Source organism: Scomber japonicus, chromosome 23, assembly GCF_027409825.1.
Source record: "Scomber japonicus isolate fScoJap1 chromosome 23, fScoJap1.pri, whole genome shotgun sequence".
Lineage (NCBI taxonomy): Eukaryota > Metazoa > Chordata > Actinopteri > Scombriformes > Scombridae > Scomber > Scomber japonicus.
Genome location: NC_070600.1, coordinates 15,907,121 through 16,024,151, shown reverse-complemented (window position 1 = coordinate 16,024,151; position 117,031 = coordinate 15,907,121). Strand labels below are relative to the sequence as shown.

The window sequence follows — 117,031 nt, the reverse complement described above, 5'->3', positions numbered from 1 at the left end:
ACTGGTCATTGCATGGCCTGATGAAGGAGTGTGTCTCACATCTGCCCAGGGTATTGTTCTGTTTTCCCGATACAACCAGGGCCTCCACTTTAGCCTCACTTTCTCTGCGGCCAAAAAAACATGAAAGGAACATGAAAAGCTAATGCTACCAGACTGCAGCAATTACAACAAAGTGAATGCACAAATGACCAGCAGATGAGTCACAAAGTAAAAGAGCACCCAACAGTGGTACAGAGACAGCGGAGCAGGTGAAGGATATTTGGAATTCAAGCTGGAAAGCTGGAAAGAAGAGGGAAAGGCCTCGAGGTTGCCAAGCCAACCTCCGGTTTTCATGAAGCTTTTTTCTGAGCTTTGAGGTGGTTCAAGTTACATAAGAGCATGTAAATAATTTACTTAGCTGATTTTCTGCGGGATTGACTCATTTTAGGGTTATTTTTACATAGAACAACAAGAAAGTTCTCTTGTTAATTCTCTAGTAATGTTTTTCGCTCCAAATTCCATGCGCCCATTCAATCTCATCTGCAGATCCCAGTGTTCCCCAGCTATACAATTCGATTCTTATTGTATATTCTAAAACACAGTTAAATGTAATATGACACATTCAATGATGTTACTCACCTTCCAGAAAGAGAAGTACAGTATGTTCATGTGTGGTCTCCTGGGGATCCATGCATGATGAAACTTGAGGTGAACCCCAGACCACTGTTTTTTAAATGGACATCAGACTGCTTTGCTGGGCTGCACACTTGGAAAAAAATGTTGCGCAAACATTTAGTAAAAAGTGGAAGTCACACAGGTTGAGGATTTTCCTCATGGAAATGCAGCTAGGGCTTCCATATGTTTCAAATTAAGATTGTCTATCAGTTTATAAATCTATCCTATTCAACCTATCCAAACACTTTTCCAACAATGAAAGTTAAGGGGCTCTCTCTGACAGGTTTGTTGTACTTGATATTTTGTGGGGCATCATACTGACTGATACTTTGGAGCACTGTGCTCTTTGTTGTCCATCATTAATGTCCTTTGTTGTTGTTTTGTTTGTCTGATAATCGCCACGGAAGATCCACAAGGAAATTAAACTACATTAGATTTCGTGACTTTGCATGCAACTGAATTCAACAAGCATCCCCGTTATAGGCAGCAATAAGCCAGGTGTGCAGAGGTGAGAAAGTATGTATGCTTTGAACTTCTGTCTCAAGCTCTTTTTTTCATTCTTCATGCAACTGCTTCTGTCCGTTTCGTGTGTATAACAGCATGAATACCTTTGAGCAAGAAGAGACTGAAAACATGCATTATTATCCCCATTTTTACAATTAATTGCACTGAGACAATAAAAATGAGCAGCAGAGTTATTTTAGACAGATCAAGAAGACAGTGGCACTTTCATACTGAACACTGAACCTTTTGACTCTAAAATAGCTCTGTAACTTTAGAGTAAAATAATTATTTAGAAAGGTTGAGTTGAGTCTGAGGATAAATAGGATTGCATGTCACAATCATTGTTTTTACATTAACTGTACTGTAAACGTCTTGCTCAGGTATGTTTTCCTAAAAACATGCTACCTGGAGCTGCTTAACTTATATGCATGATGAAAGAATGTCATACTTTTACTGTAATTGCCTTCATTGTAATCTAATATTTAAAAAAAAAAAAGATAATAATGTAAGAGGATGTATGCATTGGACCACTGACCCTCAGGGTACAGCCTTTCTGAATAATAGAGGCGCAGTGAAAAAAAAAGAAAACTTTGGGGAAGAACATGATATACGAAACCTATCAATCTCAGCTTCCCTGAAATCAGATCCCCTTGTGCCTTGTAAATATCACAAGATAATCATTACAGTAGTTGTGATTGGGCTTTGAACCTGTGCCAAACAAATGCCTTTATGAGGTGTTTGAAATTGAACTTCATTTGGTATTTGGGTGGTTACAACTGTCCCTCCTGAACACAAAGTAAACCTTTAGTAAACTCACAAGCTAGAAGATGGGATATGTGGAGATGAACCAAAACCTCAACAATGCCTTGGTGGTCATTGTTGTGAGTTGAGGTTCTGAATGCTGTTTTTTTTTCTTTAGCCGCAATCCACAAATATATTCTTTCTTCGCAACAAACATGTGCCTACTGCATCCTTTGTAGCCTGCATCCATACAAAAACAGTGAGCGGGCACAAAACTGGTTTTGAGAGGGGACAATGTACTCCTCAGTAATCCATAACCAGCAACTTCCTATTCCACAGAATAGGAAGGGAGAGTGCATAGACCATATCTCCTTCATCTAGTACAGTGAGGAATGCAAGAGTAAGCATTAGCTGAGAAAAGGGAGAGAGGGATTTCTGGGCAGTACATGCATATAAATGGCGTAGTTAGGTATGTGACCATTCGTGGTCAAGCATATGGGATCCCATTTTATACAGTACTTCTGACACACAAACATCATATGACACCATCTCTATATGGCTTGGGGAGCCCATTTTGGAAAAACAAATCTGCTGGTGTAATGAGAAGACTGTTAATACTTACAAATGCAATTACTTACATAATAAACGTTTTCATATTTACTCTAGAGGCGGTTTACTTACAGGACTTCAAGCCAGATATCAATCAGTGACAGAGGGACGCAAGTCCAGAGACTTAGGATAACAATCAAAAACACAACACAAGTGACCTCTAAGTGTAAACCAACTGGGTCATCTTGTTGCCAGACGCAAAATCCAGAGCCCCTGGCAGGAAATCCACCGTGCGCTGTTGACATTGCAACTCATCCATGACAGACAAGGAATAACACTTTTGGGGGAGGAAGACTTTGGAAAAAAAAAGTGGAGTCCAAGAAAGACAGGGTGCTGTCACCGGAAAACACGGTTCTTAGCGTGATAATAAATCTTTTATACAATATTCATCCAAGGAGAGAGAAAGCATTAAAAACAGAGATTACACATAGTGAAAAATATGCTAAGGCTACAAAATATAACAGACAGGGACTGTAAAATCTGTCAAAATCTGTCAAAAGAGTTTAAAATATACTACATTGTCATTTTTATGTGTTAGGATTATTTTTTAAATTGGTGTTCAGTTTCTTCACAGATTGCAAGGTCCATCAAATTTTACGTACCTAAAAAGGCAGTTTCAAAAAGTTGTGGTTAATGTTGTTCTAATCAATTTCTGTCACAGGGTCAGTAAAATATGTCATTTCATATTATTGGTCTCTGTATACTCATTGACCAGCTGTGCTACCAACAATAAAGGCCATTTTTTATTAAAAATAAATACTGAAGACATTGTAATTGGTCCCATTTAAAATGTCCCAAAGCACCTAATGGATTTTCAGTTTTTCTAGTAGTGTACCTTACAGAACTAGGGTGAGTTTTTAACATCTATAATAAAGAGTAAAATGAGCCTGTAGTTTGTCCTTGGGGAGCCAATGACGAATAGTGGCTCTAAGAATCTAGACTTGAGCTGGTTTCAGGTTCAAGTGTAAAGTGGACTGCGCTAACGAGAAAGTCACTTACTATTTGATCAACATGCAACAGGGAAAACAGAAATTACTGTAAATTTATGACCAGAGGCACATTATGGGTCATTGTTAATAGACGTGTCCTTGAGCCAAATTCAATGTTGTAGAGAGATGTGGCTGGACCTACGCCTTCATCGTTTCTTTTCCTGGACATTGTTGACTTTGGCTGGACGTCAGTTACTGATGTTGGCTAGACACTGGGGGAGCAGACTCAGGGTGCTTCCTTCTCATTCTCACACACATTTGGATGGGAAATGTGTGTTGGCAATGTGACAGGAGTTAGTAATAGTAATCTGATCCACTGTGGATGTTTTGCAACAAAAGAACATTGGCCAGAACTCTAAAACGCAATGCAACAGATAGTAATCGTAAACTTTTATTCTGAATATACCTTATTTGCACATGAATGAACACATTTTTCCTCCCCAGGATTATAAAGTGTTCCTTTTTCTTTTTGAACAACATTGGTTTTATACAAATTTTTACATGACTGATTCTGGAGAATCAAGTTCCACTAAAGTGTAACATATTAAAGCACAATCGAGGGAGACTGACAGAGAGGCCCACCAAGACCCCTCCAAAGCTGAGATTGGTGAGGGGAGACTTGTTGGATGCCTCCATCAAGAGCCTGCCTTAAATCCAAAGGCAGAGAAAGAGTGACTGACAGGTCTGCCAATCATCTGCCAAAGAGTGGCAGCAAGGTAACAGACACAAAAAAACACACATTAAGCAATCCTCAATATTCCAGAAATAAAAAGGCCAACCCACACAATCCATACAGAGAGCACCAACAGAATCAAAAACACTTCATATCACATCGAGAGTATAATATTGTTCCTGAGGTGACAGCATCTGATTTTAGCACTTAAGATTAGAATGGAACATCTGGACGACTATGGAGCTCATGTTCATTCTCTAATGTTTTATGTGTATTTCTCAAAGGATCCAGTTGGAGCATTTTAGGTGGGGTCATGTCATATCTACACAATGTACTTCTCCGCCCAAAGTGACTTAAAGGACCATACCAGTGTTTCTGCAAGTTTTAGGTCTTTCTCAACTAACATTCATTAACATTTTACAGCCCGTTACCGCTAACTATTTCAGTTTTTTTCAAGTTTTGTTTTCCATTTACTTCTGTTCAGTACAAAAAATATTTAGCAGACTCTTCAAACTTTTGTGACGCATTAAAGTGTACATTAAAGTTGCTATAATTCACATTTGTATAATAACAATGAATCAAATGAGTATGTGTGACTATGCAAAAGGAGTCACTTGTATAGTGATGAACCTATGGAAAATTATCCCTTAACTCTGCTATTTCCACAGCTGTATGGAGCATTTCTTTGTAAATACTTCAATGCAGGTTAAGGTTGTGTAATCCATCAAAGTGAATATCAAAGTTTCAGTTTGTTATTTTCAAAATTCTGAAAAGTCTGGACACAAACTTACTTATGACAAACATAAAAATGGCTCACTTCAGCTTCACTGTGATGAATCACACAACTCAAGAAACCATCAAGAGTCGGTCATTTCATGTTCAAACTGCACACAAATGAACAGAGACTGGGCCTGGAAGGTACAATCTGGTGAGTGGTTTGTAGTAGTCAGCTGTCATGTAAAGTACCCATATTTTTTCTTAAATTGGCTAAAACATGCAAAATCACTGGTATGACCCTTAAAGAAAAGTGAGTTATACACTATTCAACCAATCAGACAGGTCGAGTCGTGCAAAATCATGCTGGCCAATCGGGTTCCCTTTCCCTGGTTGTCTCAGACCAGGGTGGAGCCAAATGCTGTCTCCCCAAGAGAAAGGCAGTTATAGCTGATCATATCTTATCATATCATGAACAAAATGCCAGACACCCAGGATATTATGCTTCCCAACAATAAAACACTAAAGCAGGAGCACACTGGATATATTTTGTTTTTTTAACCAAATTGTCAGCCACTATCATGCAGCACAGGGAAAACTATTTATGAGAATTACATCTTTCCTTGGTAACATTGCATAAATGTTATATTACGATAATAGGTTTCTCCATGAGAGAATAAGAGAGTCCTATATGGCACTTGATATTCTTGATAGTTAGTAAATGAGGAGCGTAAATACCATTGTTAGTTTCACCACATTGTTTTAGTTGGAAGATTATAGTTAAAGATAGAGGAAAAAACTGAGAATAAAAATAGTTGAAATGATGATGGTTTAGAGATGATGGTGGAATTTTGCTACAAAATATTACTGAAAAAATATCAGGATTCCTTGATTACACTTGGAGGAATAGCTAACAAAAAAACTAAATGATGTAATAGTGAAAAAGTCGCAAGCAGGTGAAAGACAAATGTTACAGCAGTAATGTGGCTCATACCGTTTAGTAGTTTCCTTTAAACATGGTGTAAAAAGTGTATATCTGATATCACTATACAGTCATATAATGGTTACGGTTCTAATAGGTCTCCTCCTTCTAACTGAACTAATAATGTATCACACATAACATAGATAAATCATTAAAACCTGTGATTGTCCATTCTTACCTTAAAGCAACAGACACCTTAATTATGAACTGTATCCCTTCAAGACAGAGATGCCAAAAAAAACTTTAAGTGCAACTGGTTTAAGAAAAACAGAAATTCTGTGAAGGATTTAAAGTTTGTTTTTGAAAAATCATGGGTGTGTTTTCTGCTTTCTTCTTGTTCTGATTTACAGGCATATTACTTCCTGTCATGCCATTAACTCCAATATTGGGTGAATACATAAATTACTGGCATAAAAACATGTACACACTTTCCACATTGTGCATTTGGCACATACAGGATGGATTTATATTATCATCTAGAGAGCAATAAATATGTATTTCACTTTCATCTTCACTGGTGGGATTACTTTGAAATTTAGCTGCTTCACGTTTCCAGTTTTTGGTCCTGTGAAATGGGTTTTTATTGTTTTGGCAGATTTCTTCGACTCTGCAGTACAGAAGAAATTAGGGTCACATGTGAAAAATGTATCTCAGAAGTCAGAATTCTGAGATTAAAGTCAGAATTCTGAGACAAAAGTCAGGATTCTGAGGAATAAGTCAGAATTTAAACTCAGAATTCTAATAAATTTTTCACATCTGGAAAATCCTCTTCTGTATTGCAGCAGTTGTTTGGCTGATTAGTGCATTTTTAAAAATCTGAACATACTGTCAAGATGACACTATTTGAATATAACCATCTACAGGTCATAATCTGCACATTTTTACGCACAAGTCAGGTATGTAAGTAATGCAAAAGAAGGCACACCAAATAAACCAAGATTAAATTATATTGCAGAAAATTAAATACAGCAGTAGAGAAGATCATAAGTACTGACTGACTGCAGTTGTACAGTGATTTCTACCCAGTGCAACAGCACACTGTATAATGAACTTCGAGGAGAAACTGCACAGATAGAGTACTAAACAGATAGAGGTTGATCTTCAGTCAGGAGATCAAGCTATAAACAGAAGTAACAGATGAACTGATGGTTAAATGTTTGCACTTTGAATCACAGTGCAAATTTAATAATAGTTTAATTTAAAAAGTGACAGCAGTGAATACAGATGTACCGTTTTCCCCTTTTTGTTGACCAAAATGTCAGATATAAATTTTCATGTACCCCGTTCATTTTCTTTAGTGGTTGCAATAAAACAAACAGTAGTATGTTGTCCTGACGATTCTTTCAAATAACCAACAAATAAGGGTTCATCAGAGTTAAGCAGTCCACATGGCACTAGACATTTTGTGTACTGAGCACACATAAGGACATCAGCCAGGCTCATCCTGATTGATCAATGCGTGCTACGCCAACACAATTTAAATTGAAGCAATCCAACACCAAGGCAGAAAAACCAGATACATTTACCACTCGTAATGGTTGGATGACCAGCTACAAAGCTGAAATCCTTACACTCAGAAGCAGGCGCTCTGTGGCAGTTGAAGAGTTGGTTTCTGTGCATAAACATGACAATGATTATGGTTTCCACACTGCAAATACAGTATCTACATGAAAGTAAAAATAATGCATCTCGCGAACCCTCGGAGACACTGTGAAAACGTTCTGGGAAGTGATATCTAAAAATCAGACTGAGACAACATTATTATCAGCAACCCAATAGAGGCAAATTAAGGGTAAGAGTTTGTGGTGGAACAATTTGGCATCTCTTACTGCAATCTTAGCGGAATTCTTGACCACAAAACAATAAATACTTAATAACAAGCCACTGCAAATTGAAATTCAAAATAAATGATATGCTTGCAAAGAGCAAGCATAGTTTCTGGCAGTAGTGAATAAAACTGCTCATCACATCTTCAAAAAACAGAAAGTTCCCCCCCCCCCATCGTGATTTAAATCCCTCTTATACTATAAGGCAGTCCGACCTCTTTCATCAGTGACATCAAGCCAGAAAAAGTTCAGAAGTCGCCAATCATAATTAATCTCTGGACTCCTCTAATCGCAGCTAGAGGGGACCAATGACGGGATGAAGTGATAGTTGCAGGTCGGGTTCTTTCTTATTGTTCAAACCGATATCTTCCGATACACATTTTTTTCGTCACTTGTACCTTTGCACCTGATAAAATCATTTTGAGAAACCCCTGATAAAGAAAGTATCAAAAGAAGGAACTGGCAGGATGTAGGTCTCACAGGGTTTCTGTTTGTTTGTTATAAGCTTCTCTTCAGGCGTTCGTGATTTCGGTGGCAGCGTTGCATGCTGGTTGCCATGTTGGAGATACAGAGGGAGGGTGAAAGAGAGAGAGGGTGTGATCAGAGGATGTGATTGTTCAGAGGTCATGACGGGACAGCATGATGTCTGGAGCCAGTCAGAACCCAGAGCAGTACCAACTGAAGGGCCACCATTAACCAAAGTGAGGGACTCAGTCCGGACGCCCCGCCACAGTCAGGGTCCTCCTCCTGGTGTTGAACAGGGATAAGTGAAAGTGAAAAAAGTGAAATTACTGTTTGTCAAACCCAACATGAACATTTTTCAGTTGACCATTAGCTAAACCCCTTCCTTAAATAGTGATTGTCCAATCATAGCTTAGAACATAACATAACAGCACAGCAAACCTGTCAAGCCTTGGGTTTCTGCAAATGTAAAAAGAATAAGGGTCAGCTAGGGTCTGTATAACATAAATGTCCTCATCAGTAGTAGAAATTAAGGACAATCTCCCAGCTTTCATTGTTAAAATTTGGCTGGAAACAATAAAAAACCTGCATTCTAGAACCAATACAAAGTCTCCAGGGCATATTGGGACAGTGATATGCTGTTCACAATGGAAAATGGACGGGATCACAAGATTTGTTTGTGGTTGTTGTCGCCCATCTCGCATTTGGAAACACTCAGTTGATTGTTGGTGGGGAAATCTCTGATTGTCTGGTATTGTTCTACTAATGTGGAATGCATCTTCCAAGCGGTATAAACAGAACTACTATGTATCCTTGTTGTCTGCAGCTGCCCATGTACTGTATGCATATGCTTGAGAGTAATCAGCAGGTGCCACTGCGCATGTGGTCCCGTTTACAGTGCTTCACTAGCTTGTTGTACTACGTATCACAACCTCTTGACTTTTACTGCATTGTAAATTTCTCAGAACAACTTAAGACTCCTTTTTATAGATTTTTTATTTTAAAACAAGTCAGCAGGAAATATTAAACAGTCATTGAGAGGCCACATTTTCAACCAACTTATGGAGTTTAAGATTGCTTAATTTGACTTGTTAGCTAGCTATAGTTGATAAAATCTGCCGGCGACAGTTGTCATTTTCGCTGGCAAAGTCACCAACTAGAAGCATGTCTGAAATCAAGGAACCACTGTTTCATAAAAATTACTAAGAATTTTGAGGGTTACATCTGCCACTGTTGCAAACTGCATAAATTCAATGCTAGATTAAAAATTCTGACAGGTGTAGCAGGGCTGGCACGTGCATGGTGGTGAAGCTTAGCAAATGGTCAACTGGAACAATTCAAGGATCAAACAAGAGGTCATAAAATACAAAAACATCAAAATTATCACTGAAACATTTTTAGTCATTATTGCGAACAAAACTGTCCTGATACTTTCTGAATGCTTAGCATCTGGAAAGGTACAAGGGAAATAATGTCTTCCCTTGATATGTTTTAGAGAGGGAAAAAATGTAGAGAATCATTAAAAAAAGATGTTTAAACATCTGGATGCAAATACGAAGTGAATGGTCTAGCTAGAGTCTGGCTACATCTGTAATCATATGTCAGCGTCCATATAGAGTCTGTTGAGTCAGATACTGGAGACTATTGCCTGAGACAGATAATGATAGATGGGGAAAGATACAAATAGCATGGCTTGAAGTTCAAAGTCAGGTGAGACGGAGAAAATGTTGGCGGGAGACAGAAAGGGAAGGGGAGGTAAATTGGGAGAAGGTGAAGACAGACAGTGGTAGAACATAAGAGAGAGTGACAGGTTAGAAAAATAAGTGGAGGAAAACAATGGAAAAAGACATGAAGTAGTGGAACAAAGCAGAAATGGTAAAAAAACAGAAAGACAAGGTGAGGAAAATCAGCGAGAAAACAATCAAAGAACAGAAATGTCTGGAGAAAGAGAGCAAGTATGAGCCAAAGACTGTAAGACTGAAATAACGTTAATGAAAGAGAGAAAGAGATAGCGTTATGGGACTGACCCGAGACAGCACATGAACAGTGGCAGCAGTAACATGAGCAGAGAGGAAGCCAATGGGGAGCCTGCGCTCCTTCGGCACATGGCCTCATCCTAACCATCAACAGCCAATCACAGAGCAGGAAACGGAGAAAAACAGAGAGAAAGAGAATCATGCAGCAAAAGGTCCATACAGTTAGCAAGAAGTTACAAAGCAAAAATGGCAGGAAAATTTGATCAATGACAAACAGTATTACAAGACAGATGCATTCACTTGCGAGAAATGAGTCTGGGAGAATGAGTTAGTGTGTGGGTGGGTGTTTGTGTGTTTATGGGTGAGTGAGTGTGTGTGTGGTCTGTCATAGGTTGCTTCTGGGGACACATTTCAGACTGGGGACCTCTTAATTGGGGACAGCTTGTCTACTTTGGGAGAAAAGACACGTCTCAATTGGGGAAAAAGCTGATTTCAGGGGCAATGGTTAAGGTTAGGGTTAGGTTAAGGTTAGGCAAATAGCTGTTATCGTTAGGGTTAGCGTAAGGCTCCAGAACATGAATGTAGGTATATGTAATGTCCCCAAAAGTGACTGTGTGTGTGTATATGTGTGTGTGTGTGTGTGTGTCTGAGTAAGCAAGACAGTGCAAGCATACAGTAAGAGTTATTTCATAAACTTTGACACTGGAAAAAGACTATAGAGTGAAAACAAACAGGGCATTCAGGCACAGAGGTTTCACACGCAGAGATTCTGTGATACTCATAAAGATGTTTGTTTAGCTTAGTTATTCATAAGTCGAGTTACAATCGACTGTTTGTCTTTGCGTGGGAAATCTGTACACATACTGCTTTTGAGGGATTGCAAAAAAAACAGAAAAGAATATGACATGCACCATGTAAAGATATTAGTGATGGAAAGGTGCCATGGGTAGAATTTCTTCACTGATATATTGTTTCCATATCAAAAGTGCAGCTTAAGGATTTTGGGCTCTGGCCAGTGAGGCTAAAAGTTTAACTTTTTTTTTTCTTAAAAAACAGAGTGAAATCCTTCTGGTCTCTATTTTTTTTATTGGTCCCTAATATGTTAGTCGTGAAACCTCTTATTTTCCAGGTGATGGAAAAATGGTTAATGGTGTCAATGTCCAGACTTATCAAGTTGTTTTCCAATAACTGCTGCCAATAACAGGCATTTTAGGGGGAGGGTTGGATATAAACTAAAATGAACAAAGTGACGATGAACTAAAACTTATATTACAATATTTGATTGTCACATTTGCCTTTGATAAAAATAAATGTAAGTGTAAGTGTAATGTGTCTTTTGCATACATCAATACATACATATAATATTTTCTTCTCTAATTACATATGCTTTCATCAATATTTCTACATTACATATGAAAGGGGTTTTTCATCCGACTTTGCAGTTCCACTTACCTCTACCGAGTGTTTTAGCATCTTTCCTTGTTATAGTTTTATGGCCCACAACGTTACTGTTTTAGTTAACTTTACCAGCGCTCATTAACCATTTCTCCAGCAGAAGCAGGAAGTGGTTTTCAGCTAAAACAAGCTGTAATAAACCCACTGTATGCTACCTGCCCAGCACCAAATGACAGACAGAAAATGTAAAGCAAGCGCAGGAGAACATAGTGAACATTGGCACTTAAATAATTGAATATTTCCCCCAGGAGTTGGTGGAAACCACAACAGAGCTGAAAGATGCGTGATAAATACATGACTTCAAATTAATGCATAATGTTGCGCTAATGCTTTTCTGCTGGATGTGTAATTACAGTAGGCAACTGTTTGCTACGGTGTCCGTGGTGTGCTGTTTTCGACTTGGTGGTGCCCCCGAGTAGACATAAAGTCAGTTAATGCAGCTTTAATTATTTTAATTCAGATCATAATTCAGATGTGAGGTTCAGATCTACAGATGATTATCATTATTTTATAATAGTGCTGTAAGGGCTGTATGAAACTATTTGAGGTCTGTCCTCTCCTCTGTAACTAAGCCTATATAGTATTTACCTTGGCAATAGAGTCAACTGATTATAGCAGAAAAAAGCAAAAACAGTAGCCTCAAAACACACACTTTCATTTGAATGACTTTTCCAATTTCAGACTGTATTTTCTGCTATCTTTTTAAAATTCTTATGAGACTAATAAAGCAGCTACAGTCACTATTTAGTAGCCTGAGATGACCATCTATGAAACTCTACACGCAGCACCCTTAGTAAGAAATTTGTACTGTTCTCAACCAGAAGCAGTGCAGGTCTGATGTAAGCAACTTACGTGTTCATTGTTATCAAAACAGACTGTAGGCCCTTTCCTGTACCGAGGATTTTGAGCAGTCACACAGGGATTAGGACCATCAGCTGGGTGAGTAAAGTCAGGAATATGACATGGTTTCCTGTTAGAATTAGTAATAGATTACCATGTGGAATATGATTTAAGTGAAAAATCATATTATTGTGTATATGTACAAATTTAGCATGTCGGGTATAATTGTGGGAAGACTGTAAAGACTTTGAACAAGATGCCTCTTTCTGGATTTTGAGCACATTGCTCAATACCTCAATCATGTGGCACTCATTTTCAAGCACTGTGTTTTCCAAGAGGCTTAATGTATAATTGACCACAGCCCTGTGTGTTTGAGAGAACATCATAGATTTGTTTGTAAGGTCTTGAGCAGATTTCTCCCACACTACCATCTGCCATACAGATACAGGGAGAGTCCCAATGCAGAAACTGCTTAACTCTGAGCCAAATTTTAAATGTGAAGATCCATAGAAATGTTTAGTCATTAGTACGGCTGTGGGAATTAGGAGATGCTATGAGGAAAATATTGATAATTGAAAACAATCTTTTACAGAAGCTTGAGAACAGTTGCATGTTATTTGCATTCAAGGTTTAAGTCAGAACACCATATTTATGTCATGAACCCTTTAGCTTTGTAGCCCCTATGCTTGATTATATAGTTATAAACACAAACTTTTAAAACATGTGTGCACTCAGTTTAATGTACACATTTTCTGCAAGATGATAGCTGTAAAAGGATACACGGCTGTTCATCCTGTCTTAATGGCTTGGTGTCACAGGATGAGCAGGTGAGTTTTGCATCAGCAATAATAAAGACCAGGTTCGTCTTGGGCAGCTTTTCAGCATGGTAGAGCCTGGAGAGGAGCAGACAGACAAAAGACACCAGAGCAGTTGTTGACACCTGGGCTTGAGTCCAGGAAAGATGGAGATAAAATTTCATTGAACACAGGAGATGCAGGAAGTTGAATATTTAAACAGAAAGCAATGAAAAGAAGATTGTTCTAGTCTCTCTGCTAAAGTAGCTGGAGCTGTTAAAGTAGACACTAATTATTCCACATACATGACGAAGCAACACTCCAGTAACTTTGAATCTTTTATAAAACTCTTCACTCCAAACACAATAAAAAGCACACAGTGGATTGCTCCACAATGAAGTTTCTTAACTGCTTTTATTCCCAGTGGGACACAAACCTGCTGTGCCACCCCACTGTCCTCTAAGACCTTTACTGAAATCCACATGTCGCTGGTGCACAAATGATTTTCTCTGCTTTTTTATGGTGGTCGTAAAAAGAAACGTGTGTGCAGCTAATGTGCAGGAACGCTGCATGGCATGCGGGCAGGCACTCCATTAGCCGGCACGAGGGGACCTTAAAACGGCGTACGCACGCACACGTGTGTGCAGTCACACACACGAACATGCCAGGACGGTGGTCCACTCAAATGACTTGACTTCACCTTCATGGCATGTGAATTTTTACAGCCCTCTCTCTTAGTGCCACCTCTGGGGACTTCATTTGTGTCTCAATGATGCAAACGCATCGCAGCAGCTCTTTGAAGGTATTTGGACCATAACTATAATCTCTTACTGTGTATATAAGAGTCTAGTGTGTAGCCTTCTTGTGGATTATTACCTGGAGCAGTTTTCACAGTCGACTGTGCCTCTGAAAGACAACTGGCTGGTCTCAAAGTAGTATTGAGTTTGCTGTGTGATGCAGACCTCTTTTCTCATGGCATCTGACAGTTCCTCATCCATTTCAGCTGTGAAAGCACACAAAAGCACATTCAAGAAGATTTAGAATTCATTGCAGGATCAAGTTTTATGAATACACCCTGTATAACAGAAATGTGCCTGCTTCTCTTCAGGCCGAGGATCTTTGTTGCATGTCATCTACCTCTCACATGACAATGTTTCTTTCAAACAAATGCAAAATGTCACATTGTCTAAAGATACCATGTATAATGGAAGGAGGCACTGCATGGTTTTGATGGCTCATACAACTCTTTACAGCTCTTTAATGAGACAGGTGAAAGTACAAAAACCAAGATCAAGAAAGTCTTGATTGATATTTGTCCTACGTGGTGCAGACAGCCATGAAAAAAACAAACTAAAGCACTCCATCTTCAGGTGAAATAGTACTGTGAAATTATTCTTCAAGCATATACCAAGCAGATCAACCCATATAGATTTGAAGTCTTTATCCGGGTCTGACAGACACATAATCATTATGAATTATGTATCAGCCATGAGTGGCATTCCACCCAACACGAAAGGCCTTGTACATAACCAAGAGACGAGCCAAGAAGATAATTCTTGCTTGAATCTAAAATTATTCATAAAAACAATAAGATATTTACAATAAGTGGAAATGTATTAAATCCTGAAAATACCCAAGAAATACTTATAGGCTATAATATTTAAAAAATGATCAATCAATTAATTTCAATGAAGAAATAAAAAGACTTTCAATGAAGCAACAAGTTACAGTAGGTCTTTTTGCACCAAAAAAGTAAATTCCATGAGGATCAATTCTAGATGATCAAGTCTTAGTTTGATTTTTAGATCCCCTGCAGAATGGTCCAATAATTTGAGCAAATGCTAAAATCTATGGCAAATCAAAGTTGGCATGTATAAGGGATTAACTAGCACATTCCAGACTGAAGAATATTACATTATGTAAGTGAGTGAGTGGCTGTAAAATATTGAGGTATAAAAGCACTATAAATATGTATGATCTTAGTCATTGGGCATTGGATATACATCATTTTCAAATGAGCAAATATCAAAATTTTCACAATAGCTTCTAACTACTGGGGATAATATGAGCACATAGAAAGCCAAAGCATATTAGAGGAACAGCAGAAGACCTATCTCATCATTCAGTCCTGGAGACTTAGTGGCCCTAATGTTATAATCCAAAATGTTTCTTGTTGAAGGAGATTTCTTAGTCTACCGCCACCTTTTATGTGGTTAGGTTTGACTTCAGGGACAACTGCTTTCAAGGAAGAGGGACTCCCTTGTCCTGCTTGATTGGATTCTTTGTGTGAATAGCAGTTTTATGTTCCCCAAGTCTGTCTTTAAATGTCATTTTTTCTTCTCCCTACATAGAAAAGTCCACAAGGGCCTTCAAGGCGATATACCAGAAAGGAAGTGCTGCAGTTGGCGAAGTGATTTATTTGATATATCTCATTGTTAAACAATCACACAAATCTGTCCGTTTTAGAAATATTGCTGCAATGGCAACAATTGCCACAGGGGAAGTTGGCCACAGGTTTGTGAAACCAAGAAATCTTCGGTGATAGATGGCTGTGGATCAGCTTGTCTTGTAGGGTAGGAGCCCTTCTAGAGACAAAAATAGGAGGCTCAGGGAACAATTTATGCAAGTAGGGATCACTGTTTGAGGATACTGCAGATCTGAGCAGACTGTTTACTGTAAGTTGACATAAAGATAAGGTATTTGAATGATGTGATAGATTTTTGTACAAGTAACTTTTTGTATCCATAAATCTAACTTTAAAGGGGAATTCTGGTACTTTTCAAGTGACAAAAAGTTGGAATTAGTCCAGGACTGAGCGAGATCGCTTCAACCGGCAGCCATGAAACAGGTTGTAATCTTTGGGGGCAACTGCACCCCTTGAAGTACATCCTCTAAAAGTGCTTGTTTTTGCCACTGACAGGCTCAGATTGTTATAATATATATCTGACAGTGAGAGTTCAGAGGACCTAGCCGCCAGTGGCTCCATGGCTAACTTTACAGTTTCCTTACAGTTTAACTGTAGTGAAAGTTTGCCTCATAGATGAATATGTGAGCGATTTACACACTGTAATTCCTCACACAGTTACGTGTTGAAGTCACATTTTTCTTATCATGTGGAGCGAAACATTTGGTCCAGCCAGCATGCTCTTTTCATCCAGTTGATTTTTGTGGAGGTGAAATTGTCTCCAGGACAACATTGTTGATAAATGCTGTAAATCCATTTGAAGTAGTTACACAGCTGGGATTACTCTCATCCGTGGACACTTCTAGATTTTCCAAGTCTGGCAGCAACAGGTCCCACTCTGCAAAAAAAATTTTCCGCTTCGCTTGTCAGGAGAGAAGAGCAGTGACTGCAGGAACAACAGCAATTTCTCTGAGGTAACCGTTACTGTACGTTAACTTTCCTGACTGCCTTTTTGCCTCTATCCTCCATTCTTCATTTTTCCTCTTTCGTTTGTTTTATCTCCTCTCTGTGTACTCCTTCTCAAATAAATATGGTCGGCCAGTCAAAATGAAATGACTTACGATCACCCTTATAATCGTCCACGGGATAATGTGTCATTGCACTGATTTTTTAACTTTCTTACAGTCTAATTGTAAAAGTAAAAAGTCAGCACAATACATGTAAACAAACTAGCATGTATGGATGAATATGTGGGCGATTTGGTTAGCTGGCAAGCTGCACTGGATATAGATACATATGCAGTTAGCCATAATACTGCTACAGATGGCTAGTTCCTGTGTTTACTTTTGTTTTCAGAAACTTGTAATAACAATCTGAGTCAATTAAAACATACACTTTTACTGAACGTACATTGATGGGCGCACTTTCCCCAAAGGATTACATTGGTTGAAGTGATCTAGCGCAATACTGGACCAATTCCATTAATGTTTGCCCCCAAAAGTCACTTACAGAAAAAATAATGGGAAAATAGGGTCCAGGTTGAAAAATACCAGAATACCATTTAAAGTATGATGTTTCCAAGTCCTTATGTTTATATCCACGCTCTGCAAACCATAGCCTCATTTCTGCAGGTTTTAGATTAAAGTCCTCCTTGTACAGGAACATTAGAATGAATTCATTAGGTAGATTGTAATCTGTTCTGAATTTGTAAAAAGTGGTGTACTGTTTCAAGACCATCGTTGTAACATCCATGGTGACCATGAATGCATCACCAATGTTTTTAATCTAATCAGTCCTGGTAAGGATATGAGTGGTGTCTTGTAGGATGGGAAAGAGGAATCAAATGTTTTAGTGAAATGATTGATGTATTTTTTTTTTTTTTGCAAGGACCTCCCGCTCTTTTTCTGTTATCCACTTTTTCCTAATGGCCTTATTTACAATCTTCTCCAATTCAATGCACATATTGTATTCTAAAGGATTGTATGAAAGTGTGGTGTAATATTCTGAATTTCTTTTGCCCCAGATTATCACAGCACCACCCATACTGCTCTTTTACCAGTCGGTCTTCATTATTAGAGAGCCAACACAGGGATCTTGCTTGGTGTAATAAAACCTAGACGTCTGGTGGTTTGGAAGTGGGATTCAACTCCACAAGGAGCTTTCTTGGTAAAAGCTGTCAGCCAAGTTACTTATAATACGAAATATGGACATGGGTCTAAACATCTTTACACAGCAGACACTTATATTAAGGTTTTGTGAAGTCCTCAAAACAGTATTTTGAGTATTTTGTTGGTATCAGATTTTCAGGTGCAGACTCCTCTAGAAAACTTTAGTATGAAATTGGTTGACCTTATTTTTAAAATTATTTGCAGAATTTGTGGGTGCAAAACTAAGACCCCGGGACAACAGAGACATTGTTGTGGGAAAGGGATACCTGATATATTTATCACAGAGTTCTGTCCTGTCTGGTGGTTCATATGACTTGCTGGTTCTGAGTGGGAGCCATGCATCTACTCCTTCCTCCCCTGTCTTGTCTTTCACTTTCTTGGGAGTTTTGATGGTGGCAAGGGGGCTCTCTCAAATGCCACCTCTCTGCATTGAGCCATCACTGGTATGTTTCTTCCTCAGTGCTACTTGGCAGGTTGAAGGAGACTGAGTAAACATGCTGTTTCCTGCTGTGCCAGGAACATGGTTGTGTATGAGACCAAGAGTAGCTACATCATGTCCTCCTGATAGTCAGCCAGATCTCACTTGTTTTTCAGTTTGGACTTTTAAAAAACATTAAACATCTTCTAATGTCAAGTGGTATTTGTTCGTCATTGGTATTTAGTTCTTCAACTTTGGTATTTAGTTCTTCAACTTTGGTATTTAGTTCTTCAACTTTGATTCTGAGTGTAGCAATTTCATTTTGTAATTCCACTCTTTGTTTTTTTTAGCTTCTTCAATAAATAGTGTAATCAAATTCAGGGAGCTTTTTTTCAAGTTAGTTTTGGTCGTGGTCACTTCACATATTTCTTAATACTTTTTTATTTGTAGTTCACAAGGGTCCATTTGTGCTCTCCAATATTCTGACAGTGTTTGATTTTTTGTTTGACATAAAACTTGATTTTGATGTCAAACTAAATCAGGTTTGACATCATATTTGTATACAACTATTAAGGCAAAACACAGCACAGCCATGGATGCCAGTTTTGCTCCTAACTACATGTATGCCTGGACTCTGGGAGGAAACGTTTATTCTGGGCCCTTCCAACCCTCATCGAGACGAAATTATTTGGTATGGAAGGTATATCAATGATTAAAATTCTTCTACTATGATGACTTAAAAGGAATGTCACAGCTGCCTAAACTCTACTAATGACAGTGTGGAAGTCTCTTTAGAGCACAGCAAGAGGGATGAACTTTCTTGACCACAAAATATGTGTTTACCAATAAGACAATAGAGATTAAATGAATCATTTCATCAACTGCACCACTTCCTTTTTGATGTATTGCTTTGAATGCCTTTGTTGTGAAAGATTAACGCATTTTCGCTGTTTCTCTAGCAAATTTGGATATGCCTGCTCATTCCTTATACATACAATCTCTGATTTGTATAACCCCAATAGACTCTAGCACTTACTTTGAAGGACCAGTGTGGGTCCCACTATGTTGCACTACTATTTCATAGCCACCATACAGTAGTTTACCCAACACACTTGGAAGCAGATGGTGAGGGGAGGGGTATTCAGTTGGTTGCAATCTGAAACCTCACCACTAGATGCCACTAAATCCTACACACTTGACCTTTAAATATTTGGCCATTCTGCAGGGGATCGGGTAAGTAATCGTCAAAATGAGATGTATTTATCTACACTTAAGCCTCATGGCAGAAGCACATACTGAAACTGATTGGTATAGCAATGTACATTTCTTCACTGAAATTAATTGAATTTATTGATAGCATATGAGGTTGGTTCCATACATTTTGGACATAGAAATGGATCTTTTTTTCCTTTTTTTCATTTCAATATTATTGCATTTAATACTATATTATTATAAATGTTATTATGCTAGTATGTGTATAATATATTTTACATAACAAATTCACAATATTATTTCACCTGATGAGTGCCTTTTTTTCCATTGGTGTCTGAACCACTTTAGCAATGACTAGATTAACTTTCATATAATTAAAACTACATCAGCTTCGAAATATTGTGGCTATTGGCAGCACAGAGCTGTAATGGTAAAAACATAAAAATAAACTCTAATTTTAAAACAATATGAAGCTGTTGACTTCCCCAAAATCCCCAGTCTACTTATTTGTACATCATGTGCACAAAAGCATGCTAGAATTCTCTTTTGTGGGCTCTTAAGACTCTACGGTGCTTAAAAATCACATACCGTAAAGCCCCTAACCATTACACATGCAAAAATATGCAATGGACAAGCAATGAAACCAAAGAATGATTGAACTGATTAACACTGGCTCCCTTACTCCTGACTTACTCCAACAACTATTTTTATTTTCTGATAAATGTTTCTGAGATTGCACCAACCTAATACAATGGAAGAGAATGGAACTTGATTGGTGGAGCTCACAGAAAATTAAACATTACATTTAAAAAAAGCAACATCTCTTTCCAAAAAATGTACTAATACTCCAAAGACCTAATTGTGGATGGGTTTTCATTGGAACTACTTTCTACTGATGAGGTAGTTCCTACGAAAATTGTACAAAAAAGAAATCTACTGTCACTTCCATTGTTTTATTTGTGAAACCATAAACAGTGATAGTCCTGTTATTTGTCTTTGTTTTAGATCTGTTTGTTATGTGTAAACTTTAATAGGACATTTGTGTCCTAGGAAAATACCACAAACAAAGATCACTGCACATTCATATGGTCCAGCTCACATGTGCAACACATTGCGCACATCAGGCCTGATTTACTAAGATCCCAAATAAAGGGTACTAGATTGCATGCGCAGTGCAGTAATAGATTGGTGTTTAGTTAGCAATTTGATCCCATGTAATCAGAGATTCTAGTGGAAGAGGTTAACAAATATATTGACAAAAAAAAATTACCATAAAAACTGCCATATGAGTATTTGTGACAAAGTCAATGTTGATAGTAAGACCAAAAATATTCCACTCCAAAAATATTAATATGGGTGGAAAACATCCGTCCTGTGCGTATTCTGTCATTGTGCCTCCGTCTCCTCCTCTTCACATTCGAAAGACGCAAGCCTCAGTGCACTGCGTTAGTAGATCAGCTTGCACACTTTTTTGCGGGTGATGTCATGCTTGCACATGTTTTTACACATTCAAACCTTTAATAAATCAGGCCCATTGAGTGAAGATAAATGGGCGTTCCTATGAACAATATTGTTACTCTACATATTCTTGGTGTGTCATAAGTATTGCACCAGAATTTAAAGATAAAGAAACACAGTTTAAAAATAATATGATAAATGCCTTTTAAGACCTTGTCAAAGTAACTAAAAATGACTATTTATTATCATTTCATTTCCAACATGAGGCCATTTTAGTTATGTCATCTAGGTCAGTGCTGCAAAAACCCTCATAAAAACCTCAAAACACCTGTTCTTCTCTCTGTGTTAAATGTATCTGGTTGGTTGGGAATGTACTCCTAGTCTTATGATGGGAACTCACCTGCATCCAGGACATTCGGGAATGTGATGCTGACCAGTAACTGCTGCAGTATCGACCTAAGAGCAAAGACAAGTCCCAAGGATGTAAGATGTCTGGATTCAGTGGGACATAAGCTACAATAAATCATCTGTATAAATGCTAATGCAGCATTTAAAAAAATACATAATGAGGCCAAATGGCATTCATTAAAATGATTGATTCAATTGATTACATATATCTAAAACATCAAAATACATTTTTAATGTGCATACTGTAAAACAACCTGTTAATGATATCAAGACAGTGAGCATAAATCAAGGGAAGATTTTGTGGAATGTTAACTGTCTTGGGAACAATTCAGCTATTAAACAGATGCTATATGTCCATTTCAGAAGAACAAATCCTTGCTTGCTTTCCATTAGGATCTGTTTGAAGGACTTTCAATGTGGTTTCTTCACTCTAAAACACGTTAACACTAATGCCAGCCATATACTTTTAGGAAGAAGGACTCACCAGGCTGCAGCTGTTGCCCACCATCCTAAATTCAAAATATCTGCAATTGTAGGCTGAGAGGGACAAACAAAATGAGGATTAGTATCAGAAAAAGTCTAAATTGAGTACATAATCCAACAAATCATTTTTAGCTGGCCAAGCCACTCTGAACATCCTGCGTGTGTTTACAGTGGCTGCAAACTGTCCACATTTGCCAGACACAAAGACCAAAAGGTCCAGCCAGAGATTTTATTTTCTTCCCCTTCAGAGGAAATTAGAACACAGTCCTCCACAACAGATGCTAGCATAAATATGTAAACAAAGAGCCAATGAAAAAAACAAAGTAGCACACGGTTTGAATAAAAGGCCCAACATGTTGCTTTGATTATGGTTAGCATGCGAGGTTCTTGTTTTGGTGAATCAGTGCCGTGTCCTTTCTCTTCAGTTGTTGAGTCATCAAGGAGTCTTAACTGACCGTGTTAAGAGGCATCACTGGCTGTTGACGGCTACTTTGATCAGAAGATATCTGCATCTTTCATTTCACCTTGGTCGTTCAAGCGTGTTGTACACATTTGTGATCCACGTCAGGAGGGTAATTTTTGTATCTGTAAATAGTCTACCTATGAAAACTTTCATCTCTTTTGTAGATATCAGCTTATTACTGGTACCTTGACACACTTTTCAGCGTCTAAGAGGAATTCATCAGTAGCCGTGTAACCTTTGAAGACAGTTTGAATCATTACATTGTTAGTTGTAAGTTCTGTAAGTGATGAAAAACAGTGCCTCATTCTACATCACTTGGTGTGTTAGCCAAGCATGCTAGACCACCTAATCCTGTTACTGTTACTGCAACTCCCACTCTAACGCTTTCACCATACCCTCTACTTCCCTTCTCATCTGCTCTATCCAGATTTATAGCTCCCTAGTGAGGGATGGTTTGTGCTTGTACGTGTGTGTACGTGTGTACGTGTGTGTGTGTGTGTGTGTGTGTATGTGACCATTTTGAAAATATGTGTGCAAACAGGTATGAGTACAAATGGCTGCTTGTGTACATGCCTTTACAGAGGGAAATGAGTAAATTTGTATGTATGGATATCAAAATGTGTGAACATGTAAGTGCGGGTGTGCACATGTAGGTGGCTGTGTGTGTGTGTGTGTGGTAGATTGTGTGTGTGTATGGTCTCTGGCTTATGTAACTCACCACGTAGACGGATCGCAGGCCTGCAGCCGCCTTGCTCTCTTTCTTGGGGTCACAGAGTGACTGGTAGTCATAGGTCCTCTCAAAGGTGAAAAGAGAAGCGTTGACCAGGTTTACCATCAGGATGGGGTCAATAACACCGAAGAATTCCCCAATCTAAAGATAAAGAGAAATGATTGAAGAAACTTTTCTTTTGTGGCATGGATTAGGTAATCATAAAATTCAGAACATACATTAAAAAAAGAAAACCTGAAGATTAGGGCCCTTACTATGTTATTTTTGCATGTTATGGTGCTCACTGCTAAATAAAAAAAGACAATAAAAGTACAACAAATTAATTAATACTTTGAAACTGGGGCTTTCAGGGTTGTTGCTGAGATGATGTCTTATTTGTTTCCTAATCCAGTGACTATATGTGAAAAAATAATCTATAAATGAGTTTTAAGAATTTATTGCAATGATGGCCAAAACAACCTTTAGTTTCCATCTGCAAAAACACTTACTAGCAGTGTCATTTACAGAGTGGTCAAACACTTTTGTGCTTTTAAACTAAGATAGTTAAACCAACTCAAAACTGTGAAAAATGTGCATGCATGCAGGGAAAATGTCTATAATACAGAATACAAGCTTACAACGAATTTAAAGACACATACATACACACAGTAAATCACCCACAAACCAGGATGATGGACTTCAGTATAATCTGATTAACACAGTCCACCAGGGAGCCATAAATTTCTACTTAGAGGAAGCAGTTTGTCTCGGCATCTCAGAGGTGTGACATGAATGCGTGCATGGGCATATTTAAGTACTGTACTTGTGTATCCATGAGGGAGTATGTAGCGTAAGCAGTACTCATCCATTTCTGTGTGTGCCGAAAGATGTGCGTGTATGTTTGCATGCATGTTTACGTGCATGAGGAAATGCAAACTATCCCTTTCTTTCCACTTTGTAAGGTCACAGCTAACAAGCCGTCCTCCACGTATCCATTCCTCTTTATTGTAACAGCCAAAGGATATATAAATCTACCAATCTATAAGGTGAAGGGAGCCTTCTCTCCTTTCCTCATGCAATAACACAAATAATGAATTAACAGTCACAGCCCTGTAGGCTGCAGACTCCCTGAGGGTTTCAGAGAAAGAAAAGGAATGAGTTGGACAGAGAAAGACATAAAGAGGGGGAGTAAGCGAGAAGTTTAGAGAGAGAGAGAAACTTTGCTCCTGTAGAAAATATGATTGAGGGCACACAGCCTTCTCCAAACAAGGCCTCAGGTCCCTGGGTTTTAGTGCTGCTGCCAAACTTCAGAGAGCGACTGATTTATCCAGCGCACACCCAGCACTGATTACGAAGGAGTTGAGGCCGCATGAAAAAACATTTACTCAGATGACAGCAGGGGCCTGCTCTTAGCATTTAGCATAGGGCAATGGGGAGCGGGAAGAAATGAGTGTACTAACTGGATGTGTGTGTGTATATCGGTTATTTGTAGGAAAAGATGTGTAGAATTGTGTGGGCTTAGTTTTTTGTTTATTTGTGTTTGTAAGGACAAATGAGTATCTAGGAAAGTTTCATAACAGACTTGGAAAATCTTGGTCTATTATCGCAGATAGTACGAAACCACTGATCTTTTTTCTGTCTGCTGACAATGACTGTCCTTGACTTTGACCCTTTTCTACTAGTGATTGAGTTAGGATTTTTATTAATGTTCTTACAGATAGACCATAAAATGTTAGAGCTGAAATTACTGGTCTGCTACAAAGATAAATTGATAAATATAAGATTATTTAGCAAGCATTCTAATAGCAAACTATTGAGTGGATCATTGAAAGGTTATACTATATAATTAGAATTAGAAGATTTGTAATTTAAAAAAGTTAAGCTCTGTTAAATTGGTAGTTGTTGTTGTTAATTGAATCCATGAAATCAAGATATAGCAACATTGGACAACCAAACATAATTTATACAATGAAAAGAAATTGTATGTTAAACATATACTGTATGTCTGTGTCACATTTATTTATTTTTCTGATGATCCAGAATTATTATTCTATATCACCTAAATCACCTGCTTTGTTCTATAGTTTTACTAGTGACAGTGAAATGTAGAGTCCCACCTGATCAATATATTCATCTCTGTTGGACATCACCAGGAAGCCCCCGTCATCCAGAATGACACAGTCTACATACTGGAATCATACAGAGATGATTAAACCACAAGGGATAGTCCTGATTCACAAATAGTATTTGAATACTTAAAAAATATGCAATCAAATCTCTTACCGCATCATTTCGCTGACAGCCACAGATCTCATCATTGCACTGAAAATACAGTAGAGCACTTAAGAGTGATAAAAAGTCTAGATCAAGTGTGTCCTTGTACATATCTGTCATGTAGATATAATCTACTCACATTCATTCTGTGTGTGGTGTTGATGAAGTTCGCCATCCAGGCACTGATGTCCAATGTCACGCCGACCACTGGAATCAAACACAAAGAGCCAGACATCCTAGATCATGTTGGACCTCTGTGTCAACTTTACTCTCTGAACTTACAAAATGCAAACTTGGCGAAAGATCACAGGAATCTCGACAACTTGATGTGTGGTTTGTGAGTGTGTGTTTGTGTGTATATGTCAAAGGAAGAGGGAGAAATAGACAAACGAGGAGTAGTGGTCTGTAAATAAGTGCCTGTGTATGAGTGCATGTGTCAGAGGAAATACAAGCATGAATGGGCTACAGGGTTGCAAATATAGGTGTGTAAATAAGACACATAGCTCTAAGTGTGAGTATGTTTATGTGTTGGTGGCAAAGTTAGAGAGGCAACTTGAGAAATGAGGACTATAAATGTGTAAATTTGTGTAAATACAAGCCCCCTTCACTGTGTGTGTATAAGTGTCCTTACCAGCTGGTTTGAGTATGATATTATCAATTTCAAGGTCTACTGCTCTGCTCACTAGGATAGAGTCTTCAGTCACTGCAAGAAGGACAAAAGATACACTGTAAATAAGTACATCATGCACATGTTGACACAGCAAAACACATGCACACACACATTTGTGTTCACTCACTATTATGGCTGTATGGTGTTGGAGTGAAGATGTACAGATCATTATCCAAACTTCTCTTGTAGAAACTTGACTCATAAGTCTCTGCTTCTTCTTTCCAGTTCTGGCCAGCACTGTCAAAAACATTTATATCAAACACACACACACACACACACACACACACAAACACACACACGCAAAATGATGCCATTATGATACCTCTCCTCTAGAGGCCACAAAACACCATAGAACACTTTAGAAAATGTTATTTTTTTCCCCTGATACTTGAAAGACTTGTTGTAAACCAACTTATTATACACTCACCAGCCACTTTATTAGGAACACCTGTGCAATCTAATGCAATCCAATGCCACAGCTCTGCCATAAATTCTACTTTTACGAAGTTTTCATATTTGCAGTTTTTGTTGACACTGTCAGAAAGGTGATAATTCTACTTCGTGTTTATAATTGAGGTCGTAGTGGGTGGTGAAGGTGTACTGGAGTGCATTATATGAATATAATGCACTCCAGTACACATATTTATTCCCCCCCCCCCTCATGTATGTTAATGGAATGGGCAATATATTAGGAATGTTGTTCAATATAATGCAACCCAGTGCACCACTACCCTCTATGAGCCCAATAATGAACACAAAACAGAATTATCATCTTTTTGACAATGCCAACACAATTTGAAAATGAATAAGTTTCGTAAAGGTAGAATTTATGGCTGAGCTGTTGTTTTGGATTGCATTACATTGCATAGGTATACCTAATTAAATGGCCTGTAAGTGTATATCTCAATACTAATAAAATGTTAGAGCCCCTACTATTGACCATGAGGTCTTTTCATTACACTGACACCGTCAAGGTAGTTAACAACCTACTGATTGTGACTCCCCATTAATATCAGTCCTGATTGATCTGAGTGTCGCCTTCATCTTGAAATGATATTGATATCAGTAATTACATATTATAGTGGTTCAGAACACACCATGACAACAACAGTATCTGTGACTGATATCTCTCTCCTATGTGGTACCTGGAGGAAGTATTTTGGGTCTACTGCGCTTTCCCTGTATAAGCCACTTCCGCTTAGCAATATCCCTTAACAATATAATGCTATTTATGCAGATGATGCCCATATTTACCCACTGTCTCTTAAGATGTTAGAAATGCTCAGTTCTCTTAACTTGTTGTCTAGGCTCATGAGGCTTATTCTTAGGCACATGGTGAAGACTTAGGACATTCAAAAAGAGCTTGGAGTGGAACCATTCCTCTGCACACTTAAAGAAATCAATGAAGGTGGTTTGGGCGTCTGATTAGGATGTCCCCCGCATGCCTTCCTGTGGAAATATTTAAGGCATGTCCAACTGACGAGACCCCAGGGCAGGCAAAAAACACACTGGAGGGATTATATATCCCATCTGGTCTGGGAAAACCTTGGGATCCCCCAGGAGGAACTGGAAGAAGTAGCTAGGGGTATAACGATAGGGGCCTGCTTTTCTTAGCCTGCTACCATTATGACCCAGACAATCTATCTGATCTTATGCCATTACTTATAAAATGTAAAGTACTTCATTGGTAAGCTTCAGCTTTCTTAGTAGACCACATCATTATTCTTTATCAGATAATCCTGAACATATTATAAACTTCTTCTCATGCCTCTAAATCATGCCCCCCCCTCCCTCATGAGCTTGACAAGTACCTTTTGGGGTAGACCCGTGTAATCCCTCCATCGGTGGCAACAAATCTGGCCAAGACACCATGCCTGACAAGCAGAGAAGATAAAGCTATAAAACATACAGTTACAAAAATCTGGAATGTGCTTTATGTCTGCATGACATTTACTAGTGATTCTGAAATACTTGAGCCATCTGTATTCAGTTTGTCCACATAGACATTCATTACCAGATACAAAGAAACAAATAATTGATGCCACATTTCAGTTTGTTATGCTGAATGATGAAAAATATTGATGGTATTGTGGGAAACATTTTGATGCTTCACTTACTGCATATCATTTTCTTTCCAAATCTTGATCAGATCTGAAGTGATGCCTGCATCCAAGAGCAATCGGTTCACCAGCTCCACATTACCTAGACAGCAAAACATCATCACTTCAACTTTGAGTCTTTAAATGAGTTTCCATCATTGTTATTTTTGTTGTTTCACACCTTCTGGTCTGAATAACCGGTATCTTTAGGAATATGTAGACTAAATGTATGAGGAGCATCAATAGTCAAGAGAGAATGAGTAATAACGTGAGAGAAAGAGAGAAGAACGAAAAGCCACAAAAGGTCCACAAAGACAAACAAATCAGGGAAGAGGTGGGGACAATTTTAATGGCTAATAGACACACACACACACACACACACACACACACACACACACACACACACACACACACACACACAGATCGCAGTGACCCAATGAACAAAGCATTCAATATCTTGTCCAAGGACAGTGCGGCATGTGGACAGAAGGAGCTGGGGATCAAACTGCATCTGTGATTATTGGATGACCCACTCTACCTCCTGATACATTCCTGCATACTGACAAAAAGTGGGTTGTTGCAGGTGCACCAAATTATTTTTCGAGACATCCGACAAGACCACATGACAAACAGAACAGGCGATAAAAGCAGTTTGCCCAATATTTGGTGGTGCCCGCCACTTTGAACTCTCCGACAACCCGCTTCAGTCCATTAACATCGAGGCTCGTCAATATACCCACACCACCTCCTCCCACCTTTATGACACACCACACACATCAGAGAAAACAGCTGGTGTAACACTTTATTTCACCCCCCAACCCACCTTCCCTCCTTTTGCAGTGGTTTTCATTAGGGATCCTTTATTGAAGGCAGCCCAGGAATTCCTAATGTACTTCAACTTCTTCGCCACTGCAGTGGCTTAACCAAGTAAAGCGTGTAACGATACTCGAGCTGCCAATAGTCCACATGGGTCACAGTCCTCTCTCTCCCTCTGTGCTCCCTATGGACCACATTAAACTAGCAGCTAATAATGGTGAAAGTAATATTTCAATTGGATGAGAGGTTTTATTGGGTTGATCGTGTTAAGATGTTTGAAGTGAGTTTTCAGACTCAAATGATCCAAATACACTGTGGAACCAAATCTAATGTATCTAATGTAATATAAATACTCAGGGAGCTTTTGTTTTACTTACACAGTAAACATTATGAGTGCTGCATATCAATGAGTGAATGCAAGAAATGGCAAGGATGTTAATGCATTGGTCAGATGTTTGGGAGAAGGTCCACTGGCCCCTGATTTGTGTTTTATTGCTCCGCTCGTGCTCTTGGCTTGACGTGTCCTGCTCTTTCTCACAAACACACAGTAATTGGATGAGGTCGAGCGGCTATAGGTGGGGTGTGGAAGGCATATTACTGGTGAATATTGTGTGTGTGCGAGTGTGTGTGTGTCACATCTAAGCCGACGTGCCTCACACATGTGCACTCAGGCGTGTGATGGTCAGACTTTTAGAGTTAGCATCAAATGGGTAACACGAACACAGGGGTTCCACATTACAAAGCTTTGCCTGGTCATGCACACCAAACCATCCAGCCAGACCTGTATTTCACTGGAAAGAGAGACCTCTGGGAATAGATTTCGGTTGGCCCTCTTCCATTAAATGTTCAATGCACACCTAAATGCCAGATGGCTGAGATTCATTCATTCACATATACATACTATAGCAAATAATGTAAAGCTTAGCAGCTCTTTGAGATGTAAATAGCAGTCTGTAGCAAGAACATGGTCCAAGTGTGCTAAGGAGCACAATAAGATTCAGTATAAAAGCTTTGATCTTCATGAGGAAAATGTCACCTATAACAGGGAGATGTAAGGTGGACAGCTTCATTTTTTAATACTCACACATTGGGTTGTTTGGAGTCTTTGTATCAATGTAATTGTTGAACTCCATGAGGAACTCGGTGTTGTTTTTGTTCTTGTCAGGTGGCTTTAAGTCCTTACAGTACACCCTGTGGAAAAGAAAACAACTTTATAGCCAACTGAGGAATCCATGAAAGAGAACATTTAGTGATTAACAAGGCTGAAACTTGAGCCTGTATACTAAGTCACAGCAGTCACGTTAGAAAAAGAAAAAAAATGTTATTAAACTGTAATTAAAATGAACTGCATGTAATCTTACCTTGGTGCAATGAATGTATAGCCATATTCATCAAACTTGTCTGCCATCAGGCTTTCAGAAACTGGTGAAAGGTATAAAATATTATGAGTTTCCCTTCCATACAGATTCATATTAAGCTGAAATAATCATCTTATGCAGATGAAATGTTGTTCCACTGGGTAGAATGTAACACCTGTTGAATATTTAACACCAATGCACCAGTAAAAGAAAACTCCTACAGGGACCAAAAACTGAAACGAGATTTAATCTCTTGACAGACTGGGCAGAAAAAAAACAGCAGCACACATACAACATTGCACATCCCTCCTCCTCATAAAAACTTTCACCCTTCACTTAAGATATTCAGTTAGAATTCAACTTAATATTCAAGGTAGCTTTTGTAAGATGAAGTGTTGGTGTTCATAAAGGGGGAAATATGAAAATCACAAAAGAAAAGCTCCATTTACCACATAAGTCAACTGGACAGTTTTACACTGCACAGAAATGTTAAGCTGTAAAGACTACAGGCTTACACAAACAGCTGAAAATCATACTTAGATGAGAAGGATGGACACTTTATAATAGACTTTGTCAAGCATGCTGGGTAAAAGACCGACAAGGCTCAAGAACAGAAGGAGAGAGATGAAAGTAAAGAAAAAATACTTGCCATCTTTCCCTGGAGTGGAAAAAAATCCCAGCAGAGAGAGAGTGACCGAACGAACGAGAGAATCATCCCCAGGGAGGTAAAGACGAGAGGGAAAAGAAAGGGGAAAGAAAGACAGGGTAAAACCACAGGGGTCAAAGGTGACACAATATTTTATTCACAGAGCGAGTCCTGAATAGAAATATTGCATTCCAAACAAAAGATTTTAGGCCTTTGGATGTAAATGGAGACAGTGCTGATGGAGAACACATAGAAAAGCTTCAAATGCGGTCAGGATTTTTTAATGTTATGATTCAGAAGTGTTTTTAGCATTCTTTTGGAGGTACAGTAAATCTGTGGAGTAACTACACTTCAGTGATGCATTTGCAGAATAAACTGAGGGATATTAACCGCAGCTCAGTTGTGCGTAACCTTAACGTTCCTTTAACATTCTCCAAAGCACACTGTGTCGACAGTTGATTATACTGTACAGCAAAACTTCTCATGACAACACTGCCTATTCCTTATCCTCTTTGGTGGCGATGATTGGGAAATAATTGCACCCATGTGCTTTTCCTTTGATATTTGGTCACCACTTACTAATCCAAAGTATCTTGTAATGATGGATAACACAGAGATTTGGGGAGTGACGAGTGAATATATTTCCAGACATTTCTGCAAAGTTTGTGAATATTTAGTGTCTATGACATGCAACTACTATTCATCCAAAATTTCAACATGACCAAATCTCACACATAGAAACATGCAAGACAAGAAATCTGCATTAACTTAACAAATGCAAAGATAAAGAATAAATGTGGAAACAGACACATGATATGTTTTCAACTTGAATTTTTTTAAACTGACATTTATATTAGCACTCTGAAAAGTATAAAACAGACACAACACGGGCTTGAGTTTCAGTTAAACCACAGGGCTTCAAAATGCACTGTGAAGATTTTTGATTCGATGACCACAAACGAGACAAAACTGATGACAAAGCACATAGAAGGACAAACAGAAGAGATGAAGGTTAGTGTGTAAAGAGCGATCCTGTCTTTCATTAGGAGTTATTTAACAAGGTTGTAAAACACAAAGTGAGTCAAAAAAGAGAAAACAAAGAAAAGCACCAACTCATGTTTTGGGTGCAGACTCACAGCTTTCTCCTTTATGGCTTCACCTTTAAATAATGCAAACATCCTGTCCTCTGTTCTTCCTGCTATACTGGGTTAGTGCCAAAACCACATCTGAGGGCCATTGGAACAGGTGGGGGTTAAATACATACATGCACACACAGACATACACACACCGTCTGTGACGCGCTGTGTGGGCGCCCGTTGCATGCGAAGCACTGCTTCTGAGAGCAGATGCAGTCTTGATTCAGAGCAACAGAATTGTCATTATTAATCAGAGCCTACTAAATGAAGAAAAACAGATGATGAAAACAAAATGCTTCTGTGCCCGTGAGTCTGCAATACAACATACTGTATGATGAACCAAGTTAGTGGTGGAGTTAACATTCAATGTGGTGTGAGAGTGAGAGGAAGACAGGGGTTACGAGGTCGAGCACAGGAGGAGAATACTTGCCCAAAAATGCTGCAGGAATGGTCAGGAAGTTTAGAGGGGCAGGAGAACAGGGGGAGGGAGGAGAATAAAAAAAGATGAGAAGAGGAAAGAGGGAATTGGAAAAGAGAACAGGAAGGGAAAGAAGCCAACAGGGTTACACAATATTTTATTCAAAGTGACATTGAATAAGAATATTGTTTACAAAAGTACAAAACACTTGAAGTTTAAGTAGGTAACCTGTGGAGAATACTATATACTGTGTACTGTACATATGTGTATATTAATGATGTTTGGGAAGATGAACACTGTTCATACAGTCACATTATGGAACCTTATTACTCATTCAGGGACCAAAAATGCTCTTCACGTGTGTTCACCATTAGATGTTAAGTTTGAGACTTTGGTTAAGTTTGGTTTTAGGGCTGGGAGTAGTCATTGTAGTAATGTACTGTAATAGGTTAATTATAGTTATGGTTAGACTGGAGCTGCAAGAAATGAGTGTAAATCAATCCAATGTCCTCCTAAGTTACAAAAACAACGATAGTGGTTTTGCTCGTTTGAACTGAATAATTACATAATAATCTACATTATGGCTTTTCCTGTTTTTACTTTAACTTTCCAACATATTGCATAACTTATTATTAATACATTACAGAGACTTGCGGTATATGCAAATCTTTACTACCTTTATTAAATGACTATTAAGTTATTTACAGCACTCTTGTTGTTGGTGTAATTAAGGATGCTCTATCATTAAAACCTTTGGAGCTGGTAAAAACATGATAACCGTTGCAATGTAAGACATACAAAAAAAATAGAGCTTACAAATCCATGTGATTTTCAAAAAATCCAAGTCTATGCCCTGGATATCCTCTCGTCTCATTTTCTTTTCCCACAGCATTCCTCATGCGTTGCCTTTCAGCTGCCAACACCTTAATCTCAGATGCTGGAACAACCTTAAAAGCTCCACCGAGGAGATTTTCAAAATAACGCCTGCTCACAACTGCACTTAAAGGTGATGAAATGTTCAATGTGATGGATTACCAGTGTCAAGCCTGCTTCGTCTCCAGTTAACTTTCACAACATTCTGAAATTAAGGGTGCCTGAAAAGTTGGAAATCAGTCTTAAAATATATGATTTTTTTGGAAAAGGCTTAATGAGAATAATATATTTTTAGAACACCCAGTTCTGAGCTAAAACCTGCAACACTTCACTGTGAATTCACAAAATATACAAACGTCCTGTATGGCTGCTACTGAGTGCAGCCAGGCGCATCAGCGGACAGACAGAGGGACAGACTTTAACCAGGGACGGCTCCATCTTAACTGCAATGAACACATACACACTATAAAACTGTCCTTTGAGTAACACTATGAGTCAATGACATATTTTACTAGTGGGAACAGACAGGGCTCAAAAGAGAAATGAGACGACAATGCCACACATATGGAACTTCTGATCTACTATATAGGATTAAATAGGCTTGAGCATGAATACACACACATACAGTCACTTGTACACATGCACACAGATTTTCTTAGTTGTAAATGAACTTATGAGTACTGTATGTGTGAAAGGGGACACTGGAGCCACTCGTCCCGCTGTCTGGCGACAAAAACTTTGAACAGTACCACAACTGAGACTGCATGTTGCCATAGCAACACAAGAGGCAAGAGGGCATGCAGGGGTGGGGTAGATGTACATGGGTGTGTGTGTATGTGTTTGTGTGTGTATGTGTGTGTGTGTGTGTATACAATAAGTGTGGGGTGCTGTAAGTGATGGATGGGAACCATGAGCTAAGGCACAAGTGTTTCCGAGCCTTACATGGACAGCAATAATGTATATAATAACATTAGCAGTCATTTTCCACCATGCACCATTTGTCTACTGTCTGTATAAATGGACAGTAAATGTTACTGAGTGGAAAAACTAAGAAGGAGAAAGGAGACTGAACTAATTTACAATGGCACTTACATTTTGCTTGGGTGATTGTGTCGCCAATTGCGGCCCGGATGTAATGCAAACTGTAGTCAGGAAGGACCAGGGCCAGGCTAAATATGGACACACATATAAAATAAATCTTTTAACAAAAAGAGTCACTTCAGGTTTCTCTTTTGCAATATTTTTGCAATAATTTTCTATTTTCTTTGAAATGTTTTCAATATTTTCTTTATTATATTGGGGCTGTTGAACTAAGAAAGCATTCATTTTTAAAGACATAAAATCTTGCTCAACCAACCAATCTATAGTAACATGGCTTATTTTCTTAAATGTCCCCCATTTGTCTTAAGAAAAATCATTATAGCATCATAACACCACTGCAAATCTTTCAGTGAGTCATGTTAAGCATTGCTAGCAGCACTTATTTACTTTAACACTGACCCTTCTTGGCTTCAAGTATACTGTAGATCATTTTAAATTGTGCCTGGACTTTGTCTTGAATGTAAGACCACAAGCCAGTTCTAGTCCCAAGGAGAGCAATGTGTTTACACAATTATGATTTTGCAATTTGCAAAATATGCCCATGCAAAGCATCTGGAATTTGTAGACAAGAAATTACCCATTATAGATTTATCACTTAATGAGACATATTCATTATAAGATATTTACCTGTAATCTGTCCCCTTTACTGGTGCAAAAGTGTAGGTCCTCTGACCTACGTCAAAGTAGCGCTTTGAGGGCAAAAGTGTGGTCAGTACAGTAGTTGTAGTAGTACAGTACAGTATATTAAACTTTCTAAGCAGATGATTGTCATGAACTCAAACCCATACAGCACAAAATTACCTCATCTTGGGATTTCACCAATGTAGATATTGTGTAACTCCCTTTTTTAGCATCAATCATGTTTTTCCTCATCTGTAATCGAACAGAAAAAAATCATTCAAACTTTATTCACACATTAAAATGCTATTGATTATTATGAGATCATGGAGTCATTGAAGTTGGAGTAATCAATTTTCCAAACCTCCACTTTGATCTCATTTTCCATCTCTGCATCAAGGAAGTCCAGTGTTACAGGTTCATGAAACTTGGCAGTCTACAGAGAAATGTGGGCAATTAGCCATTATTACTTAGTATAATTTAAAGTCTGAGTGAAAGAAATTGAGCTGTAAACATCTGATACTGATCTTCTGTTTGCAAAGCATTAGATTTCTGTGTCCTTGAAAAGAGAACTAATGCATAAATTTCTCTGTTAACTCTTTTAAATGTTGTAATCATCTGTGACCAATCTGTGCATGCGTAATTTACAAGAAGAGCACATATTTCAAAGGTCAATGAGAAACATCTTGCTATGTTTCAACAAACTTCATCCTGGACCCATATGATCAAGATATTTGTATAAAAAAGGACTGAAATGTCAGCCAGATGATACAAACAGTGGTGTAAATTTTGGTGTCCGCAGCAGACAGCAAATCAAACAGCAGAAGGATTTCCTATGTTATGCAAAAGCTGTTGAAAATCAGGGATTGTTATTGTCTTGCAAAATTACAATTTGAGTAATATTAATGAGCATCTAATTGGGAAAAATGACGTCAAATGACAGGGCTGCCCCTAGAAGAAGAAAACACAACTTCAGTTAAATGATTTGGCCTACCAGTGGCTGGAGATTAGGGTGGAGCAGCACATATCCATTGGGGTCAATGGCAAAATAGTAACCATTTGGTCCAAACTAAAGGAGAGAGGAAATAGAGCAGGAGATATGTGAGAGAGGAAGGATTGAAGGTACTAAACATGCTTTAACAGGCTGGTTTCAGTATGTGTATGTGTTTATTTGTGTAGTGAGTAAGTGTATGCTCTTACAGTAAACCGCGGTGTGAGTCGCTTGATATCGTCCAGGGAGACATCAATAGCCATAACACCCAAGATGAGCTGGTTTTGAGATTTCTGATAGAACAATCATAAAGGAAAGGTAAAGGGAACAGAAGTCAGGAATAGAAAGAGTCAGTCTAAGACCCACTTGTAAGTCCTGTTGCTCTTTCTGGATGAGTCAAGTCCCTCTGTGCTTTCTTAAAGATTTCAAGGAAATGGAGTGCAATTGAAATCTGGACAGTCTCATTCCCAAAAGCTTTACATGCTGGCCATGACTCACTGACAAGGCATTTCCAGTCTTGTTTTTTAGTCATAGTGGAGGAAACCCTGAATCCTTCGAGGTAGACATGTAAACTCATCTTGAACCACTTAGCTACCGGATCATTTGTCTCTCTGATGTGCAGGTTTGATCTCTTTTTGATTTCTGCTTTCTGACATCCTAGAGTCTCTTCCTGTGGAACCACGCGGGAGAGCTTTGAGGGACCTCAGCGTCAACAGCGGATATAAGGATGAGCCACAACAAAGTAAAGGATGAAAGTAAAAGATGATTCGATAATTTAGAGTATTCATATTGTATGTTTATTTATTTTTTGGTCTGGTAAACATTATGGCTTGTCACGAAACTGCAGACTGCAGACTTCCCGTGGGGTCATGGTGTCAGACACACAATAAATTTAGTCAATGAAGTGAAAACATGATGATTGTAAAAGAAGAAAACACAGAAGTGGAAGTTATTTGAGAACAAAGATAACATAAATATATGTAAAACAAAAAAAGAGGATGACTCGTAAAAAAGTAGTAATAAAACTACGATCTAAATGAGAATCTAAATTAAAAATTAAAAAATAATATGAGGATCCGAAAGAAGACTTCTACCTACCTTTCTGCCCAACTTTGAGCCAGTGTTGGTTTTGTTGAAGACAGGCAGAGTTCCAGTGATCACCAGTCCAAGCTCCTGAAATATATCAAACATACAACATATTGAAGAGATATTAAGTATGTAAGCATATCAGTTAAGTAAACATAATTGTGCATGGCATAACTGTACATAAATGTCCTTTCATTTATAAATAAACTAATATAACACAATTTAATCTGTGAAACACTGACAGCATAGATGCCAGATGGGTGTCACTGGGTAATCACAACTTAAAATGTTTCCTGTAACAAAAGACAGAGAGATTTCTGGTGCTCATGAGGTCAATACTGTCACAAACGCTGACAGCATCTTATCAGTGAACTGATGATCCAAACGAATTGGCTCAGTTGACCAGATTGCTTCCTTATCTACACTGTCGCCTGAAAGTAAATCTAAACAGAAGCTTAAGCACCACAAAAAAATGTATTCATGCAGGACTTGTAAAATAAAGTTCATCTATCTATCTAATGGAGCAGAGTTGAAATTGAGTTTAGCAAGATGACATGCAGTAAATGTTTAGAATTTTTTTGCACAAGACGTGTGTAATCAAACATATTATTATATATATCATAATAATCTGACAGCAAACAGAAAAACCTTTAAACAAATCCATGTTTTGCAAAGCTCTTCATTGTGTACAAATGCCATCACCATCACTGTCCTTCCATCTTCACATGAACTCTTGTACAATCACATAGCGGGTGTATGTTTTAATGTTTTGATGGTACAAACCAGTGCATCCAGGTAGACGTTGGTCCACTGAACCTGCTTGGCCTTTCTGTCAGCTTTAACCATAGGCCTGCCCAAAACATCCAGGTACTCCTGGAAAAAAGATAGGAGAAGGGGAAATGCACATCAGCCATTCAACCACAGGGTGGCACAATACACAATTGATGAAGTGAGCTGAGGGGAAAGCTGGGATGAAATGCAGTAGCAGCCATACATAGATTGGAAAGTGCATTCTTGGATTTGTCCCACAGAGTGTGTTTACCTGAGTGTTTAGCCTGATGGCACCTATAGATGGGATCTCATAGTAGTATCCTTAAACAGAGATATAAGTTTATTTTAAGATATAGTACGTAAACAAAAGCGCAATTCAAACAAGATAATCCTGCCAATGTACAGTCAAGCAGCTCAATGGATTAGTTAACTGGAGTTAATTATATGCATTTCGAAACATGCCATAGCTATCCAACTATTCTGGTCATAGCAAAATCCCTTAAAAATCGGTAGGCTATTGCATTGAAAAGGCTGACTACAACAAACTTTGAGAAAAATTGAAAGCCCCGGCTCTGTAGTGTTTTCTGGTCATTTCAAATACAAGTGTATTCACAACAGATGAAATATTGTGCATTTTTAATGTCTATTAACCGTTCAGAATTGAAAAGATAAGCGTGTTTTCCTAATGTTTTCACAAAACACTGGCAGCTTATATGCAATACTGTGCAAATATTTTAGGCTTTTTAAATGTTCAGATTCTTTTTCAAAATGCAATCCCATCAGCGAGGCATCCGATCAGTCCCACATTCATTCTGTAGAATGACAATGACCCAAAAACATGCAGCCAGAGGAAGTGTGGCAACTTCTCCAAGATGCAGGAACAACTGATCTGCTAAATATCTTGAAAGAGTGTGAGCAAGTGTACTGATGAGAACAGAGAGAGTGCTGTTTTAATGGCAAAGTGTGGTCACATCAATACGGATTTGACTTTGATTTTTCTAATTGCTCAACATTGTCTTTTTTAACCGTAAACCTATTCATGTCATTACTTTTGAAAGCATCCTAACTTTACTTTTAGTGTCTAAAACCTTTGCACAGTACTCTACTGTGTATATATACATTACATTAAAGTATTAACATGCATCATTGACTTGTTGTGGATGACACACCAGACAACTTCAAAATAACTTTTCTGGCTTTGGACTACATCATGCAGAGAAAGATTGCACATCAGATATGCAATGAGTTGAATGTGTCACAAGGGTAACCACGTACCTTTATTTGTGCAGGCCATCCACTGTATTGGTCCTTTGTCATAGTTGTGTTGACCAACAGAAAATGTAAAGATCCGTACCTGTGAGGAGGACAAACTGTGTAAAACTAAATATGACCGAGATGGTATTTTTCTGTCCGAACATAATGTGTAACACAAGCTTACCGCTTGTTTGGGGTTGTATTGTTTAAAGATCTCCTCTGCCCTCTCCTCTCCTCCATCAGTAAAGAGCATGATAATCTTGTTACAATTGGCCCTTGACACATTCACCTAGGGGACACATTTATTTTTTGTTACTGTAACACAATTTAACCAAGAAAAGATAGTAAAAACATGACCTTGTTGTAAAAGGACCAAGCTAAAGAATGTAAAGCTGATATTGCCTCTTTCTCTCCCGCTTTCTCTCTCTCATACACACACACACACAGTTACAGTAGAGAGTAGATGGTCAGTAGTGGTGTGCTTGTGCACTGATAAAAATCTGCAATTTTTCAGACCAACCAGAAGAGGTCGACACATACTCACTCTTCATGGGAACCCACTGAGATTGAGTTGTCAGTGCGTTCAGTGCTCCATCATCATTTTGTAATGGAAATGATAAATTCAATGAACAGAAATTATATCTGACTGTTAAGTAAATTTCATATAGTTTCATCAAGCCTCTGGGTAGGTCAGCATATTTCAAGGGACACTTCCACCAAACACACATATACACAAATGCACACACACACACATACACACACTCCCACTCCCACGCCCTTATGTTGGCCAAACATAGATGCCACTCAAATATTCCATCATGCATGCCCGCGCTGACACTTTACCTGTGCAAGCTGCTTGAAGGCTAGCTCAAAGCCGCCTCTGTAGTTGGTAATGCCCTTAGCGGTGATGTTCTGCACAGCATCTTTCAGAATCCTCTTGTTCCTCACGTTGGCCTGCACCAGGTTCTCAAAGCATGCTGCTTTTGTGGCCTTGTCATTAAACTGGAGGGAAGAGGGAAGGAGGGATGATGGGAAGTGGAGGAAAGGCACTTGCACATATTTTCTCTTAAATATGTGGCCTGTTTTCCCTTCGTTGCAGTATCATGCAGTGTCCCTTAAACATATAGGATAGAATTAAAATAAGGTATTTTAAGAGAGAGATTAAATTGATTTCATTTAAAATAAAATAATTATTGACATGTGCTATGAAGTTAGCTGAAATAGATCTCCTTTTCATAACACATTAACTTCTAGGCCTTGCTGTTGCTGTAAAAAATTGCCATGCGTGAAATGAAATCAGTCTTAATCAAATCTGCACAAACCGAAGGGAGCTATAGGAGCAAAAGGAAGGATTGGCAGGAGAGCAGGTAGGGATGTGATAACAGTGGCATAAGGAGGTAAAAAAAACAAACAACAACAACAAAACAACAAAGAGTTTGATTATGGAAGAATTATTAGAAACAGACATTACTGTAACTGGTTAAATTACATTAAGACAGCTCTGTATGTGAAGAGTGTTCAGATTAATATCAGTGAATAGTTAATGTGGAGGAGCAGATGGAACCCAATCAATTCATGCATACACACACACACACACACACACACACACACACACACACGCACAATTATAAACATATACTCACACGCAAACACATGCGCGCACACCATCTATGGAGGACTGGGACATGGCTCATTAATACCAAACATCTGTTTTGGCCTTGACTGCACCCTTCCAATCATGATCATGCTCAGAACACACACTCTCAAACATGGATGCACACACACACACACACACACACACACACACACACACACACACACACACACACACACACACGTAATATAATTTTGGGATCATTATTTGTCTAAAAATCTACAGTAGATGGAATTTTCAAGGTTAAAAACAGACTCTGCTCACATAGAGTAAGATGTCAAATAAAATAAAATCACGGAGATGGTGCTTGAAAAGGACTGTAGTCTTTGAACAGTAATGACAAGGGCAGCTACAAAGGAACATCCTATTCAGCTCACTGCCAACATTGCCAGCTTTAAAAACATAATCACCACTTTAAATGAAGCTGTCAAAGCAAAGTCAATGTCATGGAAACTATGTAGCCAAATTCTAGGTGCGTCATTCACAAAATAACAGGTAAATTACTGACTAACGCAAGAAGACATGTTTCAGAGATGAATTCAACATGTGAAGGCAAAATATTGCTGCAACAACAACAACAACATTTTGTTATGATGTTATAATGAAAAACGTTTCTTATTTAAACAATCCTTTTCATGTTATTTCGAGATCCTTTTCACATCATAAAAAGATAGTTTCATGTTATATGACACATCTTTTTCAGGTTGTTTTTATTTATTTACCTAGATGCTGAATACATTTTCACTTTTTCTAGCCGATGTAAGATACAATATTGTCTCAATAGGCACAGACTGGGTATTTTTCTTGTTATGGGACATATTGACTTTGTGAAATTACAGGATTATTTTTAGTATAGCAAGATCAAGTGGTATGTTGTTGTTACAAGAACATTTTCGTGCAAAAATGTAATGATTCAGTATCTAGTAATATGGGTAAAAAAAAGTATGTCATTACAACAGGAAACTTTTTTGTTATCATGTGAGAAATTAACATTGAAAGGATAGTGTTAACATGAAATTGGGCACAATATTTTTGTCATGGTGGCAGCAATACAATGTCAGACTAGATTACATTAATGAACAGCAAAAACACAAAAAAAAAGTATATATAAAGGAGAAAATTTGCTTTCTATAAGCTATTTTCTCTTCGTCAATAAGGGTTCATTATCGGTATTTAGAATGCCAAAGGATGGCTGCAGCTCGTTATGTCTGTTTCCAACTAAATTAACATGTTGGCAGAAGTTTCAGGGCAAATACTGCCAAGAATTTCATCCTCCAAACAGACGCACACCTACACACACTAATATCAACCACGGTGTGTTAGGACTACATGTAACTCACAATATGCACCCCCCCCCCCCCCCCCAAAAAAAAAACCCCAATTCAGATACGGTAATAAAAGCTTAGTATAACAGCATAGTATATATGGGCATGTAGCACTTTTGTGTTTGTGTATTTGAAACAAAATACATCAAATGGTTAATCACCTCACCTATATTGTTAATTGTATAACTTTTTTTTTGTTTAATAGATATATAGACTTAAAGTACACTATATATGTACACTATGTATATAGTCCACTATTTGTAAATATACACACAAAACAATCAAATGTAATACTACAATATATTTTCAGGTAAAAAGGCTAAACAGCAATTAACTACTGTATTGGGCTATGAGCTATGGAACGTCAGCCAGTTACTCTGTTCAATAAGGTGTGTGTGTGTGTGTGTGTGTGTGTGTGTGTGTGTGTGTGAAAGAAAGGGTGGTCCCCAGATTGCATGTCCACGTCTTGTGTCCCTACAATGGCATATAGACAAGGCCGTGTGTGTGTGTGTGTGTGTGTGTGTGTGTGTGTGTGTGTGTGTGTCTGATAAACCTAAGAGTGGTCACAACAACATACTGGTGTTGCAAAAGAAGGCTTGAAGCAACATCTAGATATATATACTTGCTAATATGCACTTCATTTTAAAACTTTATGGCTGAATTAGCATAAAATCAGCTACACACACACTGACCAACAACTGAGCACTTTAATTACACTGTTTCATCATGAAAACTTGTAGCAGACTGTACCTTCAAAAACCTACAAACTAAGCTGTGTGCCATCAATATACTTATTATACTGCTGACTGATTTCATTAACTTCAAAAGCCCTTGCACTTGCTCTAAACAAAAATATAAACCCCTTCTATATTAAAAAGAAAAGTGTAAGAAAATGTTATTAATGGTTCATTTGGAAAGCAAACTGAAAAGGTTATTAATGTTCACTTCCATTAGGAGAGATGAGGAGAGTCGAAGGACAAAGAGGATGGAAGAGATTTTCGCCAGAGCGTACACCCATCCAAATACACTAGATACATCTAACAGTAGATTTTTAAAACTTGCATCTTTGGCAACTCAGACACATCATCTGTATGCTGACAGCATGCAAATACTTGGTGATTCAGGCCCACTTTGATCACTACACATGTACATTTGTTTGTGATGACACTTTGGGGATATTTTATGTGTACTGAAGGACTCACCATGAGATACAGTACACGTAAAATTGCGGTGAAAAAGAGGATTAAAGAACAAGATGGTGACCTAAAGTATATGGCTTTCACAAGGCTAAAGCCAGCATTAGCTTAGTTTAGCACAAAGATCAGAATCAGAGGGCAACTGCTAGCCTGGCTCTGTTCAAACAAAAGCTGCTCAATAACGCATCAGGGAAGATATTATTTGATCAAATCATTATTTTATTCTTCTAAAGTCCTTTATTTAATACTAGAAAATGTCTACAGTGCTACTTGTACTATGAAAGTTAGACATGTCTTAATCAGTTGTGCTTTGCCTTCCTCTTCCCGCATGTCATTGTTTTCAGTGATCGGGAAGTGATGCATCCTTTGATTAGCTGTGGGGGCCTTTTAATTCAGTTACAGGGAGGTGGTGTTATTGCGTTTTTAGATAATCTAATTTCCCAGAGAATGGATTGATGTGACCGATGACGAGCGTGAAACAATGACATTTTGGTGGCTTAGCAGTGTTTGAACTCTTCTGAACATTTTCTCAAAGAAGCCTTCAATTCAAGGAACACTTTGGTAGTAGTTAATTCCCCATAACTTGTTTTGATTATTGCGACAGGAATCAGTGCTACATTTTTTTGTCTGCTAACATTAGTTAACTTAAGTGATGGACAACAGTGGAATTTCATGGTATCCTAGCAATGGCATAATGAGGCAGATTCCAGCATGACACTTCAGGCTCAAAATCAAGTTAGTGTGGTACGCTTTTCATACAGGCATACAAATCACATCGAGTGTGTTTGCCCGCGAAACAAACCTCTTCGAGAGTACTCAAAAATCATTTCCAATGGAAGGAAATAACCGCTGTAAGCATTTTAAATTGCATTATTTTTCTTTTCCATGACTGATATTGCTAGGAAGCACGGATCCGCCTCAATTGACAATGCTATGGAGCTTCAAATGATGATGGATGAATATTTCCTCAATCCCCATGTCAGTAAATCCTTTGATGTCTGAGATTGAATCTCAATTGGGTAAGCAGAGACTTTTCTATTACATGCCACTGATTCTAAGTGTGGGTCATAAATACAGCACACATTCATTTGTCAAACTTATCTTATGGCATTTCAGGGTTTGCTCAAGCTGTTTCATGCATTTGGTCTATTAGGCACACATACTTAAATTCGACTCTGATGCACTAGAGACACTTCTCCCATACATACCCCTACTTAGACAGACACAGACACACACACAGACACACAGACAGATAGACACTCAGACAGACAGACAGACAGACAGACAGACAGACAGACAAACACACACACACACAGTCTGACAAAGCACATAAGCATGCATGTTTCCATGAACATGTGCAGCCACAATAAAGATCCATCCATGTGCGGTACATTAAGTCACTCAAAAGGTCACCGCCATGTTTGAAATGACTCAAACCGCAGGGGTTAAGCTACTCAAACAGCCAAGCCACAAATCTATCCACATTAACATTCAGTAATGTGTTCAGGCACCTGGAAATTTCATACATACATACATATAAATCATAAAAGCTTACTGGACAGAGTTTTGCCAAAATAAATACACACTTTGTAATTTGAAGTAACAAAAAGTTGAGTATTTCACAAACTAATATCAATGCGAGCCAAATTCTTCTTTCATCTATAGCTGTAAGAACACTCACATAGACCACGTTCACATAGTCATCATCAGAGAGGGTCTCCAGCATCTTGTTGACGGATGTTCGGATCAGTCTGAGGGTGAGACCTGATACGCTGCCACTCCTGCAGTTTGGAGAGAAACATGGCTTGTGTTTTACAATATAAATCAATATCAGTGTGTTAATAGAAAAAAAAAATCCCTCTCGTTTGTGAAGTGGACATTAACGCGTAATAATGTGTGTCATTGAAAATTAACTCAAGTTAATTACGCTAATTAGCATGCTAGAAATACTATCTATGACAGGAACAAAAAGGCAATCATCTTCATTAATGACACAAGCGCAGTGTCATCACTAAGTCCCAGCTACTGACTCACCCACACACAATAAATGCATTAGAATGAAATTGATAAAATCTCTGTGTTCTTAGTGAGGCCTGACTCCTTGGTATTTTATATCATCCTTTTTTTGCTAAAATGAGACGGGGTACCTACTAAGATGGCTCTATAAATACACCATTTAATTGGTTCCTGCTAGTAAAGGAACAGAAGAGGACAGAATGTGGATAAATTAGTTCCTTTAACGCTCTATTCACCAAAGTATGACAGTGGCAGCATATAATGTCTAATGAAGCCCCCCACAGTCCGTACTGATTACTAGTGCTGTCTTAGGGGCTGCAAATAGACGTGTATTTTTTCATTTGTCACACAGTACTGCATAATTATTTAGCCCTGATGATAACCCATTTGTTTAATTTATCATCAAAATACTCACATGATCACATGTTCTAGAAAGCAGGATTTGTTATACTATACTTTCACAGATATGCATTTGTGGTAGAGAAATAAGTAAATAAAAAAAACTTGACTTTGTGAATCAGTGCTAATCATAGAGATGTATTAAGTGGATAAGGCTGGAAACATTCTACATTTTATCTGATGCTCCTACTAAGATATATATTTGTGTAAATTGTTAGTAGGTAAATATCAGTTTTGAAATGCATACTATCTAATCTTACATCCAGAACCCTTTCTGAACATACAGTATTCAATTTTTAGGGGAAAAAATAACAGGACCAAATAACTGGGCTGTAAATGATAAAGTTGCCCAATATACTGACTGCTTTTTTGTTTGTTAGTGTCACACGAGCACCGAGCCAGTCGAGAGCACAGCGTAACAGCACCCAGCGGGGTGAGGCCAGTCAAAGTTAGCATCAGGGCCTTCCGGCGCGTAAAAGAAAATGAAATCTGACTGTAATGGATGAATCATGAGGTCGTCACTCACGCATCCACCAGGATCAGCATGTCCTTGGGTGATGCCGCCCCCTGAATGTACCTGGTGAGTAATAACAGACACACACATACACACACACACACAAAGGTTGTGGATATTGGGTATATAAAGAAAGAGATATACATGTGCACAGAAATGGAAAACAAACACACACACGCACGCATACACGCACAGAGTTATTAAAATGCCAAAAATGCTTTTCAAAAATAGTTTCAAGCTAATTTCTAAGAAATCTATGTAGCACTGAGACTATGGCACACAATCCAGTAAACAAATATTACTTCCTACATTTGCATTTGAAACAGTCAGGTCTTTGTGTTTTTAATTACCACTCTTCACCCATTTCTTTAATAAACAAACAGTTGCGTGTCTTTGTTCAGAGTGCTTGGTAGCTTGAAGCTTCTAGAGACTAATGAAATTTAATAACATGGTTAAAAGAGAATTGGTGGCTTCCAGGCAGATTTTAATCATTTTTAGGAGACTAATGAAGCTTTTGTATTGGTACCCTTTGATCTGCAGTGGCTCTGATGTGCTTTTATCAGTGGGTTTGGCTTCAGTCAGTGGCCTGCATGTAATTGTTTTACACTGTGTGGAGATGATCTTATACATCATGAGTTTATCTGACATGCAAATCTAATTTTTGAAAATCAGTGTTAAAAAATACATGAAAAATACACAGGTAGACTGAATGAACCATGTGTGTTCCCCTGACAAACGCTAGAGAAATTAATGACAAGGAGATCATTAAAGCAAAAAAAAAACTGCATATCCCATAATGAACTCACCATGGTCGTCTGCGCACATCATAGAGGTCGATCTTATCGGATGAGGTGCTTGCGTCTATCCATGGGGATGCTGGGATTGGGCAGAATGAAGCAACAGGCAGGAAAATTATGTTTTTGTTTTTTAAAGCTTGTGTTTAAGCCCTGAATATATGTGTCAGTGGACAAATCTTATATCTTAATATATCATATATCTAATGGGAATAGTTGAACTTTTTTGGGAAACTTCTTTTACTTTGCTAGATGAGGAGATTGATGTTATTTCTAGCTGTATGCTAAATATGCAACTAAAGCCAGGGGGCAATTAGCTTAGCTTAGCATAAAAACTGAGAGCAATGGGAAACAGCTAGCCTTACCCTCTCTCTAAAAGGTCAAACATGTGTGTAGCAGCACCTGTTAAGATTAAGATTTAGTTTCGGCCACGAACTGACGAAGTTAGGTGCTTTAACTATTTATTGGCAGTCAGTTGCTGGTCACAGTTAATTCCTAAAGTCTTGCGTTACTGTGAGGTTGCCAAGCAACCAGTAGAAACCTTAAACTTTTGACAAAGCCAGGTTAGCTGTTTCCCTCTGCTTCCAGTCTAGAAGAAGCTAATTACCTCCAGGCTCTACTTTCCATACTGCACAAAGGCAATGGAGTGGTATTGAACCTTTCATGAACTCTCAGTCAGCAAGAAAGCAAAAACACATATTTTCCAAAATGCCAAACTATTCCTTTAATGCAGTCTTTGAAGTACAGTATGGGGGCAATTCAAAAGTAAAAGTAAACTCATATGACTTGTAACTTCAGTGATGAAGACAGTATACGATTTGGAAACATTAGCAACTTGAAAGTCAGTTCTATAAACCAGTCATGTTTTTCACAGTGATTCATGACTGCTATGTCTCTTTCTCAGTGAGTACACAAGCCCAAAGTCACATGGAAGAGCTGTGACAAAGTCAGCCACCAGCAACCCAGTGTTTAGGAAGGTGTGGTTGTGTTTGCATGCATCTGTCTGCAACATGATGAAATAGCCCTTTGGTAGTAATGTTTTGTTCCCATCACTGACCATGGGAAGGTCAGCAGGCTGTTATGGGAACCTCATTGGTTTCTGTGCTGCTCACCTGGGTAGTATCGAGCCAATCCGGTAGCAGAGCCAAACACCTGCCAGAGGAGTGAGGGATCTTCCTCTTTGTTTTTCCGGAAAACATCCTCCAAGGCCTCTGTCCAATTTAGTTCATTCAAAATGATGGTCGCTGGAACACACACACACACACACACACACACACACACACACACACACACACACACACACACACACACACACACACACACACACACACACACACACACACACACACACACACACACACACACACACACACACACACACACACACACACACACACACACACACACACACACGCACACACACACACACACACACACAATTAAATGAATTACATTGGTACAGAAGTACAAAATCATCTCACAAGCATAGATCGGTAAGGCTTTTAAAAAAAAGAATTTGCTCTGAAGAAGCAATTCTGAAGAACACACACATACACACACATACAGATTTGTCAGTATTAGGCCACTGACATTGATGGCTGAGAAGAAGCCTCCTCACAGATATTGAAACTGACATCCATCTGCTATGATGAGATATTGTTTTTTTGCTTTCAAAACACACACCAAATCTACAGTGGTGGAAAGTGGACAAAGGAGTGAGGTTAAAAAAAACAGAATGATTCAATTTGATATTTCTGGAGACAAAATCATCTCCTGGGTACTCAGGGGAGAGACATACAGTAAACATTTAGTTTACCTGTTTGTCTGCAGGAGCTCTTACTGGCTTAATGCTCCAACAATCTAGTTTGATCCAAAAAGGCAGCACTCTGCCTGGGAGAGTGGGCTGCATGTCAAACCGATGCTGTGCATGACTCATAGTCATGTGCGTGTGTGCGTGTTTAGATGCCCCCATCTGTGTGTGTGTGTGCTTTTTTGGGAGCAACTGGATTAAAGAAACAACAAAGAACAAAATGTAACACCAGGGCAAGATGAAAGACAAATAGGACATCCGAGACTTGCTGAGGCAAAGTCATATGTAATGGATAATAAGAAGATGTGTGTTGAAAAATGAATAAGACAATTTGTTGTGGTGCAGGTGTAACAGTAATTCAGTTAGAGAATTATATGGACAAGTCAACAGGAAGAGGCACCGGACAAATAAACCATGGGAGAGGAAGAGAGAAAGAAAGCCAGTTTAACCCTTTGCACCAAAAGCACACATGCCTAAACAAATCTTTAAGCAATAACTCAGAACACAGAGATACCATATGCATTTAAACAGAAGCTTTTATAATATAATGCAGAATGACTTCACGTGATACACATTCACCAAAAATGTACAAATCAACCCCCCCTCCCAAAAAAAACAACCCCCTATACAAAACAAGACTCTGTCCTATTCATTTAGAAATCAATGCCTTCTCTTTTAGACATACAGACAAAACAATCCAATAGTGTAAAATGACATAGAACTACTTCTATAAATAAAACTGTCTAAAATATTATCAGTACTCCAACTTATCTAAAAAAAACCTAACAATTGGTCATATAATGACATGTTTGGGTTCTGGACTGTTAGTTATTGGACAAAAGCAATATGAAAATGTCACCTTTTTACTTATAATAGGCATTTCCATTATTTTTAGACATTCCAGAGACTAAATGGTTAAACAAAGAAACTAATCCTCACAATAAACGGTATTAAACATAAATATTTGCAGCCCAAATTGAAGGACTTGAAACTTGAAGTTGTTCTCAACACTGGTCTGTTTTGATAAAAAGTACCACCAAGAAAAACACTGTGTACTTGTTTCACAAAGTAAATAAGCAATGCCTAGCCATATAGTCTAGAAAAATATTGCTTTTTCCATCCAGCCCTCCCACTTCTCCCTTCGATTTCTCTGCTCACAGTCCCGTGGTTCTCAAGCTCCCTCTGGCTCCTCTCTCCCTCTCCTCCACACAACAACTACCTTTACCAAAGCTCCATTTCCATGCTTTGTAGGATAAAGACAGAGTTTAGGCCAATCCCTAAATGGCTCCCTGTGGCATTGTAAAGCAAAGCGTGTCCCAATGATAAGTGGTGACAATTTGTTCAGGCCTGATCTCTCTGTTCCCTGAGGATGGCTGTTAATGGATTAGTCCTGCTGGTTTCCATGACATCAGTAACAAGAAGTCTCAGGGTAACAAGACCTCATGCAGAAACCATTGGTATTTTTTCCTCTTAAAGACTACTCATACTGAACAGTGAGCCAACAATAGCACATTCCGGGCAAATTTACAAAAGGACTTTGCAACTTTTGTGGCTGCTGAACCTGCACAAATAAAACAAAAAGAAACCGTGTCATTTACAAAGCACCCATAAAAGGTTCAATGCACACCTAACTGCCCTGCCAAGGAAGTCCAGTCTTGGTGCTCCTTTGCTATGTTCATGTGTTTAAATAAGGCAATATGCATACATTTGGCACACAATAGATCATGGCAGTAACCAGGTGAAGTTATCATCATGCCAAGCATGCATGAGAGTGGCTATTTTGAAGGGGGATCTCTCATTTTGACTCCATGATACAGGTTGCCACAATTAGATGACCTTGTCTTTCAACACTCCAGCACTACCAGAAATTGCTCATGTAGTGAGATAAATCAGAATTCACCAAAACAGGTGGAAATTCACGGAACAATGGAAGGATTCTTTAATACTGCCAACTTCCCCAATGTCATGGGGGCTATTGACTGTACACAAGTCACTCTAGTACTTATGCTATATAGCCCCCAGTAATATGCCAGATTATAGTTGTGTGCTGCATCATTCACAACATAACCTGGTCTCCATCTTGAGCACGAAGATGATCAAGACACAAAACAAGATGAGGAGGAGCCACCTGCCCCCTGCCTCATTTGCAAGCAGGCGAGGGCAGGCATGTCAAACAAGTCATCATTCAACATCATTTCCAATAATGCTGTTTTCAGTTTGCCTGTTTTGACCTTGCAAACATCTCTACTACAATTCTGAATTTGACCTTATAATTATAACTACTATTACTATGGTGCCTTTAAACACAGGAAAATAAATCAGTGAAACCAAACGATCAGTACAACCTTCAAGTTCCTCACTCTATAGGCTTTAGGCCTAAATATTCTGAGCTATGGACGGCTCTGAACAAATTAATTTTGTTAGAGGATGCAGTGGCAGGATGTCATGAAAAATAATTGAATAAAGCTCCCTTGCATTGTCATTTTTGAAAATGCATGAAAAAAGAGAAATGAATGAAAAAAAGGGTTATTATATAAACAAATAAATTATTTCTTCCTTCTCCCTCCTTTCCAAAATCCTAGGTTTACATTTTTCTGTTTCCTCTCTCTTAATTGCCTTCAGGAGTTTTGGATGGACGTGGCACTCTGGCAAGCCCCTCCTGACAAGACCTCTGGCTCAGGCTGATTCTCACCCCACACAAGTGACACATTGGCCTCAAGCACAGCAGTGATCCAACCCATGACCCCCATCATTTCACTGCATTTGGGATCTCAGCCTGAACACTGCCAAAGCACTGATTAACTGGCATGAAATGCTGGCTAATGGCCAGCATGTTGCTCAGTTCAGTTGTTAGACCTTTTAATTGAGAAGCAGATTTTTCCTTGTTTTTGCTGGGTTTTGGGGGGGGGGGGAGGGATTCTATATGTTGGGTGACTACAGTCTTAGTATTACAGGAAGGGCCAGGCACTGGCTGATCTAACAAGGGGGTTACACATTTAAATGTTATCATTTTAGACAAACTAACCCCAGTTCAACAAATTAAACATATTGCACATAGAAAAGCCAATTATTTGGAACATATTGGCTACAGCCTAAACATACCTTTTAAAGCTCTATAAAAGACACTTGCCTGCATCAGTTCCCTCAAGGATGAGAACTTATTCTTCTGGAGAGTTTTTTTTGCGCAATTTTCCTCAATGTTATTTAAAGGCATTTTCTTGAAGTGTCCCTCTGCCCATTTGAGAATCTTGTGTGAACAATATATATATATATTTTTTGTCCTTTGCAGTCTGAAGATGTGCATTTGGAAAAACCAACAAAACTGACAGACTGGGATTATTAAATCTCTCTCACTGCCTAACTGACACAAACACACTATGGTTTGCCACATGGATAATTGCAATCAGACACAAAACAAAGGCAAATAGCACTCAGCTGCAAAACTTTATGAGCATGTTTTCACTGTAATATGTGTGTCTTTGTGAATTCGCTCCTCAGTATTTCATTTGCCCACCAGCTCTGCCACTGCAGGAAGTCGATGTAGTGACCAATCCATTAGTTGATGTGTGTGTGTGTGCATACACATGGCAGGCAAAAGTGAGTGAGTGTGTCCTTACTCAGTGTGTGTGCCTTTTATGCGTTTCCTCTGTGTAAAATTGACAAATCCATTATAGTCTCCCACAGGGATTTGGATGCAGACACACATCATGCACATGAACACACATACACCCGTGAATGGGCAGGTCAGGCACCACTGATGGAGCCCTTAGCTACAATATCAAAGGCGTGGCAAGGCAGCGTCCTCTAATCTCAGCCAATACCAGCAGAAAAAAAACAGAGTTTCAGTGTAAACAGATCCATCTCTATTGCAATTTGTTTGTTGCTGGCTCGAGGTCACCACGATGAGACGAAGAAATTGGAAGTAACACAGCAGCAACACGAGCTTTGGTTAGCTCTATTTGTCAAGTGCAGTGTCACAGCCTGAGGGAGATTGAGGGTAGGGCGTCTGTGTTTGTGTGTCTGTAAACTGTACTTAGAGCAACACATCTGGATAATACCAATGTCTCTGTAACAGTTGTTTTTTTTTGTCTTTAGGGATTCATGAAAAGAACTTTGAAATAATAGAGCAATGTCCAAGAATTGTTGAATGTTTTTCTGTTGTGGGATACCCTTTCAGTTTGAGGAGATTACAGAAATGACACAACACATGAATGAAAAGAGAAAAAAGGGGTAAAAAAGGAAGAAAAACCATGAAAAAGTCCCAGTGTTTTTATTTTAATCATTGCTTTACGAATTTAACATTTGATTCCCAGCGACACTAGAAAGTGGCACTCTGAAATTCATCTGTAGGTTTCTTTTGAAAAATAGGTGGTGCTACAGGATTGGTGACGTAAAATACTTGCAGGACTGGTTGTGAATTGCTGTGAATTACTGGTGAGAAAAAAGGGTCATAGAGCCACCAAACTTGTTATCCATCAGTTGCTGTCAGTTCGGTGTCTTGTTAGTACTAGTGCAGGGGTTTTTGCCTTCATTCAACAGTTGACAGTGCAGAAAGACAGGAAACAGGGGTAAAGATGGGGGTATGAAATGCAACAAAGTTCAGCACAATCAAACCATGACCATTTGAGTTATACGCTATGTGTCTTAACCAGTAGGTCATCGGGGTGCCCTTAAATACAGGTATAGGTGGGGCTGTGGGTCTTTTATTAACAGTTGGATGAAGTCCATGACAGGTAACTGATTGTTTTTGGTGTTGCAATTTCAAGTCCCTGTACCTATCTTGCATGCATGCCGGACTTCAGGTGGACATTTCCATTTGTGCTTTCAATGAACCTGTATTTGCACACCACTAGTTATTGTGCCCTTGCTCTGAGAAGATGGGAGTTAAAAGAGAAAAAAAAAAGAATGATTCATCAGGCAAGAAGACATAGCAACTGAATATGGAAAAGAAGATAAAAATATTCCCTGTGAGCCATGTAGCTTTCAAAAACAAATTAAACAGGATTCTGGCAGTGAGTAATGAGGAAGAGGGGTGTAGGAGGAGGTGAAGGAGAGAAGGGAAAGCTGCTCTCTGCCATGCCAAGCGATGCCCTGTGGTGTTCCCTGTCATCAGCTAACTGGTGACTGGAACCGCCTGTGTATTTGAAAGTAATTACATGGTGGAGACTGAAGTGATGAGAACCTGCAATCATCGTATCAGAAGGGGCCCTCTACTCGATGATACTGCTGCCACTCACTACTGATTGTGACATGAGGGTATCTCTTTAAATGCTATGACAGCCCACTGACATTCACTTTATTGGGTCATTAAAGACAAAATGACAATTTCCACTAATGTACACAAACTATAGGAAAGGAGCAATTAAAAATGACTAATAACAAAGGACAACATACTGGATCAACATAATATGAAGTGCATCAAAACACCCATGCCACATTGTTTTCTATGAAAGCCCCACCAACAACAACAATTTTCCTGTTTCCCATTGATGCATGTCAACTCTTCAGATAAACAGCAATTTCATTTCATTTACATAGCAGCACATTCCAGTTACTGTATCCTGATTACTTTATTGGCCGTTGTGTGCTATGGGAGTCAAAAAGACTACACATGTTCACATGTCCCTGTAACAAAACATAGAGAGACATCCTTCACATATATTTGCCTTGCCAATTAATCCTGAAATATACATTAAAAACAACAATAAACTATGGAAAAGTGTTGATGTTGAACAATTCTTATGTTGGATGGAGAGATATGGAAAACAGTGACAACACTAAACTGGGGTGTGAAGAGTGAGGTGAGCCTTAGCTGAGCTGTAGCTCATAATTGTGTGCAGCAGAGGGTGAAGTTGTGTGGTGACCATCTGACAAACAGGCAATCATTATGTGATGCTACAGAAGTGTATAGTTGTAATGAGTATGTGTTAAACCTACCCAAGGGGTTATAAAGATGTACTACATGAAGACACGCAATACACTCTGAGCAGCTATAACCAGGGGCAAGGGATAAAGAGATATGGACACCAGCACACACACACACTATGTAGACTCCACTTACACACACACACAGACACACACACGCTCGAATGCAATTTGTATTGCTGTAGCATAAGAAAGACGTTGAGGTCATAAAGGTGATCAGTGATCTTCACTGCCTTGAAACCATAAATAGGACTTGTCCACTGTCTTGTTGCACATCAGGAGCAATTCCTCACACCACACACATCCAGACAGCTGTCTTACTGATTGACAGTCAACCCTTTTTTAACCTTGATTTGGATCATGAGGTTGCAGAATTTCCACCTCTTGTTACTGGGCAACATAATCAGGAAAGAATTTTAAAAATATCTTTAGTATGTGACATCATAGAATATCTTTTGATTTCTTTAGATGACACATTTTAAAGGAGAAAGGAAAGAAAGTTCACTTTGTTGTAGGTTGTAAAGGAGAGTTGGAGGGGAATCCAAATGTGAGTCCCAATCAGCTGATTAGAACATCCTGGGAAGGCATCCAACTTGTTGCAAGGACACAGGCCATAGATATAAAGACAGCAAGAGGGTGGAGGACGGAAAGCTCAAAGAAGGATGTACAGACAGAGAGAGATGGAGATTAAGATATCTCTGAGTTTGGCACCAAGCATTGCAAATGAAATAGGACGTGTATCAAGTAGCATAAGAGTGCAAATAGATTTTTAAAAAAATCAAATTATACGCTATGAGCTTTGCCCCAGGGACCACAACTTCAACATAAACACACTCACACACACAGTGTCAGAGTATCGCAGCACATCACAGTGTGTGCGTGTCTCAGGCTGACAGGTGCCACACAGCGTTGATGCAAACGGGCATCAGACAAGCCTCGGATCTCCTGCCAAGGCCGCAACGCTCTCCTCTCATCACATCCATGCCAATCTGCCTAATGAGCAAGAAGACACACATACGCAGCCATGAGATCCATATAGAGTACAGTAGGTGCATGTGATGTGACACAGACACACACACACACACACACACACACCCACACACACTCTCACACCCCAAGTGTGTCTTCCTCTCTCTCTCTCTCTCTCTGTCTCTCTCTCTCTCTCAGACACATTCACACACACAGACAGACTCTGATTAATCTCTAATGTGCGTGTGTGCACACACATAAACACAATAAAGAATGCCTTTCTGACCACCCACACTGGATCAGCAGGGAGAATGGATTCTTATCAGCAGGACTAATGCGGGGGAGAAAGACAGTAACACATTTGTCTCCACACACTCCCCTATAAATATGCTTAAAACAGTAGAGCGAGGGATGGCAGAAGGAGAGGATGGAGATATGGTGGGTGGGGTGAAGGAGCAGTACTGTACAGGAAGAGAGGGAAAGGATAGAGAAAAGAGGCAGTGAGGAGGAATGGAGAAAAAGTAAAAGACAAAAGGTGACAAAGGACAAGAAGGAAAAAAGAAGAAGCCAAGCAAGCGGAAGGGGGAAAAAAAAACAAAGGGAAGAAACCAAGCAAGTGGAAGGGAAAAGGAGAAAAAGGGGCTAGGGATGTGGAGGAAGTGTACCGCAAATTAAAGAGGAAGAGGTGGATGACACATCTTTCCTTCAGCATCAGTAAAAGCCACAAGGACGCCCGTCTTGTCTAGACAAAGTCCCCTAATCAAGTTACCAGTCCTTCCTCCACACAACAAGATAGAACACCAGGGTGTGTCTAAGTGCATGTGTCTTCTTACACACACACACACACACACATCGCTATGGCAACACTGACAGTACTGGCCAGCCGGGGTGGCATCGATGTGGCAGCCTGTCCTTGGAGATATATAGAGAGAGAGGGAGAGAAAGAAGAATGAGAGAGAGAGAGAGAGAGAGAGAGAGAGAGAGAGAGAGAGAGAGAGAGAGAGAGAGAGAGAGAGAGAGAGAGAGAGAGAGAGAGAGAGAGAGAGAGAGAGAGAGAGAGAGAGAGAGAGAGAGAGAGAGAGAGAGAGAGAGAGAGAGAGAGAGAGAGAGAGGGCCAACACCAGCCCAGCTACAGTGCTGTGATAACCAGAGCTCCACCCAGACCCCACCCACCTCCACATGCCTCAGAGCGGTCAGATCACACAGATGTCACACAACCTATAAGCCCGATGACTGCAATAGAGGACAGTGATAACAAAATCACATTTTGTGTATTTCTAATTAATCACAGGACAGGAAACATACGGGGAGAGAGAGGGTTATGACATGCAGCAGAGGCCGGCTATACCAATTAAACAAACAACAAATAAGGTGTTAAGTAGTGAAATGTGGAGCAGCTGGTAAGTGGATTCCCTGTCAAATCAGTCAAATAGTATCTGATGTACTGATGCTCAAAAAACTATGAATCACCTACTGAACAGATTGTAAAGTTTGAAGGTTTGAGGGACATCATATGCAACAAAAATGATGTAGGCATCTAATTGAGACCCTGCATACAGAATTCAGCAAAGCAAGGCTTGTAATGAAAATAAGAAAACATGTATAACATGGAGATAATAAGAGAGGAATAGATAGATGGGGAATAAGACAGAAAGAGACAGGCAAATATAGTTATGGAAAGAGAGGAAAAGACAGATCGATGAATCACACTGGGAACAACCCCCTCCTCCAACAGTCCAAACCACCCTCCCCTTCCACCCTTTCATCATTATAACTGCTGCTTGTAAAAATAACTGAGTGCATTTGGCCATTTGGCAATGACAAAAACGTCTGCACAGTCAAAGGCCTCAGAGGCCCGTCACTCTGCACATTTATAGTCCAACTTATGTGGAGTGACTGGCTCTATAAGGGCATTAAAGTCATGTGACCGAGTCCACCGCATTTAGCAAACCCAGTGTGATGATCATTACAGAAATTGAATGCTCAATCAATGCCGAGAAGGCCATGAGCTCAAGCTGCATGCCTGGATGTAGGGAAATGGTTCAGCTGTTTTATTACTGAACCACATATAACTTGGTGAAATAAGTATGTAACATGTGATGCATTGCTAACCTTCCTTAAACCTTGGGCTGACATTGCATTTCCTTGGATTTACCTAGATTCCATTAGCATTATCACAGTGAGATCACATGTCAATTCTCATTTAAAATTCAGTCTTTGGTCTCATCACAAGCTTACTGTCGTGTTTTCTCTCGTTCCCGGAATCCTGTCTGTGTCCCCGTGCTGCTAAATCTCCTTCCTGCCATACCAAGTATGTCTACATGTATGATTTTGTATCTGCATTGAAGGACACGACCTGTACTGTCATGTTCAGTGTGTATCAAGACATGCCTTCATCCTTATGTCCGTCCTTGGATTGTGTGTTCTGCTCCTGTTTGTGTATACTGTCATCCACCTGTACACTACCAGATTTAGCTCGGACACAGAAAGCCTGTGTTTATATACTGTTTTCGATTGACACGCATTAGGAAAGACCAATGATTGTAAGGAAATACTGAGGTAAGACACAGCAGAAATCACCTTCTCTTTTAAGCATCATGAGAACAGGATGAACAACAACAGCATGCTCCGTTTAGACTGGTATCAGCGTTAATGTGAATCACAGAGTAAAATGACTTCGAGATAAACTTCCAAAAGCCATTAAACTGATGCTAACATTAATCTTAGAGTATTATGTCCATTTCTCATTTCACACTGTAAGATCATAATGGATAAAAGTCCAATTATGTGGCCCTTGACTACTCAAATTTGTCTGAAAGAGTTTAAGGCTGGCCACATTCACTAATAGCACTCTTATTATATCAGATTTAATTATTGTGGACCAAATCTACTTTGACTGGTGGCCTGTATGGTGTATTTGTCTGTGTTGTGTCCAGTGCAGATCAGGATTGGCTCCAGGGCAGAGGGATATCCCTAGGAAATCATGGCCCTGAATGTGATTAACTTTAAACCAGCTTGATGTGAGAGAAGAATAATTATAACACATAGTGGCAGCAGACACATTTAGGGAGGGACGATGATTATAGAAAGAAAAGAAAATCTGAGAAAGTGTGATAGCTTAAATTAGGCTAGTCTGATATTACTACTGAAAGTACTGAAGTCCTCCAGAGCACTTGAACCCCACTTGTCCAAGTGGGGAGGATCAGTGGTCAACAGTGCATGACGCATGTAAATACAATAATCTTCTCTCCTTTGCAACTGCTACTCCAGGCTGTTGCTGCTCCTAAAAATGTGCACATATAATAGTCAACACTTCTCATTAAACAGGAGAGGAAGAAGCAGCAGACATGTCAGTGTTACCAGGGAAGCAACCGGTGACGTTTCACAAAAACCCTCTGAGCAAGGACACAATATATTTCTGCATGTTTACGGCCGCCTCTGCCATATGTACAAAATGACAAGTTAAAAATCTTGTTTTATAATATGAATGGCATTTCCTCTACTGTTAATACGTTCGTGTTTATCAAAATGAAAACATTACTAAGACTACAGCCAAGCTAGAGGCTCTGTGATGCTATAATTAGGCACAGTCCTGCTTTGAGCTAAATGCTAACATCAGCAATGTTAGCATGCTCACGATGACAATGCTAACATGCTGATGTTTAGAAGTTAGAATGTTTACTTCATTCATCATCTTAGTTTAGTATAGTTTGAGTATATATTTGAGTATGCTATCCTTCTCTGTCCATCCTTTGCTAATTGGGAGTACACATAAATTACAGATTAATATAAATGTCATTAGTTTTGCAGCCATTTCTGTTTTGGAAGTATTGGACACATTATAATTTCTACCTGACGATGGCACCAGGTTAAAAGCTTTAGAGATTTATTGCAAGGGGTCATGGTCAAATTTCATGGCAACAATTGCTGGGACATTTAAATCACAACCACAAATGTCAACCCCAAGTTGGTATGAAGATAAGGTAATACATCCAATAGTTGTCATAATAATTCAGTGTGGATCAGATTGATGGAACAATTGACTGACCAACAGGCTGAATTTGCCATCCCTAGAGCCACAATTAGCTCAAAGCTAAATTTTAGCTGAAAGCTAAACTTTAAAAATAACCTATGCACAAAACTATGTTTATCTGATGAAAACAGTGACCATGAAATGCATGGATACACACTAAAAGAAGCATGCATGTGAATGTGTGAAAACTACACCAAAATAGCTGCTTCACACAAGTGTGAAACACCCACAAGGAGGCTTATCATTGGTGAAGTCCTTGACATTCTGTGTAACTGTTCTAAGAGGTCAGCAGGGCCGCTGATGAACGAGCGAGAAAGGAGCAGCTGGTAACCAGTGTAAAGAGAGGGCAAGAGTGTACTAGCCACTGGCTTGTTGGTATCTGAGCTATATATAGACTAGAATGGCCCAGCCTGGGTGTGGAACTGACACTGACAGCATATTGGGAAGCTGAGCTCTACATCATAGGAACATTTGTAGATACTGAAAATAGTGATGACAGGGGTACAGACAGACAGAAAATAGGGGGAAGGGGATAGGTGGTTGCTGTGTGTGACAATCTGTAATAGAGAGGGATTATGCTTTTTAAAAAATAAAGCATACAAATGTGTGTTTCAACTTACAGCCTTCATATATGTCTGTGGGGATGTGGACAGCACTGGTGTTGTAGGAGACGAGTCGTCTGAAGTCAGGGTCTATTTGGAAATCATCTGGAACATAGCGGTTCTTCTTCTCTGTCTGATTAAGCTGCACAAAGAAACAAAACAATTAGAAACCACCCTGCAAAGCATTTTTTCATGTATGCTGATCCTCATATTGCTAACATACTGTACATTGGTCACTGTGACTGACAAGGTGTCAATGTTGAGTATTCAGTGAAATATCACTACTGACATATAGAAAGACAGGAAAGAGACAGCAGAGAAACTAAGAAACTAAATTTTAGGCAGCGAAACATAAATCCAGGCATCAACAGACAGAAAGCGAAAAAGGGGAGAGGGCTTGTCAGTCAAATACAGAGTGACATTAGTGTGCTGTGGGTGTGTGGTTCTTTCCCACTGGGACAGTGGAGAGGAATTAGATGCTGATCCCTGTTTATCAGAGCAGACAGATGACGTCTGAGGCCAGAGGAGGCATGCAGTATCTCACGAATACACACAGCTTTCTGATTGTGGGGTCCAAAACATGCATGCACTCTAACACACAAAAAAGACCCCTACTTTAACACAAAAAGATACTCAATAATGCTGTATGGATAAAAAAAATCTTACACATGCAACACAACCATACAGTATCTAAACTCCTTTTGATAACTTTAAGCAGTACTAAAGATGAGGATTTAAAAAAAAGAAAGGATGGGGGATTCTCACAAGCCATTAATAAAATGCATCAGGTTACCATAGTAATAATCAAAGTGACAGAATATCACAATAGCAGGATTGAAGTTATACTTACATCATCTTTGGCGTTGTAGTAAACAATTTTGTCAGACTGCAAGGAGATTGAAAGAGAAACAGGAAAAGATAAGAAACAAATGACCAAACAGATGAAATTATATTCTTAAATGCACAACTGGTAAAAAGTGAAAAGGACGGGTGAACAGATGGACAAGCTGCCTGACTGCTGAAGATACTAAAAAAGTGGTTCTTACTTTAAAAAAAAGAACATATGTATTGTTTTTTCTAAATGTTAAATATCTGGACTGTGGATATAATTTGAATCTTGCTATGTTTCCTTACAGTGCACTGGTCTGTGTTTGACACTGAGGATCAGTGAAGTAAGTGGTGGTGTTTTGCTCTCACACTGCTGGGCTTCCTGTCAGTACACAGGCGAGCAGAGCGCTAACGAGCTAGCCTAGCTGCTGACATAAGGATGCCCCGGAGCCACAGAGCTGGTTCACTGACTCCCACCACCTGCCTACCACCTCTGGAGCTGCAAGTCAACAGGAAAGCAACTCAAACGGATCGGTGACTCCTCCTGCTGCTGCTGCTACACTTACCTTTAGCTCAAACAGTTTGTAATGAACTCAGAGTAAGTGATTCAGCTGTGTAAACTGTACGAACCTCTAGCATCTGCTCTCTGTTTTGCTGTTTTGATATGAGGAGATGTGTAAGTCAAATGATATCTTCAAAGAGTGGGTGATGCGAACATGCTAATATGCACATGCAAGCAAGAAAACATGCAAAGGAGCTGATAAGAGGAGACCATCCCATGATGTTCTCTGTCAGGTTATGTTACTCTGCACCTTAAGAGGTGATGATCACACTAAAGTCGCACTATCACACCCCTCAAGGGAGACTACTGTGTGCAAGAACACTTAATGTGAGAGAGATGGAGAAAGGGATGAAAGGAGAGAAAAGGTTGAAAAATAAATATCATTTATGTCATGGCTAGTGTGATGTGTACTCTGAATCCAACTGTGTGTGCACACTTTGATCCCACTCTTATCTGATATTAAAATATGGTCTGTGTCTGTTTATCTTGTCTGGATAAGGAACATGCTTGTTAATGTATTGCCCATTCAATCTCTGCCAGGTGTAGCTACAATCCTTGTCTACATTTGTAAACACATAATGACTCATTCAATATGCCACCCACTTACTGGAAGACTTCAACATGACCTGCTTCCACCAATTATGGTGTAATCACAGCAGCTGCAAACATTGGTCTGTCTAAATCCCAGTGGTCCTCTATGAAGGAGTTATACAAGACAACCTTGTTCTGCTCAAATTAAAGTTAATAGAAGCTGTATCACATTTAATGATCCACAATGTTTATTTTTGATGGTGCCAACCCCCAAGCCCACTCATACATAAAAGTGAGGTTGAATCAATAATGTATTAAAAATAATATGATTAAATTAGAATGCAGACAACAATAACCTTCAAAAGACACATTTTCATTTGGCAAATTGATTTCTGGAAAGTAGGTGAATATAGTTTGTGTTTCAATACCAAGTGTAAATAGAGCCAAAGTCATTACATTACACTGAGCAGACACATGCAAGTATGTGGTTGCACAGCTTTTAAGGGTTTAAAGTCAGCAGGGAGAGGTGCCTGGTAGTACTGGCTCAGTTATCAAAGTTGACAGAGAACAGATGCATACACATAGATATACACACTCATACCACACACAGGCTGCTCCACTAGGCATTTTAATGCTTAGTTTAATACTCCTGTTTAATCTGTCTTACACTATTTTAGCTTCATTTTTATTTCCTATTTAACACTTTTAATCATATTTAAATGTCTTTTTATTTGTGTTGCTTTTATATCTTGTCTTAATGCATTTTATGTTTTATGTACTGTAAAGCACTTTGAATTGCTTTGTTGCTGAGACTAGATAGGCTAGATATTGAAAATGTTATATAGCTGTTCTGTTATTGGTTGCAGTGGTGTTGTTAATACTGCTCTGCATAATGAATATATGATCTCGCATTACAGAATATATAAAATTTTGCATGTCCACATCCTGTCTTAAAATGATTTTACTGGAATATATTAAAATTAGAGAGCATGTGTGGTTTGTATAAATACACAGAAAAGACATATACACACACACACACATACACACACACGCGCACAGTGCACATCAGCCTTATTGCCAATGCTAAAGACTAGAAAAGACACAAAAACATCATATGAGGCTAACCTAAGTGTAGCCTAAGGCGCACATACAATTACTTGCAGTGACATTACAGCTCTGTTTACAAGAAAATCACATTCTCTTTTTGACATGACAACAACCATGCCAGAGATGTTTTGTCTCTTAATCTTAGAACACATGAACCTTTGTCTTAAGTCTCTAACATAATAATAAGAATCCCCGAAGCTTATAACCCCTTAGCATCCACCTGTTTTGGGTAATTTTCGCCTATTTGGCATACCCAAATGGAAAAGTTTATAACACAATAACTGCAAGTTCTAGATGCATGTATGATACCTCATTTGAAAGCTGACAAACTCTAGTTTCTAGAAATGTGCTTGTTCAGTACAACCTAAACTACATCAGCTCAAACATGGCTCAAAAACATTTTTTTTGTCTTCGCCTAAACTATGCCATTTTTGAATAACAATAACTAGGCAATGCTTTATGCCACGCATATACCACCATACCACATACCTTCTACATCTTGTCAAACACACCTGGATGAAGTTTCAGACCTTTAGGCCTAACCTTATGAAAGTTATGGCATTTTTAGTTAGTGGTGTCACTGGCGTTCCCAAACCTCTCCAAAACGTCTCCAAATGGCCAAATTGTGCCAAATGCATTTACTCACTTCTGTGACACTGGAAACACTGCTGAAGCATTTTGGTGACTATAAAACCTTTCACCATGGTTCAAAACACATTTTTTCACACATTCATTTGATGGGTGGTTGGAGGGGTCTCCACATGTTAGCTGGCTATATTGAAATATTGTCATGTGACAAGACACTACAGAATGCTAAGTAACAAAAATGACAGACTATACTGAGCTGAATTTCAAACAAGGATTTTTTTTATTCTTCAAATGTACTAGTACTATATGTACAACTGTGCCAATATCAACAAAATATGAACAATGAATAAACTATACAAAATATACAGAATATGAACTAAATATGAACAACATACAAAAACTATAAAAAGTGTATAAAAGTAAAAAGTAATGCAAATACTGTTGGGTTTGGGGGTGCAGTGCAACATGAGGTGGATGGGTGGGGGTGGGATGTTGATGCAGGTCCTTGGTCCAGGTGATGCAGAAGCGGATCGTTGACGCTTCTGACGACCGCCCACAGCAGGAGAGGGGGGTTGGGGGTCTGTCTGCCTCAGTCTCAGGCTCCCAATCTACATCACTGTCAGTCTGTGACCTACAAATCACAATGTAATGCACAGATGTAAACAAATTATAGTAAAACAATTACACAAAACACCAGAAAAATAACTAATAAACAGAATAATTGTGTTGGGGTAATATACCCAGTGTCTGGGCATTCACAATAAATAAAAGCCTAATGTCAATACAGTCAAAAAAAATCAGTTCAATTTGTTTACAAGCTTGATAAAAAAAAATCAAAATAAAAGTGGAATTAGGGGCACACAAAAAGAAAGAGGTGGATTATATAACTTTAGTCCTACAGTTGAAACTAGAGCTACCAGGGGACAATTTGCAAAGTATTGTGCTGTGTAGGTGTCATTTAGTGGCTGGCAGCCATGTTGTGAAACGCTGCTGTATTTTACAGTCTAAATAAGCAGACCTCCTCCCCCATAGACATATATACGTACGTATATACGTATATATGTCTATGTCCTCCCCTCCCCCACCACTCCTTGGCTTTACTGTGTTGTTTTGATTTAGTGGCTGGCAGCCATTTTGTGAAACGCTACTTTACTGTACTGTTTTCACTTTTTTCTACTGTACTTCTGAATAAGCAGAACCCCCCCCCCCCCCACCCACTAACATTAATTCAGCTTTCATTCATGGCTAAATTAATAAATAAATAAACAGATACAATCTATAAAGCATTATCAAAGATACCGTTACTCACCGATCTAAGATGTAGTGAAGTCCGTCAGTAAACATCTCCTCTTTCTCAGAGTCATATTCACTATCTTCACTTTCTTCAGATACCATAACCATCTCCAAAAGCCTCCAAAGCCTCTTCCAGTACATACTTGGTCCTCTTTGTAGCTTTCGGCGTCGTAAAATATCCAAAATAGCCGTAGAAAAAAGTTTAAATAGGTTACGCGGCGTCATAGTTTAGGTCATACTAACCCCCCATGGACATGCCTACCATCGTTGGAAAGGTAAATTTATTGGCTACAATCTTGAATGATTGACATGTCGATAGCCAATAAGCCTAGGCTATACTAGGGCCGCAAAGAACAGAAGACCGAGCCTATTGGTCCTCCAAACTGGGAGCGCTTGGTCTCTTTCACGGGGTGTACCGGGATGAAAACTCAACAGAAAAAGATAGGGACACTTTTGTTTTGTAGGTAGGAAGATAAGGAAAACAAGCATACCCAACAACACTGTACAGGAACTAAGGAAAATATCGCTAAGGCTCAGGAAAGTTTGGATTTTATTTGACGAACAAAGTTGGCAGACGGTGAACAATGGACTTTACAGGACAATATTCATAAACTGGAATAATTTTATGAAAAACCATTTTGATACTTTTGATCAGTGGAGTCTTATGAACAGAATGGATATAAACAATTGAGGAATGGACACATAATTGGGCTTCAAGGGAGTCGCTGTTTATTTTATGTACCTCACGTTTACCATGCCGGTAAATATGAATGATTTATAGTTTGGTGCTCATGATGTCTGTAAAATGAACTGGATGGTTGTCTTGCGGAGACTCTAACCTTTCTAACGATGTATAGCATGTCCATATTGACGGAAGTTGAAGCTATATATATTGCTGCGTATCATAATTTCAGCCGCGGGAGGGGCAAATCGCCCGCCGGCGGGCGAAGGATGTTAAGGGGATAAAGGCTGCTGCAATCTACTTGGCTCTGAAAAATTAAATACTAAAGCACAAAGTAACATTTATTAATTAGTAAAAAGCAGTGCATAATTCTCCCATTACATTCACTGTGCCTCATCAGTCAACAGAAGAAGTATTAGCTGAGTCCAAAAAGCCATGTATATAAAGCTGTACATATTCATTGTAAAATTGCATGGCTGAAAAGAAAGTGAGTTTGTGCTTTGAGCTTGAGTATTCACTCTGTACACACATCACCAATCTGTCTCTTTACAATTCTAGGGAGTTATTTAATTGTTTAAAGGCATACAAAATTCCCCATAACATTAACCAAAAAATTAATTACGTTTGCTAGCCAAGCATCCCGGGCCAAAGGAATATCAAATTCAGTCAGTAATACAGCAGATACATTAATCTATCCCTGGAGAGTCATTTCATTCCCCTGTTTTCTCAGCGCAAGGCAGCATGCAAGAAGTTGAGTAATGGAAAACTTTTAATGGAAAAGACTAATTAAGGTTTGGCAAACAACGCTGAAGAGTTTTTAAAAGGTAATAGGCTAAATGGTAAAGTTGAATTTCTTTGAGGTTTTTCCACCACAGAACGTAAACACAATATCATTTGTCATTTATTAAGTGGCTTCCGAGAGACTTTCCTCATTGCAAAGGAAATTTGCAATTTGCATTTATTATAAAAAAAAAAGCCTGAACTACAGTCAACCACAACATCATGGGCAGGGAATAGCTGCGAGAGAGCTGCATTGTAATTCTAAGGAGGCTGCTATTGTGGAATGGGTCGCAGTATTCACTGGGCCAGCAATCAGGTAAAGTAATTGAATGAGTAAAATAATAGTGTGTTCATATAATCTGCTGTATATTCTCTTCTAATGTAGTCTTAATACTGTTATTAATGGACAATATCAGAGTCAGTTTGTGTGTGTGTGCGTGTTCATCACCAGCATGCCTTTATTGTTTCAGCTTATACTGTAAAATAATGAAATTCAATCTTGTGTGAAGTCATTACAGCACTATTGTCATTGTAATGAGATTTGCCATCCAATTATTACCATCATATTGGATCATGAATAAAATGTCCCTCCCTCCTGCTCCTCTTGTGGAGTTCGTGACACTACTTGATCTGTATGTAATATAGCCACTGTTAATGAACTTATCAGATCAGGCTCATGCCGCTCACTCACCTCACTGTCGTCCCTCCACACGTGCTCCATTTGAAACCTTTCTGCTTCTGTGGCCAGCCTCTGAGAGAAAAGAGAGGGAGGAGGAAGAGCAGAGGGAGAGAGAAATACTGAATATGAGCCCATGTTTAATAAGTGTTCCTGTAAAAAACACAACACCAACAACAACAAAACAACAAGTGAGGTTTTGTGGCTCTGAGGCTACATTACTGTCACCATCATGATTATAACATTGGCCTTAACTTTCACTTTGTCCATGGATGACAGATAACACAAATTTCCAAGCCATGGGCATTTCAGCTGGGAAATTTCTAGCCTCAGTGATCTTAAAATTAATGCAGGAAAAAAGAAATCCATAATTAAATATCAGTGTTGCATGTGGAGTCATGACATCTAACCAAATGGCAGCTCAAAAGGGTGCTGATGATGGTGGAACAGCGTGTTAAAGGAAAAATACCGTATTTCCTCTCTGCACCTGCAAGTGTAAATTAGGACTAGCTGTGACACATTGTTGCACTAAAATTAGACTGCCACCTATTCCCACCATTTCCCATATCTGGTCCTAATGACTAGGTTAATGGGTTTATAATGGGCCCAGCTTTTAATCTGTACCTGGTCCAGAAACACACTGTACTATTAATTTCCCCAGGGAAATATCGAATCCAGCTTTTCCTGCTCATGTGCAACAAAGGGGTTTAAGTCACACTAAGAGAGAAGAGATTTGACGGGGGCAAAGGAGTAAATTAATTTTTGAAATGAGAATAGGAGGGGGTTGAAACAATTAATTATTGAATTAATTCTAGTGTGAAATTAAACAAGACAAGACAGTGTGATTTTTGAATCGCATACTGGGATATTGGGACAAGTGCTTGGGTGCAAAATCATACATTAAACATGACACCCTTGAGCATTTTCCTTTGTTTTTCAATTTTATTTTTTCATTTGGCCTTTAAAAATCTTACCAGTTAGCTGATATCAATGTAGCTTCACAGTTAGATCAAGTACACATTTTGTATCTGATCAGATAAAAAGAGAAACCAACAATGTGATGGTTGAGAGAGTGAGAAAGCTTTTGTTAAAAACGATTATTTCAGAAGTCAAATTTGTATTAATTTGACCTCACACATTTGAGAAAAACATAAAAAGTAACAGTAACAGTGTTAAATGTTTTTAGTCTTTTATTCCCACACTGCTCCCTTTTTACTCCCAAGCCTCCCATATCGCATAATCAATTGGCACTGAGGCAATATTTTGATAATGAAACCCCCCTCCTGCAGATCTGGCTTAAGATCACTCGTTATGCCTGTGCACCATGCATGCCTTGGGCTGACTCTCTTGTGGTCTGAAACACGGTTACCTCGACAGCCGCTCGGTTGTGTCTCATTAGGGGTGAAATGCAGCAGTGCTTGTCAAAGAAGTGGGACCTGGTGGCTAGTAGAGGAGTAAAGGTGAAATTGAACTATGTGTGTGTCTGTGTGGTTACAGCAAGGAAGAAAAGCTTTTCTGCTTTTTGAATACGAAACACCTTTGTGTGTTTTTGTGTGCGTAAGCAGCAATGTATGTTAATTGAGGGGAAAAGCAAATGTGCTACATTTAAGTGACTTTTCTCATCCTCCCCGTTGGTCATCCACCCTCTCAGTGCTACTTTAGACTTTTATGTTTGTGAGTATCTTGCATCAGCACAAAAGCATTTCTCTGAGGAACATGGGTCTTAACAAGTCATTATTGGTGAAAAATAAATAATGAGTGTGCGCAAATATGCAAAGAGTTGCCACATAATTCACAGTTGAGTGTGTCTGCCTCAATCTAGTTGGTGGCAGCAGGACTTATCTGTGATAGAAAGAGCATAACTACAAGGCATGTTATGTGAAGGTTCACACATTCAACATAAGGCTTCAGGCTTTATTGAGTGCATAAGACATCAGTTATGCATTTGTTTCTGTGGATATCTTTGTCTTAATCCAAGCCAGTACAATATGATACCAAGGAGGAATAGCATGATGTAAAGAAAAGTGGAATAAAGTGACTTGATTCCTCTTGAAAGTGATTCAGCAAAAATGCTTAGTTGCTTTTCAAGAGAGAAAGAGATGGCATGAATGTGGGATTAAGGCATAAAGAAAGGTTCCCTTCATTTCAGTGACAGCAAAATCAATGTGACTAGTTCTACAAATTGTTCAAGTTGATGATTTATAGGTATTGCTCTGCTGCTACAGATGTTACATTCTATTTGCTTAGTTTATTTAACTTAAAAGTGAATTCTTAGCAGGTGGACCACTACACAGACCTGCTGACCCTGTGTTTGACTCCTCTCAGCGAACAGTTACAGCTGTCAGGATGGATTTACTGCATGCACACACACATTCTCTCTTCTAACCACACACCTGCCCACACACACACAGACACACACAAAGGAGGAACGGGCATTCATTAATGAGGATCTCTACAGCACACCAAGGGGTCAAACGGTTAAAGGTCAACAGCTGTTGCAGCTTCTCACTTCTTTCATGTCGATTTCACGTTTTTCACAGCAGGGTATACCTTCAGGAGGTGTCACATTTACGATCTACACAAGTTCAGCAACTGACACATATTGGCCAAGTTGTGACATAAACTACAGAGCTGTTAGTAATTAGAATAAATAAGGAAGTCAGAAATATGGACTTGTTAATGAGCTGGAATATCATTTTATGATATCAGCAAGCTGCTATAGAATGACTAATGAGAGCATATTGCTGAGTTACTGAACAGATAATGAAGATGATCTATGTCTGCTTCATGCTGCATAGCTTGATGCCTGAAAATACAGACTCAGCCCGTCCATGGTTCCACTTCTAGTGTGGGGAACAGGGACACATATAACTCTACCACCATTAGTTTCACATTCCTTTTGGCAGTCATTGGGGTAGAGGAGACTTGTGACTGAATATGAGGTTTATAGTCACATATGCTAACAATATGAAAAAACAGAAATAAAAAAAGTTGTATTATTAACAATTAGCAAGAAGGAAAGAATGTTTAACAAGCGGCTAATCACGACTTCATAGTAGATCTTCTCTTAATCCACCATATGCACATGCACAGAATGTGTGTGAATGTGTCTTCTGTTTGGAAAAAATGAATCATGCCCACTATACATAACACCTTAAATCTCTCACATGAGGATCCAAATAAGATGATAACCTTTTTTCTACAGAAATGTGATTTAAAAGAAGCCAGAAAGCAGCACATTTGTAAAAGAGCAAAAATCCTAGTAAAAATATAAGTAAAGAATAAGTATATTTTTGTTCAGTAGTTTTAAGATATCATCATAAAAAGATGCATGACCCATATCATCATGCATCATCCTCATCTGTGAAATATGAGACATCTCATGTCCAATAGTTAAACTATAAAATTCAAACCTATGCATATTCATGGAGTCTGGGATATTTAATGAAGGAGAAGGAGTACATGTAATTTGAATGATTCTAATGAGGTAATTGACCTTTTTTGTCAACACATAAAACATAGGAAGTATTTAAGGATTTTTAACTCAATAACTAGACCCTTTGTAGGAAAACCATATCAGACATAAATTATTATCGAAGCAGAGTATTTTTTAAATGTCTTAAAACAGACAAACATTTACAGATAGTCAGGAGGGGATCTTTGATGGTGCTTTCTACTTTTGGCTTGTTGAGGGAAATATGTCGAAGAGTGGGAATGTGGGCCTTCCAGTGATGAATCACAGCTCTCACTAAGTTATAACCGAGGGACGATATGTCTTATTTAGATGAGTCTTCATTTATAAGTGACGGAGGGATGGCAGAAGAGATGAGGAGAGGGTGGGAGGGAGGGCAAAAAAACAAAAGCTAAATAAGAAAAAGATATAACGAAGTACTGTCACTCACTTACTCACACACATGTGCAGTACACAGATCTCCCTCTGCTGTCCAAAAATCATTCTTTGTGTCTGCATGTGTATATGATCAATGGATTACAGGTTTAAAACAGGATGAGGGGACATTGTGCACTATATAAGCAACACACAGAGATGTACTGTGTAAACATACACTCTTGCTTTTTTGACAAATGTTCCTGGCAGTCTGATTAGAGCATCTAGTCCAGCCAGGACAGAACACACATTCACACAAACACACACACACATACACACACACACACACACACACACACTCACACCTGCCATCTCACTGATGTGTAGGGAGGCACGGGAGAGTAGAGGAAACATGAGCATCTGCTGTTGTGACTGGCAGCACTTTAGTCAGATCTATCCTGCTCAGCCTGTAGGGAGCCAGGAGGAGAGTGGTGAGGAAAAAAAAGGGAGAGAAGGAGATACATTCACACTCATACACACTCACACACACACACACACACACACACACACACACACACACACACACTTGCGCTATCCTAGTTAGGACATTGACTTTCACTCGTTGTGGACTGTCTAACCAAAGCAGATGACAAAAATGTGCACGCAAATATCGACACACACACACACACACACACACACACACAGGCCGAGGCAGACTGGCATATGAAAGAAAACAACTGTACAATAAGTGCATGCAGGTTGGCAAGTTAACACGCTTCACTACAACCGTGGTCTTTTAGACAGGAAATAGCCCTTCACCAATGTACCAACTTTACAGGAAGAGTTAGAGTCTGGCCTTAGCCTCACTGTCCACTGCTGTGTACTGGTTGGACAGCTCATCTCTCCTGCAGCAAACTCTCCCAGCCGAGCACGCTATCTATGTGCCAGCTGGCTGCACACTACTCCCAATTACAGCTATGCCCCACTACAATGTTGACATGGCGGTTCTGCAAATGTACACACCTACATACAGTACCAATGCACATTCACACATGTATACATACACTGTATACAGTATATGTCACAGTGTCTTGAAGTAATGTTACAATTTCCATCCACTAGATTTGTCAAGGGTGTCATATTTAATGTCTGTTTGGAGCGAAGAAGAATTTGCTTGGTGGTGCCTCCTTTAGCTCCAACTTTAACTGTGACAGAGCTAAGACAGAGTTTTTGGAGGTTTTGTGATGGCTCCAAAAGTGGATTTATTGTCAGCAATCATTTCACATTTCAATTGGTTTTAGTTTCAGAGCTGTTGATTTATCAAACCGCAAGAAAAACAAAAATTCAGAATTCTAGAGACAACCTACCCCCACCAAAAAAACAAGAAAAAAAAACAGTCAACAAAACAATATCAACTCTAATTCTTTGCGCATTGTGCAAAAACACTTTTATTCTGTAGCACAGCTCCTGCCGTCTATGCTTGACTGTGACTGGTTATGACAGAGGGAGAGAGAGAGAGCAGTAATGAGCAAGGCACATCAAATGTACACTCCCTCTCTGTATGCATATACTGTACGTCTGATAAGTTTCATGTAGGAAAGCAGAGATGACAAAGACAAAGCTGGAGTGGTGGAGGCACACTGAGAGTGCGACAGCTGGGCTGACAAAAGCAGCCAGACATACATGCGCACACACACACACACACACACTCCAGGAAGTGGAGAATAATGAGTCACTTGTGACCAAAATTCATACACGCACACTCTTTATCTGACTGATTCAACATTTTCTGCAACATTATATATCAAATATTAATAGTTTTTGGTGAGGGGGGGCAGAAATATGTTTGCACATCATTGCATCACACGAACAAAAGATCCTTAGGAAATCCCCTGCTTGCAATATGTGGATATTCCTCTATATGAAAGTATGAAAGTAGTGTCCACACACTCATTGGTGTACAGCACTCTTAGTTGGTTGTGTATCTTCACAAAATGAATTGTACAAGCAGAACAAAACAATTCCTTTCTATGTCATTTACAGAAATGTTATTGTGAGATGGTCAAATTTGCTATATGCTTTACATAAGTTTCATGGATTTGCCAAACCATCTGTTTTTAACTTATGTACATCGCCCCCTCATGACTTGCTGTGTATACATATGTTTCGTACTCCTTTGGCACACAAATGTAGAGGAGGAAAACAGCCATCTTGTCTCAAGGGACAGCAGCCAGAGCTTGACAGTAGATATAGGAACTACTATCAAGGGTCTGTGATTGGCACAGAGAGGAGTCTCAACAGCTATGACCACAGGGAGACTTGAATATGATGCCACCACGGTCTTGCATGACTACACTATTTTCGATTATTCCATGGTCTCATGTAGACCTGAATCCTTGAATGAGTTGGTCAGTGGACAATAGTCAGAAGTCAGCAACTATTTTATTATCATTACTCAATATAATTATTTCTCAAGTAAAAATGCAGAAATTGTATGTTTACAGCTTCTCAGATGTTAAAGTGTGATGTTTTTGTATTACTGTCAAATCTAAGTACTTACACCTTACACAGTTAACACAAAAAACAAGTATTCTCAAAACACCAATGCCAATAAACAGGTAGAATCCTATGTACTACAAATATTACAGCTTAAATGTGTACACATGTGTTGTAGCATGTTCAATTATACAGTACTTGGGGGGTTTCAAGGACACTCCGTGTGTCACTGAACAGATTAAAAAATAAATGAGAAAAAATGAATTTGTATTTCCATTGTGCGTTTGTTTTCCCCCCCAATATTTCCTATAATTTATTAGAAGCTATCATAGTGAAAGTGCTTTTCCTTCAGTCTCCCCCTAGGCCATGAAATGTGACTGCAACTAAAGAGGCAATATTTTAAGGTCTGAAGACTACTCACAATATCAATCATACCCACTAAGATCACTCTGCTACAAGCTAGTTACTCTGAAAGGCCCACTGTAGCCTGAGATTCCATCAGCATAAATTTACCTGACTATAATAACTCATTGGCATATGACATGAGTGGAAAATTGATGTTGTTTATTCAGCTATTCTGAGGTTATAAATTTGGACTTCAATTGGAGATCATTTTGAAAAGACATTGTGGAAAGTGACTAATTGCATACTGGCACATGCACACTTCAGAAAGCAACTGGAAATAGAAGATAAATGACTATAGTGTAGGATATGATCTCTGTGTACAAGTGGATAATGCACTCGTGGGAAATTGTACAAAGCAAACTGTAGTTCTTACATTACTGTGTGATGAAATAATGTGCGTGAATGTGAGAAAGGAGCATACTGAGTGTGTGTGTATGTGTGTGTGTGTGTGTGTGTGTGTGTGTGGGCCTACCCTGTGATTAGGGCTTTAACAGCAGCGTCTAATGACTCACTTCGTGTCATCCAGTGTCGGTTTAATAACGCACTTCCAGACACTAGAGATCAGTGACTCCTCTGTTATTACGCACCACTACATAACACAACGCTTAAAAGAGCTCTAGTCAAGTGCTCACGATTTCGCTCTTCTCCTTCTTAGACAGTTTAATGAGCATGAATACTACTGGAGAGGCAGTTTTGTGTGTAATGCCTACATATGGTAGATTATGGTGGATGAGGGCACTTGAATGAAAGTTTTTCTCATCCTGTCTCCCCAGTTTAGAAAAAAAAAAAGAGACTGAGAAGTGATTCATTTTTGGAGTGAAGAATCTGTTTATGATGCCCATGTTGCTAAGCGATCAGGGTGTCATGGTAACCTGCCGCATCAGTGGTCCATGCACTGTGGAGAGCGAGAATGCTCCCATGTGATGGCAACACGAGAGACTTAAAAACATTTTGTTCATTATCTTCCCATCGCAGCACAGGCCATCTTTTTCCTCAGCAATTAAGACTCGGCTCAAAGCTGCTTTTCTGTGCCAATGCCAACAGCCCACTCACAATTAACAAAATTTGTTTTCCTGTCATTGGCTAGCAACGCCGAGAGTGGTTTCAAACAACAACAAAGGCCAAGGTTGGAAAACAACTGTTCTTTTTTATTTATTTATTTTCAAAATGGTGACCAATTGTAGCTCAGACTCTGGTGGGCAGCCAAAGACTTTTGGATCTGCTGCCAAAGTGCTAATGTAATCTCAAGCCTGAAATAACCTTAACCAATCAATATTCAAACAGTCCTCAGCTGTCTGTTCTGTGGTCCCTTCCTCTTACACTCTGTCTGAGAGTGTAAGAGATCTCAATAAGCAAAGACCCTCATATTCGTTACTCGCCCTTTTATTCTTCTTCTCACTTAGATTTTGATCACGACATCTTCTCTGCAGGTCAGTCCACTCTCCTCCATGCAATCGGTCCGCCTGGGTGAGGTCTTGGCAGACCGCCACGTCCCCCTAAGCAGGTGCTTTTGTCAACAAGCATCACTCAAGGTAGGTACAAAGTCTCAGAAGAAGTTCCTTGAAGGCGTTCAAACAGAATAACCTTTCCCTTGTCCTCTCTGCAGTTTCAGGCCATCTTGAGACCAGAGTCTAATCCTCATAGGCTTTTATAATGTCAAAAGTAAAGACTGTAAGACTTTAAAAGCAAAAAACAGCCATCTATGGACATATTTAGTGTCCCAACTGCATTAACATTTTTAATGTAAACTAAATTAAATGATTTAACAGTAGTTACCTTAAACCAACAAGAGAACAAAACTGAAAATAATACCAAAGTACAGATTTTTCACTTAAATGGCTAAAATAAGCTAAATCAAACCACATTTTATATCAGTGTTTTCTGCTGAGTAATCATCTGGAATCACTGAAGTCAGAGAAGGGCAGTTCGTTTCCCTTTGTTGGAAGCTTGCCATTACCTCAAGCTATTTGCTTTAAAATGTAATATGACTTCAAAATGTATTGGTTACGTGAACATGTTTGCAGTGCATTTTGTCTCTGTTGTGTTCAGTGCATCATTCTGCATTGTAACAATCACTAGTTCTCCTTTTTAGACAAATGAAAATATCAGGAGATGTCTGCTAGTGTCAGTGTTGGAACACAGTGTTGGCCTATTCTGCTGTGGGAAGTTAACCACAGGCCCATTAAAGAGTATTGGTTAAGAGGCACAATTTAATAATTGATGAGAACAGAGTCAGAGTAGTCTGAGGTGGCCTGGATATCAGAGAGAGGTGATCTACTGTCAAGGCAAGTTAAACAAAGGTGCTCAGGTCAATGTGTGTGCAATCAGTACAATGTGCGAGTTCACTTACAGTTAATTTACAGGTCACACCTACTCTGCCGTCACAGTTTCACAGTTACATGCAAACAAGCTACAGGATGGATGTAGTGCTGGGGGCAATTGGAACATAGTACAGTGAGGAGGATCTGAGTCACAGAAACACAAACATGATATTTGAAGTCAACTGACCTTTAGAGGAAGGAAGGTGTAAAATACTTTATTTACAAGGGAGTGCAACACCATAAAATTGTTTTCAAGAAGAGACCGTTCAAAACTGTGTTATTATCTCCATATTTGAATAATTACTGCATCCTGCCCATCTCAAAAACAGCAGGTCTTTCTTCACCACAAATGTTTTATTCAGTTATATACTTTAAGTACAAATGCACAATACCACTGGGAGAAATCAGAAATGCAACAGCCTGGCTGCTTGCCTGCATAAAAAATGGTAAAGTATGGTAAAAACACACATTGAAATATTGTAGATATTCTGTCTATAATGGCCTTAAGAGGAAAAAGAAGCTGGAGAGGCGGGTAGGACAAAGAGAAAGAAAATAAGAAAGAGAGAGAGAAGGGGATCAATTTTAAAGTTAAACATTATTTTAAGAAGAACACACACATACACACATCTATCAGGGAAGAAATAAGAACAGACAGAGAGGCAGATAAGAGGAACACAGGGCAATGTAGAAATCGTAAAATGGGAATGAAGAGTGACAGAGAACCAGGGTGAAGTTATGGGAACGGAAGTTAAGAGTGAGTTAGGATCAAATGAGGAAGGAGGAAAGGAAGGACAGCATTAGAGGGAGGAATGAAAGAAAAAATGATGCCCAAAAGGAGAACTAAAATAAAATGTCGGAAGAGAATTGGAAAGCAGAGGAAAAAGGTGAGTCAGATGCTCATAAAGGGAACGTAGGAGAAGTAATTCCAGACACATCTCCAGTTATACTACGAGCAGAGTGCTGTCTGTGTGTCTATAAAGGTTCAGCAGATGTTATCTCCTGAGTTGCATCCACACATCCCTAACCCTACCCCTACCCCCCCCCCCCCCCCCCACACACACACACACACACACATTAATATGTCCCTCTAAAACAATTAGCGAAATAATCAGCGACAATCTGAGGGGGAAAAAAAGACAAGGATTTTCAGTTTTCCCAGCAGAGCTGCAGCTTCTCGCTTCTCTCCCATTAGGAATTCCAGTTTCACTTGACATTCTTTTTAGAGGCATTGCACATTGAATGCGGAATATTGTAGTGCAACATGAAAGAGGCACATTCTTTGATCGCCTATGACTGCTTTAGAAACAAAATTATTTCCCCAGTCAGATCACTAGCGCTTAGGGAGAATTCACTTGAAATGGAAGAAAAAGACGGGTGAGGAACAATATTCCAAACACAGAATGAAAAGAAGGGAGAGAGTTATACATCAGCACCTGGTACTGTCATATTACACAGTGAGTGAGTCTACAAAGAAAGGCTGGTATGGGTAGAAGAATTGTGTGTGTGTGGTTTGCATACCTCCCAGAGCTCCAAAAACCATGTAAGTAGAACGGGAGACAACTACTGCATTATTAGATAAAAGACAAAAAGTTGAGTGTGACAACAGCTTGACAGACAGAAAGCAGCAATGTGAAGCAGAGGGAGATACAGTAAACAGAGAGAAGAGGACTGCTGCAGGCAGGGACAGGAAAAAGGAAGGAAGACAGCAGATCTTATAAGCAGTAGTTTACAAACTAAACCACACCCCACACTCATCATGTAGAACAGTAAACATGTGATACGAGCAGGACAGAAATCGATATGTAGACTTTTCAGACAGAAACTTTGAGGGACTGTTTCTTGTCAGAGAGGGGTTTTTTTTTCTGTTAGTGTCAGATGACTGACAGTAGCTGTGAGTCATGTGTGCACTGATATGAAAACACTGATATGAAAACTCAGTTAAACAAGAAGAGAGAAATAAATTTGGATCAAGAATTAATTTATTTTTTAAAACTGTGATGGTCTCCAATTTTCAAGTTTGAGGAAGTTGTTTAATTAGCACCAAATGAGTTTCTACTGGGAGAGGAGACGATCACTAATATCTGGAGCTACACTGATTGTGTACAAGCAATATTTTCAACTCTTTTGCCTTCAGTGCCCCATCCATACCGGCATATTTTACACAATCCTAATGTGCTGGTTACGCGAATCACACAAAAGCTGTCTGTTTAGCCTAACTATTCATCTAATTTTGACATGTATCTCAAAATTTGGCAAATTCTTGTGAACTTAGCTGCTGGCTGAGACGAACCAGCCCGTCCTTTCTCTACCAGCGATACCTGCAGGCAGTGAGTCACATCAGCATCAGAGGGAGGAGGACAGGAGGAAAGACAGCCTGAGCAGAGAGCAGCTGTGCACACGCCCCTTGAATCGGGTTGTGGTGACAGATGGGTTGAAACTGTATGTAGTGTGTGTTTCAAAGATGATCTGGTAATTGAGTAACATCAGATAAACATACAAAACCTACGGATCTGTGTGTATGATGAATATTCATAATAAAAGGTGAAGGGCATGCAAATTATAGGTGTTTCGAAGGAGAAACAACAAAGTGGGAGCACAGTGGGAGAAGTGATGAAAATACGGGAGAAACCTGGGAAAAACAGTGGGAGGGTCCTCAGGTCTGCAAGTGATGCAAGAGTGTACTTTTTCTATAGAAGCATTAAATAGCTAAAAGACAATCCTGGACAGATTTTTTTGCTGTGTTGAAAAACTTGTCTTCTTTTAAGTAGCAACAGCTGCCAACATTTGAAAGATTGCATGTCAAGGGAGCACTATCGTCAAACCTAGCAATTCAATTGAGGTGACAGGATGGGCAGATGTCAGATTGACAGACAGCAAATCCGTGCAGGCCCTTGATTAAGTTAATGACAGTCGCAATCATTCTAATGGGATTATGTACATTGACAATTGCTGGGTCAACACGCACACGCACACGCACACACACACACACACACGGGCGCACACGTACAGATATGCACAAACGCGCACAAACACACACAAACAAATAAACACTTGCAAAGCATAGCCAGAGGAGACAACTTGCCCTGGTGTAAAGATAAATGCCACCAGTCAGAGAGGCTGTGTCCATTCAGTTTATTTCAAGCACAACACAGCCTGAACTATTCTGCTGCAGAGGTTGGAAATACAGATGATTTCTGTGAGGTCTAAGTGCTCTAAGTGTGATGTCTTATGTCTTACAGTATTCATCCAACTGGTGGTGTCTCCGATTCCTTTACATATACAGCCAATGTGATAACATGAAGATCCATCAGGAAAGATGGATCTTGTTTGTGTGCTTACAGTAGGTGCGAAAAATATGGAACCTGCTCCTGACCATGCTTTACACAGGTCTGATACTGTGTGGCAGTGGCAAAAACAAGCACTCTTTTAGTGGACATACATTGACAAGGTGTGATTGCCCCAAAGGATAACACTGCAGTCCGTTTTGTGGCTTCTGGCTACATCGGTCAAAACTGGACCGATTTCAAAAAATTGTTGTCCCAATTAATCACTTAGACACAAAAATAGGGTTCAGATTGAGAGATACTAAAGTTTCTCTTTAAGTCTTGCAGCTCTGGCTCTCCAGTTGGGCTCATCATATCAGTAATGCCAGATATGCGGCCTTGGCCAGTGGCGCCGAACCACTTTGGCTCCCTTAAAATAAAGTGACCCCTGTTTATAGGTTATGGCCTGTCATAGATAGGACAAGGGTTGTAAGCAGTTCAACCAAGGATTCCTTCTCAACCGGTTTCAAGTATCTAATTTAAAAGAAGAAAGCAGCAAATGACATAAAAGTATAAACAGTCATTTGAGTCTCCACCACTGGAGAATCTATATAGGTTTTCCAGCATGGTTTATCCAGATAAACTGATATCAACTGATTATTTGCTAAAGCTTATTGGACAAAAGTCATACAAATAAGATTTATAAGTTTTTTGCAAGCCATTACACTACAATTGGCTACTTCCTGTATATAACATCCATGCTTCTGTTACTTCATATAATTTGGGTTCACTGTTTATTTTTGACACAGTTCACACTATACACATCATTGAAGTCATTAAAAATCATCAAAGCCTTAAAAAATCTTTGGCTTTGATGAAATCATTGCACCAAGAGGCATCAATGTATACTAACATGACTACAGTAAAGGGGAGTAGGTTCAGGATAAATGGGTCTGCCAAAAACGCCATTAACAGCACTTAAACACAAAATAACTAGATTTCAGTTTAAGAGTATCTGGGGGTGGAAACTTCAGTTATGTGCAGTACACATGCATGTTGTCTGATTTATTCTCTTCCTCTAATGAAACAGTGAATCAGTTGCATGGCTTCAAAGGTTCACGCTCTGCTGTGTGAAAAAGAGGAGAGTGCTGCAGGTTGGACTGAGTACTAAGAGGCCAAGATTGTAATGGATGGGAGGTCTGCAACAGGCTTCTAGTCTTTTGTATGCTGCCTCATGGGAGGTGTGGCTCAGTGCACTCATGGACTTCCTACCACTCTCCCTCTCTTTTCCACTCAACATCATTTCTCTCGTACGCATCAGGCCATTCAATTTCCCTCTTTCTCTCAGACACAAAGCTTTAACCTCTCACACAATCGCTCTCTTACGTGATTACTTCATGCTGGGTGTAATCAGCCCTTCTAAATGGAACAAGGCAAGAAGAGTGAGGGATGAAAAGAAAGAGAATAAGAGATAGAGACGGGAAACAAAAGTGGGAGGATACTTAAGGGGGTAAGTCAAGGAGAGGGAATCACAGCAGCACTGACTGAAACCATTGCAGAGAAATATTAGATTAGTGTAGGTCAGGTCAAGAGCATTACACATGCTGCAATCTTCCTTTCCCTATACCGCCATTTCAATTCATGATTCAGCTAAGTGGACTCATGGCTATTTATGGTCCCATACATAAATTGATTGCCATAAAGCTGGCTCAATTCCACTTCATTATAAAGAAACACTATTTACAGGAGCGACCACGCTACTGTGAGCAGTGACAAGTAAATGCAATTTCAGAGAGGAACAAAGAACATCAGCATATGGCTAAACAACTGACGTTAACTTGTGCAGGTGAAATACACAGCAGATGGTGATGATAAAATGTAAAAACAGAGCTCGGAGTAAAACATCTCTATTCTGCTGCCATCAAACCGTCGTGTTTTTCTCCCAAGGTGCAACACAACAACACCCAAAACTAATTGTCCCTTATCCCCTGGCAATTATTGGAATGTAGGAAAAACAAAATGTTCAGCTGGATTGATGGGGTAATCAATGGAAATGTAACTATGGCAACATCCTGTCAAGCTTTAATTGGATATTTGTGGGTCTCTGAGATAGATTGATCAAGAGTGACAGCATCTGGAGATCTTAATTTATTTAACCAGGTGCACTGCTGTGTTTAAAGTAAGGAGCAGTGAAAGGCTATTTGGATCAGTTTAGCTTGTTGTCCTTTGTAACTACATGCAAAAAATGCCAGGATCCAAACCTGTTAGATTAGTGTACTCATTTTACTCCAAGAAATTTAGTTCAAGTTGCTTACATTAAAACAGTCACACTAGTGGACATATGAGGCTCTAATCAGCCACAGTAGTACGTTGACCTAAATTCACATGCAGACATGTGCACAAAGATACAGTAATGCTAAGTTGCTGATGGTGAGCATGTACTGTATAATGTTTGCCATGTTAACATCCTAGTCTAGCATCTTTGCACACTAACATTTGGCAATAAACACTATATACAAAAAGGACACTTGAGGTTGGAGGGAAAGTATTTAAACAAAAAACAAAGTGTTGGACAAATTGAAATTTTGACCTAATGATGGCGCTATATAAAAAGATTACAATTTCTTCTTGTGGAAACATGAATGTGCGAGTATAATGCATCCTTTATTTGTTGAAACATTTGACTCAAAACCATAAATCTGAATCTCATATTGTAGTGGCAGGCTAAAAAGTGTTGTAGGTGTTCCATGTTTCCTCAAAATTATAGCAAAAAAAAAATCAGTATCAAATCAATATGACCTGATTTGATGAACGGTATTTGCTGTGGTTTATAAAAGATAAGGGTACCAAATTTGATACAAGGTCTTCCAATGTCTTTGAATTGTCTAGTCAGCCTTTCAACCAGGAAGAGTTCAACTGTACGTGGTGAACAGTGTTTCGTATTAAAGTTTACAACAAAATGAAAGCACTTGGCTAGCAAAGACTTCATAGCATTTGTCTTCCATTTGCTTCAAACAAACGACCCGTGAAAGTAGTTGGTACGGATAAAGCAAGAGGGCAGAGTAGGGCTCAGTGGTCACAGGAGAGACTAAAGTTCCCTGAAACTAAACAGGGTCATCTGTGACATTTGTGTTTTTCAGAAGCAATACAGCACATACACACACATTGAAATGTTATGATTTTGTGCCATGTAGTAACCCAGACTGGTAACTTTGAATTAAGTCATGTAGCTGGAGGATGTCTGCTTGTATTGGATCAGTGAATAGCTTAAAGCAGTGTCTGTGTTCCAGCGTCTGTCCTGACGTGAAATGAGGAGAAGCAGATTGTTTCTGTGTGTTGCCTTGGGCTCGGGACATTATGCTAGGAGAGACATTAGACCTGTCAGATCGATAACATAAAAATATTCATCACCATGGGAAAAGAGGTAATAATCAAACGTCATGCTCTACTCCCACAAGTAACAGCGGTGACACAAGATAATGTCATGTGAGTGGATGACACTCACCTTCAGGGCTTGGGAGCGGTTTGCCAGCAGCTTCTCTATGTTTCCTGCAGCCGTTGCCACCAGTGCCGTTGCGTTGTTGTGCTCCACACTGAAGTGATTTCTGTGTTTTTTGTATATCTGAGACAATTAAAAGAGAAGAGCTGTTGACAGAGGTGAAGGAGCAGGACACTTCATAGAGGGTGATAACAAGCATTAAAATGATCACCAAATGAATAATCACAACCACAGGAAATTCCAATTGATATAGTAGATTTCCAAAGCCATGAATAAAAAAAGAATAAAAAAGTATCTTGTACCAATGTTATATTCTATCAAGCTTATTTTCATTTCAATTAATTTATCAGATTAACTCATAATCTATTATTTTTCACTTTCAGGATATAGCTATGAAAAATATATAACATAAATATATACAAACAGGGACAGAGAGTTAAAGGGGGATGAATAAATTAAATAAAAATGCTTGTAGCAGTTTGGCTTCATACAGTTGCATATATGCTACAGTGAGGTATTTAGTCACCAAAGAGAATACAAAAAAAGACTAATAAAATAAATTACAGATGTTCCTTAAATTCATTATTTTAATTAAATCAGGTCTCACCACTTATGGTTTAACATATTCCTTCCATGCATGAGATGTTGTGCTTTTCCATTGAAATACACATATACATATCTTGCCATTCCTCTTTGGTTATTGTTCTTAATATTGCTACGTTCCATATCATAGGCAATGAAATTTTACCACTATCATTTTCTTTTAAGTATATTTGAATTTCATTACTCATTTGCCTTTTAAATGAAGGGTCATTAAGAAGGCTTTAATTAAAATCTCCATGTTGTATTTCATTGGCAGTCCTCCAAATTGATAGTAATATATACAGGCAAACAGGAAAAAAGTGTAACACACTCTGGCTCCATATGTATTCCTCTTTTATTAAAATGATGATGTTTCAGCCCTCAGGCCTTCTTCAAGATCATCAATCATGATATACGGGATATATACAGGGGCATAGGGTCCCTGCTCGTTGACCTATCTTTACAAGAGTAAGTGTATACTACTTGAAGGGTAGAGTAATGTGCATCTTGCCTTGCAATAATACATTTCTCTCCATATATCTATTAGTCCTAAGTCTCTAATCAATTCCTTATTTTTTTGCGTATTGCTTTAGAGGTGTGGTTATGATTTGACACATCTAGGTTTGGTTGCAGTTGTATGATCAAATCTCCATATATTAAGACCCTTTCAGTATGATTTACTATGTCAAATATTGTCAGAAAAGGAGAAGTCTCTTCCTCGAGGCGCATAATGTTAAATTGGGTGATTTCAATCTAATTTATTGTTCCCCTAACCAGGATACATCTGCTCTCCTTATCTTTGTGTTCATACAATATGTCTGTTATAAAACTTATTGGAGATCAATATGGCAACCCCCTGCTTTAGCTACAAAGTAAAGGTTTCTGTGGATTGACCTTTTAGCTTTCCAGAACACACCTCTGGCCTTAGAAAGCCTGAAAGCCTCCCTAAATATATGTAAGAGAAAGGCCATCCATAGCAGCTTAGTCCAAAAAATAACATACAGTAAGCATTGTTTGTTTCTCTATCTATGAAACTGGTAGAAGAGAGGGAATATATGCTATACTCCTGGTATTCTCTTCTCCTTCAGCACGTCCATTTCACTTCATTATATTCCTGATTATTTGATTATTCAGAAGCGTGGCCACGTAATCATGAACCTCTTTCTTTTCCCAAGATTTAAGGTAGACTTCATATATTTTATACCAGTGAAATTTAATCATGATCAATCTGGGCTTGCCTGTAGTCATACGTTTTGGGGCTAGTGCTCTGTGTACTCTCTCTCAATATAAGGTTCAGTGGTCAATATGTGTTGATTGAACTTCCTTTTTCATTTTCTGGCACATTATATAGTCTGATATTTCTCTCCTTGATCGACATGCTTATCCTCATATTGAGTTTGGATCTTAAGCATGTTTTTCACTACTTGTTCCACTGTTAGCAATCTGGTTTCCACTGCGTCACTGGCTTGTGGAGCTCATCTTTGATATCATCCAGCTGGTGGTTGTTCGCTTTTCAGAAATCTTCAGCCTCCTGTAGGATCCTCTCTATATTCAACTTTGCTTTTCTTTTACACTTTTGCCCTCCACTATCTTTCCTGTTAGCACTGGATTCTGCACCTCATGGTTCTTCATCATTCTTGTTTAATTCTGTTGTATTTTTCATACTTTCTCTCTCATTTCCATCGTTATCCTGCTATCTGACTGCTTTAAATACAACATGGAGTTTATTTACCAATTAGCAGGATATTTCAAATTTCCATAGAGGGAGACCGCAGACTTTCACCCACTTTAATGGTGGTGAAACTGGACGCCGATGTGGTCAATTATCAACAGAATCTTCCTCCTCTTTTCACATTTTTGAGCTATTTTCTATTCACAGACAGACTCTCTGTATCTGAGGTTGAAAATGTTCCTCTTCATCAGTGGTCATCTTGTTTGCTTCATCGGACTTCACTTCCCAAAACGCAATGAATTAAAAAAACGGAAGCTACACGTCCACTGATTAAATTGCAATGTCAGGTTATGTAAGAAGACCATTAACTGTGCTATGGAATATGTTCCAGCAAAAGAAATAAGAAACACAAATGCCAAACAGCCAATTATTTAGCAGCCTAGAGGGATTTCATTGTCCAACATTCAATCCACAGAACTGAGGCGCGTGCATGTGTGTGCCTTCATCCTCCAGGCATTGCTTTAGTACAAGAGCCGTATGAAAGAGTAATACTACTGGATTTTAGATTATGATTATATCATTCCTGTGCCCTAGATCGTAATCACTAAATTATCAATCACATTACAAACATGCACGGCTCCAAGGAGAGACATCAAGGATGTGGGAAAAGGTTAAGGGTCAATGTCTCCAGGATGATTTTCTTAGAATCTCTGTATCTAATTTGGCTATTTTAAAACTACTACCATCTCCAGAAATAGCAGTACAACTGTGTCCATAAAAGTCTACAAACTGTCCATCATTAACTGAAGTTTTCCCAGTTGTAATTTACAAGATGAAGTGAACAAGTAATCTGGATAATTTCTCTTCATGTATTATTAACTTGCAATCTGCATAACACTCCCTTCTAAATTCTGCATGCTGTGTACAGTACTGGGCGCCCCCAAAAAGCATCAGGTCCTGGCACAACAACAGCAATGATTTCAGTGGTGCATTAAAACTGACTTATATTACTCTGAGAAGGAATGGGGCGCAAACGTGCCAGACACATTATGTCTATCAATGTGTAAAAATCTTCTCCTCCTTTATCAGATGTGGGGTTGTGAGATTGTGCAAGGACCACAGTCATCACAGTTTACTCGTGACTTATCTGAGCATGTACGTTGCACATTATGTGTACTCTGAAGCTACAGTATATAGACTGGTGATGAGTTGTGACAGCTGAGGTCATGCAAGGAGGGTTAATGAGAGTGAAGATAAGTGACAGAAAGAACACATGACAATTCTTGTCAATACTTAATCTGTGTAATGGATTTTATTTAATAACTGAACTGAATTGAAATACATTTTTTTAACCCTAACCCTTTAGAAATAAGTATATAAAATCCTTGTTTGTTTTGACTTGTGTGCTTATTTAATCTAAATTACAATGCACAAAACAAATAAACCCATGTTTGTTTGTCTGCTATGACTCATGCATGTTGTCATGAAAATTAAATACAATGGTCACAAGGGCAATTAGTTAGCTTGGAGGCTTTTTCTCATTTGAGTAATCTTTACATTTCTCTGTGACTCCGCCTGAACTCCACAGACAGTTACTCCCTGTCGTGATTTATATGCTGGGTTAATGTACAGAATCCTATAATTACAGGATTACCGATTGCTATGAGTTTTGACAATCTGGTCATTTGCAATCACCACTACTGGCAAATGTTGTGGTGTCACTGTGTGTGTATGTGTGACAGAAAGCTTACCTGTACTAGGTTTTCCAAGCCACTGGCTGTGTCTGTTAATGTGATCAAGTCTTTTTGCATCTGATCCACCCACTCCTTTATCCTGAGAAGATAAACAAAAACAATCAATTAACAAATCAATCTTCAGTCAATGGAAAACTTACAACTGGCCAGCATATAGTGTAATCAAATTGGTTGAGACCCTCCAATTTCATTCACTCTCAGTTTGAATACAGCCCCACTGAATTATATGACGTATACTAAGTATTACTATAACAATATGCTAACATGCTAAATAGATTCAGGGGAGGCATGAAATAATGATGTTTAGCCAAGTGAATACATTGCTCTACTCTACATAAGCTGTGCATTAAAGCAAAAGCTATTCATAGTTGTCAGCATGAGTGTCACATCCTCAGGGGTGAGATGCCGGTTAATGTATTCTTGTGAAGAGAAAGAGAACAGAAAGGAACAGAGAAAGAGACACAAAAGAACAATAACGGAAGAAAAATGTAATCTATAAAAAGGTTTAGACTGTGTTTCTATATACTGTATCACTTTAATAAGAACAGCTCAGGTAAAATTGTATTTGTCAGCGTTTTGGCATCAGCATCAGTACAACCAGTATTCTATGACCCTTAAGACAATGCCTTGCGTGTCCATGAACATATCTATACAGTAATTACCAGGATGTCTAAACTGTTATAAATCAACTTTATGCCCCATAACGTAGCTGTGAGGATTTTAAGGACACCAGTTCCTTATATGGACTTTCTGACATTCAGTGCAGTTCAGGTTATATGTGTGTGTACATGAGTGTGCATGGTGTCTATGTGAGACCATATCCAACATACCTCACGCTTAAAATACCAATGAATCTCTTTATTTGGCAGTTGAGATGGGACACTGCTATAGACACCTTACATGCACAGTAGTTTATGCTTATTTGCAAAATGAATGAGGCAGGCTTACTGTATTTAAGGTGTAATGAACTTGTTCAAGACATTCGCTCACAAATTTATCTCCCATTTAAAGCAGATACAGTAATCAATGTGACATTAATATGTGACGTAAATATAAAAATACTGTATATAGTCACATGAATACTTCTATGTCAAAACAGTTGCTCATAGTGATGAAGCCAAATGCTTTATGGATTTAAAAAAAAAACGCTCAATACTTTCATTATCTGGCTTTTTTGGTTCACATTCACATTTTTTTTGGCTCCAGCATTCATGCTATTGACTCAAAATGCTTTGATAAACCCACTGTATGGTATCGCCGCAACACCAAAGGACAGTCTTACAAAGTTAGCAACTAGCTGGTAAAGATAGTGTAGCATTTAGCAGTTAAAGAGCCAGCTATTTCCCTCAGAAAAAAGAGAGAGAGAGTAGAATAGTAGACAAACATTTTCTATGTGGCAAGTAACATAACTCCAATGTTAAATAATTAAAAAGGTGATAATGTGTTGTGTTTAAATATTGTTTCAACTGCCTCCAAGTGGCAAAACTTTAATTTCTTGCTGAGCGTGAATACTAAAAGATTGACACCACTCATATTGGTAAAAAAGCTCCTGCTGGTTAGCTTATCTTAGCATGACTGGAAACAAGCAGATACTTCGTCTAAAGCAGTCAAGCCAATAAATAGTCTGTAAAACTACAATGCGTTGTTTTTACACTTTGTTTTTTTGTACAGATTAACCAAATGAAATATTGACTATTGACTTAACTAGTGAGCTTCACGGAAAATAGATTTTAACTTTGGACACAGTCAGGCTAGCAGTTTCTGTTTCCAAGCTCAGTGCTAAGCTCAGCTAAGCTATCCAGGTTGAACTATTAGCCTACTTAGCAACATCAGTGACCTAAAAATATATATTTTTTATCTACTTACATCAAATTGATTAGACATGTTTCAGTAAAAGTGATGTCCATGTTTCGACTGTACTGTCTCTACTGCAACCACAATACAGGCCTCCCCAACTCCTTTACAGTCAATAAAACATACATGACATAAAGAAAATCAGCCTTTCTCCCCAACAGTGTGAATTAACCTCTTCAACTTCCATACCACTGAGGGGCCTGACATATGAACCCGTCTATGTTATCTTATTTAAAAAATACAGTGCAACATGAGCAGGGTGAGCTCATACTAATGCGTGGCATAGCCTGCACATAGTATATTTAGCCTTCTGAGAGACAGCTGCTGGTGTCTGTGGCCAGATATAGTAGGGGCATACTGTCAGCACATGGCCTGTTGCCCCTCTTCAAAATCATATTTCCACAAACACACACACATACTGTAGGCATATATTGGCAAAATAGTATTTACATTTCAAACTCATAAAAGACTCTTTTCATGTATGTCTGCTGCCTGCAAGGTGTCTGCTCACTAAGGTCCACCTGTAGTGAGCAGACAAGGTTGTTATGCATGTGACTTTTTGAAATGTTGGCCTTTGATGAAAAGGGTGTGGCATTACAACAGGTGTCGAATGGGAATACGATGAATGTGTGGGGGTATACAGATTTGCTCGAGGGCAAAGAGAGCTTGAATGTTTCACCAAGTGCTGGTCGTTACTCTTTTTTATACTTGTACAATTTAACATTTAATGTCATATTTCATTCATTTCTTTTATTTAATATTTTACACACTTTCTGAGTACTACTACAGCATACTTATCAAATTAATGTTGCAGAATGCACATCTCAAGTTAAGTATTGATAGATAAAGGCAGCAAGTCATGAACTAGCGCACACTAGTACTAAACAGAATGTCTCTGCAGCCTCCTAATTAACCGTCTTAAAACACAGTTATGCAGAAGCAATATATAATATAATTAAACAAATTGCTGATGGCTCATTCTACTAACTATACTAACATTTCTGATCTTGGTTTGATAACATCTCTTGGGTAAAAACTCAAAGGCTAAAGAGTGGTCTGATTAGCCACTTCCAGAAATAACTATATTCCTCTTATCAGTCTAGCATAGGCTGCAGTCACTGCATAACACCAGGGTGTGTGCTTACCTCATAAGTGAAGAAAGAGTGTACTGTATATTTATTTAAGAAGTTTAACAAAGACATTTACAAAAAAAGTGCAAAACATGATGAGGGGATGGAAACTTGGAGCAGGATGTGGAAAACTGAGATAGCATCATTATCCTCTCCCATGTTCGGCTCCTATTCCGCCCCCTTCTCACTCTCTCTCTCTCTCCCTCTCCTTGGGGAAACTGGAGAGGGGGGCTATGTGGAAAGGAAGGAAGCCTCCAAAATGGCTGGTGAGCCATGTAGAGCCATTTGGCTATATTGGTTGCAGACTGCAGGGTTGGAAGTGAGAGGAACCATGTGAAACTCAGCCAAGTGTGGGACCTGCTGTCATTTCAAGCATCTTTTCTCTCACGTGTCTCGCTGAGTCATTAATTTCGCCCACTTATAAAGCAGACTGTTTCTCTGACAGGCAATTGTTGGAGCCCCCTTTATCTTCTTTCCTTCTTTCTTCTTTTCACTCACTTTCTTTGCTCACCCATAAACATTGAGATGAGGGCAGTCTGTAAGACTGCAGTTTAGACTAGAGTATTAAAATATAGGGCTGGATGTTTTTTGTCACAACTATGTAATCTATAAAAATATGAATGGTTAAAGTCTGGCTTTCGTATCTCAACAAACCTGATGGTTCTGCAATATGAGACCAAAAAGGAGTTATATGAGACAAGATCATACAACCACTGTGCTTTAAATTTAAAGGACACTTCAACCATTTTATTTTAACTTTTATTTACATTAAAGTCACTTTACTCGTAACAGAGTACTACTGTGTTTTCTATGAAAACAGTTATGTAATGCCTCCTCTGGCTTTGTGGGAGCTTTCCAAAGTCAACCAATTCATGACTGCATTATGGGAATTGTAGGATTAAATGATTTGCTGCTTGAGCCCAGAATGTCTCAGGCTATGCCTGCTTCAGTAACAATTCTTATTAATCAACAATCCTCTAGTGCAATACTGAATTGCTGGAGTCTCTCTTTAAGAAGGTGTAAAGAGTTCTCCTATTTGCTAAGCTGCAAAAAAAAAAAAAAAAAATAGATGGCCCCTTGTCATCTTATGGGAACAAGACCTACATTTTTGTATAGGGATTGTGTTAAGACAGCATAATAATATATGTGCACAATATCATACTTGGCACAAGAAAAAGTCTCATTCTCCCTCTTTGCTTGGACAAGCCAGGTTACAAAGTAAGTTGGCTACATGACATTCAAATGTCAATAATTGTGAAAGAAATTCATCCTCTGTTCAAATCCAGTATTGCAAACTACACCCTGATAGTTCCTACAATGTGTCAGCTCTCTTTTAGTGGACTAAAGGTGTCAATATCTTTAAGCAAAGTTATTGTCGGATCGTTGAAAAACATCTGAAACTCCACCCATGTACATTAGAACCAATGTTGCATCCAGCACTTTTAGTAACTGTCCCAAACCAACAATCCAGCAATTACACCCACCTCACACAGTGTCTAGCCAGATGTTTGGAGGGAGGCTTTTAACTCTACACTCTCAGACACTCTTTTTTTTAATTCTTCATACAATTATTTACCTCTCTTTCTATGTGTAAACTAAGCACGACACAATGAAAGACATTGAAAGTGTGTGTTGCCATCGCCATATTTGCCTTTAAGTGCAGCATTTCAGAGCAAGTATCAACAGTTGCCTACAGATGTGGTCAGACAATATTTCATACAAACTAGTTTGTCTTGAGCATTCACTGGCCTTAAAAGTGCTTTAAAGTGCAGTAGTTCATTTTGTCAGGTGGGAAAATTCTATCAAAGGGATTGCTGTTCTTTCAAGCAGAAAAAAGCAAAGAAAATAGACTTCACGTAACATAAACTAGCTTTAAATAAATGTAGCTCACTGTCTCTGGAAATCCCTTTCAGACCGGATATCATTTTGTTCAGCTACTCTGCTTTCATTCACAATATCGCTACCTACAAAATGACACACATATTTAGCTGCACTGAGCAGGAAATGAGCCATGGTCTTAAACATGCACACACACTTTGAACCTGGACTGGTTTGAGAGTTGAGATGAGGGGCTCAGATATACATCTCACTCAGCAAGTTGTTTACGACAGTGAAATGTGACTCAAGGTGCATGCAGTGCAGATCAACACAGGTTTACTGACTGCAAAGAGCAATAGGTTTGATAGATTGTCTGATATGGGGGCTTCAACACTGAAAAGGTGAAATTAAAATTTAATGTGCCAGTGAGTTAAATGGTGAATAGATGAGGTGCTGATAAGCAGTGTAAATATTACCATAGAGAGTATCATGCCACATCTGTGCTTTACAGTCCACATCAATTCAGACAAGCTGACGCAGACAAACTTCTGCCTACAAATCAGTAGATATGAGACTTTCTCACTGCTAATTTAGTTAATTCCTCAACTAAACTACTGAACATTAGTCTTAATTTGTGCTTGACCTACGTGGCCTCCGGTTCAGTGACTGTAGACAAAGTAGCCCCTCCCCCTCTCCTTCTATCCTCTATCTGTATAATGACTAGTAGAGAAGCTGCCTCCATCAGGCCAGCTGCCACGTGTGTGTGTTCATGCATACATGTGTGTATTTAAGTCTGTATGTAACCAGAGCACTGGGCCTACACTGAGGGCAGTAGGGGGTTACCCAGGTCAAAGGTCACCTGGACAGGTGCTTCTCCACTGCAAATGCTTTTAGTGTAATGAGGTGGGTGTGACCAATTTATGTGTGTGTGTATGTGTGTGTGTAGGATCAGTATTATATAACCACCATTTGGAGTAATGGCCATACAGAAGGTGATACTGTTCAAGAGTATGTTAGGATTTAAAGCAATTACTATGACATGTAGTCATGATCACATTGTTTTTGAGGAGTAATCCCCTATTTGCCACCTTAAAATGGTGAAAAAACCCAAACTGAATTTTCTATTGCCAAGGAACACCCTGACACGCCATTAGTACCTACAAGAAAAACATGGCCTTACTCTCCCTGTGAAGAGCAGACTGTCCAATCCAAAGGGTGAACACAGTCCCAGAATAGAGAGCATGACTCAGCATGAGAGCACTGCTGTCTTATTTCTGACCATATTAACCCCTCTGGCCAAGCTGTGTTTGACTGTGGGGGAGGCCGTTTGTGTTCTCCTCTCCCTCTGTTTTAATACTTAAAAACCACAGCCTCCAGCTGTTGTGCAGCTGTTGGATAAAGTTTTAGCAGGGCATTTGTGGGATGAACAGGAAGTGAATATGTTCACTCAAAACACTCAAAGACTATAAATCTCGTAGGTTTAATCTATCCGAGATCATTTAGATTGAAGGATAATTCAGAATTGTTACATTAAGAGCTGCAGCTTCAATTCACTCATTTAATTATGTAAAAGCATAATTCCGGTTTATTAGACTACAATGTTATTTTACAGTGTCTTTTTATTGTTTTACAGTGTCTTTTTATTTATTTTTTGCACATCTTCCCTATTCCATCACTATAAAAGGAGTCAAAAGAGGCTAAGACAGGTTCAGTCAGAAAATCACTTTTTACCTCATATACATTAACCAAATAGTTTTTGGAATAGAAAACAAAGACAGTAAAGTGATTTAAGATTTGAAGTTGATTCTTGACAACAACTGACAAAAACAATCTCAACACATGGTGCTTTAGTACCTGCTCTGATTGGTTTCTATTCCGCTAGTTTCTATTCGAGGGCTTGTCAAACAGGCTGTGTTGGGCTGGTGTTAGTTGAGTTCGGAGTTGTGTCCTCTTAGGGTACTGTGCATGATGTCTTATATTGGAATATTGCAAAACTTAGATGGCAGCATTGTGTAGGGATGATGTCCCAAGGTGTTTGTGAGTTTTTAGTTTTTTGTTGCTTCTGTAGCTGTGTTTCAGCTGGGCTAGGCTAATTTGATCTGGAGGAGTTCATTAGTTGACTGACTCATGGCAGGTTGGAGGGGTATACTAAAGGTAAATCTTTAACTTATTGTCGAACGGTTTGCAATTTCTATTAGCGAGCAGGAAAAGAAACAGGTGATTAAGGTTCACCTGGTGTCTACCTTGCTAGAGCAGGGATTGTTGTTAGCTGGCGAGCGTGCCGACCTATGGTTACTTGAGGTGAGATTGAAAGAACTTGAGTCGGATTTATCTGAAGCAGGAAGCGACTAGGTGTGTTTTGCAGTTAAAGGAATTAGAACTTACTGCAAACGTGTCTCCACAGTGTCCGCAACCTTCATCTGATGTGAGTAGGACTATCTGCTTTGTTCCAGTCTTTCGGGAGGAGGATGTGAATGAATATTTCATCCTCTTTGAGCATGTTGCGACAACTGGCCAAAAGATGTTTGGACACTGACACTCAGGAGACTTACTCAGGAGACTTACACAACATTGTCACCTAAGCACAGCCTTGATTCTGAGCATGTCAAAGCCGGTATTTCAGGGGCATATGAGCTTGTGCTGGAGGCTTACCACAAGAAGGGGCAGGAGACTCAAACATGTTTTGTGTTTGCTTGTGGGAAGGAGTCATTATGATCAGTGTTATTTAGCAGAAAGGGTTTAAACTGCAATAAAATTGGAAGATCTTAAAATCTTGGCGCTTTTAGAGGAGTTTAAAAGCTGTCTGTCTGAGAGAGTTGCCACTTATCTGAATGAGCAGAAAGCTGTAAAGTTGTCTGACGCTGCAATTCTTGCTGATGAATATGTTCTCATAAATATGTGTGGTGAGAAATCTGGACTGCAAGCTCAGTTCAGTGGCTACAGTGAAATTGCGTCCAGTCCAGTCCAAGGTAAAGGCGATTTCGGCATTCCCTGTTTCGGGTTCCAGACAAAGACCTATGCTGCTTCCCTGGGATAGCTGGCTATTACAGGGGATGTAGTAAAAACGTTTCCGCTGTTGCACCATTGTCGAGCCCAGAAGTTTGGTTCATGTGATCTGATAGATGTCAGCATGCTTTTGTAGCAGATTAAAGGTCTGTTAACTAATGCTCTGGCTTGTGGCACCTAACTTTTATCAGCCATGTAAGACGGCAATTGATACAGGTGAGTATGGGGAGGGGGCTGTTCTGCTCCAAGATGATGCTGATGGAATGGAACACCGTGTGTTTTACTTTTCCAAAAAAGTTAAATCATTACCAGCATGGCTACTCTACAACTGAAAAAAAGAGGGCCTCGCTCTGGAACATCCTGAGGCGTACATCGGGTCCTCCAGTGGTCCCATTACAATTTACACTGATCACAGCCTGCTTTTGTTTGCAGTTCATGCGTAATATAAACCAGATGCTGATGCGTTGTAGTGTTTTTATACAGGCCTCCAATCTTAATGTGAAACACATCTATGGCAGAAATAATGTGGTAGCTCATGCTCCTCATGGGATGATTGGTAATTGGCCCTGCCCCATATTTAAGAGGCTGGAGGAAAAGACTCTCTCTCTCCCTGATAGCCTGTCATTGTTGCAGTGCCTTGCTCTTTTGTTCCTTATCTTTTTGTATCTTTTTTTCTCTTTTCTTTTAAATGATGGAGGTCTAGTAGTCTTGTTTTCACAGCTTTGTTTGTTATGTTAGCTTATGCACACGTGTTAATAGGTTAGGGAGGGAAGCTCTGGGTCCATTGTGTGGTTGGTCCAGAGTTCTCCCACCTTTTATGTTGTGTTTGGCCAGGCCTCCTGACGCCCATAGTCAGAGAATGAACTTTGTAAGCCAACACAGGAGAGGAGTCCTTAAAGTGCAAAGAAATCTATTTAAATGGAAAGATTGTGTGTCATCAGAAAACAATCTACAATAGCTACTGAATAGACCTTGTGGTGACATTTTTTGTCAATAAGTTTACATATTTAATTACTTAAATACAATGGTATCATTGATGACAGCAAAAATTATGGAAATAAGACCCAAACTTGACTAAACTCACCTAAACATGTCCTTGACTAATACTTTCTTTCTGCTTTTCAAATAACATCTCATTCAAGGCTTTGATAAAAAGCTCACAGCCAGGATGTAACAAGGGTTTTGAGATCTAAAAGACGGCTCCCAGATGGAGTTTGTGGAAAGAGACGAGGAAGATTTAACTTTAAAGTTCTTCTGCAAGTCCTGTCTGTACTTTCATACCAAACTTTATCTCTTTCTAGAAAGAGAGACACAAGTGAACCTATAATAAATACCCTGTAGACTGTATTCTTATGTTTTATGCTGTCAAAATATTGGAACAGTTTGTCATAAACATAAAAAAGCACTTTTTCCTGTCTCAGTGGTTAGCAGGCAGGAGCTGCTTCAAGTTGTCTCATCTCATGTGAAATTCATGGTATTAATAGTTTAATGTAATACAGTGTGCAAGTTATCAACTGAGGAACAGAAAAAAGCATGTGAATTCTTTCTCCAATAATGACATTACATGTTCATTCAGCAGCAGTGTTTTCAAGTGAATCCATGCCATTTTCATAACTTTTAACTAGTCCGTTTACTATTTGTTTTCCTCACTTTTTTTACCAAGGACTAAACCTAACTGAGCTGAGTTAGAGTCCAGAATATTGATCCAGTGATTCACTGAAAAGCTCACCACACAGCAGAGGCCCAACATGCGTGATGCAGCCACAAGAATACAGAGCTCAATATCCAATCTTGAAATTTCCACTCCAGCATCCTCTCGTCTTGTAAACATCCTCATGTTTTTATACTCAGAAACCAGTCTGTGGATCCATATTTGATCTCTTAATACCATTGAAACCTTCATGAAAAGCCCCCCGACAGCGAACACCCCCTTCACTGTCTCATCATGTTGTGAAGCCATGGTTTCCAGCACTGGGTGACAGTTTGAAACCTGAAATCTCCTCTAATAGTAGTAATTTGGATTTCTAATCTGTTCTTGGAGAGAGACGAGACTGACATCAGTATGGGAAGCCGAGGAGATGCATGAAAAAGAAAGGGATGTTTGAGGATGGCAGCATGGATGTAATTGAGCCACTGGGGATAGCTAATAAGGCAAGACATCTAATAAGCAGCAAGTCTGAAAAAGCACTGTGGAAGATAAACAGTCACTTTCTGCCTTTCTTCCTGTCTTCTCCTTCCTGCTTTTCCCTCCTCCTCATCTTGACTTAGCACTGCTTTTGTCTGTTTTTCACTTGGTGCTTGGTTTCTCTCTCCTTCCCTACATCATTTGGGTCCTTCTTTGTTATTTTGTATCATGTACAGTGGGGAGAACAAGTATTTGATACACTGCTGATTTTGCAGGTTTTCCCACTTACAAAGCATGTCATTTTTATCATAGGTACACTTCAACTGTGAGAGACGGAATCTAAAACAAAAATCCAGAAAATCACATTGTATGATTTTTAAGTAATTAATTTGGTTGCAATTACAGAGATCAGACATTTCCTGTAGTTCTTGACCAGGTTTGTACACACTGCAGCAGGGATTTTGGCCTACTCCTCCATACAGATCTTCTCCAGATCATTCAGGTTTCGGGGCTGTCGCTGGGCAATACGGGCTTTCAGCTCCCTCCAAAGATTTTCTATTGGGTTCAGGTCTGGAGACTGGCTAGACCACTCCAGGACCTTGAGATACTTCTTACGGAGCCACTCCTTAGTTGCCCTGGCTGTGTGTTTCGGGTCGTTGTCATGATGGGTTAGCCATCGACCATGCCAGCCACGACCCATCTTCAATGCTCTTACTGAGGGAAGGAGGTTGTTGGCCAAGATCTGGTGATACATGGCCCCGTTATTTAAAAATCATACAATGTGATTTTCTGGATTTTGGTTTTATATTCCATCTCTCACAGTTGAAGTGTACCTATGATAAAAATGACAGACCTCTACATGCTTTGTAAGTGGGAAAACCTGCAAAATCGGCAGTATATCAAATACTTGTTCTCCCCACTGTAAATCTGGAGTGTTTTTGTTATACTCTCTCATAGCTTACATTTCAATTGTATACACATCACATCACTTATAGCCATATTTGATCATTAATGCATTTGCTTTCTACAACTCTCTGCTATGATAGACTTTTCCTCCCTCCTCCTACTGCTCTCCTCTTACATGTATCACCAAGGAGGACAAGGGAGACAAGTGATGATATCTTCTCCTTTATTGAGGTCGATAACACCATAATTGCAGGCTTTGTAAATGTCTCACAGCCTCTTTATATTTTATGGCAAGACTGATGTTTCACTCTCTCTATCTTCTACTGTTTTTCTCTTAGCAAGCCAGTTAGAGCATTTGTACCATGGCCCCCTGCCTGGATATAAAGAGCTGTGCTTAAGTGAAGCCTTGACAACAGTATTTTCTGTGCTCTATCAAGCACTTGTTAGGGCGTGTTACAGCTGTGGAAGAGCTGACTAAACAATTGTATGAGATCATTATCAAATAATGGGGTGGTGCTGGTGGGCAATCATGCACCAGATTGCAGGTGTGGGTTACAGGAAGCTGATTCCATCGAGATTGATTTAACAGAACTTATGGCCAAAACAAACAGCCTCATATTGATTTGTTATGCTCAGTTTAAATTTGAATCTACAGCATAGATTGTCAGTATATAAAAAAACAACATGCTAAACGACAAAGAAAATGTATCTCTCAATTAACCATTATATTGTCCTTAGTGACCCATTTACACTGTGTGCCAAGTAATGCCAAAATGATTTGCTGATAAAAAATAATTAGCTTACAGTCAAGACAATGTTGATAATCCATCCATGCCATACTGTATATTGGCTGGCTCCGGCCAAATGCTGCTTTTCTCTGTTTTGTATCTTATAACAAAACAAATTAAATGATGATGTCACCTTGGAACATTTTAAATGCCTACATGATGAATGGAAGAAAAAAAAATCAAAGAAATCAAAGAAAATGTTGGTCTACTCTCACAGCAGCTCTGAAGACAAAAACATATTGTGACTCAGACCAAAACAACCATACCAAGACCGTAAGAGGAAGTGGTTTCAGCCTAGTGCCAAAATAATTCCAGAGTGATTTGTTTGTGGTGAGAATGGGATCTGACCGAACTACTAGGCGTATGCCAAAAGTATGTGCTAAGTCTCCCGAAGCCATGTTTTGCATACTGGGATGCAGATGAGCAAAATCAACAGTTGAAAGCAGCTAGCCACAGAAATAATTAAGATCTGACCTGGACTCAAATACTTCTTCAGTGAATGTTCTCATGTGGGTTTTAATGATGAATTTTGGTTTTCTTGAATTTACATGTTAACCACTGATTTCGACCAGAGTAAGCAAACCATAGATTTGAAAACACCCTTACTCTCCGATTAGACCAAGATTAGCCCTGTGTAAAAAAACAATGCGCTCTCCATACTGGATAAGTAAATAGGCAAATAAACAAATATAGCATTTTTCATCACAGAAACAGTGGCCACATGTTTTGTGACATGTTTTGTAATTTTGATTACAAAAAATCTGGATGAACAAGGTCAGGCCAGATGTTTTGGATATCTAAGCACAGTACTATTGTCTGTCCACTGACAACATGAGACCACCACAGAAGTACCCAATTTAGCTGATAGCTCATTTTCATCTGCAGGTCACCATTAAAATATATATCAGTATAGTAACAAACAGCACAAAGCAAAAAGCACACAGGGGTTAACACAAAGTTACACACAACAGCACATCACACACACCCACAATGTCAACTAGTAAGTTTGACCTCACACTCTGGACCACGACTAGCTGAGACTGACTCGCCGTCCCCCCAGAGCCTAGTCTGTCTCGTCCACACCCTCCATGTCAAATGGCATATACATCTTGACAGAACTAACAGCTCCCATTGTATCACCTCTCCCTGCAGGTGTCTGGGTTGATTAGATCTGAGGAAACAGAATTGTTGTGACACCTGAGAGTGTTGGTACTCTCTGCAGAGCAATCACACCTGCTGGTGAGATTCCAACACAATACTCAACCTCTATAACCTCTTACAATCTCTCCTAAAAAATAATGGCAAGAGCAAAAGTAAATCAATATAATACTTCCTATGGGCACACATGCAATTTCATGATACTGCAATCAACATGAGTGAAGTTGCGTTTAAGGAATACAGATGTTGACTATGATTTTCCTAAAATAAATTTGCTGAATTTTGAAGAATGCTAAATAAATCTTGGTTGTTAGGGTATCATTGTCAAGTACTGGATTAAAACTACCATCTCTATCATTAAAAAGCTTGTAAATAGACATGGCAATCTTTGAGAAACACATAGAATTAGGGTTAGTACACAAAGATTGAGGTTTTCCCCCCACACTCAAACATAAGTATCTCATTTTCAGTCCATTTCCTCTTTCAGGTTATTAATAGAAAATAATAAATAGTTATTCTGATTTTCTTTCTGCTTCTGTTTCTGCTCTCCCTCACCCCTCTGGCCTTCTTTATCTCTACTACATGTCATTTTGAACTCTACTCAAATGACATCCACATCTCTGTCACCTTCACACTTCCTGAGCAAAGCCTCTATCCATCCATCCATACATCAACTCCACCCTTCTGCGTCACTTCACACACACACACACACACACACACACACACACACAATCTTGGACAATGTGTATAAATAGAGAGATTAGGGGGAGGCCAAGGCCGCCCCCCCCCCCCCCCCCCCCCCCCCAGCCAAAATGTCCAATTAACGTCAATCTAGACGCCTACACAAACAAACTACTGTTAGTGCTGTACTGAGTACTAGTCTCCCTGATGGCTACACACACTGTCCAGTGTAGTCTGAACACTGACATTAACAGCTCTTACGCGGCAATACGACTCCATTAAGGGGCTCAAGCAAAGCCATCACAGGTCCACTTTTCTCTGTGTCTCTCCCAAAATACTACACATTAGATGGGCTTGTGGTGTCTCACTAGAGGTATTTTAAGCACTTAACGCCTCTAGTGTGTGATCAGGATAAGTTGACTTATTGAGTCCTTTAATACATTTTTAGACATCTATAGAAAACTTTTACTTCAAAATCAGATAGTGGCCACTCTTTTCCAAACATACTGCTCATACAAAATAGTATCACTCTCCTGTGGCTAATGGTCACCAGTGTTTAACAGAAATTGAGCTCTCTTTTTTTCCCGTGCTGAGTTACATGAGAAGATCAATACTACTCTCACATCTAAAAAGGGACAATAAAATGCTCATATTTTTGCCTTGGTTTTGGTTTGATGGTAAATTTATGGTTTATTCAACAGGTATACAAGTCTTAAATCTGTGAGCCCTGGTAGTGGCACAAGACCATATGATTACAAATTTGAAAGACAAAACATGATAGCCACAAATATCTTGCCGTGACAAAAGGCGAGATGAGCGACAGGGTTTGGTTTTCAACTTTCAGTCACACATAATCTTGATTATTCCAACATCATCTGCTCTAATGTCTCTACTGTTTACTATTCAGTATTTTGTGCTCTGTTTTGCCTCCCTGTGTTTTTACTGCATTACTTTACTGACTAAACCTTTCTCTGAAATGTTCTTGGAGACATACTTTTTGACAGAGCCTTATAAACAAATGAATCTCAAAATAAAGGATGGCACATGCTCAATTTGCAAAACTGTTGTAAAACTTCCCTTCTCATGCTTTATATTAGGTTATACAGATGTGCTTCCTGTACTCTACAGGGCTCTCATCCAAACAGCTGTTAGCTATTCCCAAGGTTTCCCGGGCAACAGTGCAATGGAAAATTCTTGGGAATTTCCATGTGGCAAAGGATGTGAGGAAGTAAAACAGCACCAGTGTTACTTCTTTACTCCACAATTTTCATTTCACACACAGGGCAGGAGGAAATGTCTTTTTCTTAAAAGGAACTCTGGATGAGAAACTTAAACAGACACTAAAGCAACACTTAAATGCCATACATACAGTAAGCACAGGGGGTCCACAAAATTTCTGTGAGGGGGCACATGGGAAGATTTATGGGAAGAACGCTGACACTCCCCTTTGACGTCTGAGTCAGGACATTTACTGCCCCTTCCCCATAGACAGTGGCGTGCTTAAATATATCCAAGGGTTGAGATGGGGGCAGAGGGGAGTGAGTGGTAGAGAGAGAATGAGAGACAGAGGGAGAGGAAGAGGGGGCATAAGTGATAAAAGAGGGAAAGGTGTGATAAAAGATATAAAGAAAAGCTGTGAGAGAGGGTGAAAGAAAATAAAGTGAAAATAGTGAACACATATTAGCTATGGGCACTAATCTTGCACCCTTGCATGTGTGTGTAACAGACATAGCCCACCAGCTGCTTGACAAGAGCATGTCTCCTAAAATATACCTGCTAGCAACCGACTCCCTTGTGGGTAAGAGGTGTAAATCACAGCCAAGGAAACCCTAGACAGCCCTGAGCTGATCATCTCCATCTGTTCATTACATTTGATTCATCATCTCTAAACATCCCTTTTTGAACAGTGTCATAAAGTTGAAGTAAAATGTAACTGCTTTTTTAAAATGCTTTTATTATTCCTCAAGGAATATCACATGGGAATTTCTAAGTTTATATGTCTCTCCCCAAAGCACGAGAATGCCTCTATGATTCAATCAAGACATGACCTGAAGCTTGTATCACTGACAAAAAACAAATAAAAAGATGTATAATAAAAGATAACTGTGGTAGGCACTGGCACTGTGGTCACAGTGATGTTCCAGGGATGCAGGCATATTTTCTGGTTCAAATCTTTTGGCACCATGATGACGTAAAGCAAATGTGGATGTAAAATCAGCATTAACCACTTTTCTGAGCCGCGAGGCAGCTGACTGCAGCATCACAAATTAAAGTCATGATGGTCATCTTTATCTCTATATTCAACAGATTAATTATCAATAGTAATAAACTAAATGTTATGACTAATGTGTTCAGAAGCTGTAGGTTAAAGCATCTGGGACCCAAAGGTGGTCGGACCACGATGCTTCCTCTTACAGTCAACTTGGAAAGATGATACCTATGGGTGGTCTTGTGTGAAAACTGATCCATATTCATTACCGCTCCCTGTCAGTGTCAGGCAACCTTGACCGAAATGACTGTCAAGAGACAAAGCTAAAGATACCATGCAAGAAAAAGTGGTAAAAAACTAAGCTAATATCAAGAACATTAAAGTTGAGGTACCCTGGTGGTTTAAGTATTTAACGTGCTATTGGACTCTGGCTTGGGACCCTTGTTGTACATTATACCCCATCTCTTTCTCTCCCCTCATTTCCTATCATCTCACTACTGTTGACTCTCTAATAAAGCCATAAAAGACCAAACAAAATAAATTAAACAACAAAAATGGTGTCTGATTTAAAATACATTCTAAAAACAAGCACTGAAACATAATATCTCGAAGAAATTCACACTTGTTTAAGTGTTTTTTAAATTTGAAAAAGGTTGATGTTTGTTCTCTATGTGCAAGTCTGGGTCTGAGTCTCCATTCTTCAATAACCTACTGTACTATATCTAATATATATATTTAGATATCTTTACATTATCTGCCCACGTTGCTCTCTGTTCAGATGAAGTGCCTCCTCACATTATGCCCAGTGATCGCCAGAGACGAGGCCACGAACATGAGAAGCATGGCTCTTTAGCTGGTTGAGCATGAAATCTAGTTAGCCTTATAAGAAAAAAAAGAGAGAAATGGAGAAGAGGGTGACAAACTGCAGGAAAGGGGAGGATGAAGATGCAATATGTCTAAGGCAAAAAGCCAGAAAGAAGCATATGAACAAATGTTGGATTGGATGGCCGGATTTAACACAATGTATTGTAACACTGGTGCCACTAAGATTTACTCTTGTGTTTTTAGCTGTGAAGGTGTAAATATGCAAAATCTGTACAACAAAGTGTCCATTCGCAGTAGACATATGGGATCACCAAGGTCAAGTAGTCTGGATTTTCTTTATGTCTCTTTTTCTCTCCATCTCCACCTTTTCTTTTTTATCTTCCTTGATCTCTCGGAGTGCTTCATGGCGCCGAGATCTCTGGGGCACAGTCTATGACATCAGACTTTGCATTTCATATTGGATGATGTTAATCATCTGCCTTCAGGCAACAAAGAAAAGAAGAGAGAATAGAAAAAGAGGGACATAGGGAGCCGGACGAAAGGAAGATGGACAGGGAATGAACAAGACAGAGAGGGGGAGTGATGAGAAAGAGAGTGAGAAGGGATGGATGGAGGGAGGGCTGAAAGGAAGAGAAGGGACACGAAGATCTGAAGAAGACAGATGCTGGCATGTGAGGTTAGAGATGGAGCCAAGAGATACAGTCACACTCCAAGACATAAGACAGGGAGGTGAGAAAGAAAGAAAGAAAGAAAAAAAGAAAGAAAATTCCAGCGTACACATACTGTATGTAAATATCTGATATCAGTCACATAATGCTGAGCTTGTTAAGCCTTGTTTATCCATTTCCTGGAGGAAAACTCACTGGTTTAGTCTCTCCATCCCTGCCCTTCTAGTTTGTCTGCTTTACTCTGCGACTTTCACCTTGAGGAATCAATGTGAAGCATGTCACTCAAAATCACCATCATCACAAGAGTACACCAACACTGCCTGTAGTTAAAAACTGAGAGAATGAGAGACATTTTCGCCTGGTTTTGCAGTATGTCTATTAAACCATGCCTCCAGAGCAAGACATTTCCATCATTACTGATAGCTGGGAAGTAGTTGTCAAAATACAGATAATGTGAGAACTGAGTCTTCACTAGTTTGATTCTGGCATTGTCTTTTATACTAAATTAAGTTTTTTTTAATTCAAACAAAGATCTCCTGCCAAGTTTGTTGTGAATTTTAATGTTGTTGTTTTTTTTCCTGCCAGTTTGCCAGTTCCACTCCGTCAACTGTGTCAGTGAAAGTGGGTCTACAGCTCACCAAGCCTGTGTGAATATCATGTACACAACCCACAGATCAATCCACTTAGTGCCCATGAAATATAGGGAGTGGGCAGACCACTCTGCTAGTCTGACATCACTGTGCTTGGCCATTAGGCTGAGTGCCATCATGGCTCACCGTCTCTCTAGGGGACGGCACTTGGGTTGCATTCAAAACCAAACGCTGTAGTCCTGCCTCGGTTAGAACCATCTGGAATATCTTAAACCTGTTGATTAAGCGTCAGGTACAGCATGGTAACTGAACAGGCCCATACACCTACACAGTTATGTTTAATCAAGTATTCCTGTGAATGTGGACATATCTGTTACATCTATTAATGTTGCACTGCAAATATAGAAGCTAGGAGTCAAATTCAGACGCAGAGCAATACCATTACTGAGCCAGTGATACCTCCTCATTATCACATAAGTTCATAAACCATCTTGCAGGGCAAGCAGGGACTTTTTAATAGCTCTGTTCAACTACACTAGTTGGAAGAAAGACAACTGCAATGAATAATAAAGCAAATTTGAGCTACTGGCCTGCATGGTGGACATAGCAAATGATTATAAATCTAAATGAAGACAGTGAACTGACTGAGAAACCTTGTTAGCTTTCATGAGTTTCAGTCTTAAAACACCACTTCCTCAAGACCAGTCTGGCCTCAAGGGGTCTTTGAAGGGACACACATCTTCAGCATAATGAGAAATAGCAGTGTGAGTTTAAGTTCATTTTGACAGAACAGATCTGATCAGAGGATCATCTGCACTGATAGTTATCTCTCCAGTTACAGTAAACACACCTGATTTATTTACCAAAATCATCTCAGATTTGGTGATTGAAAAGTTTATGAACTTTTGAGACACATTGGGACCTCAGTCTACCTTCCTGCTATGATTCATGTGACAGGCTGCCGCAAGTCACACTTCTGCAAGCTGGCAACAAATGGACAGTAGCTTTAAATATCGTGTTTCACAAGATAAAGTTGTATCCGAAGTAATGTGCAATCATCATCAGTTGGCAAGAGGCGTTTTCTGGTTCTTCTGAGACGCTTTAATGATAACGCTCCACCAAATGCAATTTACCGAACTGAAACGGAATAGAATAAACCTGAGGATGAAAGGTTCAATTATATTTTCCACTATTCCACTTTCAATCAGAAATAAATCTTTACTCTAAATAATAAAACTATAGGCCTATAAAGCGCCAGGCTGTTGTTTCTGCTACACGGTATATCATCCAAAGACTTTCTAAAAACCAACAGGCTGTTGAACGGCTGTACTCACATCTTCGCTGTTGGAAATTGTCCGGTCGACACAGACGAAATGGTTGACAGGAGTAAAAGTAGGCAGACTGAGTAATCCATAGCTTTGCCCATTTCCTCTAAATCAGTATCCAGACAGGAATAAAATGCACAAAAAAACAAGGATCCACAAATCCACAGCGCCGTGCGTACTTCTCAGCCAAACGCCTCACACCGCCATCGGTGCGCGTTTGGAGATAAATCTCATCTGGTATCTATGTCCCCCCCACCGGTGGAGTTGAGGGGTGTGCTTTTTTTGGTTCAGCTTTAAGTGTGACCGTGAAGTGTGCGTCTCATGCATCTACAGCCTTACAGCAGATATACGACGTGTGTCAAAAAAGGAGGAAAGGGGAGGGCGCATTTAGATCTTCAGCTTGGTCGGCGGAGCTGTGCCGCTCTACACGCTGCAAAAAAAAGTGTCCACCAGCCGTTGTTTAGCAGTGACGCTTTAATTGACTGTAAAACAAAGTGGGGAGGTGTGTTAAAGTTGGGCAATCTTCACATCTGCCATTCAAACTCATTCATTTTCTCCATGTATTGTAAGGGCTCATCTACAGTAGTCTATAATGTATTATAGTTTGTTACTGTATAATATAGAGATTCAGACAAATGGAATCAATAGGGAACATTTCTATTGACTTTTAAAGAAATATGACACTAGAAGATATATTATGAATATTTTGAAATGTAATGGTAAAGACATTTTTTACAGTGTGTGTTTTTTGTGTTTGTGAACTTTCCAGATGCCCCCTCACCAGCCTTGTCACAGGATACACACATGACAATGCAGCCACCTTTTCCTATCAGCAAGATTAATTAGGCATTTTGCTTAAATCAACTTGACCCCCATCTGGCACTCCAGTCATCACAAGACAAAAGATATAGGTTCATGTTTTTTTTTCTCTCAGAATGATTTAGAATGCATCCCCAGATTATTTCTTGCATTAAATGTGCCACCTAAAAAAGTATACAGTATGATGCTAAAATGAGCTCCATTCTGCATTATTGAACCTGCCAAATCTGACTTTTGATGGGCTTAGTTCTGCCTCCTCTGCATCCTTGACAACAATTATGCACCACAAACCAGGTGGGATTGCTGAGTGCAAACGAGGATAACTTTGCTTGCGGCTGGTCACATGTGTTGCTGAAAGCTTTTTTCAACCTGATTACTGTCAGACTCATTGAAACAGTGAGGAATAAAACTACACAATTCCCACCTAATAAAGGTTCTCTGCCTTATTATGTATATCATTATTAGCCTTCATTTAATTTGCAACTGTGCAGTGCATCCGCTTATGCAGAAATGTGATAATAAATTCCACTTGCTCCTAGGGCTGAGGCAAACTTAATATGAAGTGACATTTCCTTTTGCTGGGAAAATCAGTAAGGTAAATACCAGAAGAATATACTGTACTTTTTAATGAGTTCCTCTACAAAGCTCCTTGTCAGATATAAAAAAAAAGCAACCAAAAAAACAACTAATCTCTGAATAATTTCCTCACAGCTCATCACATATTATAGAACTCCAATTTTATTATTTCAATTGCGTGTGAGTGTGAGTGTGCGTTTGTGTGTGTGCATGCATGTGAGTTCACTATGACTGCTGTAGAGTGTCGTAGCACCGGAATAAAGTGACATCTTGCTCACCTGCTATTATTTGAATCACACAAATAGATAGCTCTTTATGTTCCCCCGCTCGGGTTTCACAATAACTCATATAAAATCTGCTCCTCTGAGACCTCTTGCAGGGCAGGGAGTGTGGCTCAGAGGTGGGGGGAGAGGATTGTATTTACAGAGCAACAGTAAAGAGACAGGGCAGGGTAAGAGAGAGTGTCATCCAGAGAGAAAAACAGATGGTTTGTAATTTCATAATATACATACAGTATACAAAAGACCACAACTGTCATGAAATTGTAAGTCAATAAATGATGAAGTGCCACCAGCCTGTTTTATATGATTAAGAATTTTTAAGACTTTTTGGAAAAACACAGAAAGCACCATGTGTGGCCACACAAATCCAACACCAATCCCTCATGCTGCTTCTGTTTTTGAACCAGGCGAGTAAATGCAACACTCTCTTAAATAGGATTATATGGGATTTTCACTGGGATTAGTTTGTTTTACAAAGGCCTCTTTTAAACAGCTAATTCAGTTTGACTAAATACATCCTATTCCTGTAAATGATCAGATTAGTGACATATTGTGCTATTTTATGTAATGTTGGTCCTTAAAACTGCTATAATCTGTCGTTTTTATGTCAGAAATGAAGCGTAAAATTACATGAGTCACTCATAGTGACAAAATCACAGACAATTATCTCCAAACTCTGCAGTTCCCCTGATGTCTATGGAGTGATTCAGGGTCTTTTACCTCATTGTTGTGATTTAATGGCCTGCTCTCATCACTGTTGTTTCCAGAAGCAGCAGTTTCTGGTAGAATAGCTCTGAACTGTATGCTACCTTCACAGCAAACAAACACAGCAAGTAAAGAGCCAGATATTTAGCCTCAGGACACTCAGGAGTCGTTCAGTGTCAGTGGAGAGTAAAAAGAGCTGATTAAAAGGAGACTGCATTTCAAACTAACAATCATCAGGTGGCCAGAAACACAATTTCAGTAAATGCTAATGTTACTCTGTATCTGCTGCCTGTTTCAGACAGCATATTTAACAAGTCTAAACTGAATAACAAAACGACTGATGCTGACAAAAAAAAAGGGCATTTTAGATCCAGCGTTGCCTAAAGGTTGTGTTTTAACCTGTTGACCACAAAAGTACATCTAACTTGAGGTCATGTTTCCAGAAAAGAGCAGTACAAGAGGTAAAACTGAGAGTGCAAGTGTGAGTGTAAAAGGCAGTGACAAGGAGGTTGATGTAAAGGTTGTGTTTCTGAGTGAATTAGGAATCTGTTTGTGCAAGTGTGTGTGTGTGTGTGTGTGTTTGTGTGTCTGGCAGGCAGCAGGTGTGGCCTCTATCACCAGCTCCCAACCCCACCCACCTGTCCAGGGAATTGCCCAGCTGCCGTTGCCTAGCAACCCCTTCGCTGTCTCCACGCTGACTCCTCACAGTCAAGCCACAAGGCTGTTGTTTTCCCAACCAATTAAAAATAAAAAACTTTATTACTTTTCATTGATTTCCCTTTGAGATATTAACTCCATCTTTTCCAACATTAATGTCATCCATTAAGTTATTAATAATGAGTTCCAACCAGCTCTCCCAAACTCTCATCTTTAGCCTGAGAGCAGAGATGAAGTAGTGCCTATAATAAGGTTTAATTTTCTAAAAATGAAACAGCTCATTAAAACACATATGCAGGGCAAAAGCCTTTGCATTTTATTCAAATTACATTTAAATCCACCCATGGCTTTTTTTCTAACATCATATTACACTTTAAAGTCAAGTAAAGAAGACACACTGTTTTTATTTTGTTTTATGGCTATTTCTTAATGCTGAAATCAGTGGGAAAAAAATGTGGATTGTAAGCATTCGGAGAGCAGTCCAAGTCACATGACATGATACAATATGATGAAGCATCTGTCAAGTCTAACTCCTGCCTGAAAAGCTCAAATGTCACTGCCATATCTGCTCATATTTGTCAGTTTCTTGCAAGACAAACAATTTGATGTGTATGCTGCTGAGACTTCACTAAAGAGGAATAATTTTAAAAAACCTACATTCATGCAAAAATCTTGCATTATATTCCCCCCACAGGCTGCCAAACACAATTCATTTATTAATTCTTCTGGGCGAGTGCGTTACCCTGGCAACAAATGATTTCCAAGTTTAAAGTTTAATCAGCATCTCTCTCGCACAGTGTCTTCTTGGCAGCGATGATGGGACATGTGTTTTATCTCCACGTACGCGGACACCAGTACATTTTTCAGTGTCGGATCCAACTGTTATGAGGAAAGATGGAACATGATGGAAGATGGAAAAAACATCTTACAAGGGATTTAATGTGACATGGATACAGTTCAGCTGGATCTCAGCATCTATCAGGCAAATTATATTGCTTTTAAAACAGATTTAAATGACATCATTCATATCTTTTAAATTGTCAGTCACTGACATCAACATCTTTGTCTTTGATTGATTACCATCAGACTTGACACAAAGCTTTTGTGGGTCACCACAAAACAAAAACACGTCTGTTCTCTTGCACCACGGTCTCCGCCTCGGTGACTGTTGGCATGGTTGTGCCTTGTTGACTCAGTGAAAGAGAAGTGATGGCGAGTGTGTGTGATATGATGTCTCACTCAGGACAGGGGCAGCCTCAGTCCTCTCTGTGCACTGACTGATCACGTTACTATAAGTGAAAGCTATTCTGTCAGGAGGAGAAGTTATGACCCAGCAAAGGAGGGCCTTCAGGCATCCAGTGACAGGAAGTTGGCTCTGGGGGGATCCAAGGTGATTGGACATGAAGGGTCCTAGCTGTCCTGTTTGATTTTTTTAACTTACAAAATCTTGTTTCCTTCTGACAAAATTAGGTTTTCACATCTGTCCTTATGGAGTGAAGGGTGACAAAATGCACAACATTGCCTTTTTTACTGATTGTCTTATCTAGCTAGTAATGTTTCTGTTACAAATATACTTTCAACCTCGATTGCATCAGCTGCTCCTAAACTTCATGGACTTTACTAAATATCAAATTTAGCCCACCAGAAAAAAGGCTGGGGTTTTAGATGGTGTTAGGATGTCAAATGGTTTTGTCCATGTAATTCATCACATAGTAGATAAAGTGGCCTTACCATGATGTTTTTACAAAACAAAAGTTAAAGGTAACATACTGCTAACATAATGCTAACATTACTCACAATGACATTGCTAACATGCCAATGTTCGCCAGAATAATATTTACAATGTTCACCATCTGAGTTTAATGAGTTAGCGTACTAATATTTGCTTTTAAGTACCAAACCCTAATATTGAGGATAATGGGCATGCTATTAAATTTACAGGTATTAAGTCATTAGTCTAAGTATTGGACAAATTAAAATGTTGACCTGTTCCTGGTGCCGTGTAGATAAAACGTTAAAGGATTGCCATTGCTTTAAAAATTCATGCTGGGAGGGATGTTTCTACCATATTCCATGGCTCACTATTCCATATCTGTCGAGACACATTCACTCAAAATCACAAATGTGAACCTGTGCTGTATAAAAAGTCAGGGGATCACCAAAATGAACATTTTGAAAGGAATTGATCTACTAGTTGATGAGACATTCATTTCAGACATTCAGGCATCAATTAGATCACATTTCCAAAACCAAAACACAAAGAACAAGTGACCCTTCAATTGAATGTTGATGACTCCTCTTTGGAGACCAAGCCAGGTTCAATTGGTGTGCGACCCTGCTCTGACCTTGGATAAGCGGATGTATCTGGCAATGTCACCTGATGTGGCCTCGCCAAATCTCTGTCGTTTTGATTAGCCTCACCGCTCAGTGAATCACATATATGGGGCGACAGCAGCTCGCTTCCAAGCTCCTGTCTGACGCAGGCCACATCTTTGAAGGCAAAAGAGGGGAACAAACACATCTTTAGATGTGAAGGATCTGAGAGATCTATCAGAAAGAGAGAGGGAGAGAACAGAGGGGGAGTTATTGAGAAGAGGGATGGAGAGAGTGAATATGAAAGACAACAGAGAGAACATAAAAAGAGAGGGGGAGACAGGCAGGGTATAATGTAGACAACAGAGCAGGATCTGGCAGAGAGAACCTGGCATCCTTTGATCAAATTGCGAGTGTTTTCAGCAAGAAGCACATAAGAAGTCAACCAAACGGTGTCCTTCAACACATGACATCCTTTTCATTCTCTAAGGGCATAATCCACAGAAACAATACATCAAACTGTACATATGTTAAATGTTTTATCTCAAAAGTGGACACAGAATATTAAAAAAGTGACATTTTTGGATGGATGACAGTAATAAATTAACACACTATCTTACCCTTGTTCAGTAGTTCAGAGTTTCAAGTGTGAATAATTCAGGCTCTCCAAACCTAATGCAATGTGGCTGTGACAACTTTCTGAATATAGCTTGTGGTATGACCTCAGTGCTCTTCTATATTTAAAATGTTTTCTCTATTTTGAAGTGCATTTGAGAACCATTGCTGCCCCCTGAGCTCCATGCAGCTATCACAGTCATTTATGGTGTCTGCAACAGGTGTCCATAAAAAGATTATAATGACACCAGAGTATCAACTACGATGAAAAGTCCCAACATCGTCATCAGACCTCACATAACAAATTTGTGTCAATCATCATGTTACAGTAAACTGAGGATGCTAACCCTGTTACCAAAGAGATATAAGATATGTTACTATGCTTTTTACAGTACCAGTCAAAAGTCTTGATACACCTCTCCATGCACATGAATGAGAAAGTGTGTCCAAATGTTTGACTGGCACTGTGGTAAATCAAATAATTTTAATAGTTAAACTGATCAAATTCAAATATTTGCAATTGCTGAAGAAAATATGTGTGATTGCTGACACTGCTGCTTCTGCTGTTCAACGTCCCAACCTCTGCAAGAGCCCAAGTTCATCTTTACAAAGCTTGCAGTGAACCCTGTCAAACACTTCCAAAGTATTCCAGTATTTCAAATGCCCATCATTAGAAAAAATGCATGGAGAACTTGTGTTGATATGTAGCGTATGCAAGTTTCATTTTATGAAAGACTGACTGCAAGGGGTGATACATTGCGTAACATGTTACACCCTTGTTTAATGTGGCTGTATGTGCAACATTTCAAAATCTGGTTGCAATTGAATTTATTTATTGAAGATCATCAAATGCATTAGGCCACACCTTCAATATTTAAATGTTTTGGTTGCTAAGGCAAAAAGTGATGGATATCTATAAACTAAGGCATAAGAATAGATAATAGGCATAAGTATGAAATTTGAAGAAAAAAAGGAAAATTGCTGTGATATTCTTACAACATATAAAGGACACTGACGTGGTGTTGAATGGTGCTACGTGAAAAAGATGTTTGTTCAAAAGAGCAATGTATTCAGGAGAAACGCTGATCAACGAATAACGCTATTGATATGGGCTTCGAAAGATAATGTGCTGTGCAGGATGACACTCTTTACCTGGGGGGATGGAGGAACAGTGGAATTGTTGATGGACAAGTAGAAAGTGTTGAGTGTGGTTAAGGTTGATCTGGCACTGATGAGGAGGACCTCAGTTTTTTCACCGTTGAGTTTAAGAAAGTTGAGTGAGAGCCATGATTTAATTTCCAGTAAGCAGTAGGATAGAGCTATGGGTGGCAGAGTGGAAGTAGGCTTAGTGGAAAGATAGAGTTGGGTATCATCAGCGTAACAGTGGGATTGTACATATCAAACCCAGATGGTCCATTACCAAGGCCTAAACAAAGCTTCTAGGTCAGACATGTGAACATAATTAGTGGCAGGAGGACTTTGTAGAGCATGTGGATGTATAACGTGTACAAAGTGTTTGAAGAAAGACGGAATCGATACAGTATGTTTAAGAAATGGGAGAATGAGATTACACACAGCCTGCAGCTTTTTTGGATTGAGTGACAGTGTAAAAGTGCTCTCCATGTCAATTAAGGTACAGATTTCAAGAACTATGGGAAACATGTTTATTTTTTCAGAGAGGAGGCTTGTAGCAACATTTAAGGTACTGTATGTGCTTGGATAATTAATACTCAGAGAGCAAGACATATTTATATGTTTTTTCTAGTCTAAAAAAATATTGCTATTATGACAAAAATAGTGAGGTCTGAAAACTGCTTTAAAAGCCCTCACATAGGACTTGAATAGCTCCAAAAGTTATCACAACACAAAATACATCTTTGAAAACTAAATGTTAAAGTTAGAGTGGGGTCTCTAGGGTAAGGGATGTCTGAGCAGTTGATTTTCAAAGTTACACAGGTTCCTACTGAGTTTGAGTTTGTACATTTGGATGTTTAAAAATTCATATAAAGTCACTGTAATATGCTGGGAAATGGAAAAGTAATTAGCATTTGGTTTCAATAGTAAAGTGGATTAAATAAAAAATCTTTTGGATAATTGATGAAAAATTCTTCTTTCCTTACAAAGTCTCTCCTTCCAAACCATTTTAGCTTGTAGCAGACTAAGCAAGCAGAAGCAGGTGGTTTGCAGTTGCAGCTGCAGAGTCACCGCCCAGCAGGTGCTGACACACATAATCCATCCGCACAGACTGTCTGTAAACACACACACACACACACATTTTTGTCGATTTTCTCTCTGTCTCTCTTGCGCTCCTTCTGTTTCTGAAAAGATATTTTAATTCAATCATTATTTTCTGGTCAACCCTGACCTCATGAATTGGACAGAAGGGAATACGTGGAGTCAAATGAAAGAAAGAAATGCACACCAAGAGACCATTGCATTGGGAAACTCAATGAAAAAAAGGGATTCTCACTCCCCCTGCAGGCAGAATTGTATAAATGCTGGCATTCAAATTTAGACTCAAACTTCAAAAAACAGGTGCAGAGAATCTTGAAAATTGTCAATGAGTGGGCAGCACATTTCAGAAGTGTGAAATAAGTATCTATCACTTTTCTTCTTGTTTTTACATTGTATGTGTTCTTCTTGGTATGGCTATGTGTTTATGTGTCTGAGCAATTTAGTTCATGTCCTGTGGTCATTATAGTGGCAAACAACAGCACATGTCCAGTCAACTAATTAGCTTTGTTTGAATGTATTATTTTACTTTAAGTATTTCATCCATCTCTGGTACACTGTGGTTGCAATCATCTTCATTATTTGACACATCTATAAACTGTAAGCTGATCATGGATTGATATCTGATACATAGCTGATGGCACTTAAAGCTAAGACTCTGTGCAGCTCCTTTGTTGGACTTTGAAAGCATTCGCTCTCCTGTATGGATGTTGATTTGGATTTGAACAGAGGAGAGGACACACAGCCAGTACACAACCACTGGTAAGCACAATTAAAATGACTTGAAATACCCCTTTCCATCCACTCACAATACAGTTAGCATTATAACACTGTGTCTCCTTCAGTAACACCAGCTCACAAATCAGTGCAGCTGTGTTAGGACTGCCAGTGTAGAGGACCAGTGCCACGCAGATTTATGAGACCACTTGAAAAAACTCTGCACGAGGTGAATGTAAACTATTGCTTATTCTTTTTATGACTTGCTAAAGTGACAAAGAGGACATCTTTAATTTGTATTGGCTGAGAGGGCTCTTAAGCTTTCAGAAACAAGCAGTGATGAATAGTGTTACTGTTGTCTTAGATGGGGTGTAACCGCACACAATTTGTAACTTTTCTTACAAATACAGGTTTATTTTATACCTACTGAAAAAATAAAGTAAAAGTAGAAATATATGAGGGCAGATGTGTGCAAAAATAGCAGTATTTACGATGCATGAATGAGCTGGTGTAGCAAACAAACCCAACCAAAAGGCTGGCGGAGAGAGAGAAACTAGAAGCAGGCAGGTGAGCTGAATCTCCCTGATGACTCGACTCAACCCTCCAGGCTCTATGCAGCTTGTTCACATTTTCATTAGTCCTTTTTCATGACAGATACCATTGTAGAATATGTCACAGTGAAAGAAGGTGTAAATAACAACATTAATGATGGCTGAATTACATTTAGCTGTTTCAGATTGAGGGTGCTGATGTTCAGACATGAAAACGGGTCATGGGTGAAAAAGGTGAGAAGGATACGACCCCTCTAGGGAGGTTAGGGCTTGAAATCATCAATCTGATGCATTTTGAGAGGAAATTCAAGCAGAACTACAACCCGACCCCGTATAAGCAGCAGAAGATGGACGGACGGAGGACAGTACAGTTTGATGAAAGTGCAAAGATTAAAAGAAACATGTTCACTGTAAATTTCTGCTTGAAAACCACATCTTTATCCCATTTATATGGAAATGGTTAAATACACACACACACACACACACACACACACACACCAATACAACAGACAACTAGTTTACTGGTGCACAAGTGTGGATGTAGTAGTTGTTGGAAACTCCTGTACTTGCACAGGATTCACACTGACTGATAAATTCAACACCAGACTCTCAGCACATGCAGTGAATGTGTGTGTGTGTGTGTGTGTGTGTGTATTATCAAAACAGTCTACACTCAGATATGCAGAAACACTTCAAAGAATAGCAAACAACCTGTTTATAGAATCTCCACAATATCAAACATCCCAACAACAAATGTTTTCAGAGTCATAAAAAAAACACAATGCACATTAACAACACACACACACACACTGGAGTAGTTCCCTTATGCAATGACCTTTCTCCTAGCAAACTCCTCCACAACATCTCTAAAGTCCAGGTCTCTGACAGGTTCAGACTCTATTTCCAGTAATGATAAAAGGACTTCAGGCTCATTTTTGATTCTCCCCAAATGGGAAAATGAGCTCTCCCCCTCACAGTTTGTCACCGGCAACGTGAGGAACATCCTCAAAGCCACATAAACATTAGGGAAGACTAACTGCAGGCCAAACTTCAATCTGGTTTTCAGCATGTTTGAGGATGACTTGTCTGTTTCAGCCAACATGAAGGATCGGAACTGCAGACACGTAAAACACGCTGTTCCGCCTACGGGACGGGCCGGAAGTTGGGAGGTAGCCACAAGTTCTTCTGAATGTTTTAAACACCAACCCTTAAACATATATATTCATGCCATACATTGTTGGAAAGCTTAGATTGCCCTGATTCATTCAAGACCACTCACGAATTATATGGTTGCTCACAGCCGTAATAGTATTAGCGGTTAGCTCGG

The 117,031-nt window shown here is 39.1% G+C and overlaps 1 protein-coding gene across 1 annotated transcript; it reads right to left on the bottom strand.

The window, feature by feature from the left end:
• Positions 1-8,173: 8,173 nt before the first annotated feature.
• On the bottom strand, positions 8,174-106,327 carry LOC128385197 (voltage-dependent calcium channel subunit alpha-2/delta-1-like). The gene is made up of 38 exons (XM_053344050.1): positions 106,248-106,327; positions 87,153-87,234; positions 83,154-83,270; positions 67,353-67,412; positions 61,141-61,176; positions 60,309-60,432; positions 48,064-48,195; positions 46,964-47,033; positions 46,170-46,220; positions 44,910-45,009; positions 39,897-40,055; positions 39,238-39,342; positions 39,075-39,153; positions 38,071-38,120; positions 37,812-37,901; positions 37,041-37,115; positions 36,152-36,235; positions 35,946-36,020; positions 35,316-35,387; positions 35,135-35,206; positions 34,961-35,022; positions 34,325-34,401; positions 30,163-30,223; positions 29,886-29,992; positions 28,004-28,088; positions 27,698-27,760; positions 26,014-26,123; positions 25,848-25,919; positions 25,356-25,423; positions 25,226-25,264; positions 25,060-25,131; positions 22,952-23,104; positions 21,772-21,824; positions 21,280-21,335; positions 14,096-14,222; positions 13,206-13,318; positions 12,438-12,520; positions 8,174-8,439 (listed from the first exon to the last, which is right to left on the bottom strand). The coding sequence occupies exons 1-38, from the start codon at positions 106,325-106,327 to the stop codon at positions 8,317-8,319; spliced, it is 3,237 nt and encodes a 1,078-aa protein (XP_053200025.1). The 3' UTR covers positions 8,174-8,316.
• Between the last annotated feature and the right edge of the window lie 10,704 nt (positions 106,328-117,031).

Excerpts from the sequence above, each read along its gene's own strand:
- LOC128385197 (XM_053344050.1), bottom strand. The coding sequence starts at position 106,327 with ATGGATTACTCAGTCTGCCTACTTTTACTCCTGTCAACCATTTCGTCT. Across the intron at positions 67,413-83,153 it reads ACCGCTCCCAAGCCCTGAAG|AGGCTGGCCACAGAAGCAGA; the intron begins GTGAGTGTCATC and ends CTTTTCTCTCAG. Across the intron at positions 25,920-26,013 it reads AACACCATACAGCCATAATA|TGACTGAAGACTCTATCCTA; the intron begins GTGAGTGAACAC and ends TCCTTCTTGCAG.